We start from the raw sequence: 142,917 nt of genomic DNA on the forward strand, positions 1-142,917 counted from the left end.
ACAGACCAAACACTTGCCCTGTCCAAACAGGCTCCCAAAAGCTGTGGACATTTTTGCAAATGGGCCCCCAGTCATGCAGATGAAGGGCAAGCCGAGTGCAGCGCTGAGGGTACCCGCGGGCCGGCAAGGCACAGGGGCCTGCGGGCAGGGGCCGCGGAGGGTGGCGAGGGGCCCATCCCCCCCATCCCCCGCGGGGCGTTGGCTCGATAGGATTTCATATCCACTTGTTTACAGCTTCAGTGAAATCGCTTGACTCCACGTGTTTATGACAAAGACAAAAAATGTTGCTTTGATGTTATCGGTCTTATTTGCAGCCCTTGACAAGCAGCAGCAGCTCCACTGCTGAGGGCCTCCAGGTGGGGCGCTTACCCACAAGGACGTGGGCGAAGCGTCTCTGGCCGGGGGACATTTAGACTGAGAGCAGGGAGTCTGGGAGGACCCTCCAAGGTATCCCTTTGGCCATGCGACCTCAGCAGACGCTCAGCTAACCCCGAAACTCTCCAAAGGCCCTTGGGGCGTTAATTAGCTCCTGCTTGGGCGGGGGGATTTCTTGCACACAGAGATGGGAAACCACCAACACCTCTGTCTTCGTTCCCTAGCAACGCGCCCTAGCAACGGGGGACTCTTACTTTTGTGCCTGCAGCTGGAAATCAGCTCGGGGTTGGGCACTGTCTCTCCCAAACCCCTCTCCTGCAAGAACGTTCAGCTCAGTTAAACTTGGGCTGCATCCTCGTCTCCCCGTTGCCTGGAACAGCAGTGTGACCAATCCATCACTTGTTTGGGGTTGTTGTTTCTTATTTTGGCTTATGAAGAGATATTGTTCTGTCTGTGTTGGCTTGTGAAATTGTTCTAATTCCCACAGCAAAATAAACTGTGCCAAATGACTAGCTGGCAAAGACAGTCAGTCTCTGAGGACAACTTTGCTGCCTCCCACAAAACCAAAACAGATCAGCCGGGGACCTGAGCGTACACAGCTCTCTGCTTGTCCTTCGAGAAGTTGGTCTTCAAGGACTGAGCGAAGCTGGTAACTTGGTTTTCAATAATAGGTACTTAATTCACAGAAAACTTGAGTTATTCGGGCACTTTGATAAATCGCTGTCTCACGCTCTGCGCGCAGCGAGCAGGACGTTGTGGCTGCCTGCGGGTAACCCGAGGCCGCAGGGCGCTGCACAGGGCCTCACACCTTCCGTGGAACTGTCATTTGGGTCTAACTGATGGCTTTTCCACTGGGACTGGGTAGCCAGGGGGAGCACCAGGCTCCTCGGGGACCCCCGCCCCCGAACCTGGAGTCGCCAACGAGGTTCCAACCAGCATGGTGCACGCATGTTCCAGAACCCTCCCGGGGGCCATGTGGTTTGTGCTGATGGATCACCTTTCACTCCTAAGCGTTGACATTGAATATCAGGTGTTTTAAATACTCTCTCTGAAGTGATTTCCAAAACTCTGTGCGTCCGTGGAAGGTTGTGATCCTCTAGGCAGCACGATGTGTCTCACGTGGCACAGGCCTCTCCCCCCAGCAGGCGGGCAGGACCAGGTGCCCCCGGGGGCTGCAGCACCACCTGAGAATCAACCTGTTACCGCAACAGGGTCCGAGGACACGGGCGAAGGCAGGAGGGATGTGTGGCCACGACTGAGACACGCGGTTTTAAATGTTCAAACAGCGTTTGGCACAAAGCATTCATGTCTTTAAAAAATGCCCCTAATGTGGGGGTTAAGGACACGTTAAGGAAACCATAACATGGAAAGCTGGAATCATTTAGAAATATGGGTTCTAATGAACACGCATGTTGTCCTGGGGCAATTTCAGGTACATAGAAACTCTCCAGCTGAATGTCACTGTGGATGTGCTCTTGGAACCTGGAGATATGTTCATGATTCTGTCACTGGGCTGTCATGGAAAAGACCCTAACGCTTCCCAACGCCCCAACTACATCACGAGCTCCGCTTGCTTCCAGGAACTGAAACGGACTCCTGACCACAAAGGCCAGCACAAAGACCAAGAAAGATGGCGGAGGGCACGTCCCGACCACGTGGCAGAGGGCCAAGGGCCGCGCAAGAATGACCAAGCACTGGGAAGAACTGAACCGCCGTCCGTGGTCACAGCCGAGGGACACCAAGGCTCCTCCCCGGTGGGGGGGGGGGGGTGTCATCAGAGCCTGAGCCCACCGTCTCCGCTCCTGGATCGAAGAATGGAGCCTCTTCTTCACCGAACTCAGTCTCCTTCTACTGATATGATCGGCACGGGGCAGGCGGACCTTGGTTTGGGGCCCCCACCCAGAAGGGTCCGTAACAATTTTGTAAAAAAAAGAATTTACAAAACTCTCCCTCCTCAAAGATGAATTTTATCCAGTATTTGCTTTGGAGAATGAGGGCACTGCACATATTTCTCTTGTTTTGTTAAAATTATTTCTGCTCAACCATAAAAAGAAAAAGGACAAGAAAAGTAAGAAAACAGGTGGAAAAAGGGAAAAAAGAAAGCTCATTTAAAAACATTCATGGACAAGAGAGAAATCTGAAGGGCTCTGCCTTTAATGCGCAACATCTGTCTTTGAAAACACATCAATCACATGATCACTAACAGCTGTTGCAATAGACTTAATCAGCCACGATTTTCGAGAGGGAGAAAGAAGGCTGTTGGCTCGGTTGATGGAAAGTTATTGCTTCAAATGCACCAGCGCGGGACTGGCAACCTATTCGAAATTCGAAGAGACAGAACTGTGCCCGGCACTGTAAACACTCTTTGTGCTCTGGGTGCCGCGCTGTGAGCGCCCAAGGGGTCCCCCAGGCCGGGGAGCCGGAGGAGACAGCGCAGGACTCAGGCTGAGACACTTACTGCGATAGGAAGTGAATTAAACAAAAGGCCTCTCCGTCCTTCACACGTCAGGAACACACAAAAGCGTCACGTTAATCGCTGGGCAGAAGGGGGCCTCGGGCTTGGGGCGCGTGCATCTCCCATGCGTGCGACGGAAAGTTAATAACCCGTGTAGGGGTGAGACCCGCAGGGGGAGAGGCACTTTTACCTCGACTGGGGAAGCGCGTGTTCCTGTTTGGAATTAACTCTCAGCTTTCGCGGAGACAGCTTGGCAGAACTGGGCCATCTACCTTTTCACGCTAAGACATAATGGCAACACACGAAACGCTGAGCGCTGAAGGAGGGCATCGTGTTCCGAAGTGGGGGGACGCGGGCTCCCTTGCCGCCGGGACTCGCCCTCACGCATCGACCCCGCGGCATCACGGTGGCCGCGGAGACCGGGGGCGCTCGGTGAGAGTACAACGCTCCCTGGCGAAACGGCGCCGTGATTCCACCCGGGAACGTGTGCGAGGGGCCCGGTCCCCCACCGCCCTCCTCACCGCCACCGCGGTGGCGACAGCGTCCTCGCATTAAACGCACCGCCGCCGAACGCCCTCCAAAGACGAATTCCTGGCCAGAAAGAAGTCCCTGTAAATGACCCAGCCAGCAAATTGATCTTTCCCTTTATTTATTACAAGTAAAAGCATAGGATAATTAGAGACGTAACTATTTCCTTGGGCTTAATTTCTTTTTTCTGAGAATCAGAGAGGCTCCTCAACAGCAGCTTTGCAAAACCGGATGGAGTTAAACCGCCGATCTACGAGGACCCGCAAGAACACGTCGTTTATTAGTGCTGTTGGTGCTGCTGCTATTGCCGTGATTTTGCATAATTTCAGATGCACTCGCCTAATAATATTAGCATTGAAGAGCAGAGGGAAAAATTTTAGTTTTCTGAGTCCCTGCTTATAAAATACATTAACAGGCAAAAATAGAAATCAAAGCCATCTCGTTTTTTATGTGAAATTACAGAGTACACGTTTAAAAAACAAGTTTCCCTTTGAGTCTAGAGGCCGACCGAAATCTTGAGGGCTATAAAAAAAAGCAAGGGTCCAGCTGGGAAGCTGGATTTTTCAGCTAATGAATGCAACTCTATTTTTGATACTATGCTGTGTGTTTATATAAAATAGAGGAGCGTTTTAGGCCAATTAGTGGCTTGCAAAGCCTATACTTTTTCCAGCAAAAGGCTAAGCTCGACGAACTTGAGAAGTTAAGACAGAAAAGCGCTGGCAGGGAATCGTGCGGTTGGCTGGGTCCAAGGCAACAAAGCTTTAGCATAAATGAGTTTTTATTTGTTAAAAGGAAAAACAAATTTTGTTTGTTTTCGTAATGCAGTTTGTTAGTTCTTCTAATTTGGGGGAACACTGGGGGAACAGCCGTCCTCCCCGGGGTGGGGGGCTCAGGCCCTGGTAAACGCCACCGCGTCTCCCGACGCCACCGCGGGCAGGGAGACCTCAGCTGAACCGGAGGGCCCGCCAGGCCGCGGCTGCTGCGGGGTGCACACGGGGTGATTCAGACCGTCCGAGGGAGCTCGGGCCGCCCCCCAGCGCCCTCCCGGCGTGACTTCGTTGCCCAGGCTGCGGAAACCAACATTTACAGAGCGCTGTTGCTTCGATGGAGCGGCCTTTCCCTGGGCTTTGCAGATAAGAAAAGAGAAGACACGCAGCTCGGCCTGGCCCAAGCTGATTCATGCCCCGCCTGGCCCACCCCAGCCCCTCGCCGAAGGCTCTTTGCTCAAAACTGGACAGTCAGCAGCAGCCCCTTTGTTTGCCTGGCTGCGTGGGGACAACAGGAAGTGAGAGGTGTTTTTGCCCCCAGCTAGAGAAAAGCGACACACGTGACCATCCTTATACAATCGCTCTATGTGCGAGTCCTCCATTTAAATGTGGGTCCTCAGAGCTGCCTTGAGGGACACAATGGGTATCAGAGGGCGTGCGTACAAGGCCCCCATCACAGCCTGGGCCTGCTGTTCACAGCCAGCCCCGCCTGTCCCCGTGAACTTGAGTGGGGACGCCTGAACCGGACAGGAAGGGAGACCACGGGAGGCGGTGGGGAGGAGGGGGCGGGAGGAGGCTGCGGCCCCCGGAGGCCTTTTCCCTCCTGACACCCCTGCGGGGGCTTCCGCAGTGAACAGATGGGACTCCGGTTGGCGGTCGTGTCTTTGTCCTGGAAGCACAGTGACAGGAAGCGTGACTCAGCAGCCAGCCTCAAAGGAGGGAGAGGCTGAGTCTGGGGTGGGACTTCCTCCCCCAGGTCTGGACCCATCTGGGAACTGGAAGCCTGAGGCTGAACGTCGGGGTGACGCAGAGATCCCGGGGCCCCTAAGGCAGGGGGCAGAGACGCGGCCCAGGGGAGGGCCGACCGGGGCTTGAGCTCGGGTTTGATAGGCAGCGGACCCACGCTGGGCTCCCACGGGCAAGACGTGGCAACTGCTCCAGGTCCAGTTCCTCGGTCTTTCCGGTGCGGGGAACAACGGGGCCCCCCGAGCGCCACGCGTGCTGCGCTCTCACCGCGCGCCAGCCCCGCCTGTGCCGCCGGACATGGCGTCCAATCGGCACAGCCGCCGGGAGGCCAGAGTCGCGCCAGGGTCCGGGCCACGCTTGCCAGGCCTGCCGGCCTCCGCGGGGCCGGGAATCACCCGAGAGGTGAGACAGCGACGGTCCAAACAGCCCCGTGGCTCCCGCCAAACCGCACGACCTTGTCGATGGCACGAGGCGCCGCGGCCCCGTGGTGCAGGCCTCGCCCAGGCCGCGCCTGGCCGCCCGTCGGGGCTCTCAGAGGGCCGGCTGGAGCCCAGCGCCTAGGGACGCGCCTCGCCCTTCCACGGGGGATGTTCTGGTCGCCCGATGCATCTCCAGCGCGCAGCCAGGGCCTCCCCATCCCCCGGCCCTGCCCGCCGCCCTGTGCCCGCGGCTGCTGCCAGTGCCAGCCACGTGACCTCGCCTCCCTTCTGTTTGTGGAGTTTCTCAGCCAAGGGGAAAACCGATAGGTGTCAAATTGCAAGTAGAAAGCATCCAAGAAGCTGCCTTTTCCAACGCAAGTCCCTGCCAAGGAACCTTAAATAAACTTGGGGGAGGAAAGACGTCTAAACCTACCCCGCACACGGGATGCGTCGCAGGCTGGGGGAGTACACAGGCCTCCGTGTCCTCCGGCTAATTAGTTTGGGTTCAAAAAAGCAGGCGAGAACAATAGGCTTTGTTCCCCTTCTGAGTCTCTTTGTGGAGTCTTTTTTGGTGGGGGGAGGGGGTTAAAAAAGCCGGTCAATGCTCTGCTCAGGGAAAAAGGAAAACAATGTATGTGAAGGGTTAAGGAAGTGTATTTTTAGCCAAAGGGGAGAGGAGAAGTGAAGCGGTTGAGAATCAGCGGCTGCAGAGAGCAGCCATCAGAGAGAACAGGAGGCTTGAGTACACGAGAGAAGAAGGTCAATACAGTAAAAACTGTAATCAAACGCTTAAGATGCTTGGTGTCTTTTTTTTTTTTAAGTCTATTGTGTCGACACAATGCTGTCTGAAGGAAGTAGGACACTTTTACTCTCCTTTAAAAATATATGTATCAGCCCCGACGGGTGTGGCCCAGTGGATTGTGCATCATCCTGCAAACTGAAAGGTCACCAGATCGATTCCCAGTCAGGGCACGTGCCTGGGTTGTGGGCCAGGCCCCCGACTCGGGGCGTGCAAGAGGCACCTGATCGATGTTTCTCTTGCACATTGATGTTTCTCGCCCTCCCTTTCCCCTTCTCTTCCCTGTCTCTAAAAGTAAATAAAAATCTTAAATATATAAATATATATGTATATACATCTAACGAGGCAGAATCCCCTTACGTTTTACATGACTGACCGACCCTCATGCCGCCTGGCAGATTTCTCCACCACAAGGTGCTTTAAATTAAATGCTTCTCACTAGGCAGGGAAGCTGGGGGCAGGCTCCTGCACCCCCCACCCCCAAGGCCCCCGTTAAAGAGGGTGAGGGGCGTCCGCAGGTCCTGGTTCCTAACACCTGGAATGGGGGAGACGCAGCCAGAAGTAGAGCAGGGCTTGACATTTACCTTTAAGCAAAAGTTATTTTCTCGGAAGAAAACTCATACAGGAGAGATAGCAGAGCTCGATATTCATTTATTTAAATGCTCCAGGGACTGCTTCTGGAGGCACCTGGGTAAAGTTCAAGGCGGATGCTGAGACTCTGGGAAAGCAGAGAGGGGTTGAAGAAAGACGGCTCGGGAAGGCGGGGGTCACGGGCCCAAAGGAGAGGCTCCAGGGAGAAGGCAGACGACAAAAAGCAGCGCAAGCCAAGCCCTGGAGGAGGCGGAAGGGGGCGTCTAAACGTTACGACGCTGGGGAGCGGCGTCCGTCCAGGGAAAGGCGGACGGTCCCCTGACGGAGCGCAGCCAGGGGTCCAAAGAACAATAAAACGTGCGATGCCGGGGCGCACCTGCGGCAAAGGTGCCCGATCCCAGCGGCGCCGTCAGTCGGCTGCAAGCGGTGGCCTCAAACAGCACATCGAGGAAAACGGAAGCGTCGATAACAGAGTTTCCCTCCCTGGGGACAGCGGCAGTTGGCAGAAGAGCAGCTGCACGTGCATAAAAAGCAAGCCCCTCTGCCCCTCGGGACAAAGCCCTGGGGAAGGGGGAAAGGGAAAGGTCTCCCTCTCGGGGCTCGCTCCTCGGGGGGCAGCTTCCTGCGGCTTTCGGGGAGCGGCCGCAGGCTCTGAAACGCAGAGCGGAGTCCTCACGACCTGTAAAGCAAGGAGGCCACGGGTGTGCAACGGCAAGTCGGAAATCAATGCAGGTCCTCAGGGCAGAAGGATTGATCCGGTTAAGATGCTCTGCAGGCCACAAACACTTGCCCACAAGGCTGAGGAGCCCCCTTCTCTTCCGTAAGGCAGCGCTCGCCCTCCTTGTGGGCACCGGTAAACGAGGGGGCCGGTTAGAAGGCTCACCGGGGCGGGCCGTCAACGCGGGTGTTACCAAGCGCGAGGGGTTTGCGGCCTGGGGCGTTTGGTGCGTTCAAGAACGGGGCGCGGGTGGTAGGTTAAGGCACTTGCACAGGTGAGGGAGCCCCGGGCTGCACAACCAAAGCCTGTCTCCCTGGAGACAGGCCTGGCCGCGGCTTGTGCGCTCAGTTCGGCTAATTACACTTCGACTTCTCCTTTGCAGTGGGCTACACGTGCCTGCTGCGGTTCTGGTCATACCTGGAGTTGCAGCTGCGTCTGCAAAACACTGTGCCACGTTCCAGCACTTACCGTGGCAAGAAAGGCATTTAGTAAGAGTCACCCAGACCTGGGGCCCTCGTCCTGCCTAACAGAGAAGTCGCAGCTCTGACACGAGGTCTCTAATCGCTGTGAGGGACCAGCCTCGCAGTTCTTACAGCCACAAACACTGCGAGGGCTACAGCGGGGGCGCGGGGGGGGGCGCCAATGTCAGGGACACTAAGGCGTCAGCTCGCCTGGCCTCGCCTTAGGGGTGGTTTGAGGTCTGAGATAATTACCCCAACCCAAGACAGACGGCTACACAGCAAAATAAATGACTATAAACCACCGTCACAGTTACACAGAAAGCTCTGAAAAGGGCTGTTTAGGGAAACTGAGTCCCACACAGGCTCAAATGGTGTTTCAGGTGCAAAGAATAAGGAAGCCAAAGGCGTCGTTCCTTTGGGTGGAGGGGAGACACCTCCTCCTCCACACCCTCCCCCTCCTTCCTCCAGCGTGCAGAACCGACAGCGGACAAGGGCAGGGGACCAGGCAGGGGACGGGGGGGGGGGAGCCCAGGAGACCACCTGCAGCGACGTCACACAGCGGCAACAGGACTACAGGGTGCCGTGCAGGTATGACACACGTCCGGGGTGGGCTGCTGGCGCCTGTCAGGCCTGAGCCATCTCTTAGAATAACCGAATTCGAGTGCTTTAAGGGAGTGCGTGCATTTTCCACGTTTTGGAAGCTACCAGCGCTTACCGTTTTAGCAACCTCTTTTATTCACTTCTGCTATTTTCCTGACCTCTGAAGATATTTGAGTTTGCAAACTCCAGCCCGGGAGCAGTTCTGGGAAGACCTGAAAGCCAGCATTTTTAGAGTCAGAGCCTCTGAAGATGATCCTCCCAGCAGATTGGAGCCCTAGGAGAGGAATGTATGAAAACAAGACCACAGCTTGTAAATGCAAAAAATATTTCTAGTAAGGGACTACCGAGAGCTCTCATAACAGTTTCAAGATTTTTATAAAAAGTTAAAGCACACCTAGATTTACGTACACATAGTTTTTTAAACCTATATTTCCTCAGATATCTTTATTAAATATATCTCTAGTTTGCCATCATATTTTATACCTGAGTTCTCCTCCACCCTTTTGTTTCAAAAGCTGTCCAAGGAACACGCTGAGGTTACAGACTTCAACGTGCACACACGCCGTCCCCCCATCTGATAAACATGCAATGGCTTTGGCAGAGAGGACCCTTGATTGAGGGTCTTCCAAGGAGCCCAAAATGCATTGTGCAAATGGGCCTCCGTGGATGCATTTCTGTATCTGTTAGATACATAACATATATAACATTTGCAGCATTGTTCTCATCTGGGGCAAAGAAAAATAAGACCCAGCCTGAAGCTCCTTACACGTTTTTGCCTGTTGTGTGGGGCAGATGTTAGAGGCAGGAGGCCCACGTGTGGGAGCTCCAGTCCTGAGGGGCCCTGCAGAGGGGGCCCTCCTGCCAGAGACGGAGGTGGATTTCTACCAATAGTGAGAGCACATAGCAAGCAGGCTGGTCCACTTTGAGATTATGGTCCAGGAAAGTAATCACTTTTCCACAGAAAGAACGTGACTGATTTATCCCGGTAGAAACATTCTTAGTGAGTCGCATAAAACATCAGCATGCACGGGAAAATCTGCAACGCAGGCGCACAGACATAGACCATTTACTTTATTGACATAACAGGCGTGCACGTTGTTACCTGCAGAAGCCCAGCCCTTTGGTAGGATAAATCCATAGCAAAGGGCTTGGCGCCACCTGGTGGTCATTCGGCATTCCACACGCAGGCGAAGAAAAGCGCTCACACGCGTGTGCAAAATCACTTCCGCGTAACACAGTTATCCCAGGGAAAAGGGGCGTCGTTCCCATGGCGTTTACTGTGCTGTTAATAATAAAACATAGGCATAAGTCGGTGAAGTGAAAGCCTGGACTTTTTTGTTTTTGTTCCCGCACTCATTCAGGGAGGAAATACGTATTTTGGAGGAAACAAAGTATCCTGGGTTGAAAATCTAGTCTTCACTGTGTTTTTCTCCCCCTTAGAGAGCTATTTCTTTCCATAGAATTAACTTTTAAAAATGTTTTACAAGTTAATAAGTTGGTCTTACTCAAAGGAAGAAGGTGGAATTTGAGTTAATAATAATTTGTTAAGGTAATGAGCAATCCCATCTATATAAAGAGAAAGTCCCCATTTAAACACGGAATACTTGCATTTGGTTCCACTGACAAGTGAACATGCCATGCAGAGCAGTAAGAAGGTGTAAACTGACCGGATGGCTTGCTTGCCTGGCTTTCTTACCCCCCACACTCTCCCTGCTGAACTTATTTACATTGTATATCAAGCCTGCACACTTACAAAACCTTATAAAAACGTATGAAACTTTTAAGAAACTTACATATACGGATCTTCTATTTCTCATCAGGCGAGGGACAGACTAGCCTGCGGGGTTTGGCCAGGAATCGGGGAGGCCTCCGTCCTGGCGGAGCCACGCCTCGGCCGCGGCAGGTTACAAACCGCCAGGCTCCCTGGCCTTCCACGAGCCGAATTCGGACTCTTCTCGCAAGAGCTTCCGATCGCTTGTGACGACAACGTTCATCGGGCCAGGGTACAACCCAGGCCCGGGGTTGCCGCGTGGCCTCTAACCGCCGTGCGAGGTGACTAAAACTCAAGATCCTGAGAATACAGACGATTTTGTGCATTGTATTTTCGAGGGAATCAGTCAATGGAAGTTTTTTTTTTTTTTTTTTTTTTAAGGCTCTTGGAGAGAAGACCCAAAAGACAATGAGTTAAAAAATAGCAGAGTAGTTAAAAGAAACTTAGGGAACTCGGAGGTGCAACGCGGGAAGTTAGGAAACCGCCACCACCACCCGCACCCGCAGCGGGATGAGACGCGGGAGAGAAAGAAGGGAAAGAAGTGAGGGCATCGCCTTCCGTTGGAGGAGAACCTTGTGTGTTTATCCAGAAGCTGGACATTTTGTTACTAGCCCTTCCCGGCGAGACCCCCAAACCGAGACCCACCTGCCCAGGCCCGTCCAGGCCACGGAACAGACCGGCAACGTGGAGCACAAAGGCCATTCTCCGGTTGCACGCTAAGGCCCCTTCTCCCGGCCCGCGACGGAGGCCCCGCGGCCACACGCCAGGCCGTGGGCGCGCGGTGGGCGGCGCGCGCTTGGGCGCCGGTCGCTCCGCGCTGCGCACGGCCCGCTGCGCACGGCCCCGCGGCCCTGGGCATCCCAACCCCGGGCACCTGGTCCGTGCGCCGGCGCCGTGGCCGGTGCCGTGGCCCGAGGCGTGGCTCGCGCCATCGGTGGTTTAGGTGTTGGGAGAAGTTGGGGCCTCTCGAAGGACACCGCCCAGTGACAGTGCGGGCTGTCCCCGCAACTTCCGGTTTCACAGGATGCAACTCACAATTTGTACACAGGAACCGTGCAGGATTTCTGGAGTGCAAATCACCAAACACTAGGTTTCTAGGTGGAAGTGGAAACGTAAATTCAGTACCTGCTGCCCCGTTGCCCGCTGTACGAATGTTTCATTACGCTGGGCAAGTCCCAAAGGCCCTTATTTGCCCCTTAGCCCTGACAACGGGGTCTGGACAAGCGTTAGGGTGTCTTCCTTCCACTGGGAACCGTTACAACCGCGTGGATCGAAGCCGTGTCTGTCCACAGCAGTGAAGCTGAGCATCTCGCATGGATTGAGGGTCTTTAATAGGTCTCAGTTCCTGACCACTCTACTCCTTTGACCATTTTCCATTGGATTTGGGACGGTTTCTTCTTAACGGGTGCTTTTCAGTGTTGCTTGCTTTTATGTAACAAGAATGGATTCCTTTTGCAAAACAATGGTCCCTCTAAAGAACATAAAGACTACAGATGAAGAGTGTGGCCTAATAACGTGTAAGAAAACCCCTTCTGAGACAAGAGAAGAACAGTGCGTCCACATAAGGAGGGAATTGTTTCAAGGGCATAAAAGGAAATGCAGGCGGTGGAGTGGGAGCGCGCGTGCGTGCGCGCGCGCGCGCGCGCGCGGCGATGGCGCTCGATGAAAGTGGCGGCTGTGGCGGTGACTCGAGTGTGGGAGAGCACCCGGGAAGGACAGGCGGCGAAGGAGGTCCATTCCGACCGTGGCAGTAACCCACTCGCCCTGAGTCAAAGCCCGCCCCCGGTTTGGAACGCAGGCACGGCAGGCCCCTGGACCGAAGGCCCACAGCGCACCGAGGGGCTTGGCTCCTGGCAGCAGAGCCGTAACACACGAGCCAGCGCCCTTTGAAAGTGAAAGAGAGTGTGGGAGTGGAGCGGAAGGGCAGGGAGCAGGCTGCTGCGCAGGCGGGGCGGCCCCGCCTTACCGGGACTGGATTCTTCTGCCGAGGCTCCTTTAATAGAGGAGCGGGGCATTCAATTAGTCACTAAGAGCGGGGGAAGCTCAGCATTGTCCCGGAAAGGGGCGGAGACTTCTCGGAGGAGCCCCGTGGGCCTTCTGCAGGGTTCCGCCTACGGGCCTCCGCGTCCTATCACAGGTGTGGACGCGGCGTTCAGAGGCTAAGACTCAGCGCTGAGTGTGCAGGGAGGTTAGAGGCTGCACGAGGTGCGGTCGGTGCCCCGGTTGGATGCAGCTGGTCTGCTGCTGCCTCTACCGCCACGAGTGCGTTGAGGGTCGGGCTTGTTCGAAGTCCCTGGAGCCCTTATAGGTCAAAGCCACTCTATCTCAGAATCACCGGCAGGTAAGAAGTTTGCCGAGCGACAGGAGCTCCATCCGAGCAGGGAGCTGCGGCCCCAGAGGTGGAGATGGAGGTGGAAGGAATGATAGGGCGCGAGCGTTCGTGCAGGGCTGGGGGAAGGGAGGCCCCGGAGCAGGAGACCCCGCGGAGGGAGGGGAGGGGAGGGGCGGGGAGGGGCGGGGAGGGGAGGGGTCGGGTCTCCGTGGGAGACGAGGGATTCTAGGCCATGCCCAGCTCTGTTTCTTTTGTTTCCATTTTCTTTTGTGAAAATTAGTATCAACATGTCTTTCGCTTATAATAATTTCAACTGCTCCGTAAATCACAGAATACAGATGTCCGATAGTATTCCCCGGAAGGTATCTTCTGTGTAAATCTCCATAGAACTACATTCAATAATGAAGAGCCTACGGAGTGTGTTATCTTGCAATACTAGATAAAATTAATCCCTGCAAATCGCAAAATTAAAAGGTTGGTTTTATTGCTGAATTTCACGTGTTCTCTGACTACAGAGCATCGAGTTAAGACACACCATAAAAATCTGCAGAGAAACTTAGTGAGCTTTATTAGTTTGACTAGCCGTGTTGATTTGACTGATTTTGACCTTTCTTCCTGCATTTAAATTGCGGACAAATATTTTGCTACCTCTTGAAAGAAGAGCTTATTTCCCACTGACTCGCATCAAAGAGAAATTTGACTTCCATGATTTAATGCTACTTTAAACAAAGAGCAAACTGCCAGGGCATGTTTTATTTACAAAAATAACGTTTCATTTAAGAAGTCATTTTCTAAAACTCAAACCAACTGCGAGCGCAGCGGAGAAAGATGAGACGGTGGGGCGGAGAGCCCCAGACGCGCGCGCGCGCTGCGGGTCGGTGGGCAGTTGGCTGCGTCTGCGTCACTGATACTATTGGCTCGCGGGACTCACGTGCTGTAGCTGCTGAAAACACATTCTTCTGGTCTGTGGAACTAGGTGTGGTCCTTCACAGCATTCTCGTTCGGGAGGGCTGCGTAGTTATTTAGGATTACTTAATCCTCCAAAATGGTGTGGGCAATAAAGTCAAAAGCTCCTAAGAGGAAGGGTGATGGACATGAAAGACGTGGCACTTATTTGGAGTGTGCCCCTGTAAGGAAAGAAAAGCGTAGGACCAAAAAAACCGCACTTTTTAAAAAGATGATACAAAAGGAATCGTTCCTACGATGTTCCGCAGAGTGTGCACGTAAATAGCTAACTGTTGCGAGCTTTTGCCCATGAAGACCCACCACAATGCAAGGCGCGTGACGGGGATTTGATGCCAAGTGCATTTTGCCTCAATAAATGTCAGTTACTATAATAAGAACTAGATTTTTATTTATAAATAATGAAACAGGACGCGTAGCCTTTGACTGCGTTAGTATTGAACCAAGAACGTGTAAAAAGTAACGCAAAGAGGTTTACCAAAGAAGGACGGCAGGAAATGGACCCTCAGCAGAACCTTTTCACCTGAAAATGTCTCTTTGAAGAACCTCTGGGTCGTGTGAGGAGTAACATGCGCACCAGGGAATGAGAGCACAGCCTTTCCACGCGTGTCAACAGCGGCTCTTTCCCGCTGCGGCCGTGCACCTGAGGGTCTTCATGTTAACAACGTGGCAACAGGCCAGGCAGACGACCGCCACTCGCGGAACTGACGGAGAGCTGAAACGTTTTATCACAGACCTCCGCTGTCTGTTAAAATGAGAATCAAGCCTAGTACATTGTAAGCAATCATGAACTTTGCAGGCGATGTTTTAGGAGGAAAAGAACAAAAGTTGGTATGAAAATTGTACTGTACACACGAGTTCGACGTCGAAGCTTACGTTTCCAAAATTATCATCGCAAAGTCAGCTAATCACATCATGCAGTTTTATCATTGCAGAGAAATAGTGAAATGTGTATCTCTTTTTTGCAAATATTTATTGTAAAATTTATTTTGTTTAAATATTTGAAAAAAAATGAACAGCTTTCTTATGTGCTCCACACACAAAAATTAATGGCTTGGGACCTGAATTATGAGAATACTAAATGCATCTTTTAGTCCCACTGAATCCTGGTACCAAAATTAAAATAAGCTTTAAAAGACACCTAACATGGTCTCTTTCTGCCCAGTAAATATACAATTGAATCCAAGCTTTATCTCTGAAATGGACCAGGCTTTATGAAGTTGGAACTTTTTGCTTAATTTTTCTGACTAGGTCCTGGAATTACGAACGGCCGTGCCAAACTTTAGAAAGTGAATCTTTATGTCTCGTGACAGATTGCCTAGCAGTGCAACTCATAGTAACAGACATGGGCCTGCGATTGACGTATTGTTTTCTTTTTTAAGATGAAGATCATAGACATGTAACCCCATGATCTAGTGCGGGGGGCCCATCGGTTAATGCTGATCGGTTCTGATTAACAGATATTTGCCCGGAGTTCAGGCAAATATCTGACCCCCCAGTGCTTCGCCCTCGACCGCAACTGCTGCTCTGCAGGAGAAAATATTTCCCCAGCCTGCTTCTACATGAGCAGAAGTCACCATACCTCTATTTTCAAAGACCTTATTGTATCTTTTGTATCTTCTGGAAAAGAGAGTCTCCAGTGGAAAATACACAGTCAAGACACACAACCCCCCCATTTGGCCAAAGTCACTTGCCGCTGAAACCCTCTGAATAAAGTCTTTTCTTGCAGGTCACTTAACATTTAGAACTTTTCTATTCTGTGTTTTCTAGCAGCCCACAGATCAGAGAAACACACATACCACTCGTCTGCTGACCAGAAGTACTGTCCACTTGAACTACACTGTCCAGCAAATGCCAGCTGGCCAGGATTCGGTTGGAGAAACTGAGGCACAGGAGTTTGAAGGACTAACAAGAGATGTCGAAGCTTGTTCTCTCTGCTGTTCATAAGCTCCTAATTGGTGAGTCCCACCCCCTCCCGCCCCGCCCTGGTAAGGAGAGAAATAGTGAGTAAACAGTATAAATTAGAAACTTGCTTCACTCTAAAATTTATGTGAACAAGGTACTAAACCATAATGTAAGGAAGAATTGCTAATTTTCTGTGTATAATAAAAAATTAGAAAGATGAATGTGAGTTGACTGACAGGCAGTTAATGATGTATAGTTAAGACATTTAAAATCATTCAGGAACCTAATCGAAGACTGGATGTCAACTATAATAAAAATTTTTCTAAAATAAAAATAATAAAATCAGGAGAGTGAAGATACAGAAAACCAAATCTACCTCAAGGTGGTATATAAGCTGATGCACAATTCAATAGAAGGAGTTTTCTTTATATTTTGAAAAACACCATTTTCCTTGAATTTTTCCTAGAACCTAAACAATTATTAAACTATGTTTTTTAATTGAGGCCTGTAGAATTGTTCTACAAATGTTAATTGCATAACTTATATTTTATTATGTGCTTATATAATACGTTCATGAATATGTCACACACTGTTTTATGGACAAGAGAAGATGATGGTTAAATTTTATTATGATTATTGACATCATTTCCTAGGAAAAGCAGTCTTAAGCATTTGAAAAATTCAAAGTGAAAGCACTTCAGAGAAACTTTAACATGGAAAATATACATACGCAATATCATATGTCTCATATCAAAGTCTTATTCCATAAAAATAGCTGTATTAAGTTTCCTATGTAAATATTTAGCACAAATACATTTGCATGATTCTATTTTTATCCTATGGATTTAATACAGACTGTATTTGTTTAAAGATGTTTATTTAAATTCAGTCCTAACAAACATATAATTTGGGGTCAAAAGTATCAAGCAATGAATGCCACATATCTTACAGAAAATAATCCTTGTTGTAAAATGTAAACACCTCGTGGAGATACAAAGATAGGCTTGCTTGAAAATTTTAAATTAGATTAAATAAGCTTGAAGGAGGCCGCACTAAATGCTAACATATGGAATATAAGGTTTCCGACGTTAATTTTGCTGACTTTCTTGTAGGAACTATACACACTCTTCCTACTGTTATGTCTGTTTCCGGAATGAAAATAGCGGCCGGTAGGATGTGCGCGGATCAGCCCGCAACGACACCTGGAGGTCGTCCCGGAAACACGCGTGGTCGCCCCCCCGCCCCCATGCAGTTTGTGATTTCAGAAAACAGACGCTTTAAGCAAATGCTTCCAGTAAAAATATTTCCATCTTCTTGTTCCAAAAAACCCCAACAAAAACAAAAAGGCAACGTTTTTCAAGGGCGCTTAGACTCGCTTGGAGTCCGCCCCTTCTCTCTCTCACACACACACGCACACACAAACCCACAGGCAAAGGGTACAAAGAAGTTACTTTTGCTGAAGGATAGGTAAAGTTTTAAAATAAGCATACGACTGTACAAAATGGTTTTAAATATAATAAAAATAGAAGCTTGCCAGAAAAACTGGCCGAGTCACATCATTACTCCAGTGCATGTCTAGTTTGGCTCCCTACTTGGAGAAAAATAGCAATGATGTGTAACGGGAGGCGCGGCGCGCCTGCCCCTATGCACTCTGGGTCATGGCTGGGCTCGCGGGGCCGTTGGCAGAATGTTCTGGTTCCCCGGGACCGCCGGCGGGTTTGGGCCCTTCCCCCTCTTTGCCTCCTTCCTGGCCCTTCTCTGGGGCCCTGGGTGGACTGACACAATTAGCCTCCTGTTTTGTTTTGTCCACTTCGTTATCAAATTCAATTTTGTCTCCCTGGCCGGTGTGCCGCTTCACCTGCCCGTTCTGGGCAGGGTAGGTGCTGGCGATGACATCGTACAGGAACTGGTATTGCTCCTGGGGAAGGAAAGAAGCCAGAGTTCGGTCAGGAAAGCGCCTGTGGCTTTCTCGCCACTAGGATGAGTGGGAGCCCCTTGCGCCCTCGAGGAAGTCCTGGGCGGCAGGAACCTAGCCGTCTGTGTTCTCCTGAAAAGAACGTCTGAAATGGTGTTCTGTCCCGGCAGTTCCAAAGGGCGGGCTGCAGGGGACTCTTCACAAGTTACCTGGTGGCCTCACCAGACAGGTGCCCATTCCCCCAGGCGCCGCACGGTCTCATGCCCTCACTTCCGCCCAGGATGCCGACTGGCCTGTGATGCCAAGTTTCGTGCCCCATCTGTTGGCCGGCACCTACGGCACCTACGCATGACCTAACATCAGAGCCCCCTCCCTCAGGAAGCCCACCCAGGTGACCACAGGTTCAATTGTGTCCTCATGCACGTTCTTCTTATCATTTCTTTCTCATTTCAGTCACCACACTGTTGAATACATATCTGCCTTTTCTTTACACTAAACCATGGGTCTCTTAATGGCAGGAGTACATAGCAGGCCCTCAATACACTTCGAAAATCAATACAGGCAAGCTCAGTGACAGATAATTAAATGCTGCACGTATGTGCGTGAGCAGGTAAGTTCACGTTGTGGCCCGTTGCTGCGTCATTCCCTGACTCTCGTGAGTGGTCACGATCGGCACGTGTAGACTGAGTACAAAAGTGCCGCACGGTCACCCTCTCGGTCTCCAGGCCTCTGTGCCGCGTGACTTGGCGGCGGCCCCTCTCGCCCAGAGGAAGGGCGTCCGTTTGCCCACCCCCGCATCGGAGCTGGCCCTGTGGCTCGCCTAGGAAATTAAACTTGGAGGGAGATGCGGGAGGCTTGGGCCCCCGAAAGTCTGGGTCCTTGCTGCCGCCCTTCTGGAAACTCACGAATGGATACAAGATTATAGGGGGTTGGTGGGGGGCGGGGGCGGTTCATGAGCTTTTAAATAAATGGTCTTCCTGCTCAGGAAGTCGTGCCTGATTGCTGGTGAACCCTAATTCGGTCTCCTATTAATAATTCAATGTGAATCATCATGTAAAAATGGAAGACAAAATAGAGGAATAGAAAAGCGAATGGAAAAGTAAAATAGTAGAGGAGGAGAGGAGAAGAAATTGTCAGAAATCCCAAACCCGTTAAAAGCAAAGGTGAGGTATACTTACAAACGTAAGGACCATTCCTGGCCTGGCTTTGCGTAGAGATTTCACGACTTGGAAAACATCTATTACATCTTCTGTTTCCGCACTTTCCAAGAGATTTAACAAAGCACAAAATATCCCTGTTTGCTGGGATCCATCTCTATAAAAGATAGAAGTGGTTTTCAACAATAATTTCACATTTTATAGAAAAAATGATAGAATAAAAATTCAAGAGACAGAATATATCCTTCACTACATGACTATTATATTATTGTATTCTAATCGTTTAAGAGTGAAATATTTATGCTAAAAACATTTTGGGGAAAATAAAACAATCCGATAGCTTAAAGCATATTTGTCTCAGGATGAAAAATATGCTTTTGTTCTGTGTAGTACTTTTCAGTTTTTCACGCAGTTTTGTTTCCATCTGAGGTTGTCGGGAAGAATATCATGGTGCCAATTTGACGGGTGGGGTTGCCAAGGTTTAGGGAAGTTCAAGTCCAGGCTAGAAACTGATGAAGCGGGAAGCACTGGAATGGATACTTTGTAAATTACTAGACCACGTGCCCATTTTCCTTCTCTCCTCTGCCTTCCTACCTTTTCACAAATGTCTGTGCTTTTCACAAATGTCTGTGCTTTTGCATCCATAGAAAAATGTATCTGGTGGAACTATTCATTAAAGAGAGGGCAAGGGAATGATTTACTAACCTGTGAGCGGTATGTTACATTATATTAAAGATCTCATTTAAAGAATTTATTACTGGCAGAGTCTGTTTATTGTACGTAACTCGGGAACATATCATTGGTATTCAGCCATATCCCGAGACACACATACTGTTTTAAACCTGAAATCCCTCCTTCGGCTCTCTCGCCACATCAATGTCACCTTGGAAACCTCAAATAAATGTCAGGAGGGGTCTCTAAGGGCTCAACTCTAGAATATGCAATTCTAATAATAATGAGGCTTTCTGAAAAATTCTGAAAGCATTTCACTGCATTTACATTTCTCATTTACTGGACTGTTTTTATGGAAACATTTTCCATAGGCCTCCTTCTTTCTACATCTCTTATTTAAGGTGGATATGTAGGCATCTACTGCAGATGAAAGTTAAGGGTCTGCATAGCTCATAAATAAAAGGAAGTATTATTGATTGTTAAAATCTTTGCTTCTTGGAAATCAACGGGTAGGTTTCAAATCAAAGTTGCTAAGAGTGAAGATTTCAGTTAATACACATCCAGTGTTTACTGAAGACAAAGCCTCCAGTCCTCTGGGTTCTGTTCACACCCACGAAGTGACGGATACATGTAAGCGTGAAGCAAACATCGTATCTGTCTGCTCACACACCCTTCCATTCAGCCACTAATTTACCCAGGACATAGGACATTCCAGGGTCAGCATTAGGCACTAGGGACTCAAAGGGGACCCGACACTGGTCCTACGCAACTCACAGCCTAAAATGACCGCACCGTGATACAATCACGGCTATTAGAAAAATCTCTACAATAGTCGCACTGCCGGGCATAACTGAGCATCGCCAACTCCCTAGGGGGCTCCCCGTCCGCCCCCCACCCACCCCCGGCGCCAGGCACCTCGGCCGTCAGGACACGTCGAAGGGGACAGGAAGCCGCGTGGGCGGGGTCGGCAGCGCACGCACCTGCAGTGAACCAGCAGAGGCACGCTCTTGTGGCTCTTGGACGCTTCCACGGGGTTCCTGGTCAGGAGCTTCTGCTTGAGAGCCTGGATCATAGACACCAGCTCCTTGGGCTCTGCGGGAAGCCCTCCCGCTCTCCAGTTGAGGAACTGGTACTGGTGCACGGCCTGCGGCTCTTTCCTCTGCAAGCGGAAGCGAAGGGAACACACGCAGGTGAGGGGCGCCCCGGGGCCGCCGGGCGGGCGCGCACTCCTCCCGGCTGCTCGGCTCTCGACCCTGACACCTTTGTAATCGCGCATTCTGTGGAGAGCTGCTTTGTTCTCCTGGGGACACTGACGTCAGCTCTCACCCCAGGTGGTCTCCACCCAAGACAGACGCCCTGGCCAGCCGCTGTACCTTGGCGTGTCTCAGCTCGAATATGCGGAGGGTGTAGGCAGAGGACTTGGCAGTGTCTCTCAGGCTGACTTCTATGTCTCCGTATGTTTGCGTCCCTTCTGTCCAGTACTGAGCGCAGGCCTCCTGAGTGAGAGAGAACAGGGTGCAGCCATGTCCACACGGGGGTCCTCGGCTCCTGTCACCTCTGTTCCGTCCCCTCTGCTCTATTAAGATCGCTAACCGAGCTTCTGAACTACAAGCCGCCCGCAACACTCTGAAGTCTGTTCTAAGTGTGGGGACATCCGCTCCACAAATCCGGCATTTTCTCGCGCGGATCGAGGGGACCTGGGAGAGACCAAGGTGGCCAGGACACCCCGGGAACAGCCCTGTCACCTCTGCGGGGGGTCTTCGAGATTCCTTCCTGCCTGCCTGGTCCCCTCCCCACAAGGTGGAGGCTGAGCCGCTGGGGGCCGCGGCCCTGAAATCTTAGGTCTCACTGCCCCTCCTGAGGCTCCTCAGGGAACCCCTGTATCGCCACAGCTCCGCCTCCCAGCTGGGGACCTGTCCCCCGGCAGCCCCGCGGGAGCCGGCTGGATGTCTAGCCCGAGGGCCAGACTGAAGAGCAGGCGAATCCCAAGGCTGCGTCCTCTCTACAGGTGGGTCTCTGTCAAGTACCGCCCACAGCGGCTGCGTGGGCCTGCGCCCCCTCCCACTTCCCAGCTCTTGCAATCGAGGCCGAGGACGAGACGGCTGCAAACATCAGCATGTATCTCTTTTTTTGAAAAAAAAAAGGAAAAACATAGAAAGGAAGAAGAACTTTGTATGTCCAGGGCAGGGGACCAGGAGAAAAAGAGAAAGAGAAGGCATATACTGTAATCGCATGCTCATGAGGCTTTTCATTAAATAAACTTCAGCGTGTGTCAGATACAGTGCCCCGTGCTAAACAGTCGGGAACATTTGATGACTCGGGATGAGGGAGAGAATCAAATACACATCACAGGCATGAAGCAGAAGATCAAGTGAGATCTTAGATTCACTAGTAAATGTGATTGTGGACACAGGGAAGGCGGATTCGGATGTTTGTCTCGCTAGCAGCACGAGATTAAGACCTGGGATGTCGTTCAGTTAGGACTGGGGATGAAAATGCAAATGGAGCGTTAAGATTCCGTCAGCAGCCCTGGCTGGTGCGGCTCAGTGGGTGAGGGCTGGCCTGGGAGCCAAAGGGTCGCCGGTTCAATTCCGAATCAGGGCACATGCCTGGGTTGCGGGCCAGGTCCCCAGTAGGGGGCGCACGAGAGGCAACCACACATGGATGTTTCTCTCCTTCTCTTTCTCCCTCCCTTCCCCTCTCTAAAAATAAATGAATAAAATCTTAAAAAAAAAAAAGATTCTGTCAGTAACCCTACTTACCCAGAGTGGGACGTATAGAAAACGTAAACATAGGAGGAAAATGGAAAGGTAGATGCGGGGCCAGATCATTGAAGGTCTAAAATCTTAGACTGAGGAGTTTGGTTTTTGTGTTGAAGAAAATAAGGAAAACGGGGCTGTCGCTTGTCATTGCGGCGAGGTGACCCGGGTTTGCCCGCCTCAGACGCTCTGGGAGCGGTGGGCGGGGCTGGGGACTCAGAGCCCAGATACACGACGCGGGGAGCCGCCTCGGGGGTGGAGGACGGTCCCAACGGCCACATGAAATTGTACCACGGGGCGTCAGCAAGACTTGGGTGTAGCAATCGAGTATGTTACCCCGGACGGAGAATGGCATTTTGTGACAGGAAGATGGAAATGAAAGGTCACCGGAGGGGCGCACCTGGTCTCCTTCCTGCAGCTCTGTCAGCATGACTATGACCTTGACTCTCCTTTGGAAAACCATCTGCCAGAAGTCCGCGACGGCCTCCCGCAGCGGCCCTTGGGCCGCGATCATCACTTCGGGTTTCCAGTAGCTCTTCAAGAAAAAAAAAGAAATGGGTCTCCGTTAGTGCCGCTGCGTGACAAGAGCTGTGGGCTCGGAACGCTCCCCTTGGAGATACAGCGGCTTAATACCACCAGCAGCGCCGCTCCACAGAAACAGGCAGGCTCTTAGGCCCGAGCCACAGTGGGGTATCTACGCGTAGAACACTTATCTAGTTACTGGTGATACTTAGCTAATGCTATAAAGTCAAGTTAAGAACATGTCTCGCAAAACTAACAAGTTATCCCTTCCAAAAATGCTGTTTTCCCCCTCAAAAGGTTGATATGATTGTAAAATGAAATTACACTAGCATTTCAAATTATCTGCATCATGCTTCTACTTAATGGCTGTCTATGCATTCTTGTGATAGCTCATTATTAAGTTAATATTTTTTGAATGTATGTTTTAGGAAAATTTGGGAAAGAAATAAGGCCAACTTAGTACATACTTAGTATATATGTAAAAGGTATTTACAGAATGACTGAAGGTTTCCTGTTTGAATTTTCAGTTTATTGAAAAACACAGGTATGTGGCACAGATGCACCTAACATTCAGATAATCTGAATGAAAAGCTTTTAATTGTATGAACATGCAAATTTGGATTTGCTTATAATGTGGGTATGTGTGTCAATATAAACATTTTCAAATACTTGTAGTTGCTCAAATTTTATTTTTCAAATTAATATGATTATAGTTGTATTTGTCACCAACGGCAACTAATAGAATTGTCTTATTTTGTATCAACTCGTTAGGTCTTATTTAAATGTCTTTGTCTTTCAATATGTTACAATATAGCATTAAGAACTGAAACCTGCGTAATTTCATCAACCGATGTCACACCAATAGATTGAATAAAAAGAATAAATTTTAGAGAATAGAAAAGAATGGGAGCTGTCACGTCGGCCGGCGCTCGGCGAGGGCCGAGCTCGCCATTCCGCCGCCGCGTGAGAGCGGCGGCAGCGGCAGGGGCGTGGCACCCACCGGCACGAACGAGGCGTTGATGTATCTGCTGTTCTCCTCCGTGTCGCTGTCGTCGTCGGAGGACTCGTCGGACTCATGCTCGCTCTCCTTGCTGAAGTCCAGCTCGTGTTTCAGCTGCACTCTGTTGAAGTCGTCTGCACGGGGCACACGGGCGGTGAGTCCCCCTCGGAGGCGCCACCCCCACCCGACTGCCCCGTGGAAGCCAGGAAGGAATTGCGCAGTGACATTATGTACACTTGTTGGCGCGACAGGGCGTGGGATCCTACGGGAGAGTCAGTGCTTCCTGACGAACCGGTTATTAGCGTTCTGCTTGAGAGGAATTAAAAATTACATGTGGACGTTAACAAACTACATCACAGGCAAACACTTACTGTCCTATTGGAGTCTAGTCACTTTTAAACGACATCTTAATGAAATCAGTATCTCCAATAAATTATGATGTAATAAAAAATTTAGTCTATAATTCCTCAGTATCTCAATTTTTAAAAAATTAATGACCTGATCAAGTGATCTGATTGGCTACGTCACTGTCCACTTCATATTTTAAACTACGTCCATAAAGAATTCTCCAGAAATGAACTAGGCCAACCACGCGCCGATCCGATGTATGTGGTTGGTTAGCTTATTAGCCAGGGTTATATTCTCTGCAGGCTAATTTTACTGTGTACATCTGAACAACGTTAGAGCCCTCCCAGATGCTGTTATCAGTGCGCTTACGAGGCAGAATTCAAGTCTCGAAAACTGCGTGCATTTTGATCTGCGGAATTGAACGATGGGCAGGTGTCAGCGTCCTTTTCACCTTTTTTCAACCTCCCCGAGATCAAGAGGGAGAAAGAAAAGACCGAAAGGGAAGGACAGTGTGCAGCCTTCGCTGCTTGCCTGCTGCCCCGGGGCAGACGGCTGAAATGAAGCGAAGCCGAGGCGACTGAGAGACACAGCACGTGGGTCTGTTTCCTCCCAGCTGTCGGGGAGCTGCCTTCAGGTGGAAAGAAAACACTGGGTGCGGTCTGGCCCCCCAAGGCCATAGTGAGTGTTTGGGGTCCGAGCATTTGCTTTAACTTAGTTTTAAACATCCCACCCAGGGCTCCTCCGTGTCAGCCCGTATTGAAAACTTGCTTCACGGTCATTTGTGCGCGTGTCTTCCATGAAACAAATCCACAAGAGCTTGGGTTTATCTCTCTCTCTCACACACACACACACACAATCAATCAATCAATCAAATAAACGACCTACATGGAATGACGGAAGAGCTCCTGTTTTTGCTTTTGTTTTCTCCTTGGTTCCCAGTGTGCTGCGTCCTCCAGCCCCTATACGTAGGAAGTCTCTGCGGGAAGACCAAAGAGGATGGAAAACCCCGTCACGCGCGCGAGCACGGGCTGAGCGCCGTCGCGGGGCCCGACGCAAACATCTCCCATCCAGTGTCCCCAGTGTACACCCATTCCCTACAGCTCCCGATTTTTAAGTCCGCCTCCGCCTTTTCCCTTTTAATTGCTCTGGCACTTGGTGCTTTTGGCGCGGTAAGGTCGGACTGAAAGTGCGCAGTCAGAGAACAGAGCACGCTCCCTCCCGGCCTCCGGCCTTTCTCTCTGTCTCTCTCGCCCGCCCGCTCCCTTTCTCGCGCGACAGCAGCCTGCACGAACAGTCTGTTCCTCTCGCTTGTCTCTCTCGTGATCCGCGTCCTGCCTCCGTGGGCAGGAGGCGGCCGCTGGCCGGGGATCCTGCCTGCCCTCTGGTGGCTGTGGTCTGTCACCAGCAAACTCCCATCCACTCTAAGCCTCTCTTCCCAGCTGTCTCTTCACCTTTGTATTTGTATTTGTTTTTCGGTGTGTTGTTGGGGGGACCGTGTGAAAAGGAGGTGTCCCTTGAAGACACCACCAAGAACACAGTAGCTTTTTTGAAAAGCTGATTTCCCACTCCTGCAAAATCCTATTTGTTCCGAGAGAGAACTCAATCTTTCTTTTAGTGCCTTTGTGTCTGAGTGTTGAAATTAAATTCAGAAGCATTTCCAAACAGTGTGGGGGCATGTGGCGTTTAGAAGGGTTGGGGTGTTGAATGGGGTTGATTTATCAGCTGAAAGAGCAGGAAGCGCGGGAGGAGACGCCCAAGCGAGCGGAAGACAGCCTCGTCCTCTGCTCCCTGCGGCGCGGGCGGGGGTCCGCGGGGCTCTGTGGCCCAGGGACTGTGTGGCCTGAGATTACAGTGCGCCCCACCCTGGCCCCTCTCTGAGCCACAGCCTCCAACGATTCTGCAGCTGATGAAAAGCAAGTATCGGGTCTTTCCCAGCAGAGCCTGGTACGCTGGAAAGCATGGCTCAAGGAGAAAAGTTACAAAAGCTTTGTTCTGAGAAGTGGGCCATTGGAGGTTGCCACACCAACACTCTGAAGTCACGGTGAATGGCATCTTGCGGTGGCTTTCAGAGTAATTGCCCCATAAATGGGATGGGACACACGTCTTCCTCCCTCCGTTTCTGCCTTCAGCTCCAGCCAGTTCAGCTTCCTAAAGAGTCATAAACTCGCCTAATGACTTCCTTTACAAACCAGAACCAGCTGCGCGGGTGCGGGCGGCGGCAGCATCGCCGGGGGCGGCCGGCCCGCGGCTCCCGCTATTGCATTTAACCTTGATCTCCTACCGGCCTGATGAGGAACGGTTCGCAGCGCTGGCTGGAGAGTCGGATTTCTACACGTGAGCACGTCTGCACGATAGTGGCGTGATTTCCGCAGCGCCGGGACAGCGTGCCCCGGAGCGTTAGCAGGGAGTACCGTCAGCATCGTTCTCGCGGGTGGTACCTGGAACTCCGCCTCCAGCGGAGAAGGCTCACTGGGCGGGTCCCTCTTCTTAAGGTTCAGCAGGTACTGGTGCAGCTCAGACAAGCTCACTTCTGTCTCTCCATACTGGTTGTACTCCACCAAGGCCTGGTGGATCAGGATGTACTGTGCCTGTGGTTTCAAAGGGAAAACCAGATAATGAACCGAGAGCTTCCAGTTTTATAAATCGCAGTTAAATAAATTACAGACGTCCATAATTTTGCTCGGGGTGAGACAATGTATGGAAAAGGAAAGAGTTATCTCTCATGTTTAAATATTCTGGACGTCGGCGCTCAGAGTTCTGAGGAATGTGAGCAAGTTTCATCCAAGACTTTTTTCCCAGAAAAAAAAAAAAATTAGCTTGCTAAACAGATGAGGCTGCCCCTGGGTAGTGCCTGGCTTTTACCTTATTCCTAAAAATTAAGTAAAAAATCTGTTACTTCCTTCAGTGACTATGACGGAGTCACTGAGTCAAATACTAACATAGAACACTTACTAAACTTCACATTATCTGAGAAAAAAGGAAGTTTATGTTCCATAGAACACACTTTTAGAGGAGCTTTCTAGAACTTTTTAAAAGAAATTTATTTAAAAAAAAAAACACAAAATATGCCAAACCCAGAAACTCCAAACTGTTTATCGTCTTTCAATCCACTATTTTAAAATGGAAGACACATTTCTGATTAAGCCCCAGCCTCTTTTGCCCGCTTCTGGTTCCCTGAGTGTGACTGTGTCTTTCAATTCTATTTCTGTTTCTACATGAAATAATTTTTCTTTTGGTCTAGTTATCAATCCGTTTTTATACCTCTGCACTCCTGTCTACGTGCCTAGAAGCGTTGTACATTTCTGTGTGTTTTCTTAAAAGTCACAGAAGTTGCGCCCTATCTGTCCCGTTTGGTGACTTGATCCGCACTCAGTTTTTGCCTCAGAGCCACACCACGGGGACGGACGTGGACCTAGGTTACTCATGTCGCCATCGGCGTGGCGGGCTCACGGGCAGTCCCCGTGGCCACCCGTGGCTCGTCCATTTTCTCAGCGGACGGACGTTCCGGGTGTTTCCAGTCCCTTTGCTACTCCAGCGGTGAGGAATGCCGCGAACACCTGTGTACGTGTTTCTTGCTGTGCCCGTGGTTAGGGCTTCTCTTGGGTGGGATTGCGGGGTCAAGTGAAGACATCGTCACTAGCAGCCACCACTTACAATTACTGGCTCCCCACAAGTGCCGGGCACATGTCCAAGCGCCCTACCTGAGTCGCCTTGTGCCCTCGCTCTGTGAGGCGAACCCCAGCACTACCTCCCGGTTACAGATGGCTTACACGAGGCACAGAGACATTACACCTTTTGAAAGGATGCACAGGACCAAGAATTAGAAGCAAGGGTTGAACACTGGAGGTCTCGTTCCAAAAAGCAAGCTCTTAACCTCGGTACTAGTCTGTCTCCTTCGTTTTCACTGTATGAGATGCTGCCAAATGGGCTTCCGGTATTTTTATCCTTTTCCCAATATGATATGTGTAGGTGGTATTACATCATTTTTAAAAATTATATTTTTCAGTCGTCCTTTTCCCCCTGTACGTTCAGGCACTAACGTGAAACGCTTCCAGGACTGGAGCTTAGCCTGTGCTTTAGCTGCCGGGGACGAAGATGAAAACGACTTTCATCGACTGGTGGAGACCGAGAAGCAGTTAGGTTTCTTTAAAGATCGCCACTCCCGCCCCAAAAGATCTAAGTCGGGGGCCACAGCGAGCAGCGCGAGTGAGAACGAACCTCCACTTGCACCATCAGGCACCTCTGCCGCCGCAGCTTGACCACGTAGCCGTAGACGTCCACCTTGCTCTCAGCCTCCAGGCCCTCCAGCATGGCGTCGATGCCGATGTAGGTGCCCGTGCGCCCCACGCCCGCGCTGGGAACAGAAACACGGCCGTCAGCCAAGCCCACGGTCCTGGCGGGGCCCGGCACGGCACAGCCGATGCGGGCGAAGCAGAGAGGAGAGGATGAGGTTCTCCCCACAGGCTGTCCCCAAGGCCGGAGGGAGGCACCCTCGGCCGAGAGCCGGGGCTCGCGGTGGGAGCCCCTCACCTGCAGTGCACCAGGATGGGGCCGCTGAAGAAGTTGCTGAACGCGTTCACCCTCCTTCGCAGCTTGAGGAGCAGGTGGGGGTCGTCGGGCACCCCGTGGTCCGGCCAGCTGGTGAACTGGATGTGAGTCACCTCCCTTCCGGATGTTTTCTCTTTTTTCTAGTCAAGAGATAATATTGTCTTTGAGTTTTTCCCCCCGAACCGACTACCCGACAGAAATAAGAGGAAGGGGCGGCCAGTACAAATAACCCCCCATGCACGTCCTTTCAGCCACGGTTACATCCTCGTCCGCAGCGCACAGCGGTCGCTGGGAGGTCATGCATGATTGGCATGCACTAACCAGCCGGCAGCGACTTACCAGCAAGCTAAGTGGGGTGCGTGCGTGTCGCTGGAACTGCTGGGAGCTTTCCTGCCACCAGGCCAGAAACAGACACACACACAGACGCACAGACGCACAGAGACATGGGGTGGGCGGGCGGGTTCGAAGCAGCAAGGCCCGTCTCCCTGCCGACTGACTGCTTCTGCGTGGTGGGCCAGCAAATAGGACGCCTGTCCTGTGAAGACAGCCTGACGATGACTGGGTGAAACTCTATTTCCTCGGCCCCTGCCTCTGAGAAGCGTCAACCACGGCCAGGGATTGAGGAGAGTCAGCCCAGATTACAGCTCAGGTTGGTCCTGACCTCACGGCACCCGCGAGAAGTCGCGGAGTTCGTGGTTCTCTGACCAGCCGTGAAGAGGGACCACCACATTTCAGTAACAGAAGAAACAACAGGACTTGGTTGGTTGTACTTTTCTGATAGGACGTAAGTTAATTAAGAATAGGGATGGCCAAATAGTCAAGATAACTGGATTGGCATTGACCTCTATGTGTCACCCGTATCTATGGACTGGGCCCCTCGTGACTTATTCAACCACAAGCCACTGGGGGAATTCTTCTAACAGCCTTCCATGGGCGCAACACTTAGCAAGGCCGCGAAAACCTTAGAAGACCTTGGGATAAATACACAATCTGTGGTGTTTTTTTTTCACTGTAGAAGGTATATCTGGACTATATGGAAATACAATTTAGATGACTGAAAACCCTTCTTCAATAAGTGAAATTCAGAGAAAATTTCAATCCAGCCTGCAAAGACCAGATTCATTAAGATATTCTTCACATACCATAAAATTCATTCATTTAAAGTGCCAATTTCTTTATTATATGGACAGAGTTATAAAATCATCACCACTAATTATAAGACATTTCCCACTTACCCCTGCATCCCCCCCGCCAAAAAAAGCCTTACTTCTTAGCTGTGATCGCACAAGTCTGCTCAACCGCTCAGTCTCAAGCAGTCGCTAACCACCTTTCTGTCTATAACTCTGCCTATTCTGGACTTTTCATAAGTGGAATCCTACACATGCGTGAAGATCTCCGTGTTTAATTTCTTATTAAGGACGCACTGATAGTTTCTGAATGAAACATTCCATTTCTCCTGCATAGAACTTCGTACTTTTTTGCAGTAGTCTCTAATTGTGCCTTATGTATAGATTGTCTTCCCATAATGGTAATAAACCCGTTGAGAATAGAGGTCCATTTTATCACTCATTCAGCAAGTCAGTCATTGATCTAAAACATTTCATGGGCTCCTTTGGACCCCAATAGTCAGCATTATAAGGAGCTCGGATGTGACTTGGACAAACCCTACTTTCACTGGTCACTTATCTTGACCCAGTTGGCTTGTGTGCCTTCTCAAACCCAACTTTTCCTCCTGTAGGTCATAGAAAATCATTTCTCCTGAGTATAGTGTAATTTCTCACACTGAATATTCTGTAATTGTGTTTTTGGATGAACAGTACAAAAACTAAAATGAAGTCGTAAGACAAACTCACGTTTGTGATGCTGAGCTTCTGAATGATGTAATCTGGGCATGTTTTGTGCTCATTGACCTTCACCGAGATGTCTCCGTACTCCCGGGCACCCTCTTCCAACGATGGCCAGTATTCTGCGCACTTGTTCTACAGTTAAAAAAATCACCAATAACTCCAGTTTCCCAGTGAGACACATTTGCTTATTGCACATTCTTCAAACAAAAATACTAAAATAGACCTCAGTCATTGGAAACTCTCAAAACAGTCATCTATTCCTCCTTAAGCACACGTACACCTTAATATGGGAGCTTGAGGCAGCTTCCGTTTTCCACAACCAGGTCCTGAGGACGTGCTTCCTACTGCTCTGCCGAGGGCGCTCTGCCCAGAGTTTGCTGCCTGATGAGCGAGGGCGTGCTCGGTGGTCAGCAAAGCCACGTGGTCGCTGGTGGCTCACTTCGGGCTGGGGCGTGGGGAGGCTTTCACACTTCCTAGAGTCACGTTACGTGAATGACCACCCATCTGCATGAGGTCAGTTCTGTTTCAAGTATTCACAAACACTTGGGGCATCGGCTCATAGAAAGGTGCTGAACTCGCCCTGACCGGGGTGGCTCAGTGAGTTGGGCGTCGCTCCGCAAAGTGAAAGGTCACCGATTCCCACTCAGGGCACATGCCTGGGTTGCAGGTGTGGTCCCCAGTTGGGGTGGGTACAAGAGGCAACCGATCAATGTGTCTGAGAGGTGTTTCTATCTCACATCGACGTTCCTCTCCCTCTCTCCCTCCCTTCTCCTCTCTCTCTATAAATATATAAATAAAGTCTTTAAGAAGAGAAATGTGCTGAACTAACAACAATACTGCAAAGACACAGGAATCAAATTTAAGTCCAGCAGGTGGGCAGGAATGTTTAAATATTATTCACATGTACATAGGGGCATATATACGTAGAGATTTTTGTACACATATGAGAAATTCCAACCGAGTGTTCTACTGATTAAAATAGAGAACCGTCTCTTTTATTACCACACACGTGTGCACAGCCTGTGGACATGCAGACTGACCCCTCTCTTCCTAACCTCGGCCTCTGCCCTAAGAATCTTCTGGGCCCTCACCCTGTTTCCTTCTTCGCATCGCGTGACCATGACAATCACTGTGGCTTTCTGTTCCCAGATCATCCTCCAAAAATCGCCAACCGTCTCATCCCTGGGACCTAGGAGGTGAACAAATGCAAACTAAGAAATCTCCTGTTTAAAGGGCTGAAAAGCAAGGTTTCAGAAGAATCCCAAACAATCCGATAGGTTACCTTGTGCAGCGATGTACTTCCTGGGCTCTTTGAAACCCTGTTCAAACACACAGAAAGGGACACGTCATTTACAGAACGTTATTCCGTTGCACGCAACCAGGGGCGGAAGGCCATTGCATCCGAGCCACTGTTTCTTGGTTGTGGGTTTCCCCGGGCATTTGCAAGCCTCAGGTGGGTTTTAGTAATGCATCGTCAGGAGTTTGTGCTAAACATGTCAGGTGGCATTTACAAGCCATTGTCATGACTTCATGTATCGTTGCTCTACACCCGGAACAATTTTAAAAAACTAGGCTTCCTCCTCACTGGCGGCGGTACAGGGGTTTACAGGGGTGATCCCACACTGCCTGCTAGACCTCAAGCGTCCTTATGAGATGTGTAGTCAGTTTGGGGATTTTCACTCAATTTCTTCTAATAAATCATCCTGTGGTTACATGTCTACCTAGACTCCCTTCCAGAGAAGAGAGGCAGCGACATTCATTCCATCGTCTGCAAACACCGGCGCTCCCCACGCCTGCTGCCAAGGGGAAGGAGGGGTACCAAGGCAGATACGATCCAGGGCTAATTTCTCCCAAATTATCTGCAAATCCTTCAGTTCACCTCATTAGCCAGGGAAGCCCTTCAGAGAGAGAAACTCTGCCACAAGATGAAACCCAGTCACACGGGCCGCAAAAACGTCACGACTAATTTCGGTAGCTTCCTGAAGCTTCGCATGACACAGTATGACGATCCGTTGGTTTACGCAACAGGCAGTTGTTGAGGGGCTGCCATGTGTCAGCGTGGGAAAGCTCGCAGGAGCACACAGCTCTGCTGGGGACAGAAGGGTGGTCCATGGCGTAATTGCCATATGCATTTGAGTAGAAAACAGGGGGTTTTGTGTAGTAAATTACATTTTTAACTACTGCAGATAAATTCCCATGCACGATATTTGTTCTTGAATGGCTAGAATGAGCGGAGCATGGGGCAGGGGAGCGTGTTCCCGCTGGCCAGCGATGCTGTGTGACTGACGCCCGGCGGTGGGGGCCAGGCAGGCCCGGGCATGGACCCCGGCCCCGGCCTTTGCCTCTCGAACCAGGACAAGGCAGGTGAATACCCAGAGCCCCCCAGCGCTCACCTGCACAATGACAGTGCACACGGGGTGGGGGGGCAAATGTGGGCTCTTGTGAGACATACCTGCCTTGGCCGTTTAGTCTAACATCCTGGGCACCGGAGCATTTTGATTCTTAGAATCATTTTTGTCTGTAGAGAAAAATCTTATGCCCTACGTAGCACCGACAGCAAATAATACATAACCATTCTTGCAAATATTAGTGATTTTGTTGTTTGGAGCAGTGATATCATGGGCTTACTTCAAACCATCTCAGGCAACACTTCTAAAATTTTGCATGGCAAGAAGGCACGGAATCAAATGATGAAGATATAAAATAGCCCGATGTCAGCAGGCCACTCACATCGATGTAGCTGGCGTTTATATAGTTGGCGCCTACGTCTCCATTGATTTCAGACAGCTCAACGCGGTTATAGTCATCTGTCCAAAGAGAAGGAAGACGCGTCAGTGCGACCACGAACAGCTAAGCCGGCACACGTGGCAAACCGCTCTCAAGGACACTTACAAGGAAGGATGTCCACGTAACGGTTCTTATTCTGGTTGCAGGATTTCCGAGCCTCCTTGATAGGGAACTTGCTGAATACCCGTGGGATGCTCTGAAAGACACCCACACAAAGGTCCCTGGGTCACAGAGGGCTCAGCGAAAACAGTGTGGACATGAGACAGGCTGTAATGTGATTCCTTTATGCAGATGGACAAGGTGCGTGCAGCCGCTGAACCGAATGTGGGGAACGGTGCAAAAAGCACTTTATAAAAACCAACACATTCCTCATTGGGAGAATAAATTCTCCGAGGCAGGAAATTTAGGATTAATTGTTCTACCATTTTAAAATTCATTTAAAAACACCATAATATTGCAATAACAATATATGGTGTCAGATGGGTACTCGAGTTATTGGGGTGATCACTTGTATGTTCTCCAATTGTCTAATCATGGAGCTGAATACCTGAAGCTAATATAATATTGTATATCAACTGCGATTTAAATATAAAAGGGGAAAAACAAACAAAAACTCATAGACACAGACAACAGTATGGTGGTTGCAAGAGGGAAGAGGGTAGGGGTTAGTTAAGGGTGAGGAGGGTCAAAAATATGGTGCCGGAAGGAGACTTGACCTTGGGTGGTGAAAACAGCGTGATATACAGACAATGTATCATAGAATTAATTGTACACTTGAAACCTATGTAATCTCATTAATGAACGTCACCCCAATACATTTAATAAAAGAAATAAACAAAACTCAAAGACAAAAACCAAACCCACAGTTGGCTGATTACTGAGAATCCAAGGACAAAATCCGCCACGTAGGTTTTGTGACACAATTTCATAATATGTGTTAATACAACGAAACATTGTTTTGGAATATTGACCAGTTTCCTATGAGTCTCTCTTCTGGTTGGTCAATTTCTGCTCAGAAGATCTGCTTTGATGACGTTGCAATATGGTGTGTGATACATTAAAAAGGCGCATTTTAACCGGGTATCTGGATCACTGAGTAGAATTCCCCCTTGCAAACCAAGAAGAGCACCCACCTGGAACTCGGCCAGGAAAAGTCTCCCCTCGTCGGCCATCTTTCTCTTGTAAGTTTCCAGCAAAACATCGGCATGGATGGGCTCCACGTTCATCAGCTGTTTCTCATCATCTTTAAGCAGATTAAAGAGTCAAGGCCAGAGTCTCTCTTTCAAAGGCTCACTTTCCCGCCCACTGAATTTACAGCTTGGATTTAATCCTTGCTGATTAAATAAGTATATTTAGGCTTTGCCATTGTGGCAACAGGTGTGGTCCAAGTTAGATAAAAAGTGTGGAATTCTTATTTTAAATGAATGGATTCAAATGGGGGGGCAAGTAATTCATCGGTTAAAAAAAAGCATCCTTACCCCTCTCAACGAGCTCCTGCTGCTCATCCAAATTGCTGTGAAAATAAGAAGTGTCAGTTCCTATTCTTCAACATAGAATTCAGTTGGCATTCAATTCATATGTCGCAAATATATTAAAGGAAGGAGGGAATGGAGGCAAGGCAGATAATGAAGGAAGAGAGGAGAGGAGGGGAGGGAAGAGGAAGTGGAGGGGGAAGGGGAGGGGAGGGGGAAGGGGAGGCGGAGGGGGAAGGGGAGGGGAGGGGGAAGGGGAGGGGAGGGGGAAGGGGAGGGGAGGGGAAGGGGAGGGGAGGGGGAAGGGGAGGGGAGGGGGAAGGGGAGGGGAGGGGGAAGGGGAGGCGGAGGGGGAAGGGGAGGGGAGGGGGAAGGGGAGGCGGAGGGGGAAGGGGAGGGGAGGGGGAAGGGGAGGGGAGGGGGAAGGGGAGGGGAGGGGGAAGGGGAGGGGAGGACGGGAAGGAAGGAGAGTGGATAACGGAGGAGGGGAGGGGGGTGGAGAGCAAAGGGAGAGCGAGGAAGCAAACCAAGGGGTGGCTGCTAAATGGCGACAAGTGATGAAATTATTTTACTTTAAAACTCTGGTTTTTCATAAAGTGTGGTTGTCCCTGGCCAAGGGACTCCACATACATCCCTAAGTAGTTTTCTCCTTCCTTTTGTCACCGTCATTCCTAGATCCCTCTGACCCCCTTTGCATGGATAGACGCACGTCCTTGTCCCTGGTTAGTATTAAAAGAAATCTGTACCGTGATTAGTGAATGTAGGAAATACTAATATTTAACATAAGCCAATAAGGCCGTGCGGGGAACCCTGGGCCCAGGGCCCGTCGACGAGCCAGGCTTCGCGCCCCTCGGCCGCCCGCCCTCGCCTGCGCCCGCGCCCGCCTCGCAGGCGGCGCCTCGGCCGGTATCACGATCACTGGTATCACGGGGTCTCTGTCGGACGCGGCTCTTACCTGGATCTTTTCTTGTGCAGGTCATAGATTTTATAGAGAACAATGAGGAGGGCGATTGCAGTCACGACAATCAAAAAGACCAGGAATGTGATCAGTGCTTTAGAGTTATCTAGGAATGGAAAATCACACATGAAGAGAGATGATTATGCCATCCCGTTTGCTGGATCCTTTGAATAATCACATTTAAAGGGCTTAACACTTTAAGTCACATTTATTTCGAGGTTTTCAAAAAACAACATATTAAGCAGAGGGGTAGTTAGGGCAAGAACCCGGGGGCAGAAACGTGCCAGGCGTGTCCGAGCAACAGCAAGAGTGCCAGCACGCTGCGGGGGCGGGGGGGAGGGTCGGATTTGGGGGGCATTGTAAACTGCGTTCAGGCCATGCTGGTTCCGAGTCAAAAGCGTAGACCCTGCAGGATGTGGAGCAAAGGAGGAATATAGACTCTGACTTGTGCATCATACAGGCTTCTGTGAATACTTGTTTTGAATCCCATAATCCAGGCAAAGTAGGACCGGTCAGCCCGGGTCCAAAGCTCTGGAGTTGGGAGAGTGGCCCCGTGGAGCGGAAGTTGGGGACCTGGCAGGCTGGGCACAGGGCGGCCTCTCAGGAGGACGAGAGCCCAGTGTGCACTTGAGCATGTGAGCAAAGGAGTGGACGTGTGCGTGAGGGAGCTAAAGAGGAAGTGAGAGAGGCCACTTTGGAACGCTCTTGCCAGAAATCTTCCGAGAAAACGTCGGGCACCGGACATACATTTGCGGGTCTTCAACTGAGAGTTGCTATTTAAAGCTCTAAGCCTGAATCATTCATCAGGAGACTGGATGGAGAGGAAAGAAATCCCAAGCCCGAGCCCTGAGACTCGGCAACGTCAAAGGGCTGGAGGGAGAGTGGGAGCCAGCCAAGGAGACCAGCAAGTGAAGGAAGACGGACGCCCTGAGCGTGTGTCCAGGAGGGCGACCCAAAGGAAGAACTGCAGGGAGGGGCCCAGAGGCAACCACGACAAATGGTGCCGGCTGGTCAGGGCTGAAGAGCCCAGAGAACTGCCCCCTTGTTTTACTAGAAGGCAGGGCCTTGTGGGCTCGGCCCAGGGCAGGGCTGGTGGGGTCGTCAGGCCCGAGAGGAAACAGACGGGAGGAGCCGGAGCGAGGCAGGTTCTGGGCCGCCTCGGAGCGTGGCCGCCGGCTCCTCCAGGCCCGCGCCGCGCGCGTGTGACTCGTCCAGCTGGGGCCATGAGCCCCAAGCATCGGCACTGCCCCGAAAACTTGTTTACAGAATCGGAGAAGCTCAATGACACTGTTTGTATCATAAGGGATTATAAAATATTTATATGAGCATAAAATCAAAGCTGTCTGGCTGAATGCGTTCGGCATTTAACTTCAGGAACTTTACTAAATCTGAGCCACAATAGCTAAGTTTTTACTTGAGACTTAGTCAAGCGGTTTGGAAAAAGAAGCTGCTTCTATATCTTCCCTCTTTCGGAGACAAGGTATCAGTGATGGTCACGTGCACACGTGAGAGCGCAGAAGGTGGCGGGGGGCGGGCAGACGTAGAGCTTTCAGTAATTTAATTTTATTTGCCACACTACCAGGCAGGGAACACTCAAAACAACGTCCTAAGTCTTCTCCCTCCATCAGCTCGGCTCAGCTGCCGACACCCCAGTCCCCAGGCAGAGCGGCAGGCAATGCGCTCACGTGCGTTGGGGGCGCAGCTAAGACAACAGGAACGCACAGTGGGGCGCGCGGCTGCTCTCCTGACGAGGACATTTCACACGACTTTTTCCCATATGCACATTTATTTGTCTTTAAATGTTTTAATATTACTGATAAAAAAATCAAGTGGCCCTATTATTATGAGGCGATGCTAACCATCACTCTACTTGGGCAATTCGGGAGCAGGTCCACCACCTGCTTTTGCCAAGGGTGCTGTTGAGGGACAGACCAGGGGGAAATGGGTCACAGTCTCTAAACTACACAAAGCAAACACGCTTTGTTATGGACACGCGCAGCAGTCAGAAACATAACCATAATTTAATAATCTTTGCAGATCAATCCTTTGAGGAATGATTTTATGAAATTGACAATCTTGTATTCATTGAATTTCTTAATTTGCCTTTAAGATACTGTATTTTAATAGGATGCTTGTGTCTATCTGTTTTTCTCAGATAACTTGAAATATCATGTTTATAAAATATATGCAATTTAAACATTTAATAATTAAACATGACATGAGTATAAAATATTCAAGCTTTGTGTTAAACCATTTTTAAATATAAATATAAAAAATAGCCAAGAAATGACTTACATGATGTTGATTGAGAAATAGTAATTCTAGGCCCGGCATGTTTCCCATTGTGTGCATAGACCTGAATTTCAGTAAGAAAAGGGAAAATAGCTTTCTAATGTGAATTTATATGTTATAATATAACACATACAGTATTTCTCATACAATAATTTTTATTTTCATTAAATGTATACTGGCTATCTTTAATTTAAAGTTGCCACTTTAGGGTTATGCCAGTATTTTATCAAATATTTTTTAAAAGAAAATATTTAACAGTGAAAAAGATATAAAGAAATCTTAATCCATTCAGCAAAAATATTATATCAATAAGAATAAAGAAACCGAGGGAATAAAATCCAACACATCAAAATATTCATAATTTAAAGTTAAATTCCCTATCATTAGGCTACTAGCTTCACATTTTATTTTAAAAGTAAATATCTACCATACAGTGCTCACATGAGCAATACATAAAAGGCACATAAAAATTCTCCAGTGGCAAACTAAGCAATATAATGTAGCCATCACAATGTTCCTCTTTATGGCCCAGGAATGTCATTGATGTCCAGCTGGCAAAGTCTGATGCTCCAACTGACGTGGGGTAAAATCTACAGTAAAGACGCCACCAGCTTCCGCTCCTGCATCCCGCGAGACTGAACACAGGCGGTGTGAACCCCGCGTGGCGTCGCGGGGAAACTGACAAGGGCTACGAAGCAGGAAGGTTGTTGGGCAAAAGCAAAAACAAACTTAAGTAAAAATAAATTCATTGAAAAAAATCAAGTGGATAATATCTTTAAAGAGATTAATGACAAAGAAAAAAAATTTCTAAACTTATTAATCTGGGAAATATATATCTGAGCATTTACCCTATGAAGGCTATGTGATTTCTCCAGGAATCACAGAATAAACATGCATGTGCATCACATGCTGAACTGTAAAAAAGATTTTAGAAATTCCAAGTAGCTATTGTAAAAACAAATTGTCTTTTATATCCGAATAATAGCAAAAAAAGAAAAGAAATTCAAGCACCAGAAATATAGAAATGCTGTCTTAAAAAAAACAGGTAAATTAAAAACTTTCAAATTGCAGTTATAAACTCTTTAGGAATTATCAATAACAAGAGCACTTTACTCTAGTAATGCACTCATTATATAATTTTGTCAGTCATGGAGGAATTAGTGATAAGCAATATAGATATGGGATCTAGTCCACATTTTCTAAAAGCTTTAATTTTCTTTAATTAACAAAAAAAGAAAAGAGAAATAAACGGCCAAAAAACCAGCAGAAGAATATCAAAAGACACCTGCAAAAGAGAAAAGTACTAAAGTAATGATTATAAAAATAGCTTTATCAGTTTGTGAGGCAGCAGCCATCACAAGGAGTAAGGCAAACAGGATGCCCCTCGCGAAGGCGGGGATGGGGGCGCAGGCCTGAAGCACACGCGTGCCCTCCGCATGCGTGGTGAAGACCAGAAGTCTTGAAGAGCAGAGGAGATGGTGAACACCTCAGCAATGATCTCCTCACTTGGATTTTAGGGTTGCTTTTTAATATGATGTTCACCTATCGCTTTCCAGAAAAACTGAACCTGATTTGACAAATGGGAGAAGAAAATTCTGGAAGGAGAGAAGAGCATCATGTATTGATGATATCATATATTAATGATATACAATAGGTTGGTAACCTAAAGGCAATATATTGGTGTGATATTGAAGGTCGAAAATATTCAGACAGAATATTTGCTTTAAACTACTCTTTTTCGTACAGGGGTGAAAAGTTTGCGGTCGAACTTTTAAGACTTTTAAAGTGTGATTGCGTTAGGCTTCAGAGTTTCTCGAGTTCACATGAGCCGCGGTCCCAGTTATTCAAGTGCCAGATAGTAAGTGTTATAACGGATGTCCGTACTATAGTGATTACGGAAATTATAATCTTACCTCAAAGTCGTAGTTTGTTGAATAGTAAAGATTGTGCACAAGGAATTGGCACTTTTCTTTATTTTGACTTTCAACCAAGGTGCCCTCAGTTTTGACGTCCAAAGAGTAGCTTAGGTTGGGGCCGTTGATGTGGTCGGGCATCTGACAAACCACCATCATGCTGTTATCTGACTTCGGCGAAACGTTCAAATGCTTGACTTCAGTTGGCGCTACCGAAAGGAAGAAAGGTTGGTCAATCATTTGGTACGCACTTACGTGACGCTATATGTTTACAACATAACAATTTTCGGTGTTCATTGGGGGACATGGAGGAGAAAGTCACAGCAGTACTCGGGCAAAAAACATTTTAACAAAACATCTAGAAATAAATCACTTATTCACTCAGTGACTGTTGGCACGTAGGTTATACTCAAAGCCTTGGGTGTCCATGCCGCCCTGCAAGGAAGCTGTGCAGAATTACAGAACCGAGGGAAAGCGGGGGGCCGGCGAGGGGCCGGGGGCGGGAGGAGACGGAGCCGGGATGCTCTGTGCCCTTCTTTCCTGGCTTCGTCGGCAGCGGCGGCGCCTTGTCCATTTCCTGTGATGCCATGGAAATCGAGGATTGGGACAAAAGCGTGATACTCGAGAACCTGGACTTTTTCAACCCAAACCGCAAGGACATTACGAACATTTTATGTCCAGCCTTGAGTGAGAAGGGGTTCCTTTGTGCACTTGGTGCCAGCAAGGCTGCCCTTGTCGCCTTGCCCACGCGGCCTCTGTCCCTGACCTACCGGGCCTAACGTTTACATCAGAGCCGGTTTAGCTCAGCGTCTGGAAATGACAGAGAGGCCAGACAGGGAAAAGGGAACCCCAGGCGGACAAGGCCACACAAAGACAGACAAATGTTAATAAGACACTTTTGTCTGAAGAGGCGTTTGGTCAGGGAAGCGGAGTTAGCAAGGGAATGCTTTCTGAGGGCGACATCATTAGGTGTCTGACCAATCGTACTTAATATTTCTGGGCAGCGCAGACAACGGCAGACACTGCGTTTCCAGTCTAAGCGGTTAGGTACTTCCGTGCCCATATGGTTACGCGTGGTACCAGTTAACATGCCCTCATGCTTTGCTTTTATAGTTCTTATGATTATAGCTGAAGAATACAGAGAACCCATGACAAGTTTTCAAATCATTGTACTTTAAATATTATAAACCCTGGATGTGAACAAATAAGACAGATTCATGTATTTCCCAAGTGAAGCATAAAGAGAGAGGTGCTATATGTTAATTGTTCCTACTTTGCTCCTTGACATGCAGAGAAAAACTGAACATCGAAGCGTATGACTTACGTGCTGCTTCTGTCCGAAATGTGCAGTTCCTTTGAGGTCCCTCACGGTTTTCCCTGACATGGGCAGAAACTGTCACCTCGTAGTCTGTATAAGGGTCCAATTTTTTCAACTCAGCATAGGTCTCCTTGGCAAGTTCATAGCAAATGCCTTCTTAGGGAGAAAAAGAAAACATGTATTAAGTTATTACAAGTCAAGATCACCACGTATTTCATTTGATGTCTCGGTGACATCATTTCTAGCCGACCGCAAACAGAGTGATTGAGAAAATAGGTGTAAATACATCCTTGGTGTTCAGAAGTGCATACAATGATCAGCCATTGTATGGAATAAATTCCATTGTTATAAACAAACTCAAATGTTCAAAAATTATGGTTTCATTTAATTAATTTGGTACACAAATGATGTAGTAAGTCAAGGCACATTTGTAAAGACGGCCTCTTCCCTTCCTGAGAAAGCACCTCACAGTGGATATTACGGAAATCTTGAGTTGGGCTGTTTCAGAAAGATGATTTTTTTAAATGAACCTTTTTTTAATACTTAACCTCCAAACTTGGACCATTGATATTAGCTGCTGTTAGGGATTTTAGATGCACAATCCATTTGATCATGAATAATCAGTTCTACTCAACAGTAATTCATGACGTGAGAAATGAGGGGAAAGTTCATGCCAGTAGTAAAATACGAGTGACCTGTTGTTGAAAGGTGCGTGAGACCGAATAGGTGTAAGGGTGAAAAAAAAATTTATGAAAGAAAAGATGATTTTGAGTTTAGGGACAAGCCCAAGCAAGACCGTGGATTCTAGCTGGGGGGGGTGGGGGTTGCATGAATGTTAGGTCCTTGTTTAAATGTTTTAACATTCAGGCAGAAGAATCAGCGTTTGTGAAGATGAAAAACCACTAGTCGCTGACTGTTTCTGAGTAGTCAAGTGACATCAAGACAGAAGGGTTAAAGGAATGTTTGCATGGCACCCAGCTACTACATAGCATTTACGACGACAATAGTATTAACACAATCAGCCCTGACTGGTGTGACTCAGCGAGCTGAGCGTTGTCCCACAAACCGAAAGTTCCCTGGTTCAATTCCCAGTCAGAGTACATACCTGGGGAGCAGGTCAGGTCCCCAGCCGGCTTGCTTTTGTGTTGCTTCTTCTGTCCCGTCCCTGTGACATCGATCATTAAAAATAAATAAATAAAACCTCTTTAAAAATATTAACACAACCATGATTAAAAATAATGCATAGATCTCTCTACGTGCCAAGCACTGTTTTAAGTGGTAGAAGTGAGTAAACTAGCCATTCTCACATCTGATTTTAAAGATGAGAAAACTGGGCCATAGAGGCATTAAGCCAGGGGTGTCCAACCTTTTGGCATCTCTGGGCTGCACTGGAGGAAGAAGAGTTGTCTCGGGCCACACGTTAAATACACAAACACTAACGAAAACTTAGGAGTTAAAAAAAAAAAAGGGCCCGTGCACAGTTTTCGTGATATCCACCACCACAGATAAGCAAAAAAAAAGGTCCTCATATAATAACCCGAATTACGATGCAGCCCCTTAAAACTGTGGAGCAGGTCCCAAGTCCGTGATCACTAATATAGAAAATGTACCTATCTAAGTAATAAAACTTAGTCATAGAACTAGGTCGTATTTTAAGTAAATGTATGATTTTGTGTTGAGCCAAATTCACAGCCATCCTGGGCCGCAGGTGGCCTGCGGGCTGCTGGCTGGCCACCCCGGATTAGGTGACCCGTCTGCGACCTAACGGGCAGGAAGAACAAGGCCAGGATGGGACTGGGCGTGGAGGTTCCGGGTCCCACTGTGCCTACTGTCCCGTGCGGGCGAGGGACAAGGGTCCGCGGTGGGGCTGAGCTTCTGCTTAGCGTTGGGCATACTCCTCCTCTGGTCCCGCTGGCTGTGCCTGGGGACCTGCAAAAACTCTGCAAGAAAAGATCTGATCTAACACGTGCACATTCCCTGTCTCCGTGATGTGTCCACTGTCCCCATGTCACCAGGGGATGCTAAAGAGTGAGATAAGATGTCAGTTCTAGCCTGGTTGAGGGTCTGTTTCTCAGGAAGCCTCGAAGCTGGAGTCAATCGACTTAACGCCCACCATTCTGTATCAAAATAAATGGGGTTCATGGAGTTCCAAGAGCTTTTATTTCAGCCGGTTTGACAGCCAGTATTGTGTGTGGGGGGGGGGTCAAGGTTTGTAAGGTGTTTGTTCGTGAGCCCGGATAATGAGTTCCAAGCAGTAGAACTCACTCCCATACTATTTGGAGGACACTAACGAGCATTGTCTTCCAGAGACAGTCTTTTCTCCAGCCTTTGGAGTGTAAAGATGGGAAGACCAAGAAAGGCAAGCAGAGCATGGGGCGTTCTGGGCTTCAGTCATCGCTGGCCGGAGAGCCCACAGGGAGCAGACATGGCTCTGGAGCGAGGCGCTCAGGCGGCAGGCCACCGTCGTTGTACGGAAGGCGCCAGGCTCGCTCTCACGGCCCCCGTTTCTAGAACGTTCCAATTCCCGATCTCTCTCTCCCAACTCAGAAGTATATGCTATGTAAATTACCTGACTTGCAACAAAGAAGAAAATTATGGAAAAAAGTTGAAGGCGGCTCCCAGGTGATCCTTGCTTGTTGCTGATATACCGTGCAGTTCAATGTCGGCACAATGCCCGGAACTGTGGAGAGCGTCGGAACAAAATGGGAAAATCAAGATACAAGGAAAACATTGTTGACCTTGTAAGCATCCCTTACGCAGAGCCACATTCTAAGTAACGCTGAGTTAATAAAGGCATTTTTAAAAAGACGCCTGGTCCTATTAAATTTGCTTTTGAGATCATTTAACCAGGTCATCGTGACTTGGAGACACTCCGCTGACTCGCAGATTATCTGGGGACCCCCCTCCCTCTCCTGCATGTCACTGTCCGGCTACCCAGGATTTCTAGGCTTCCTTGTGCTGAAAATCCGTCACCGGCAGGCCTGATGCATCCCATAGTCATTATTTGAAGGAGCCCTTCCCCGGGCTTCCAGAAACTTGTCACCAGGACTTGAGATGAAGACCGGGACACAGTCTCACTTCGGATGCACGAGGTGCCGTGTACATTAAAACAGACCCGGCTTACGTAGGACTCAGCGCGTTCTCGCACCTCCCCACACCTACGACATCCCCAAATCAGCCGAGACAGACAGCGTTTGCCACACGCTCACCATCCCGGTTCCCCCCGGTTCCCCCACCGCCCTCCAGCCTGCTCTCCGTCGCTGCGGGTGCAGCTTGTCTTTGGACCCATTGCATTCGGATAAAACCAGGGTCAGCGCTTCTCAGGCCGAGCACACAACACTCCGCGTATGGCCCCGGGGAGCCGGCCCGCCCGCGACCGTGGGGAGTCATCTCATTCGTCAGCCTCTCAGCTCTCCACTCGCTGCGGCCGGCCACGTGCGTTGCTCCCCGGCTTTTGGCTGTTAGGAGGGGAGCTGCTAGGAGTACCTGCGCGGAGTCCTCACGGGGACACGTTCTTTCCTCTGGGGTCAATACCTGCGGTGACATTGCTGCGTCATCGCTTTACCTCCCCACCAACGGGATGGCCGGGATGGCCGGTCTGTTTAATTTTAGCCGGGTGAGTCGGCGCGCCACGCCGTCACCGCGCCGCTGTCCGACGGCGTCTCCCGGACAACTACCAATATGAGGCATCCTTTTGATAGGCTTATGGGCCATTCATGTGTCTTTTGCGGGGCGGGGTAAAGCATATGTTCAAAACGTTTGCCCGTTTTGAGCTGAGTCACTCAATGTCTCATTTTGTAGTTGAAAGAAGTCTGTATTTTGGGAGAACGGTCTTGGTTTAAAGAAATTAATTGTGGGTATTTTTCCACAACGTATGGCTTGATCTTTTATTTCCTTAATGGCTTTATTCGAAGAGTAAGAATGTCCAATTTTGAGGACATCCAATTGAGATAATTTTTTCATTATTCTTGCTTTCTGTGCCCTAAGAAATTTTGACTACACTAAAGTAGAAAAAAAAAATATCTCTCTTATGTCTTTACCTAGACATGTTATAGTTTTAGCTTTAGTTTAGGTCTGCAATCTATTTTGAGTTAATTTTTGTTTTTGGTGAGAGGTAAGGGTTGACACTTGTCTTTTTCTATAGGGATACCAGGACCACTTGTTGAAAAAACTATGCTTTCCCTCACTGAATTGCCTTTGCGCTTTTTTTAAAAAATGAATTTTTTTCTGGGATTCCTAGTTTGTTACATTGATTTAGAAAAACTGTAATAAATGTAGTACTCGCTATCCAAAAATATTAATTTTGTTAGTTACAATGAGGACATAGCTTTTATAGAATTTTATTTTTCATCTTGTGGTTTTGAATCATTTTGAGGGTTACGCTAATTCAGGTAGCTCTTGGAGCACACAGCTGCCTTTCCGCATCAAATTTAGGGTCACTTTAGTCTGTTCCATTAAAAAAAAAAATAAACAAGTTCAGCAATGTGGCAGATAAAAGATATAGAAATGGCCATTAAACTCCGGAAGCTCTGTTCCAAATCATTAGTCATGAATCCGAATTACAATAAGATACCAGCTGACAGCTACCGGGATGGCTGAAATAAAACAGAGATCGCCCTGAGTTTTGGTGGGGGTGTGGAGGCACCAGGGCCTCCTGCGCTGCGGGCGAGCGGGGAAGGGGCGCCCACTTCGCAAAACAGAGGGTCAGTTCTTCCAAATGCAAAACATGGCGTTGCCACAACCCCCTGCCCCCAGTTCCAGTCCTAGGTACAAGCACAGCAGAAACGAGAGTGTGCCTACCCCCAAGTATGCAGCATGGCTCATAGCAGCGGGACCCCTAATAGCCAAAAAGCAGAAACAACCTACGTGTCCCTCAGCGGACGAAGACACAAACAAAATACATGAGGTGTACCCATGTGATATTATTAGGCAGTAAAAAGAAAACTGAAGCATCGGTACACGTTACAACGTATCAAATGCATCTGGAAAACATTATGCCAAGTGAAAATAGTCGGTTACAAAAGACAACATGTTAAATGACTTCACTTCTATTAAATGTCCAGAATAGGCAAGTCCACCCAGGCAGAAATGTATTTTCCCTTGTCATATATAGCCAAGTGTTAAAATGCCTCTAAAATATCACTCCATCTTCTGGGCGGCTACGACATATCCCCAAATCATGTCCTGATTTTACTCAAACCTGAGTATCCATGTTTCAAAAGGTGAATTTACCCATTTATGTTTATAGTGACTTTTGAGATGCCGAGGCATGTTTCTGCTATCTCGCCTGATTGTTTTTGCTCGGTGTTCTCCCACCCTCTCTGCCTCGTCCTGCTCCCTCCCCCTCGGCCCGTCCAGAACCTCCTCCTTTTCCCTAACCCCCTATCCCCGGCAAACATGCACAGTTTGTTTTTCATTCCAGGACTTACTTCTACTGCTTATAGGCCATGCCATCGGTTCCCATTTTTTGTTATTTTTTAGCGGCCACTCATAAATTGTCATACACATATAACATACATTTTCTAGCAGATTCTAAATTTAATTGGACTCTCTCTGGTTCCCCTCAATATGAGCGGGATTGTGGCACTTCATACTTCCTTCCCCTCTTCATCTCCCGGGTGCTCTCATTGGCCAGAATATTATTTTCCCACTGCCAGTGGGTATTATACTCTTGTTATTATTTATACTGCTGGCATTTTAGCAATACCAGTTATTATTGGGGCATCACTTCTTGGGCTTACCACTGTGTTTTAGCTGCTTGTCGCTGCCTTCTGACCTTGGCAGGGCATGAGGGGCAGAGGGCAAGGCCGCCCCATGAAGGGGCGGTTCCCCGGGACAAGGGGGCTGAACTGGGCAAAGAGGAGATGCGCCTGCGCGGGCCTCGCCGCGCGCCGCCCCCGCCAGCGCACAGCGCCTGCCATGTGCGGCCCAGACAGCAGCGAGACCTCGCCCGGGTCTTTATTTCCACATTCTACTTTAAAAAGTTGACACAGACACAAGTACATTTCTGAATCCCTTGTTTCCAAATCTGTAACATCAATTTCTGTGTTACTCAGCGAATCATAACAATATAAAAAGAAAATATTTTTACCTATATGTGTAAGTATTATACTCACTTTTAGGTTCTGTTTTAATAGTCTGCATTATTTTAACAACGGTATAATCATCATAGGACACTTCTGAAGTACAGGTGTAGTTTTTATCGGGTTCTAGGTCTGTTGGGGTAGTTCCATGTTCAGATAGAGTCTTCTCATCTGAAAGAAGTATTGCATACGAATGTATTAATGCAACATATCATATAACTTCCTTTTTAGATTTCACATTTATAATTACTATCTGTTAGATTGCAAACCTATGCAAATAGCAAAAATAATAAATAAAAGATCTTGAAAACTATTCTCACAATGCATTATTTTACCACACCCAATTTTAAAGACCATATTAGGAATCATAACGGATTCTGAGAATGTGTCCAGTTGAACCGATGGAGTCAGTTCACGGTTCTGCGTTCCGAGCGGAGGCTGCACCTGAGTGAGCTGCCCCCTCACAGAGGTGTCCCTGTCTCGTCTTCAGTCCTCACACACCCGGGCTGGCTTTCCTCGCGCCGCCTGCATCGCGGCTGGACATCTCTCCTGTCCTCCTCCTGGGCGGCTGTGCCTCTGTCCCTCTCCCCGACCGTGGCCTAGCGATGCCTTTATGCAGAGGGAGGGAGCTTCCAACTCAATCAATTCAAACGAAGAGGAATTGAGAAAGCCTTCGATCATCAGTCATTAAAAAGAAACGCTGTCTCAGTTGTTGCCCGCCCCCCCAGCTAATGTAAATGCAAACTCATGCCCTAGGCTGGCCCCGGCCCCTGGCCCTCGCATCGGAGCGAGCGCTCCTGAAGTTGTCTGAGGGGGCTGCTGGTGCAGGGCTGGCCGGGGCAGCTCTGGCGTCACGGGCGCTGACGCGTGCTCCCCTTTCCTGCCCCTGGTGGCGCGGCACCCCTTCTTTATGAGGCCCTTTTCTGGTCGCCGCTCCCACGGCACCTCGTGTTTAGCAGTTGCCAGGAGAATGCTTGCGCATGGATTGACTTTTACTATTCCAGAAGTTTTTATTTCAGGGGGAGTGTTTGTCGGTTTTGCATATTTGGGTGGTGTAGGGAATACAATGATTTGACTCCAAACATACCAGAGAGAGAGAAAGAGAAGAAGCTGGAGGAGGAGGAGGGGCAGAGGGAGGAGGAGGGGGCGGGGGAGGGGAGGGGAAGGGGCGGGGGAGGGGAGGGGAGCGGAGAAAGAACGAAGGAAGGAACAACTTCCTACCAAAAACCAGTCCCTGCTCAGAGCTACATCGATGTCTGTACTTAATTTTTCTTTCACAAGCAAGCTTTTTGGTTTCTTCCCAACGTAAACAAATAGAAGTGTCTGCATTTTCCTCTTTTGTACAGTTTTTTAACTTAAAATTGTCAGGACCTGTCAAGAAGAAGATGTAGAAATGGGTGATTAATATTTCATACTGTGTGTCCTATGCTCAATTGTATTCACTGAAATGATATTCATGACATAGACATTATATTCATGATAAGCATTAAGGTTATTTTTGAAAAATTCTAAACTCAGGGTGTTGTGTTTCTTGATTATTGTTTATTCTTTTTTTTTAACATCACACATTTGGGTAGCATTTTCCTTAGAATTTATGCTCCTTTTAAAAAGCAGAGCCCAACAAACATCCAGATAAAGTTGCATTTTTGCACATTTTAAAACGCTTAGTCCATTTTGTTTTCTTTTTTGTATCTTCATTTTTTTCCCATTTACCCTTTGAGTTTTCGCGGGCTGAGTCTCACACAGAGTGTGGGGGCTTCCCCTCGGGGAATGCCTTTTTCAAAAGGTGTTCCTTTCTGCTTTTAACTGATAACTTAATTTGCATAATATGTAGAAACAGTGAATAAGTTAAACAACATTTTTCAGAAGAACATTAGACTTAACCTACTTAAATATTACTGAATGGATTGATAATCTTGAATTACTACAGGACGTGAGAGACTCAACAAACCGACACAGCCCTGCCCCCGTTTCCTGACGGACTTTGTTAAGATGTGGTGCAGGGCAGGTGGCGAGAGCGCTCAGGCCCCTCTCCCAACGGAAGCTTATCTAGCAAAACCTCTGGGTGATCCTCACATGACTAATAACTCTCCTTTTTTGTGTGTGAAAGTAACAACTGTTCCAGAAACATCAAATCCTTGACTTTGTTATTTCCGCAGTGTATTCCGGACACACCTGTGTACATGTATACATGCACACGTATATATTTAATGACTTGAATTAAGTAGAGGAGAAAAAAAAAAAAACCTCTTGTGGATAATCAGTCCATGGGGTAACTTGCAGCGAATCTGCAGGAACCGCTCCATAAAGGAAGCATCAGCAGCGGGTAAGGGACCGCCCAGAAGGCGTCTCTGGGTGTCTAATTTTCGCTGGCTGCGGGGAGCAGGGGGTCCACACCCTCTCATCTGGCTAGCTTCCTTCCCTCAGCCCTGTCCTGTCCCCTGGTGACTCCTGGGAACCCTGGAAGGCATCACACACGACAAGGTGCTGTTTCTGTAATTATGCAAGTAGCCATCAATTTATACTTACCTGGTGGGACATATAATTTTAAAGTCTTAGGTGGATCAGCACATGAATCCTGACTTATGGAAACATTGTAAGTTTTACATTCCTCCAGGCCAGAGATAACACCGTTTTCACATTTCATATGGGAACATTTCACGTCAGGCTTAACCCCGCCATGCAGGTGTAGGCTGGCATTAAATGTATTTCCATTGACATTTTGATAAGTCACAGAGATGTTTGTTAATGCCTTTTCTGAAAGAAAATAAAACAGGGAGGGTTATTTTATTTTTTTCAGAACTAATAAAGCTACATTTAACGCAAACTCCTTAGCATATGTTTTCAAAACGATCACGTCGTTCAATGCTCCATCCCCAGGGACGTGGGGGCAGGAGGGACGGAGCCGGCGCCCCGACAGCACCCTTCCCGAGCTCCCTCTGCTACTTCGCCGAAGCCCCTCTCTTGCAAGTGCACATCTGGATGGTTCTTGGAGGAGTGTCCGTCTTCTTTTCTGGACTGGACACAGCATGAGGGCAAGGACCGGTCCGCCGGGACCTCGCTATAAACCCAGGTCCTCGCCTGCCAACTCCCACGGGTGGTGGGGTGCATTCCTCTCTTGCTGAAATGACAACTGGGCGGACAATGTGTCGGACACACCTCTTTTTGCTCTACAGTTTCCTTTGCATCCCAAAACATCGTTCTCGATCTCCTGTTCCTCCAAACATGCGGAACATGAATTATTTAGAGATCCAGGCTTCATTGTTCCTTGACTTACGTAAAATCATGGAGAAGAAACCCTCCTCAGCGACTCCCTCAGGCTTAGCTGGCATTCTCACCTTTACTTAAACACATTCTGCTGACTGCGGTAACAGTATCCTTTCAACAAATACTAATTTATTCACTCGTTTATTAATGCAACAAAAATTAGTAAGTCCTTAGTATTATATTTAAGACACTGTCCCAACCGCTAGGAACACGAATGATCGGCCTTTAACAAACTAGAGCCTAACGTGGAGACAGACACGGGTAGGAATCACAGAAGGCAGGGAAACACCTAAAATGAGATCACGCACAAAGTTCTATGGGAGTAGACGTGGAGATCTGTTCAGCCTGGAGGACGAGGAGAGGCTTTCCAGAGAAGGCGACTGAGTTTGCCTTTTATTTATTTATGTATTTATTTTTTATACCGAAAGTATCAGAGTGACACTGGTTAATAAAATGATACAGTCTCAAGAGTCCAATTCTCTGATTCCCTAGGTCGCTGCTGGTGGGCATGAAAGCTGGTACAAGGCGGATGGCCCTCGGGACTATCGTGCTAAGTGGTTAAGTCAGAGAACATCGAGAACCATCACTGTCTCGTTCATATGTGGGATATAAAACTGAAAGCAACAACCGATCAGTTTGCATTTTAAAGCCTGATCAGAAGGTAGAAACATCGATGGAATCCCACACAGAGAGCAGGAAGAAACGTGGCATGTGGAAGTATTTCCATATTCTGTAAGTGAGGAGCGGAGGGGCGGCCTCCCAGGGTCCCCTGAGCCGGCGGGGCACGTGCGTGAGGCACCCCCAGGGCGGCCGGCCGGCCTGCCGAGCGCACAGAGCCCTGCCCTCGGAGACTGCCGATGAGGGCTCAGCCCAGGGCGTGAAGAAGGACTCGGCTTCCCCCGGGAAGAGGAGACACACGTCGGAAACAAATGGACACAAAGCATCGTCAGGCATCTGCTCTGAGCCAGCTGGCCGCGGCCGAGGCCGAGATAGAGACACAGACGTGTTTTTTCTTCTCGAGACACAGCTTCCTCCCCTCAGCCCTACCTGTCACCTGGTGACTCCCGGGAGGCATTATCCGCATTCCGTACCCGCCCCCATGCTTGACCCCACCCCGGGCACACTCGCTATCATTCCCTTTCACCGGCACCTGCCGGGAAGTGACGTGGCTTCCCCAAAGTGGTTCAGCGCGTGGCCACTACATGACTCCTGGTATGGAAATAATGACATCGAAGCCTCCGGCCCCCAACGGGGAAGGACGCGAGCTCTTAAGATTTGGAAATAATCATAGGTGAGAAATTGGAGCCCGCGAGCGGAGCCAGCGGGGGCCTCACAGGCCCGGCCGGAAGGCAATAATTACGCGCTCTCCGGAAGTGCCACGCGCTGCCTCCCGGGGGGGCAAACTTACCGCAGGATGGTTTAGCCGTCAAGGGAGCTGTAACAGAGGGAGAAAATCATGTTAGAATTTCCTTGCTCTGGTCACTTTGGGGCAGGGCGTTAGGTCGAGCCCAGAGGGTTCGATTTAAGAGGTCACACTGCATTGGCAATGCCCACACCAGGTGCTAAACAAACGGGCTAGTTCTACGAAGTGTTTTTGTGACTTCACCTAATCAACACGGTTGTGATTGTGATAATGACCTTTCTGGGCACACATCTGATTGTGTTTGGAGACACAGAGTCAAAAACGTTCTGGAGGTCCTCGACCCTTGATTTATCTCAAAACAGATTTATACAATTACAGCCTCGGGCGTCCGACCTTTGGGCCACACTGGAAGATGGAGAGTTGCCTTGGGCCACACGTGAAATACATTGAGACACATAATCACAAAAAAATTTCATAATGTTTTACGTAAATTTACGATTTTGTGTTGAGCCACATTCATAGCCATCCTAGGTGGCGTGTGGTCCATGGGCCACCGGTTGGACACCTGTGTGAGTCTAGACAGTCCAGGTGACACGTTTGTTTAAAAACATGAGAAAACAGGCAAGAGTTGTTCGAATCTCTCTTTTGGCCTTTGGAAGCTCTTTGTGCTAAACCGCTCTCTCAACACATTGAGAGGCGTCTTGTGCGAGCGTCGGGTTTCCACAGGACAGCGTGGAAACCAAGTGGTCTCTGCTACCGGACTTGGAGCTGAAGAACCTGTCGAGGGACGGTGCCTCGCAGGCGCAGCCCTGGCGACCCCTGGCGGGCACCCCCCGCCCCCGACATCAGGCCTGTCTGTACCCCGGAGGCCCTGCCTCTGCCCCGGCCGGTGCTGCGTGGCTGGGGCCCGCGCCTCCGCTGCTCGCCACCTAGATCGCACCGGCCAGGGATGGCTTCACTCTTTTCCACGCCAAGACCCGCCCGCCCTGAGAGAAAGAAGCCCTGGTCTACGTGGTCATTTCCGCCCACGTTTTCAGAGAGCCCACGTCTCCTGGGGACACTACTCCAGGGGTGGGATCGGTTTCGGCATCGTGTACATGCTGGACATCCTAGACACCATTCCCTGCTTCCATCCGCTGCCACCGCGCTGCTGCCCCCTCCCCCGCCCCCAGGACTGCGCCCCCGGCCGCCCCCCCGCAGCGGGACATCTCCAAGAAGGGATCCTTCGGTGAGCACGTCCCAGGCGCGTGCGGGTGCGGTGACTGCGTGACTGGGGGTGAGGCTGTCACCTAGGGTTGCAGAAGTGAGTGTGTGGTCGCTTGCTGTAGTGGCCTGAGGGGGTGGTGTTGCAGGGGGCGTGCTCGGACCTGCAAGGAAATGAACAGAAGAGTAACCGTCAATGCGATAACCGTGTGCCGCGCGGAAGGGCGGGGGTGGGGGACGCTGCTTGAGCAGAGAGAACCTCCCGGCCTGGGAACAGACGCTCCCTGTTTCCAAATAAGACTGGGACCCAAAGACTTAGCTCCGCGTGGATCTTTAAGATCGCAAACAGTCCACAGAATTTGAACTCAACGTTGTCTAAATTGGCAGAGCCAGGATTCGTTCCTTGCTGTAATTCTTACCTGGTGTGTGAGTTTCCTCGACTCACTCCCTCTCTTTCAATTACGACTTTCCTTATTTTAATGAATAAGAACGCCATTTACACTCTTGTACTTTTCATTTCACACCGGATTTTTACATCTTCAGCCCTCACCACAACCCGACAAAATGAGCGTTATTGTGCCCATTTTACAGAAGGGAAGACTGATACCCAGGAAGTATCAGTCCCGTGTGCCCAAGTCAGCTTCAAAGGTGGTAAAGCTCAGTGGGGTCCCGGGGCCCCATCACCTCTTATGATATGAAGAAGAAACCAAATATGCCCAGAAAAATAAAACTTCCTGGCGAGTTTCTTTTGCCTGCATCCGCAGTGACATGCAAACAGACGCCAGGCAGGAAGCCGCCCACGTGTTTGCTGTGGCACATGGAGCTGCCTCCAGGTTTCAAGTTTCTGTTCCACTTTCGTAACCCAGACCCCCGCGCGCCAGCCCGACCTGAGGCGTTGGAGGTGCTGTTGGAGGTGCGTGCGGGTGAGGCAGCGGCGCTGCTGTGTGCGGGGCTGAGCGCGGCTCCAGCCGGGCTGGTGGGGGCCGCAGGGGAGGCGCCGGGCGCAGCCGTCTCTGCCGGAGTCCCTGCGATCAGAAAGAGCGTCAGCACCGGCTCGTGACCCGGCTGCATCGGGGCGGCTGGCAGAAGTAGGGCTCCCGAGGCTGGGCCGAGCAGCGGATGGCCTGTCCCTTCTGTCCCACCCCGAGAGAGGTGCCCTGCCCACTGACAGGCGTCAGCGAGGCTGCGGGAGAGGGGAGCCGAGGGGCTGACAGCTCAAAATCAACGAGGCTTCGTCATCGGAGCTCGAGTCTAAAATTCCTGGGGCCTCAGGGGGCAGCTGGGACAGCCTGCAGCATCAAAATTGCAGCCAAGTGGCAGAGTAGGAGCTGGCTCGCGGGTGCCGAGGGCCCACGGGCGGCCACAGTGCGCTGAGTGTCAAAGGCCACGTCAGGCTGGCACAGGAGGAAGCGGGACTCCCCACATGCCCAGAGCCTGGCGCGCAGTGCGCCTCTCTGGGGAGGGGTCCCTGGAGCGGGCGCTTAGTTCTATTTTCCTTAAAATAGCGCGGAGCACGCTCCTGCCGGCGCCGCCCCTGAGCTCGGAGTGTCTTCCCGTCCCGCCGAGGGTTACAATCTGCTCTCGCACTGTGGGTACCCCTGGCCAGGAAACGTCAACTTGGCTTAGAACCAGAGGGGGCCCCGTGACCCTGGCAGGGTTTCCCTCCCTCCCCGGTCCTACGAGGGTCAGTGCGGAGGGAGGTGCTCTGCAGGGGCTGCGCGTGGGGTGCGGCTGGGGCTTCGCACCGTGAAGCGCCCAGGCCGGGGGGGGGTCACCCGGGCACCACGCCCAGGAGCCCAGCACAGGTGGCCAATGTGCGCCCGCCGGGCGGTCGTCATGGCCAAAGCCGAAGGACGACAAGCCAGCCCCTGCGTGAGCTTGTACGGCTGTGTCACTGTCGCGGTCACCCTCCCGAGACGTCACGGTCCTCCGCTCCCTGACGTCCGCAGACCAACTGTCCCCAGAGGGCCCACGGAAGGGCCCCGGTGCCCGTTCTGAAAACGGCGTCGATGCACGCGCCCGGGGCCTCCTGCGGCCGCTCCCTCGCGGGGACACGGGCATCCCATCAGGATGGAAAGTGCTCCTTCCAAAATTTGGCGTTTGGGCTCCCCGCACTGTCCTCAGAGGCCACTACAGCCCCTCAGGGAACAAAACCGGCAAAGGAGGAGCTGTGCGTCCGGCAGGCCCTCGGAAGCCGACTCCGACAGAGGCGGAGCGGGAGAAAGGCTTTCCGTCCTTTCAGAAGAGAATCGAGACCCAGGCTGACCCTCAGTGGCGCTTGCAAAGCAGCTGGGCACGTCTCCAGACTGTTTCGGGCTTTTCTTTTTCCAAGAGACCCTGGTCTGCGTGCCCCTCGGAGGTCCCCACTCTGCTCCCCACCCCCAAACTCCCTAACTCCCTGTCTCATCTCCCTGTGACAACCACTGTCTCTTGTGTAGGGAATCTCCTGGAAGGCATAGGAGTGGCATTTACAATTTAATTGGGTTAATTCAGTCTCACGGATTTTTAATGGGTGGAATTAGCCACTGTGAGGATTCCTTTTTTAGGGCCGAGTGGATGGACAAGGTGGTGAGACCATCAGCCTGGCTGGCTGGTCCCCTCCGGTCCTTTTCCAGCCCCTTCCCCGCTCCAGTGCCTGAGTCTGCCGATTGGCTAAAAGCTCCAAATCTTTTTTACTGCAGTTCCCATGGCAACGGGAATGAGGCAGGGAGGTGAGAACAGCTCTCTTCCCAGCTGTAAAGTTTGTAGATCGCCTGGGACGAGGTTTTACGCTGAGGGAACAGGTTGACGACTTTGAAGTAGCCATTTTTCCATTTGTCCTGTGTCCCTGCCTCCACGTTTGATTGTGACATAGCGCAGGCGGCTTTAGCGCCGGCCCTGTGGGCTCCTCGCGCGCACCTTTGACCTTCAGGCGCTGGGGTCACGGATTTGTCCCTGTGGCTGTGCCGGTTCGTGCCCTGACACACAGGACTGCGTGTCCGAGTACAAAGGGGCACCGAGAAGCGGTTTAGGTGCTGACTTTGGGAAGAGAAGGGAGGGGCCGTTGCACCTGGTTTTTATAAACACCAAGATGCTAAGCTCGAAGCATTTTGACGTGCGAATGGGGGGTGTGGGCATCTCCTCCTTTGTACCTCATTCTTTACAAAAGCACTTTAATTTCTCTGTGAAAACAAAAAGCATCTGCCCTTCGCTGTCCGGTTTATCGGAAGGAGGTCTTCACCTAAAGGCTCATGCATGTGAGCCTTTATTCCTAGAAAACTCCCCGCTGTGCAGACTCTGGGCCCCCAAAAAAACAGATGCAGAGAGGAGGCTTAATAACTGCATCCTCCTCAGCAGCGTGTTCCCGAGTCTCATACCCTCTTCCTCCCGTTTCATCTCTGGGACAATGCCTCCGGGAGGCATTGTCCCAGAGATGCTAAGGGAAACCGCCCTTAGACCCCGGCGGTTTCCACGCCTCCGCGCGGGCGCGCGCCCAGCCCCGCAAACCTGCTGTCTCCGGGCCGCCTGGCGCCGGAGTGCGTGAGGGAGAGGGAGCCATGCTGGGTGCCTGGGAGCCAGGTCCGGCAGCAGGTGCCTGGGGGTCTGCGTGCGGGGTGAAGGAAGGCGGCGGTGAGGGACTGGCATCTACGGCAAGAATGTGACATCGCTTCGTCAACGTGTCCCCACTGCAGGAGAGAAGCTCAGCTACGAGGAGGTTACCCGGGGCGAGTTGCTATGACCGTTTACCGAACTCTGAAATGACCGACTCGGTGAAAACGTGCGTCTGCCCGTATTGCATTGATGGACTTAATTTTTAAAAAATAATGCAAATATCCCCAGCGGGGCGGGGGGCAAATAACAAAGCTAGATCATTCACCATCACTGTATTTTTTTAACAAAATAAATGGTCTCCAATAATTTTCTGATACTGAGAACCTGGAGCAGGGCCAAGAAGGACCGGCTTCGGGGCGGCCCGGCTGATGGAAACCCAAAGCGCAGCCCTGGGAGACGCGAGGGCCGCGGGGAGCCGCCCACCCGCCCCTCGGGGGGTTCCCTCGCGCCCCCCACCAAAGTGAGCCTTCGTGGCTCTGCTCGGCCACGACCCTGCGCCCTTGGCTTCCCCGCACTCTCTACACTTTACCACAACCGCATGCCCAGAAACCGAACTCAGGGTTTTGCTAAAGACACACTCTTCTGGTAGCTTTAGAATTACAAAAAAGAAAAAGACAAGTTCCCATCATCCCGTTTCCGGTGACATGGTGCCGACCTGTCACACCGGGCCTACTGGCATTATGTTGGGGGTCCAGGGGCACCTCTGTGGGAGCAGCCCCAGCCTCTGGGGAGCCACTGTCTGGCCCCGAGGTGCTTGCGGGTGAGGGTGGCGTGGCGCGGGCGGGTGAGTGGGCGGGCGGAGGCTGAGGAGCAGGGCCTTCGGTTGCGTTCGGTCCTGTGACATTCACGGGAGATGGAGGAGGAGAAAGTGAAAACGTGAGTCACACCCTGAAATGTAACTCCAGCATCACGCTGTGCGCATTAGCCATATACATGCACGTTTATGTACACGCGCCACCCAGACGTGACTCATGGTATACGTACGTCTCTGATGCGTGTCTATAGTTGCAAGTGCATACACATGTGTACACGTGCATGCACACAAACAGGTAAGTACAGAAATAGGGATATGACATATAGACTCAGATATAAAACCAGCTGCCAAGCAGGGGCTACAGACAAAAAACACAGGCTAGCGGAGTTAAGACAGCTGTTCCCCGCCGTCTCGCGGGTCAAGCGCCGGATTCTCGACGTCCGGAGCAGCGGGGGTGCGAAGGAAGGGGCACGGTGCCTGACGCCGCGGAAGGGCGCCGGAAAAGACTGGTCCGTGAAGAAAAGAGGAGAAAAAGGCGGAGTCGCACAGGGAGTGGCAGCGGGTCGAGCTTCCCAAGAGGAAGAAAGGAAAGGCTGAAGCTTACACACACACTAATATTTTAAAAACAAATCAAATTCAGAGAAAGCAAAGACTGGGTGGAAGACTAGAAAACACAATTCACAATCATACACACACACACACACACATATATATACACACACACATACATATAGACACAAATGGCCCAAGTCTAAAAAAAGGGGTTCGTTTTTGGTAACAAAGGAGCCCCGTTGAGCCCCGGGCGTCACTTCCCTCCGGTCCTTTGGAGAGAGGACGGCCGTGCTGCGTGGGGCGGGAAGAGGCGTGCATGTGGCACAGTCTCCGCGGGGCAGGCCAGCCCGCACCGCGGGGAGCACACCTCGTTTTGGGGTGGGCCCTCTCTCAGCGAGTGCATTTCTGTGCCAAAATTGTTTTTTAAAAGACAAAAGCAGCACATTGTGATCTGTGGGCCCTGGGATTATAGAAGCGCATTCTAAACTCTCTGGGTGTAACAGGTATTTACTTCCGTGAACAGCAAACTTGCAGTTGCCAGTGTTTAAAGAACAAGCAGCGGGCGGTGTCCCTCAGGTATTTCAGGTGGTGCAGCGCACTACGTTCGGGAGAAGAAAACAGCACGACCGTGGGGAGACAGCGCCGGGGCCCTCCTGATGGAGGGGTGGGGCGCCGGCGCTTTGAACGTTGCCCCCTCCCCCCACGCCCTCCTCCGCCTCTGCGGTGGAGGTGAGCTTGCTCTCCTGGAAGCGGTGCAGGTGCCACGTGGCCTGCGAGTGACATAAACCAGCTCCAGTGCCCCGCCATCCAGGGCTTCCCCAGATTTGTGAAACCTCCCTGCCACGCCACAGCCGTGCGACCTTCTACTATGAGAGCTTCTTAAGAAGTGAAAGATTGTGCTTCTCACGCAGGTGCAGTAGTGCTGTGTCGCTGTCTGCATAGTTCTTTGTTCCCGCAGTTGGGAATGAATTTTCATGTAATTACAACAAGGCTTCTTTTAATAGCGCAATTCTCAGAACATTTCAAATGGGCCTAATTAGACTGTGCACCATAAGTATTAAATCAGAACGGCCTTACGGCTTTACTCGCTTTCTTAAATCCTACTGCCACCCACATAATTAATCAGGGAACCAATAATACACTCTCAGTAATGGTATCATTTAAGCGATAGAATTTATTTTTAACCAAATGCAACCTAATACTTCTCTCTTACTTTGCATATAATGTGTATAAATTTATTTTCAGCGTCTATGTTGTTTACTTTTCATTTGTCACAGGACTAGGACAGTTGTTAAGACACAATTCAGGTGTGGCAGTAGAATTTAGAAATAAGTACAACATATCCAGGTAGTCCCAGAGCTTCTCCCTGAAGGAATATATGTTTTATAGATAATTATGTTTAAAATTCTCTCTAATTTCTCAGATAATTCCTTAACCTATTTTTTAAAAATATAGTTTGTGCTCTAACTTGAATTATTTGCAGTGTTAAAATTTAAAGAGATTGGAATCTGTCATGTGATTTACTGTCAAGTTTAAGAAAAGCTATTCTTCATATACCATAATATATGAATAAATATTAATATGTTCAGGTAGGTACCAAACTTTATATCTTATAAGCAGAATCATTAAGAACAAGAAAATGTTCTAGTCATAAAAGTCTGTCCTTACAGAATGATTTCATTAGATAATAACGAAAATTTTATCCGTGATAAACAGATAAAATTTGCTACAAAAAAATAAATAAAATGCAAATATTAATTCTTACCAGGAGTAACGGGAACGGTGCTGTTTCCTGAAAAAAAGAAAACAGACATCTCTTAGAAAGTTTCAAATTTCATCCACACATATGTAAATAAGTCACTTATATGTAATTTCTGCTGTCAACATTCACTAAGTGGTGGTTTACAGTACCTTTACCCCAATGAAACTCCCTTCTTCCTCTGAGTGTTAGGGTTACAAAGCCCAGGTGTGTCAAAACTATGCTATACGTTTTCGAATTTTCTGGTAAAATAGGAAAAATAATAGAACAAAGGAGAGCTCTTGGGATTCATTTCAAGCCTGCAAAAGACTTTAGAAAGTTTTCTCCAAATGCATCATTGATTTTGTAGGCGGCGGTTGTTTATTGAGCTACAACTGTGCGCTAGACATGGCGCTGCCTTCCGGGGTGGAATATGGTCAGAGCAGAGCAACTCCCTGCTCCAAATAAGCTCCGACCAAAAAGGTAAAAAATGCCGTTGAGTAACTGAGACAACAGGCCAGCGACGCGGAGGCGAAGCCCGATGGTGGATTCGACGGCGGAGGGAGGAGGGCCGTTCCGTGGTCACGGACCCCTTCGACCGCATGCTCTGTGGCTCTGATTTATTGCCACCGAAATACGTGCAGAGCATTCTATGAAAACCAGTTAAAGGCCGTCACGTGTTTATCATGGAAATGAGAAAAAGGACGCTGGGGACACAGGGAAGCTAGTTCCTTTTTAACAACAGAACCGTGGACACTAAATGTGCCAGAGCATCTCCGGCCACCGGCCTCTCAACCAGCCCACCCGCGCTCCGTGCCTCAGGCCCTAATTCCATTCCAGCCGCTTCAAAAGCAACGCACTCCTGAAGGAACTAAGGGACAGCATTATTTTAATCTAAGTTTTGAAAAGGAGAGGAGAGCCAGGCACATTGCCAGAACGGACAAGGCAATTTCTAGAGACTTATCTTCTTATAAGGAAGAATTTAGGAACGGCGTATCGTTACGCCCTTTGCTAGTATTTTCTCTCTTGAGCGTCGCAGCAACCCTAAGAAGCGGAGAGGGGTCAGGCGCCCGGCCGAGCTCACGGGGCTCGCGCGCCCGCCCAGGCTTGACCTTGCACCTGTGGGCCCGCAGGCCGCGCCCCGCGCCCTGGCCGGGCTTCCTTCCCCCTTGTCGGCTGCTCTCTCCGCAGGCCTTTCCACCGGGACATTCTTCTAGCCCTTGTTTTAGGTTCCATCGAGGCTGGTGTTTATTAAAAGCTCACAAGCTAAGCCTAAAGCATCTCAGTCGGGATTGGACGACAGAGTAAATGACTTACACCGCGGGCCTAAACTGGACCCCGCTATAGCTATTCAGGTCGCACGCTCTGTAGATGGGACAACTGTGAGAAAATTCACAGGCGTGTCTATTTAATTTGCTGCAAAAGATTATTTTGGCAGGAAAGTCAGGCTCTGGTGACATCCAACTCACACACCTCGGCCTCCGGTTTAGCTGGGAGGAGGCTTTGGGGCCAGAATAAGTTCTCTGCACACATCTACCTTTATCTGGCTGTATCTTTGCTTACACATCTTTACCTAGGACTGTGGTTACATCTATACTCATATCTGTGTCTGTAGTACTGGTCTTATCGTGGCTCTGCATTCAGCATTTCTCCAAGTCCTTTAATCTTTAACGCAACAAAATTTAGCGCTCGGGGAAAGCACCGTAATACGTAAAGACAAACCCCATTTCCCTCTCTTGTGTGTTCATGCTCATTTCCCACGAAGGCTTCCCAGACGGACTCTGTATTTTTTTTACACCCACCTACCTCGGACTTTGATTCTAAATGTCTCCACTGAGCAACTGTGGAGACACACACACACACACACACACACACACAGCCTTTCATCTTTTGGAAAGAAAATATCATGCCTTCAGCTTCGCAGTTTAGACTCAGCATAAAACTTAAATTGCTTGTTCTCATAGTTGCAAAAGTTTTATCAGCAGATTTCTGAGTTCAGATTTTAGTTAGCATCAGAAATCACATGAGAATAATTTAGAGTCTCAAATATCATGGAAGCACTCTAAAATAATTTTTTTTTTTTAATGCAAGTCCAAAGTGAAGCCAGGATCCCTAAGAAAATACTCAGCAATGGAACTTGTAGCAACAATTTAATTTCAATAAGCCATATCCATCCACTAGACTGCATAATTTCTTAATGCCAGTTATTTTTTAAAATATAAAAAAATTAACTGCAAATCTCAAATTAGAAACATGAGTAGGCGTATTATAATAAAGACAAGATATCCATATTTCTAAAAGTATGAGCTGCATTAAACTTTCTCTTACTTTCTGCAATTGCACCAAATGCATTTTAGAAGACAGAGCACCTTTGTGCTTTTACATAGTGTCCTTTGACTTTACTCTTCTGGGAAGTACATACGATTTTTCCATGTAAGTGTCAGGGTTTCCTTTTAGACAAAGGCGTTTCTAGAAATATTCCAGTAGGTGGTGCCATAGCACCAAAAATCTGTCAACCTTTTTTTTTTTTTTTTTTTTTTTAAACCCTAAAGCCCTGTTGAGAATCAACCCCTGGAACTGACCAGGGACATGAAACAGATTAAGATGTGGCTAGCAGAGCCTTGATCTTCAAAGCAGCGTTGTTCTAAGCCATGTATCGCTACTGACTTTACCTTTCCCAGTATGTTTCTTTACAACTCAAAATGTTTATGCGATCGCAATTCAAAGTTACCTTGAAGTCACACCTCCAAGTCTCCATCAGAGATTTCAGCCACGACTAGGACTCAATCTAGTGAAAGTGACATTTCAAAAGAGGTGCTTGGGCTTAAAATAACACCTTGCTACCCTCCCCTCCCCTGCCAGAGAGGGAAGGAAGCCCATTTGCAAAGGGATTTGAACTTGTCCTGGTTCCAGAAATCTAAAAGCACACAGTCCGAAAGGTGAAACAAGATAGATGAAATACTATTCTCAGCGTTTCTTATTAAAAAAATGGAAGAAGCAAACCGAGACAAACAGCAACGGCCGGCTGAAACAGGCGGGCACGTTTTCCTGGCTTGGTGAGGACGGGGGTAACACGCGCACACAGACAGGCCCCGCCGGCCCTGCTCCGCGCACCTGGTAGGCGCCCGCAGACAGTAAATCCGAGCGCTCGTGTCCCGTGAGTGAGTATTTTTGGAGTGACCGCCTTGTGCAAGCGCCAAGTCCTCCTCTGGGTTTCAGAGAGCCCGGGAATGCCTTCCCTTCCTGCCCTCCTTTCGTTTATCCGTAAATATAACAACAGTGGCGCCAGTGAGTGACGCATTGTCCTGTATCAGACGACACTATGCAAATCCCTTGCTCGCCTCGGATTCTGCATTTAATCAAGGAGTTGGGGATTATGTTTTCTGTTTTATAGGGAATGATCCAGAGGCTTAAGGAGGTGGGTGAATTGCACAGTCCACACGCCTAGGAAGCGTCAGATGTAAGGGAGAGTACATCTAATAATAATTTTCTTATTCTTTTTATGCGAAAACGTTGGTTTCGCATAAAAAGAATACACTGTGACTACGCCCGGAATCCGAGGGATAAAGCAGTTGCTGTTAACCTGCAGAAGATTACTTCAGGCATTTCGGCTCCCGTAGACGCAGGATGTCAATGTCTATGGACACAGACTTCCTTTGACAGGCTTGATGAACTTCAGTGCGGTTGAGGAAGGCTGCGGTCCACCGGCCCAGCCCTCACCACGGAATCTCAGCGCACTTTTTAGGGGTCTTTGTGCATAAATACTAGTGCACATCCAAGGAATACCGGACGAAAGCCTCAGACAAGACAGAGATTGAGAGACGCGGAAGAGAAACCCAGAGAAACAGAGGCCACGCCCGAGCAGGAGGGACCCCGAGGCCAGAAGCAGCTCGCAGAAGTGAGGCCGACGCCTCCACGGACGAGGAGCTAGAAAAAGCAGTGATCAAGGCTGAGAAGAGGAGTCCGTAGAGACGTGCTAAAATCTCTGGGGCAAGAAAGAAAAAGAAAGAGAAACAGTTCAGCAGCAAATACCATTTGCAGGCGGCAAAATATCTCCAGTACCTGTTGTTCGCTTCTGGGGCAGGCGCCCAGGGTTTGGGGGAGGCACAGAGAGGTGACAAGGACGGCCTTTTTTTGTTATAGACTTCATCCTACTCTTAAAACTTTTGACACACATTTGAATAGAAATGCAAAAAAGAAAGGTGTCAGGATAGAAAACCGAGGATGCAAAGAGCAAAGGTCCAGGGCTCTGGGATGAAATAAAGTCAAGGGACTGGTTATTTTTAAATGCAGTAACGATATCTAGCAGCTGCCCAAAGAGGTGTCCCGTGTGCCACCCCGCCCTCTGCAGCCCACGTGTGAGCGCAGACATACGTATGAGTACATATGTGTGCACACACCTCTAAGACGAGGCACGAGGCATGCGTTTCCATGTCTTTTATGTTGGGCTTAAAATGTCATGTTAGCCAGTTCAGCCACATTGATTAACTGAACAAATAACAACAAAAAAAGTAATAAAGGCGAGATGACCCTTTCTACAAGATTGATTACTTTGCCTTATTGTCCATCTTAAAATATTTGTCTCTCAGTCCTGGGGGCAGAACGGCTACGCGGTGACTCCCCGTGTCCGGCCCCTGCATTAGATTGATTCGTCTTAACGTGGCCCAGAGTCTCACTTCCCTCAGAAGTATTTCATGAAACACAGCCCTAGGGGAGATCTATAAAGTGAGTTCATGTATTAAAGGCCAAGAGAAATTTATGTAGCTTTCTTTCACCCAAAATCTCCCAGATGTTTTTACCACAGATTCCTCTTTTCCCCCCGGAGATGGCGAAGACGTTGTCGTGGAAGGGGGTGGCTGCCGCGGAACCCCGTGTTCCCGGGGACACGGCCGATGGCTCTGGTGGATATAGGTTATGTGATGTATTTATATACAGAGAGAAAAGAGAAAGTGCGTGAGAAAGAGAGAGCGAGGATCGAGGGTATGGCGCTGCTTATGAGTACAAAATCGGGATTTGTAGTCACTTTGGCTGTGCGTCAGATTAAAAATAAGAATTAACCGGAGTAGATCAGACAGAAGGTCCCGGCCCCAGCTCTGCACATTCAGGGTCAGCAGCCCTGAGGTGGGAGGGGCTCTGGGCGTGGGTTTTTCTTAAAGCTCCAAAGGTGAGCGCAGTGGCAAGAGGGCCCAGCACTGCGAGGAAGACACCCCCCTCGGCGCAGACTCTGTAAAAACATGTCCCGGAAGAGGTGGATTCTCCTATTAAATCTTCTTGTTTCTTATGAAAATGTCTCCTTTCATTGATCTAGATCCTGGGGTAAAGACCTAACTTACCAAGTACACTTCAGGCAGCAAAAACATTTGGATTCCATCCATCGCTTCGCAAACGCGTGTTCCTGTAGCTCTGCTCCCCCCAGGCCCGAGAAGTGCAGGGAAGCGCAGGCACCGGGGCGAGCGGTCTGATTAGCGCCTTTGGGGCTGTGAATCACGTTGACTATTTAATAACCTGCTACAGGGGGGATGGCACTTTGATAAACGATTTTCCGTGTGACTTTATCTAATCATTACAGAAGCCCTACAAAGTAGACAGCATTATGCTCTCTTTACAGATGAAGTCTCAAAGAGTAAATAAATCTACGCGAGGCAAAAGCGCCCATAGCGAAAAGCGCTGGGTTTCAAAGAGGCTAACCTGTCTCTACGAAGCCTCAGGTGCGATGCTACAGAGCTGCCGGAGAGCCAGCCGTGAGGAGCACGTTCCGGGAGAGCCAGCAAAGTGGCAGTCAGAGGAAGCCACACAGCGACATGTGTTTTTGAAAGTGTAAATTGCTGAACAATGACTATAAAACAGCGAGATTCTTATTGCTTTGGTGGGAAAAAGAGAGGGCGCCATGTGAACAGGCCCGTGAGAACCACGGTATGAACTTGGCCTTCAGAATTCTTACCCGAACCCTCATGGAGGGAGAACTGGAACGTACCTGCAAAGGGTTTGCTCTTGTGAAAACAGGAAAAGGCTTGTGTCTCGTCAAAGAAGAGGCACGAGGAAGTGAATGGGTGAGTGGCGCTCCGGGCGGGGCAGCGGCCGGGCCGGCGGGGGTGCGAGGGGCCTCTGGGTGGTCCTGAGGCCAGCTTTTACAGCTCCATCCAGAGACCTCTCCCCGTGGCCTGGGAGGGACATTTGGATGGTGTTCTGTGTGTGTGTGCGTGTGTGTGTGTGTGTGTGTGTACCTACGCTAAATATAAGACAGACAGAACTAGACAGACGTAAGTGCTGGGTGGTGGGGCGTCTGCCTGACCGACTCAAGCCCCATCCCGCCAGCAGGATCAAGTCCCCTGAAGCTGGTAATCAAGACCCTGCTGCCTCCTTCTCCTTCCCCCTTGATGACAACTCCGCACACAGAGCCGTCCCGGCCCCGGCCGATGGGGGCGCTGCGGTGTGAAACAGGGCGCCACTGGCGGCGGCCTCCCCACGGCCGCGGGTGCAGAGCCCCAGCCTCGCCGCCCTGCGGTTTCTCCTCCTCCCTGCGCTTCTGTTTCTGCTTCTGGGTCTTTATAGGAAAGGAAGAGGCGTGGCCCCTGTGGTTAAGCTCAAAAGGCTTCCAAATGGTGCTACGGGTTGCCATGGCAACGGCAGAACCGGCCCTGCCCGGTGTGGGGAGGAGCCCCCGTTTCTCCTGGTTAAGGTGATGCAGTCCAATGAGACATGGAGCTGGCCGCCCCCCAGAAAGGAACGGCAGGCAGGGGCGTTTGTTTTTGTTTCAGTGAAAACGCATTTCAAAGGTAAGGTTGATTCGGATGAGGAGGATTCACTTCACTTCAAAAAGAGTTTATTTTGAAAAGGCTCGGCCAAAGCGATTTTCAGGGGAGGCGGGGAGTGAAAGCCAATCTTATCTTTAGTATCAGAACAGGTAGCCCTCTCTTTGGCCAGCAAGGACCTGGCATTAATTAACATAATGAAACTGGGAGGAAACAGATTACAAAGGAAAAAGCAGAACACAGGTGCTAACTTTTAAGCAGAATTCTCATTTCTTTGACCTCAAGATTGTAAGATGGCCAAACAGTCAAGGTGAAGATATTTCATGTTTGCAAAGAGCTCCTTTATCGCCCCATCTAAGCACCACCTCACCTCTGTGACACCACATCCGACCTGCGCAAGCAAATGGCCTGTGCTCGGTGGGCTGAGCGACTTCCTCAGCATCACCCTGGAAGCATCACAGAGGCACTGTCTGAACACAGACATGGCGGGTCATTTTGCCACGAGTGCATGGTACGCTCCAGCCCTGGGCAGTGACAATTTTTCACCCTGGGTATGTCTACCCCTTGCCTTATGTTTTCACTAAAAATAATTGTTCCGTGGTGTAGAAAACATGAGACACCCATAAATTAGGAATCCTGGAAAAGGTTAGGAAATAACTTTTTATGTAACTGCCTTGGTAAAATTCACATTAGGTCATGCCTTTTTATGTCAGAATAGTTTTTTTTCTCTCTTGAGTAAAAGAAAAAACCAAAAAACCATGAACACACGCATTATTTTTTTAAATCCCCATATCTCTCTGCGACAAGTAGTGCTATTGCTCTTGTTCTATAAATGAGGAGGTGAACACAATGACAGTTTAAATGAATTGCTCTGATACAGAATGAGTATTGGGCTGGCCACCAAGTCTGTTCAGTTTTTTCTATAAAATAAAAGACACATTTTTCATTTTCACCAAAAACTTCACTGATTTGGATATTTTGTCACTATGTCTTACGTGGTATAAGATTGATTGTTCTCCATTAATGCCTCGCTTTGATGACTATCAATTTCCACTGGTCCACCCATCGGTGGAGCATCGTCCAGCGGGAAATCTCCTGCACAAACCACTTTTGCCACATTCGATCAATCCCAGCACCTTCTCCATACACAGCACAAATCTTTTTTTTTGCGTTTCAGTGGTGTTTTTACCTTCCTTGAAATAATAAAGCGTACTACAAAACATGTTGCATATCTTCTTTCGTCTTCAATATTAAAATGGCTCCACAAAGATTCACCGATGTCAATGAGTTTTTTTAAATGCAGGCTGATAAGACAGCTGTCACACGACATCTACCAAAACTGTTTCGAGTGAAGTTAGAAACAGCTGAGCGCCCCTAGAGCCATCGGACAGGAACAACCAAGCGAGCTGTCTGGGCAGCGCAATAAAAGGTCAGTAACTCCATCCCAGGTCTACCAGGGGCCCAAGCCTGCGCATTTCCTACTAATCCCACGACGCCACTTTTTGGGAACAGAGGATTCATTCCACGCCATTCCCGTGAGCTTAGGCACACAGCCCTTGAACGCCTAACGTCTGGGGCCTGTGCTCCTCTTCCGCTCTGCAGCCTGCACCCTCACCTAGGTCCTGACAACCTTGCTTCCAGGGCCCAGCCGACAGCCTGCGCCTCCCTGGGGCGCGCGTGCCACTTAGGGAGCCCCATCAGTCCGCCTGAGCAGGCAGCGTGTCTTTTTCGTTAAGGTTTTTGGTAGGAGATTTCAACATCTTTGCTATTGTTGAGGAAAGCCCTCCGCAATCCACCTCCAACCCGCCTTTCCAATAACAGTATCAATATGCCTAAAGGAAATTGCTCATTTCAAATTTAGCTCTGATGTCCCTGCTGTGACCCAACAGGAGTTCTGAATGTGTCCCCTCTCTCCCTTTCCCTTTGAGGGTTTCCGACCCTCGCCTTCTTTTAACGACCCTGAAGGACAGCCATCTTCCAGGCTTCATTCAAATGCCAACGTCATGGCCATTTCCCTGCTGTCTCCAGGCTACCGGGGCCTTCAAGCATTTAGAATAACATCTATGGTCACCGCAGACAGGGCCGCATAGGGTACGTTGGCTTATCAATTCCATAATCAGTTACCTTTTTACGAGGCGGCGGGGGGGGTCCCAGTTAAGATCACAGACTTGGCAACAGCACACAGAGGCCTAAGCCGCTCCCCTGCCACTCCAGCTGCGTGACCTTGGAGAAGCGACTTGCCCTCTCTGAACCTCAATTCCTGCTCAGGGAATCCAGACTTTCTACTCCGAGGGCTGCTGAGGGTACCAAGCAGGGCCGTGCTTGTGGAGCGCCTCGCCAGTGAGCTCTGAGCACTGCGTGCGTAGGGACCCGTGAACGGCGGGCAATACCGCTACTCTCGTCATCCCCACTAAGACAGCGTTTGCCCATGAGCGCTGTTTCTGAAGGCGCTGGTGATCCAGCGTCCCTTGTGTCCTGTGCAGTGGCTGGTTTGTGGAAGATAAACGAATATCCGGGGCCTTAAGCCTCATGCCTGTCCCTGCGGCCTCACAGTCACAAGGCCTTGAGCAATGTTATTTTGAAACTCAGCATAAGATATGACATGTGTAAACTCTCGTTTCATAAGACGACATTTCACTTCCTGTTGATGCGTTCATGTGCTTTCACATTGTTGTGTGTATCTCTATGAACGCCGTGGCAATGCAGAGCCAAATGCAAACCCACGGCCAGGAGGAGGGGGCTCGGCCAACCAGGACCTCGCGCGGGCTGGACGATACCTCTGAGTTTCTGAGGTAGAGACAGGCTGTCCTCCTGGTGTGTTTGCAGGGGGCGGCATGAGGGTGGAGGCGGCGGGAGCTGCAGAGCGCGTCCCAAGATGCAGGGCCGGCGTTTGCCGCCGTCAACCCCTCTGCCTTGTCTGCCTGTGGCCACCGACGGCGACAACTTCCCACGACGTTCAGGGATCCAGTGAGAGTTAAAGCCATCTTGGGATGCCCTCAGAACCGAGTCACCTCTTCATTTAATCAGCACACAGAATCTCACTTAATGTTCGGTTATGAACCAGGTAAGAGTCCTCTTAGACGCCTACTGTCTTGCATTCAGGGTTTTTGCATAAATTTTCTACGGTTACGCAACATGGGCTAGGCAAGGAGCAGAGGACTCAAGCGCCCTTCCCGGACTCTAGGATTCGTGGGCGCCTCAGCTCCAACGTGTGGTCGCATTGATGCTGTATTTTATCACATTCCTTTCAAACTCCTCTCATCCCTGGGAGGGCTTGGAAGAAGCCTTACCAAGAGCAAGGCTTTGGAGCGACAATCGAGATACCAGCCCTCAAACACGTGAGTTTTTCACGGCCGACTCTCGTCTGTGACTCTATCTCTGTGCCAAAAGTGTAATCAGCAGCCTCCCCGGGGTCCCGAGTCCCAGGCCTCCGCTCCCAAAGGGGCGCAGACGAGGCCAATGTCCTGTGGTCTCGAGGGCCAGCTTCCGGCCAATCACCCAGGAAGCTACTCGGAAGCGCCACCCCCTAAAGAACCTCAGCACATTGCTGGTTGGCGGTGGGCCCTCGCAGCTGGGGCCGGCGCTGACCTGTCCGGAGACAGCACAGCAGCCGTGCATTGACCGCTGCTCCGACCGATGAAGTGACTTAAAAACAACGACAGCAGTTCAAGTCCTTGGGCAACATTTGGAGAGTGAACACGCAGTGGCCTAAATATGGATAACATTACTCATTACTGGTCTCTTACATCCACTGTTCCTTTGATTTACTTTTAACCTTAAGGGGCAATTTCTATCTGCTACAGCATCCACAGCCTCGACTTTGAGGACTAGCCCTGGATTTTGAGACGGGAATGCCGTCCTCGCGTGGGCACAGCTCTGGGGTAAGGCCGCTGATATTCTCTAGTTACCCTTTAGAATGAAATCAGCGGCGGCCACAGACACTGTCCACTCCTTATAGACCCAGGAGTGTGGCTACTGGTCAGAGAAACAAAGCTCGAGGCTCAGCAGAGGAAGACCTGGTTTCCTTCTCAGCGATGAAACCTCCGGGGAGAAATGGGCCTGTGTTTTCTAATTACCAACCATGAGCCCACGTTCACAACGTACGCTCACTTCACAGACACAGGAGTGTATTTCTTATCTCGGGAAGTGACAGCGATGTTCACATCCAGGGACGCAAATCTGAAGCAGGACACGACCAGCTGCAGAAAGACGTGAGTGGGTTGGGAGTCTCGGTAAGGTGACCTGTGACCACAAGTATCTGCGGAGGGGCCTCTACACAGGACGTTCACAGGGGGCGGTCCAAGCCATACCCAAGAGGAGGACGCACTGGACCCCGAGCACCGCTGAGTGGTAACTATATCATTAGGGGCCGCCAATCTCTGAGCTGCGGTGTCCCTGTGAAAATTAAATGACAGCCTGTTTGGGACCCTACTGTAAATTTCTTGGTCCTAAAACAAAAAAGAAGTTGGTTTTCATAACAAAATTCCCTCGACAATTACTTATGATTAGCCTCTAGGTTCAAGGAAGAGCCTCTGAATTCCATGGGTACATCAGACACGCCCACATTCAAAGACATTCTCCCAAACAGCTGACCTCTCCCTCCCTGACGTTCCCCGACCCGGAAAACACCATGGCAGACGGCAGACCTCTCACGGGCCCCAGGACACCAAGGGGACATGGTGACCAAGCTCAGCGCGGGAGCGCGGGTTGGACCTGGAAGCAGGAAAACGACTCTGGAGGACCCGCTGCGGACACCTGAGCGGTCACGTCCCAGGTCGGACAGACGCGCCGCGGCGACGAAGACGCCGAGAGGGGGGGGAGCGGAGGGAAGGCGGACAGGAGCGCCCGGCGTTATTCCCAAAGTAAAGGCTGTATTTTAAAATTTATATTATTCACCGTACGGTGAAGTCACTCTTCTTGCATTTTCATTTTCCTAAGAGACGTTTCCCTGAACGTCCCTGCCGGAGCGGTGCAAGTGGACTCTCCGATTTCTCCGCCGAGCGAGCGGAGGCCCAGACGGCGGGGCTGTGCCTCTGCGGTGGAAAGAAGCGCGACAGGGGCTTTCCGTGCATTTTAAACGGAGACCCTCCTCTTGCCTCACCCCGTAAATAGCTTTATGCCCCGGTGACGCGGGAGACCCCCTGTCTGATGCCACGGAGACCGCAGTGCTTGCCCCCAGGAGACCTCACGGCCCGGCCGTGATGGCGGCGAAGGGCCCCGGTCCTGCCTGAGGGTCTGCGCCGCACCTGGGCCTCCCCCGGGCGCCAGGACGGGCTGAGGGTGCGCGGTCGCCGTGCTGATCCGGCCGCCGTCATTGTCCTGATTCGGCCGTCGTTCCCATTTGGCCGGGGGCGGCCTCGGATACTTTCCTCCCCGGCTGCCGCGGGGAGCTGAGCTGCAGGGGGACCGGCCGGGCTGGGCGCGCAGAGAGCAAGCCTAACCCGTCTGGGAAATAATAAAAGAGCTCCTGAGAAAAAGGAACGTCTGAGCCCACGGGGACGTGTGCGAGTGAGGCGGGAAGCGGCCGGGGTGGCCCGGAGTTGAGAACCCGGGAGCAGCTGTCCCTTGGGCCACAAAGCAAGTGTGAGGTTGGAAGGGCCTGGGCGACTGTGAAAGCCGACGGGATGGGTGCGCGGGAGGCGCGGGCCCAGGGCGGGTGGCGCGGGTGTCGGGCGCCAGGGGGCGCCCGGGGGCGATGTCCAGGCGAAGCTGCGAGGAGGCGCAGAGCTGGGGGAGGGATGTGCGAGCGACCCCCTTGGGGAAGAAGCGCTGAGCAATGGGGTGAGTGATGTCCCCTAGAAAGACACCGCAGCGGCACTGGAGGGGCCGGCGGAGAAAGCGGAGGCGGGGCTGAGATCAGGACGCCGACCAGAGAAGGTGGCATCTCGTCCCCTGGCACAGAAACTAGGGGAGGAGAGGCTCTCGAAGAAGGGGAAGTTGTCAGCAAGGTCACGTGTGTCTGAGGCGTGAGGGAAGGGAGGGGCTGGGCTTTGCGCCGCGGGGTTGAGCTGTTGAGACGCTGGGGAGCAGCATCGGGGATGCTGGGGTGTTTATGCAGGAAGTCGCCGCGGCTTCTGGGAAAGCAGGAGGCCCAAAGTGAATGCAAAGTGAGAAAACGTAGATTCTGAGGTTGGAAAAATACATTGTAAAAGCCCGTGACGGAGAGGAAAGAGCTGGAGAGGAGCAGCTACGAGAGACGCTTAGGATGGAGCGGAGGTGTGTTTATCTAATTGCTCTGTCATTAAAATCGCTTCCCTCAAAGTGGCGCTTTGAGGAGGGTAACACTTATGACTCGCGCGGAGTCCACGGAAAGGAAGCTCTAGATTTAAAACAACATAATGTGCATACTTCGGGAGTGTATGTACACTGAATCCATTGGAAATTTGTTAGTGTTTTTTAAGTCTTTGCTTTCGTTTTACGTATTGGATGTGTCCAAAGCTATCTTGGGCTCCTTTTTCTAGATTTTTCTTCCATGGTGTTCCTTTTTATTTCCAACATTTTACCCACCCCCCAGTGACCCGGTTTCACATTGAGAAAGTTGAATATGATTTTTATACATGATAGGGCCGTATAACTGCTGCATAATAAATTATTATGAAACTGTTGCCATGGAGATTTTGGTTTCTGGTGTCTTTCCTTAATAATGCTAAGAAAAATCGACAACAGAAACACTCATCATTAGTATATTTAAGGCTCAGTCTGTCATGCGGGCCCCACCCGTGCGAGGCCAGGGCCTGTGTCACTTGTGACCTACTTTGCATGTGCTGAATGAAGCCCAAAGGTGTCATGTGTGTATCACTATCAAAACTCCTGAGATTAGTAAAAAAAATGAATTCAAATAAGAAGCTAATAATATGTTTAGGTTTCATTCAGCATAAGAAATAGCATTTGTTTCACAGTTCTCAATTAAGACCCAATGGGAAAAAAATTCAGGAGGAACAGATATTAGTTTTTTGTTAGTAAGGTCCTCTGAGAGAGGCCAACAAAATACTTAAATTTGTCCCCTTTGCAAATACAGTTTTTACAATGAAAAGTGGAGAAGAGGAGGGTGTAGTTTGGGAATATGGATTCCCTTTTCCACTGGAATTCACAACTCAAAGACTAGGTTCTTACTGGTTGGGTTAAAATGCAACCTGATTTGTAAAAATTTCCCAACTACATCTCTTTGTACAAGAAACAGGATTTTCATTTGCTCAAGGGAGGGGCGGGGCCAAGAAGTGAGCTAGACCCTGTCCCTGCTTCTAACAAAGCAGCAAGTCAAGGCTTGACCAGATCCTTGGCTTCCAGACCTGGAGCGTTCGGCAGCGGAATGTCCAGCGCAGGTTAAAATGTGGTATGACAATCACATGAAAACTTTAAAATGAAGGAAAATATTTTAAAAGGAACACTTAACTTTTAAATCTAAGTCTATAATTTCTTTGAAAAGAACTCAGTCAATGTATGCCTCAGGCTTTACTATTTAAGAAAAAAACCTTGATCAAACAATTCAAAGATCTCTCCAGTCCCTGCATTAATAAAGGCTTTAGGTAGATGTTCTAAGTCATCAAATTTTGCTTAGCCAATCAAAAGAGTTATCTTTTTTAAGCACACAACTGCTTCTTGTTCCTACAGAAATAAGGGTGGTCCCTTCTGTCTGGAAGCACAAACCCAGCCACAAACAAATGTAAGTTTCCTCTGAGAAACAGAGCAAAATTCTCTAACAGTTGGCTAAGTGTTATATTAAAGGGTGAAGGTTGTCAAGGTTTTTTAAAAAATCTAGTTTTATGAGTTCACAGCAGATCAGGCCGTGGGCGGGACCCAGGAAGTGCCATGGGAGGAGCCAGGCGCGGTAAAAGGGAAGTGCCGGGCGCAGGTGGGCGCCGGCTGCGGGCAGCTGCCGACCCCCCGGGGCCGCCGTGAGCAGCCCTGAGACACCGGGCCTCGCACAGGGAATGGGTGCCAAGGAGAACCACACGGTGAATCGGTCGTTTCCAAACATAGCCTAAAATTTACCTTGATTTGAATTCTGAAAATAAGTTTGATCACTTTTTGTGGTTACTCTGCAACCATTTAGCTATTTCTTTGTCACGTTTGCCCACGGTGTTAGTTGTGGGTACAGAAGTCACTCCTTTGAAACCAGCGCTCTTAGGCTGGATCACATAAAACGGTGCCTTTTGTAAGCCGCCGACGACCGCGCAGCATCGGTTTCACACGGCCCAGGCTTTATGTCGCATGTCCCCAACTGTGCGTGTGAAAATGCCTTCTAGCTCAATGCGTCATGGCCTTCGGGTGGTCTTCTGCTTGCGGCACTGATGGATGGCAGGCTTTTGTCAAAGTCTCTTGTGTCCCTGAAATATATATCTGTTCACCAAAGGGCTCTAATTGTTCCACAGAGAGAAGCACGTTCCCCAGTTCTGAAAGGCAGAAGCCTCTTCCAATGCCTCTTGGAGTCTGACATCTCTCTGACCTCATGTTTACCTCCCCTTCTAGCACCTTCTTTCCTCTTAGTCTTCTCTGCTTCTTTCCTTTTGCTCTTATGCAGCCTCCTGACCTAATCTGAAGAGTTGCTGGATTCCTCCTGAGCACATGGAGCAGCTGCCATATTTCTTCCTCCCCCTTTAGATGTGCTTTCCTGACACAGGCCTTGTCACCTGTTCCCGCTGTAACCTCCATCACTCGTCTTCTCTCCCAGCCACGCAGTTGGAATCGTGATCCTCACTCGGTATTTACGTGCCAAATGCCAGGGCCATTTTGTAAGTCCCCGGACCCCTTACTTCCTTTTTCTAAATCTTGTCCCTTCTCAGTGGAGGTGTGGCAGGTGCCAGCCACATTAAAGCCCTCCACGGAAGCGCGGGCTCAGGCCTCGCGCGCCCCAACACCTCCCATTTCTTCAGCATGTCATTCCCTCCCCTCCCTTCCCTGCCTAGTGAACCGTTAGATGGTGACATTACTTTCTACTACCCTGTCACTCTGTGCATGTTTATATAAAACGCATCGCACTGTGTCGTCACCTTCGATCTGAGAACCCGGGACGCTCTTCCCGCAGATGCTCAGGCAGCCCGCTCACCGCCCCCGATCTTTGTCCCGGGTCCGTTTCTGGAACGCCACCCCGACCCCTCTGCTAATCAGCATCCCGCGGTTACGGCAGCACATTTGAACCCCGCCTTCTGCACTCAGGGTTCGCAACCCGCTAAATCCCTGTGTCATTTTATGACATTCCCTCACGTGCTCTGCACTCAGATAGGACACCTGCCCCCTCACGCTTCCCTGTTCATTTTTATGACAGTATTTCCTCATTCTGGGTACTGCCCCAGGTGCCCGTGATACGGAGACTATGTATCTGGATCTTCGGATTTAAATTCTGTCAGCTACCTGAATATTTCTCTGAACGGCCCAGCTCTCATCAATGTTTTTTCCCCTCTATTTCTGCGGCACGGTGTGAATTGCCAGTTTCTTACATGGGTGCGTGTCATGCCCCACAAACAAAGAAGACACGTTTCCAGGGCAGAGACTCTGACTTCTCTTTGCTGGGCTCTTCTCAGTGTGGAGCTCACTGGTGTGCAGTTAGTAAGGACTCAGTGGCAGCTAGAAGGTATGAATGAATGAATGAATGAATATGAATGTTGAATGTCCTTACCCTTTGCTGTCCATCAACAATGCCTTCATGCCAAAACCTTGGCTTTCCAGACCCCTTTGGCCACAGAGGTTAGCATCTTAGGAGATAGAATTATTCCCACCTGAGACAAGCTTCCTGTCTTCCTTTGATCTAGGTACATTGCGAAGCTTGTCAAATAAAATGACCTCATGCAAGTTCAAGCACATGAAGTGACGACCAGCTATGGCGACTAGCAGACACAATAAACACTCAAAAGCTTTTTGTAACCCCATTAATCCTTGTCCAACTTTACAAGAGAGGCTACAAAGCTAGAATATTTTCTTAGCACCTCCCGCCCACTTCCTAAAGCAATGAGTGGGTCCTATGATATATTTCTGGCCAATAAGTGTAAACGAAGTCTGTGCAGAAGGTTTCCGTCCTGAATAAGAAAGGTCAAAGATCACAAGGGAAAAAATATCTTTTTCCACTTAGCCCTTCCTTTTCTTCTTGCTGGAATACAGATGAAAGGAGCAGAGGCACAGCAGCCATTAAGAGGCATGAGACAGCCAGAGGAATGGGATAGGACGGTGGAGAAGACCCATGAAGAAGGCTGGGCTGCTGACGGCGTCCTTATGCATCTGAATTCCTCCGGGTCTGTAGGGCGTAGCTCCTCTTTATTCAAACCACCAGTAACCACATTCTGTATTGTTTGCCAACTGACTATACGGCTGACTGACACAGCGACCTTACGGAATCATCCTTGAGCTCTGCAATCAGCTATAGTCAAGCAAGAGTGCCTGTGACTTACAAAGACAAACGAAGATGAAGCTACTGTTCGGGAAGCGCATATCCATGGCCGAAGCACTCACGGTCCGCCTTGGAAATAGCGCTCCGAGCGCTGTGCCCTTCACTTCTGCCTCTGGCCTGGCTGAGGCTGTGGATTTAACCTGTTCATCGCCACCTCTGTTCATGGAAATCGGGTCTGATAGCTCCTCAACTCCATTTACAGATGAACAGGGCCTTCGGCTTCACAGATGCATTAGTTATTGCCATTTCTTTATACGTCAGACCAGTCTTACAAATAGTTTCTAAAACAAATGGCTCAGACAAGAGCCGTTAAATCTAGAAAATCTGTTTTTGGGGCCCTGGGATCACCAGAAGGATGTCCCCTTGTCCCTGCCCTCCCTTTTCTACCCGGGTAAAGAAACGCACTATTCCAGACACGCACGCTCGCCCGCTTCGCGGCCCACAACTCGCCTTGCGCCTGTAGATGGGACATTGAACGCGCTTCCCTTTGGAGGCAAAGCTACGCTCATGCCAGTAGAAACCGTGCACGCACGTGAGCTTCTTCCCAGGACACGATCCGTAGTCCTTCCCAGCCCCGTTTTGTCCTCCAGGCGCCGATCAGATTTATTTGCCAGCCCTTCAGCGCCTGGCCCACTACGCCCCTCAGCCGGCTCCAGGGTCCCTGTTGTCACGCACTGTCCCGAGCGTGCGGGAGGGTTTCTGCTGTTTTAGCGGTCAGGTGGGAGGGACCAAGGCAGAGGGACAAGGGTTGGGGTCACAGGTGACCTGTTCTTGGAGACACTCAAGCGCCGGGGGAGATCAGGACGCGATAGAGTCCTGGTGACCTGTCCCCTCCAGGCAGGACCCCGCCACGCGGGTCTGTCCTCGTGGCAGATGGCCCTGGTGTGTCTTGGGCTGCCTTGTGCCATGGTGTGGGCTGCAGCCTGCTCCCAGCCCTTGCACGCCTAACTCCACTCCTTTGACCCATTTTGATGCCCAACATGCTCATCAAAACTATAGTGAAGGATGAAATGCATCCCCTTATGAAATGTTATCCAAATGATATATTAAACTGCTCTAAAAGGCTGCAGAAAATGGGTCCCCTTGGTACTGCTCTGGTCCCATGCAGCTTCATGAGATCTTCTCCAAACTGGGAGACCTGGATTTCTCATGAAAGGCCCCAGAACAGCCACCTTGAGGGGACCAAGGGAGCATTTCTCTTTCTCATCCGATCATACCCCATGATAGATGGACGTCACAAAGGCCAAAGGCCAAGCGCTGACCAAGCATTCGCTCAGCGTTGGAACCCGTAAGGGCCACACAGGGCGGCGTGGGCAGGTGGGAGCACGTCCTCGACAGGGTGGCGACCCTCAGGGTCCCATGGCCTCAGAGGGGAGCTTTGCACTCTTCCCCAAACAACCTGTTCCAGAGCTTGGACACACACAAGCCTGCGGTGAGCTCCGGACCGAGGTGACAGCAGCAGGTGGCGTCTCTAAGTGGCAAGTTTCCAAACTTCCCAGGAGCGTTCCCTAACCATCATTAAAGGCTATGCGACTTGGCTTAGTCCTCAAGGAGCTTGACTATTAGAAATTATTAGTTGACAAAGGCAAGAAGGACAGTTGTCTTCTGTGGATAAACCGTCTACACTGGGCCCCAGTGAGGTGGCTGTAAGGACAGACCAGGGGACTGCCGTGTCCTATGGAATCTGCCCCCAGGTAGATGGCGAGGGACTTGGTTTTTCTACGCGCACAGCATCTTTACATCCCCTCTTGTCCACCAAGCCAGTCCTTCGGCTGCCAGTCACGTGCTTTGCAGCTACAGAAGAATTCACACAAAGAGCCGTTTTAAACAAATATTTTCCCATTCTCGTCTACTTCCCTCTCAAAAATGGGAAGACTCGCTGTTCCTTTTTTCTCACAGCTGGCCGCAGACACTGTCTGAAAGAAACACAGTAAAACCCCACGCTCTCACCATCAGTGCCCACAGACCAATTCTTAGCACACGGGGGCTTAGAGGGATGCATGAAAACTCTGCGAGACAGGCCTCAGCGACGGCCTCCTCCTCCTGCGCAGGCCGGAGCGTTCCCGCTGGTTGAGACAACGCTCCACAGATGACCTCAAGGCACACCGGGCGGCGAGGCGGAGCTCCACAGCATCGAGAATGCTTAGTGCCATTCTTACTAAGAAAAACCCTTCCCTTTTTCTCCTCCTACTCTGCTGGGAACTGGGTGATGTGGTGCTATGCCTAGAGAAGTAATAACAAAGAGAACACAAGCATAGCCACGACCAGAGCTGCTAATGCCAGTTCACGCTTTCTGCGCGCCAGCCGTCTAGTCTTCAGTGCCTGCGAGGTAGAACTCAAGTGCTCGCCGTCTACAGACAAGGAGACGCAGGGACAGAGAGGCCGAGCCACTCTTCCAAAGACACACCGGAAGGGGCGGGGCCGGGGCTCTCATCTGGGAAGTCTCCTCATGGAAGTCGCCATCTCAGCCAATTACAAAAACTACCTTGTAATCGATACTATCATTCATGGCCGCTGGGCCAGCTCTGGACTCAGCGGGGCCACAGGTGTCTTAAAAGCCGTGTAAGATGTTGTCTCTTCCAGGTGTGTCCAACGTTTGGGCGTCTCTGGGCCACACAGGAAGAGGGGAAGTTGTCTTGGGCCACCCATTAAATACACAAACACTAACAAAAACTGATAAGGAAAGAAAAGGTTTTAAGTAAATTTATGATTTCGCGTTGGGCGGCACCCATAGGCATCCTGGGCTGCCTGCGGCCTGCGGGCCGCTCTTTGGACCTCCCTGTGCATTAGACCGAGCATCCAACCCAGTCCCCTTTCACGGTCCCCAGAAGCTTGCCAGCCCCTCCAATTATCCAGGGTCAGGATGCCACACACCCATCCGTGCCCTTTGCTGCCTCACAGGAAGTTGAAGCTTATTTCATTAGATAAAGGAAACTGGTGGCTAAAAGTGCTCCTCAGAACTCTATTTTTTAAAGAAAGAGAAAAAGTTAAAGACCATTATTATTCAAATGCGGCAAGGTCCCGAGGAAGCAGGTGTGCTCAGCAGGGCTCGGATCTGGGAATTCAGACTCACACAGAAGAGGGGGTGGAGTTCAGCTCCGCCTGCCGGGCCTTTGTGCCGCGAGGCTGTCTCCATAGCACACGACAGTGGGCAGCCGCCGGCTCCGGAGTCTGCCTTTTCCCAAGGGCGGAGACCCCGAGGTAGGACCCAGATGCTCCGATGGCGAGAGGCTTGAGCTCTGGCTGGGGACCGTGGAAATTCAGCGCCCCCTCCCATGACCGTACAAGGGACACAGGGTGGCACAGTTACAGCAACCCCCACGGGGACCGCAGAGTCCAGAATACGGCCTTGACCTGAAGTGTGCAGAATTAGAGAAGAGGCGCTATTTTTCATGAGTCCCGTGAAAACATCTGGATGAGACAGGGACGGAGGCACGCGTGGGGCAGGAGCAGGAGCAGAGAGAGACCCGGAAGGCTGCGCGCGAGAAGGGCTGAGAGGAGCCGGTCAGGGCGAGCAAAGTCAGGGGCGCGTTAGAAGGTGAAAAGCGGGGCCTCCAGGAGGAGGCGAGGACGGCCTCTCGGGATTTCCAGGTTTCATGGTTACCTTTCCCCTTCTTCTCTTCCTCTTTTCCTCCTCCTCCAGTCCTCTCGTTGCAACCAGACAGGCTATTCCCATTTATGACATTCTGGTTTAAAATATATATTGATATTTATGTGCCAATTAACGTACATACTTGTTTATCTTTTTATGTACTTATCTAACCACACAGCTCCTAGAAAATTCCTAGTCAAAAATGAGTCTGGAATCAAAGTGTCTGGGGTCAAATCATGGCTCTGCCTCTGATTAGCTTATCTGATCTTAAACGACTGACCTAGTTACTCTGGGCCTCATAGGCTCTATAAAATGGAGATAAGAACTGCATGTTCTTGTAGGGTTATTGTAAGCCTTCGAGCAGTGAACATGCCCGTTAATCTTGGCGTCCAGCACATTCTGAGTGCTGAACGTGGTCAGTAATTGTGATGATTATTCCTAGCGATATAATTCTTCAACGACCCAATACAGCCCGCGGGGCGTGTGCTACCTCCACCTGGTTACGTTGACACTGATGTCAACTGGTGTTGAATGAAGGCAACGTGCAAAGCTGGCCCACGGGGTGGACATGGTAGCTCCTCAAAAGCCATCTTTTGGAAGATCAGTGTTTGGTGAGTGAAGGGTTGTGGTGTCCAGCGGTGACGCCACACAGCAGGGACGGAGGAATCGGAAGGGGCTAACCAGAAGGCAGAGACCAAGGAGGGGCAGACCACCGTGGCCGAACACAGAAAATGGAAGACCGCGTAGGAGGGTCTCCTGAGGATAAACAGTGCAGGAATACAAGAGAGACATTCAAATACTTGGAATATTCCTACATGGAAATTTTGTTAGAGTCTCTGCTTCTCATGTAAGGGAAGAATTTTATGCAGTTGGCTTAAGTCAGTGGTTCTCAACTGGTTCTCAGAGTGTGTTCTGGAGACTTGGGGGAGTCCCCCAAGAACTTTTCAAGGTATCTTTCAGGTCAAACTATCTGAGCCGTCATATTGAGATATTCTTGGCATTTTTCTCTCTCCCTAGTAAGCAAGGATGTTTCCAGAGGCTACATGACACATGGTATTGCAACAGGTAGAATGCAAATGCACCTAGGAGAATTCAGCTGTCTTCCACTAAGACAGAGAGTAAAGAGATTTGTGGAAATATAAAACAGTGCCACTATTCTTTTCAAATCTTTTTAGACTGCAGTTGCCTTTCATAAAAATATGTATTTACATGAACATATATGGGGTTTAGTATTATTATTAAATTAATAGTAGGTAAATACTTTAAAATCTTCAGTGTTAACTTTCATTATGGAAGCCAGAGCTGTAACTCCCCTAAAGAAAAGTTCTTCCGGGCCCAGAGTTCTGCTTAAGAATGGAGTTTATTTTATTTTTAAGGATGTTTGCAAAGAAGTGTTGAGACTAAAATGTTTGCAAACCACAGTTTCAGCCGTACGGCAGGAGGTTCTGAAACCACCAATTTTTAACAACTTGAGCTGTTCACCACTACACTAGGCTTTTCTCTTTAGAAAGTGATCAGAAAACACTCGAACAGGGAGGCCGTGTGTGAAGGGAAGGCGTGCATTGGAGTTAATGACCTCTAAGTCCTTTTTCAACTCCGATTGTGCAATTCCCTGCGGAAGGAATGGGAAGGGGACCCTCCTGAGCATAGGGTTCTCACAAGGCTTCTGAGAAAGCGAGCAGAAAGGCCTGTGGTCAGGGTGAGGTCCGGAGCCGAGGACGCCACACACAGCGGCTCAGGCGAAAAGGAGGAGGCTGCCCACCTTCCTAAGAGGTCACGCTTCCTAAGGGGACCTCTTCCTGGGGGTGGGGTAGTGGGCTGGCTTCCGCGATGACCTCACAAGTCTCCTCTGAACACTCTAGAATCTCACAGTTCACAGCTTTTCAAACAGAAAAAAAGTGGTAGAAGCATGACAGGTTTCGAGACTATGTCACTGGTGACACCGATCCATGTTTCATCATCCTCGACTCATCATCCTGGTTCTCATGTTTGTATCAACTCAGAAAGTATAGAGCCCTCTCCTCTCCCATGTAACTTTACATCAACATTCAAACGGCTGCCTGGGAGGTCAGAGGACAAAGCTTGGGGGCGCAATGCACAAGAAGAAGCGAGAGAGATGATAGGCAAACAAACAAGAAAACACGACACAAATCAAATGACATGCAAAACAGAAAAGTTGAGAAATACCATTTGCATCTACAGAATGAACCACTATTTGGAAACAATGGGAAGAAAATGACTTCAGCTCCAGCAAAGGTGTGGGACAGGAAGCTCACAAGCATTGCTGGCAAGAGCACAGGAAGAGGATCTTTTCTGAAAAGCCATTTGCAGACATGCATAGAAAGACTTCAAGTGTTCCTAGTTTTTGCCACAGAAATTCCAGGTCTACGACTCCAACAGAAATAGTCCTACAGCTGTGGACAAGGGAGGGAGAAGGAGAGGGGGCGAAACATTGAAGTATGAGAGAAACATGGATCAGTCGCCTCTCACGAGCACCCTGCCCAGGGACCGAACACGCAATCCCGGCATGTGCTGTGAGCAGGGATCGAACCAGCGACCTTTCAGTTTGCGGCGCGATGTCCAACCCACTGAGCCACGCCAGTCAGGGCAAAATATTCTTTTCTGACTGCAAACTTCCCAACCAATTCCATGGAAATATGAAGGAAACTGTCCTTTTGGACTAAATTGATTTGCTCATCAGACAAGCTTCGTCCATTGCCTCAGACACCCCACCTCTCGTGTCCTCCGAGGAAGCATCGTCCCCTTTGTTTCTCCACGGCATGGGGGCCGCACAAGACGCCCCCCACGGGGAGGAGCCACCGTGTCTGACCACTGCTTCGCCGCTGTTCCCTGGCCTACAATGATCCCTGCACACGCTGAGTGTAATAGTCACAATACATGTCATTTCTGTGCATATGGAATCACTAAGCAAGTGTTTACTATAACACGGCATGTGGCCCCTGGTGACCGGCGAGAGGACAAGGCAAAGTCCAAATACAAAGAAGCTGGAACATCCTTCTTGGAAATTTAAGACTCGGAGACACGGCCTTAGGCCCAGGTGTCTCACGGGTCCACCCTGAGGAGACAGACTGACACATCTCTGAGAGCGTCCATGTACCTGGAAGAACTTGGCCTCAAATTGTAAGTTCATCATGAAGCCTTTTTAAACATGTTCCTTTGGAAAATCTGGGAAGAAAATACTTTTTCTTGGTTGCCACCCGCAGGGAAGGCTGCCTCCCCGCGCGGGCCTGGGCGACACACTTCTGTGAGACAGACCACGTTGCTCACGCAACGTAACATTCAAATGGCTGGAGCAGAAAAGAGTATCTTTTCTTCCAAAAACTTACTCCAAAGAAAAGGGAGAATGGGATTTCTTCAAGAGATAATGAAAAGCAACCAGAAAACTGTGCTCCTGTTTTTTGTTTTTGAAGTCTTTGCAGGAGGCCCGAATGATTATGATTTTCCGGAAACCAGCGTATGAGGAGCAGAAGAGAAATTCCACTCCGTCTTGTTGTATATACGGCTGTGCCTGTGTGTGTGAGAGAGAGTTTCCGTTTGTTATCCCAGGCCACACACCGGAGGGGTGTTCGCCACCTCGTCGGGGCCGAGAGGGACAGGAAAGGGCGGAAGAGGCACACAACTCGCCCCCAGAAGCAGCTCTGACCTCCCGGACAGGGCGAACAATCCACCCAACCCCTGAGATTGTCTCAAGGAAGTTAGGAAAAAAAAAATGCAAAGTTTTCTCAGAATGTTTCCCAACTTCTGCTTCTGTTACTGTCAGAACCCAGAAGCAGCAAGACTGTGAAAAATGAAAACATTATTTCTTTTAAATGGCAATTGAGTTTTGAAACCCACACAACACTTAGTATACTTCATTCAGGTATGTTTGCGGGTTTAGGTGACTATCTGTAGAGAATCTATTTTTATTTAAAATAAACACCTAGTTCATTCTTGATATCCTTTAGCTTAGTTTGAGGGAAAAATAAAATCACCATTGTTTCACTCCCATAAAAATAGAAAGTGATAAGCCTTCTAAAAGTTGGATTTCTTTAACAGAAGTAAATCTGTAAATCACCCAGTGACCGTATTCACTATCAGAAAAGCCTCTCTTCTCCAAGAGCACTTTATCAACTAGTGAACTCTGGAACATTCGCCTTTCTGAAAGATTAACTCTCGACTCCGTGATCAGGAAAAAGACCCAGGCGACGGGCTGTGCCCCGTCACCAGCGGCGGCGGCCATCAGCGCCCAGTCGGCCTCAGCAGGAAAAGATAAATCTCAGCGGCAGGTGCGCCCCGATCCGGAACAGCCTCGGGCTGGGCCGGGGGCCGCCTGTCGTTGCAAGAAGCAGACCTTCCAGGTCACGCCCGGGGATGTTCCCGGGGGGATTTGGTCCCTGGCCTGGCGAGCGCGCGGCCCTCGGCGCAGCCGGAGCTGGCTTGCTCGAACCAGCTCTGCTCACAGGATGTGGCTGCCTCCGTTTTTATCTCCATCTCGCAGCCCCTAGCCAACCTATCTGAGCTCTCAGCTTCCACTTCCCAGCACCCAGGCTCGCCTGGGCCCCCCCCCCGCCCCCACCGGGCCATGCCTGGGGCAGTTTTGGCTGTGATGCCGCGGGGGAGGGGGAGGGGGAGGGAGGCGGGCGAGCTGCTGTGCGCAGTGTGTAAAGGCCCGGATGCTGCTGAGCATACTGCGGCGCAGCGCCGGCCCCCTGCCCCGCCCCGGGTGGGCCAGGCTGGGGCTGACAAAGGGACCCAGCCACTCGTGCCCCTGGAAAAGGGGCTCGGGTGTGAAAAAGTCACAACACCGCACCTCAGAGCCCAAGGCTAGTGGAAATGAGTGAGGGGCACGTTAGGGCTCAAAAGTCGTCCTTGACTGTCTGGCCTGATGCTCATTTCGTTGCGTCAGACCAACGGTGGGCACCGCATGCTGCCCCGAGGGAACCCTGCACCGCATCCCCGCGCTGTGGGCCAACACTGAGCCGGTCGCAAGTATTTTCGCGCCTCCGTTTTCCCATTTGTAAAATAGATGAGTTAAAACAGGTGACCTCTAAGGTCTCTTTTTCCTCCAAAATTGTATTATTGTATAAATAATGCTGCTTCCATTATAATAGTCCCCAAATTTCCAAAGTCCAGCTCTCTCGTTTTAAACTTGTTCTCTAGGAATCCCAGCCCAAATAAAAGAAGGAAATAATACAGCTACTTGGAAAAACCCGGTGTCATGAGCAATACCTGACTTTCCAAAAACAGTGAAGAACAGAACAAAATGCCTGATCTAAATACAAAGTGACCGGGGTAAAAGCATGCTCTCATGTGAATGGGGGGCCCTTTCAGAGCCTGTGTGTAGATTAATTAATTTTGACTATACACATGCAATATAAAAGCTATAAAAATGCAAGAAAATTAGTTGGGTAAACAGCTAACTGTTGTTACTGAATTAATTGGATTGTTTTAGCAGATACAACCCAAGGACACGTTTTTTGAGATGACAGAGTCCCAAAGTATTCATCTATCTGTACTTCAGACGTAGTAATTTTAATATTGTAGACAAGAAAAAGTGATCAGCGATTACAATCTTCACTTTAGTACTCATGGATTTAGAGTGAGAGAGAAACCAAAGTTGCTTGTTATTTGCTATATTTTTTAGACTGAAGAGTTTAGTAGTTTAACCACTGTAATTGTACAATATAGGTCAATAGATAAAAAGAAAAAGATGTAATGAGTACTTGTAACATTTGTGCATAAATTTTGTTGGTACCATATAACCCCTAAGTCCTAATTTTAAATCCACTTTCACTATAAAATAAAAGCATGAAATTTTAGATATCAGATGACTTCATTCCACTACCTAAATGTTTTTCAATCAGAAGAAATGAAGCTATCATTTTATTATTTTTTTAACACAAAAAGAATTTTAATCTGACCCATGTGCCATCATTATTGTTAACCTCTGGACACTTTAACAACCTTTTGAAGGATCTTAAATCAATTAACACTATAAAGGAAAACATCTGGGGTCCTACTACTTTTTAGAATGGCTCTCAATATTGCTTTTAAAGAGCATTTAAAATGAATGTAATTAAAAAGGCCCCTGAAAATTCCATAATTCATTGTGTGCTACAACAGCAGATATTAAAATCATGTCAATTTTACTAACACACAGGACGCACGTGTATCTGTTAGAGAGGATTATTGGAAAAGTCAGCGGAAGGAAATGTTTTCTCGTCCATCAAATCCAGACGCTCAGGCCATAAAACGGACTTAGAGTGAAAGGCGGGTTATGGCATCTGATGCCCTTAAAGTGTCACCTCAGAGAAAATTCATGGACGAGGAAAGCCTAAAGAGAGTTTTAAGTGAATTATGCTTTACTTTTGTTTTAAGGGAATTAGACTAATTATTTTCTCAGTTAAATAAGCAGCGGGGTAATGGATGGTTTAACATAAAAGGCACAGGAGTATTTTTTTCCAGAAACACCATTAAGGAAATATTTTGATTTAAACTATAAAGGTTACCCATTAGCAAATAGAGATAAATGATAGGCATCTTCAATGACGTGATAAGACTTACGGCGAAGCAAAGATTGTCCAAAACCATGGCTTTATGGGTCGCATTGATTCTTTTCTCCGCCCTTAGCCCATTCACTCTTCGGCAAATGCAGATGGTTAGAGAATCATTTAATTACAAACTGGAAATGCACGTCAACAGAAGTTGAGCATTCTGTGTGCCTGCCCCGTGATTTATAGATTAATAGATGAATTCTGTCTTCTTTGTTTAAATCAAGATTTCAGCTTGGATTCCAACTCTTACAATGAAAAGCCAAAAAAGAGGATAATTATGCGAGTAGTAGCAGAACCCAATTCCTTTATGGTCTCTCAACCATAATTAATGCAGTGCTTTTACGTTCGTTTTCTACAGCCATCCTCTGCTTAGAAATATAAATATTAAAATCCCAGTGTAAGAGAAAACATTCTATTAAGAACAACCAAAAAAGTCACTTTGGGTTCTGTGAGCATCATGTGTATGCTTTTCCTTTTTGAAAACTGACTGGTTAAGAGAGATGGGAAAAGCACGGGTAGTGAAGCGATGTCCCCGACACTCTCTTTAGTGTTCCAGGGCTCCTGAAAACTAGAACGCGAGAAAACGGGCACGCGCTTTGCACTGGACAACTGGAGGTGTAATATTTTCATCACTCATATGTCCTGCCTCTGTGGCGCCCACTTGCTCCCCTGCCAGAACGCGGAGGCCCTGGGGCCGCTCCCAGCCCACCTCTCCTCCGCCCCGTCCAGCTGCCCTCGCCCTCAGGGAAATGCTTCGTTTCAAAGGCCCTGGCGGTTGTCTGTGGTGGGTCACCCTGAACCAGCCTTTCATCTTTCCCTGCGTGAGAACCTCCCTCTCCTGGGCCTGGGCGTAGACTCATGGGTTCCAATAGCCTCAAGTCGCCAGGTGCTCAGGAGGCCTGACAGCCTCTCACATCCAAGTGACGCGGCTCCTCTTTTATTGAGGAGGACACCTCTTTCCTTCATTCAAGTTTGTCCATGAAACAATAGGCAAAAACCGTGACGTGGGCTTGCATAGCTGAGCTAACTGAACTCAAAATGGATGCCGTGGGTTCACGCGGGTTTTGTCTCCCGAGCGAGGCCTCTCTGCATTGCAGTTGATTCTGCCTCCTGGCTCACGGACCGCAGCATCTCCCTGTGTGATAGCCTGGCTCCCACACGCCAAGGGACTGCGGGCCATAGATCGGCCCCCAAGCAAGCCTCCTCCCCTTTCTCTGGAGCTGAAGCAGATGTTCTTACGCTACTGCTGGGTGTCCTTATGAAAATTAAGCAGGGCAGGAAGAGAAAGCAGCAGGACTTTCTCCTGGCCTGAGCTTTTCAATACGATCCCAATTGTCAAAAATCAAAGCAACCTGCCAAGACCGCCAATGTGGCCGTTTTTCAACGTCAGCCAAATGCCATCCCACAAAACGACGCATCGATGATGCTCAGGTTCCTTCATCTTTGGATTGCCCTGTACTCCTGTTTTCCTCTCTTAAGTCCAGTGACCGAAGATTGTCTGAGCCTTTATTTACTGCTCTGAAGAATCCAAATCTGAAGGCACATGGACAGCAAAGGCACAGCGGGGTGACGCTCCGTGCCCTTCCCTATCCTCGCTCCTGCCTTCTCACCGTTACAGCTCAACATGAGAACAAGGAAAATTAAACCGAACTAGTCCCTTTTAGGAGATGATAACCATGCCTTTTACGAGAAACGTTGGGAAACAAAGGAACAAATTGCCTTGCGGTCAAGTACAGGCTAGACTTACCACGGACTGATGTACTTCAGTTAAATGGGGCCGCGCCCATGGAAAACGGGGGGAACAGGCAGGCGCCTGGCACAATTTTTCTTAATAGCTAAGCATTGCACGGATTAAATAACTACCAGTTAGTACAAAAACAAGTTTCTCTAAATATATATCTCTTTTGAGACAACCTGCCAAGCCCGAAATTAACATTGTATGTATATATGCTCCCGAAAGAACAAATTTCTATTTGTAAGTTGTATAATTGTCCACGCTATCAGGCCGGACCTAACAGAAGCCCGAGTGATAACCAATTATTTTTCAAATTTCTGAAAGAAATGAAAGATGTAAAATTTGATTCAGAAATAAGTCCTTTATGTCACGCGCCACGCACCTCCCAAGCGGCCTTGGCTCCAACAGCACTTTATAATATTTTTTACCAACACGCAGCAAAACAAAACGTGTACCACAAGGGAGCGTAGAGAGCATTGCCTTTGGCAGGCATTTTAAAGTAAATTTCTAATCACCAGTCTCTCAGTGTATTCTGCATAGCTTTATTAAAACAAATTCTTGTGTTGTACCTTTCTCTTTTTCATAGCTAAGCCAGTGAGATATAGATGATATTCAATTTTCCCAAACATCCTTATCAATTCCTTCACATTTACCTTTCTGATAATATTAAATAGGGATCTTTGACAGTAATTAGCATGTTCACAATCACCCTTTCCAGAGGAGACGTGCATTTTGATTTTTTATGGAATATACTAGATTCTCGTTACGTGTCAGCAAGCATGTTAAGCTCTTTAAGGTCATCAGGTCCTTTTTACAACATCCAAGGTAAAATATTTTCCTCCTCTTCCTCTGACTCCCTCTTCTCACTTTCTTTTCCTGCCCCCTCCTACCAGTCCCTGCAAATGTGACGTGTGCCCGGGATCAGGACGTGTCCTCCATACGTGTCCATCTCAGCAGGTTCCTACCCTGTCACGGCTTAAAGCCGGCGCCCTGGCTTTAAGTTCCCTCTACACAGGGTGACTTGCAGATTTCCGGTTCCAGTGATTTCTAGACTTCTCTAGTTGGGTGTTGAATGAGCATTTAAGCATTAATAGGGGCAATGTGCACCCCTTGGCTGCCTGGCCCTAATTGGGGCGGTTCCCATGCGGGCCTCATTGGAAAGCAAGTCGCCCTGAGTAACTTCCTGCCTCCTCACCGGCCGGGCCCTGCCCCTGTGTGACTCCGTGCCCGCTCTCCACCTGCACCCCTGCCCCCGGCCCCAGCCCAACGGGCTCGCGGCTGCTCCCCAGGCTTTGCCCCACTGCCAAAGGAGTCTCCTCGTAGCAGCCAACTGGATCACTTACATACAGACATTAAATTAGGCGCTTTTCTGCTTAAAAACTCCAAGTGGCTTCTTCCCACTCCATCTTGGGTGACACGCGAACCCTCCCCATGCCGCTCAGGGCCCCGCGGGACCTGCCTCCCCCCAGGGCCTCCTGCTCCGCCGCCCACACGAGACTCAGCCGCTGGCCACCTGCCTCCTCTCGGTGCCTGCAGCCCGCCAATTTTTTTTTTTTTTTTTTTGCTTTTTTCTGAGGGGCCTTTGCACCTGCCAGTTCCTGTTCACACAAATCTTGCATCTTGTCAGCCAACTGGCAGCTTAATGACACCTCTCCAAAGAGGCCTTCCTGGGACATTCTGTTCAAAGAGCTACTAACCGCCCCCGCCCCCCCGGCCCCACTCAAACCTGGCCTGTCCCTACCCTGTCCCTACCCTGTCACACTGTTCCATTTCACAGCACTTGTCAGGATCTGACATTTCCTTCCTTATTTATTTAGTTTTTTGTTTGTCATCTTTCTCGCTAAGAGGTTAGCTTCATGCAAGCTGGTGCCTTTCCTGTTTTATTTACCAGGCGTCTGCACTTAGCATAGTCCCTGGCACCTAGTAGGAGCTCCATCAACAGCAGGTGAAGCAGTGAGTGAAATCGTTTCACTTTACTGCTGCGATGGTACAATAAGGAAACTGAGGATCTGAAAGTCGAGTGCCTCGGGTTTCACGCTGGGAAAGCCCAGGATGGAGTCCGGGCACGACGTCAAAGGCGACCCCGAAGCCCTCTCAAAGCCGAGGGTCTGTGTGCCCCGCGTTGCACAAAGTATCTCTTCAAATGACTTTCATCAATTCCCCGACCCTTTTCATTTGCTTATCGACTTCCTTCCCATCACTTCCTCTCCCTGCTGAACTGGGAACCGAAACCTCCTGCTCTGTTCATTTGTTCTCAGCCATTGTGTGTCTTGATCACACCTGAAGTATCAATAAGTGAGCTCAGAATGTAAAAAAACACAATCGCCGAAAAGCAAAAGCGTAGGGTTATTAGAGATAAGTGATCCTCTTCGCTTAGACAACAAAAGAGGATTTGGAAACCTACCTCGGAGAAGTGACAGTAGAATATTGGGCCTAAGCCATCCCATTGGCAGCCCACCTTTACCGTAGCAACCAAACAATAAACAAATGTTTTCTGCAGTTGCCCCTAAGGGGCCGCCGGCCCATTCAGGAGTGGAAACCCGTAAGCGGCGCCCACCCGCCCCGCTCAGCCTGCCTCTTGGATGACGACGGGACAGATACCTGGTCTCCTCACTTTCTGGAAAAAGACGCGAGCCTCATGTGTTTGTCACGATCAAAGTGTTTTGAAAAGGTCAAATTACTTCCCTTGCACTTCAAAAAAAAAAAATCTAGACACTTTGATAAAGCATTCAATGCCTTTCACTTTATGTAATATCAAAAGCCGAGCAGGTGCGGGGAAATCCAGTCCTTCCATCGAGGCCCTCAGTTCGGCACGGGCCCAGGCCGGGGCCCTGTCGACTCCTTCCCGAGAGGAGGGAGACAGGCCACCTCGCATTGTGAGGGTGGCACCCGCACTCACAGCCAAGGCAAGGGAATCAAAGATGTCGTCTTGCGTTTCATAGGAGACACATGATCGTGGCTGGCTTAGGTCTTGCTACACGTATGTGAGTGGCTCAGGGCACCGTGCTTCACGGATGTAGCCAATTCGGGTAGATGGGGCTTAAATGTACGTCTCACACAGGTGACCTTGGACATAGTGTTCGCTGCCCTTCTGTCTTGGTGTTACGTGCCCACAATCATGAGGTCACGTGCTCAATCCCCTGGTTATTAAGGGGACAAGCAAGAAGGCCAAGTAACACAGTGGGGAAAGAATGACCCTAGAAGCAGACAGAGCCAGCAGGACACCCCAGGGTTCCCCCTGCCATGTCCCACTCCTTAGGGGCCGGTGACCTTGAAGCACGAGTAGGAAGGATCACCAAAAAAGTCAAGGATTTATCTGTGTGGTGTGTATGTGTGTGCGCTTTAATATTTTCCTCCCGATAAATCTTTTATTTTCAGTTTAAATCACAAAGCCAACTTAAACAAATGGGGACTATCGGCGGGCTCCCCTTCCCGCTGACCGGCCTTCCTGGCCCAGGGTCCGCCAGCAAAGGTCCTCAGACTTCCCGCCCATCCGCCCTCCTGGCAGACCGCTGGCCTCGGCCCAGGCTGGCTTTTGGCCGGCAATTCGCGTTTCCCCAGTTAAAAAATACGTGTATGGAAGTAAGAAAATCGGCACGGTCAACCGTCCGGAGACAGAAAGACATTTCGGTTTTAGGAAAATGCAAGCAACAACGAGACTGCACCATTGTGTACAAAGTGGTCACAGGTAGGACTGGGGAAATCTGGAGGGCCTGAACTAGCAGTGTGCGCGCCACAGAGTGGCTCATATTTTCTCTAAATTCAAAGACCAGCATAGGATGAGTTGACACCTTATTTTGGCCCCACCCACCACTGTGCATTGAGAACATTTTAAACTTCTTAGGTTGATTCTCCTCGCTCCCTTTTGCCCCACCATTTAGTAAGAAGTTGGCACAGGTGTGTAAGCTAATCAGAAGAGTGACGCACAAATGAATAAGGATTAAAATGTGACAATTCTAGACCACGCAGCAGGGCGGTCAGTGTTTCCGGCGTGCCCACTGGCCAAGGAGTAACCAGGGCTCTCGGAACTGCAAAATGAACCTTGGTGCGAGCTCTCAAATGCAGGAGGAACGCTACCAATGCAGATGTCAACACAGCCATCGGAGAATGGCTGATGCTGCCCAATCTAAAGCATGAAAAAGGGGGAAAAATTACATAAATCACTGTTTGCGTAACATTAAAAAGCAAAAGAAAAAAAGAAATAGAAAAACTAGCAATGGCTAAAACTGCACACAAGAAATGTTGTTTCTGACTAAACAGAAGAATTAAAAGCTTTTTGGAAAATTGAGATCTGTATCATTTGCCAGGTAAAATTACATTTATGAAGGTCACCACCAGGAGGGAAAATCGCCGGAGGCGCAGGTCTGATCAGGAAAATGACGTGGATAAAAATTCATTCATAAATTTAATAGTAATTATAAAAATTAAATGAAAATTGATTTTGTTGAACATTAGTTCAGGAAAATAAAAATAAAAATGGAAAAAATTGGTAATGATCTAATCAGGCTATCTATAAAATATACTCAGGGAATTAAATTGGCTTAATAGGTTGGTTTTTTTTTTTTCTGTGAAACCTATCCTCAAGGAAAACTCATAAATGTTGGTAGACTCTAATTAAATGTGTATTTTTATAAAAGCAGAGTCAAACATTTGGGATCAAGATCCCGGGACCGGTGTATTCTCCCCTGCACAGGAAGCCATGGAAGGGGGCATGCACAACGGTGAGCTTTACCTCCTAGAGACTTATGTCTCATTCGTAGCAGGAAATAAACACCGTATAGCTAAACAGCATGGAAGATGTTCAAGTTTGTTTGAGTTGGGTCTTCAGTAAAGAACCCAGTGAAAACATTGAAAATCTTGCGCCTGAAAGATGCCTATCTATTTCGCCAACATTGACTTGATGTTGCTTGCTCTGCCTGAAAGAGTAGGAAAGTTTTTCTTTCTTTATGTTTTCTTGTTTTTGTTGGAGTTACTGTGAACACACAACACTGCTTGAAGGGGCCATTCCCAAGCGTCTTGCCAGACGAAAACTGAAGTGGCACATTGATGTAGGAAAAAGGAATGCATATTAAAGTGTTTTGGCAATAATTAGATATTTTTTAATGTAAATACTAGTTAGGGCCATGTAGTTACCATATTTCTGTATATGTAGCAACAGGTATCAATCACATCATATTGCTAAATGATTAGCCTGCAATATTTCATTTTCCCTCTTTGTCCTTCCCTAAAAGTACTGCTTTTATGGATGCAAAGTCATGGCACTAACACTTCGGTGTCAGGCAACTGGGATGGCTCCCTATAGTACTAACAGAGCTCCTGAGACCAGACAGAAGTTAAGTTTAAACTGTGACTCAGTTAAATTTTCATCCCAGTTTTCTCCTGTGCAAATATTCCCATAAACATACGACTGGAAAAGACCAAAGAGAGGTCCTTCTCTGCGCCATAGTGACTTCCCCGCACGCGGCCTGCACGCAGAGCCTGGCCTGCACTGACCCTTGCACGGCCCCGACTGCGAGTCTCTGCTCGGACCGGATCAGACTGAAACTCCTCAGCACGTCGTCTGCTGAGAAGCGAAGCCAAGGCTGTCCCCGGGCTTCCTGGGGCGCACAGGCAGCGCGGACCGTGCTATGCCTTCCCTCTGCGCCTGGAAGCGGCCCGCCGCCAGCCCGCGTGGGGGCGGGGGCCCCGCAGGGCCGCACCGGGGGACAAGGTCGTCTCCCTGCCCGTCCCTCCCCACTTTCCTCTCTGGACCCGGCTCTGAGGAGCAAACTGGACCCACCGCTAAAATGCCGTCAGCGTGAACACGCACGGGGGCGGTCAAGGAAAATTTAGGACCAACACTGGTGCACAATGGGTTTTTCAGAAGCCAGAAAATCTTTCCAGATGAAAAGTAAACTAGGAGATGAAACGGGCGGGGAAGGGAGAAGCCTGTAGAAATGTAGACCTAAAATAACTTTGATGAAGTTCTCTCACCACCTCCAACCTGCTTTGCTTGCCTCTTAGGTTTTCTGTCTCACGCTTCCTCCTCCTCTGCCCTCCCTCTCCCTGAGTTTTTCTCCTCTTCCTCTCCTCCTCTGCCATATTCTGCAGTTCTGTCCACAAACATGTAAGTCCCTGCTATGAAATCAGGCGCAGATGCCACGACAAAAGACACGAGAAGCCTCTGCTTCCAGGCAGGCCCCACGGGCAGTCCGTGCTCTGACCGGCGAATAAAACTGCTAATGACACCACCAACCGCTATGGAAAGAGTATGTGAAAGATGCTAAGGAGAGGGGGCAAAAAGGGTACAATTTTAGTGTCGATATTTTGTGGCAAGAGCAATAAAGGGGAACCCAAGAGGGGAAATAGGATTTGCTCAGAGCATGAGCTTGGGCAAGAGGACCTGTGTTGAAACAGGCTGATGCTCATACTATTTTAATCAGCCCAAAGAGAAAGCAGAAAAGGTCTGTGCCCAGGCCGGGCCCCACTCCCTGCTCATCCGAGAGCTCAGCTCATCTGGCCAGGAGTGTAGAACGTGCAGCAAAGGCAGCAGAGATCCCGGATGCCTGCTCCCCTTTTCGTTTTCCATTTTAAGCTGTACAGTGTGGGAAGAAGTGAATGGGACTCCAGATGAATTGAGAACCTATTCCAATACCCCAGGTGACAACTGAGAAGAAGGTCATGAATTAAGGGGCTGGCTGAGGAGATGAAGAGAAAGATCTCCAGGATTATTAAAAACTAAAGCTACAGAATTTGGGGAGCATTTAAATTTATTCCAGATTTTTTTTTCTTTTCTTTTTCTTTTTCTTTTCTTTTTTTTGCAGACACAAAACAAGATTAAATTTAGAGAAGAAAGTAGGTTCCACACCTCAGAGATGAGCCTGGAGACAGAGAATCAGGGTCATTAATAAGTAGTAAGTAATGGTAAGAGGCTCTGAATATGGAAAATACAAAGAAAAACAGGCAAGAATTGAAGCCCCCAGGACCCTAATTTTCATAAGTAGACAGACATGGAGAACCAGCAGATAGATGATAGACTGACATAAAACCACATCTAAAACATGCATATGTTTGTTTCTATGTAATCATGTCTGTAACATAGAACTAGTATGTGTCACGACCCAGCTTGAGGTGACCGCCCTGAGGCTGCGCTCAGGACAATGGAGAAAAAGGGGAACAAGACCCCTGAGCCACCTTCCCTTCCCTCTAACAAGATGCACCTGAGGTCCTGATAGTGCTAAGGGTCACACGCAGGTTTTCACTATGAAAACACTTTTGAAAACTCAACGGATGATCACACAGCCCCAAAGCTCTACCTTGTAGAGTATTTGGAACGTAAGGGGACTGCTTACCAACTCGAGTTTGTAATTTCTAGTGAATTCCTGCCATGTGCAAGGCACAGTGCGTATTTGCAACATGAGATATTTTCTTTTGATGTTGATGGAAAAATGAAGCCCTGGGTCCAGGAAATGAATCTTAGCAGTTGTGACTCAGAGCTCACAGACTCAGAGCTGCGTTCCAAAACCATCGTTGGCCTTTACAGTTACTTAGAAATTTTAAACAACGTTTTGGTTTCCAGTTTTCATGGCAAAGAGGCACAGAGCAGAGAGACTGCAAACTTTGGTGAAAAACTCAAACCCACCTTGTTGTCTCCCCGACAAAATTTTATGTTGTTCTATTTTAGGGATGAGATAATGTCAGGATTGTGCCCATATTTCTTCACTGATGTCTCTCTACATTTGCTCCTATTTCTGTCAGCCTTTAGAGTCTGCAATATGAATTTGATACCCAAAAGTTGGTATTTCCTACAAACACTAAACTCAGGTTTAACGCACTAGAGTAAAACATAATCTGATGCATTTGTTGCTGATAAAGAAAAATATATAATTTAAAGCATTAACAACTTCCCAAATGAGACATCGAATCACAAAATGTCTCTCAGATCTAAAGGCATGATAAGGAAGATTTGCAGACACAGATGACTGTATCTATATATTTTTTTCAAAACTGTGTATTTCAGGAAGACTATCGACATCTTTTAGAAAATGTTTGTTCTCAGTATTTATGTGAGCAATTGAAGTTAAACTTGGTCTTTCAAAACAAATCTATGTATACATACTCATTTATTTCCAGTATAAGTTATTCAGCAAAATTGATATAAAGGTTTTTAGATCATTTTATACTCTTATTTTGATTACAAATTCAAAGACATTTCTTCTGGTAAAAACCCTTAATAGATTGAGTTGAAATTTTTAGGGTGATTTGCTCTGTGGCCAACAAACTATTTCTGCATTCATTGATGCCCTTTTGGAAATGCTCTGCAACTGTTCTTGAGTGCCAATTTTCGTGGAAATTTACTCTGATTTATGATAATACACATATTATCACCCTATTAAAATCATTATGCTTTTTAAAATTTTTTAATTGAATTTAGTGCAGTGACATTGGTTAATAAAATTATCCAGGTTTCAGGCGTATGGCTCTGTAACGCACCCTCTGCACCCTCTGCTGTGTGTTCACCGCCCCAAGTCAGGCCTCCTTCCGCCTCCATTTATCCCCCCACCCTCTCCTACCCCCCTTCCCTCGGGCAATCACCGTACTGTTATCTGTATCTGTGAGGGGTTTTTTCCTTTGTTTCATCCCTTTGATTATGATAAGCAGCTTTATAAGGATGGCAACTAATAAACATTTTCTGTACTAAGACAAAATGCTGTCCCTGTATAAAATCACTTCAATCCATCTTTGCAGCTTAAAAACACAGCCCCTCATGCTGCTTCTCACTGTCCTGGGTCACACAGAACATGAGCTGACAACATCGCATGCCCAGGAATTAGCTACTGCCCTGATTTATGGAGGAAAGGAGAATGGTAGAAAGACCAAAAAAAAAAAAAAAAAAAAGAAAGAAAGAAAGAAAGAAAGAAAGAAAGAAAGATTCCAAAGTGAATACCGACAAGCAAGATTTTTAAAAATAAGTATCTTCTGGTTTTTTTTTTACTTACTTGATGTTTCTACAAAAATACTATTTCGATGCCCTTTCAATAAGAACAACAACAAAAAAACACCAGCTTTAGATACTACATCATAAGGAGTAATATTAAATATCAATTTACTAGCTACGCTTACTAATCAACCGAAATGTGCCCTGAACTGAAACTACTGAAGCAACGTACATTCACTAGCCCAGCGCTGCAGAGAGACCTCAGGCGGGGATTGGGGTCTCAAGTCCAGTTCAGCACATTTTCTGCAGAGCAGAGGAGAGCGCTGCCGCGGTGGCTGAATTGCCATTTTCGCCTCGTCGAAGCCCTAACATCTGCCTGTCGCCCAGGAAGGGCGGTGGTCCTCTAAGAGGTGCTGAAGCAAATAAGCATGAAGACCGCTAGTGAAAAACTGAAAACCCGATTTAAAATGCATTCTGTGATAAGGATATGCGAAAAGTTAATATTTTGTGAGGTAGCCAAGTGTATTATTTGAAACTATCACATCACTAACTATTCAACAAGATATATGACTATTAATCAGAATTTGAGGAAGCAACTCCTGGCCCGGAAAGAAGGCACGGTATAGCTTTTAAAAAATCCATGCTTCGTTAAAAGGATAAAAATTAACTTATTTGTGACTACAATGTCTTTAGACTTAACATGCGCTTAACATCCGTGTACTTTGAAGGGTTCAGCAACAGCTGCTTTTGTAATACCATTGCACAGTTTGTAAACAAAGATACAAACAGACAAGTTTTCCTTTTAAATTGTGATCCCCCCCCCCCCCAACATTTATGGCCTCCTCTGGCCAGAAGCAGTGTGTCTGGTCTCAGAGTAAACCAGCCTCTCTGAGCTCCCACAGCTCTGACGCCCTATATGGCAGCTTCTTCGCTTCTGGTCGCCGACCCAAAGCTTATTTTTCTTCCTCTTTCAAACCGCTGCCCCTCTGCCGCGAAAAACTAGGCAAGGGTGCAATGACGGCAGGTGCCTACCTTCACCGAAGCCTCCTAGGTCCAGAAGCACACAGACAAATGCCAGAAGTTGAAGCCACAAATGCATGGTCATATCTGGAAATCGGCCGTATCCTTCCAAAACAGCATGCGTCCTTCTGAAAAGGCAAAATAATGGTTATCTCTGCAAAGGTTCCTCTCCCTGAAACCAAATGAAAGACAAAAGGCCAAACTGACGCTCTTCACTGATGTGTTATCACACAGGGAGCGATTTCCTGCTCTGCTGCCCGGAGAAGAAACCACTCGTTGGCGAACCAGTGATGTCAGATTCGTTTTTACTAACTTCTCCAAAAATACTGTGCGGCCTCCTCTTTGCAGGAAGTCAAGAAAGTTGTTCAAAGCCAGTGCAAATGCATCTTACTTCCTTAATTCAAGTAATTAGATTAAGTTAGGAGGCCTATTTTTATTGAAAGTAATTAGTCAAGTAATGAGACTGAGTTAGTAGGCCTCTATTTATTGAAAGATTTTTCTCTTCAAGGAAGATGTCTTTAAGAATCCAAAGATTACTAGTATAAGTATCTTTACAACAGTAAGTTTAAAATACCATACACTCCCCCAAATAATCAATAAATACCATACCCTCCCCCAAAGAATCAATAATTTTGTCACCTAAGATATGATAAAACAGAGTCAGCACAGGCAGGTGATGGCAAAATGATTCACTCTTAAATTAGTAGAAAATACCTGAATAAATGACTACTTCTCTGGTTAATTTGGGCAACCATTAACCACCTATGTGACTAGGGTATTCAAACCCCAGCAGCGCGGCAGGTCGAATAGTCAAACCATTTCCTGTGCAAAAGCCTCCAGGGAGGCTTGCCCCAAATCTCCCACCAATGCCCTTGCGGGGCCAGGGCTGAAATCAGAACTCCTCCCCACTAGCAAATCCTGCTTCAAAAAACACATGTTTCTGAGACTCGAGATATTCTTGACGCTGTTGACGAGGGAGAGAATCACAATAAAAGTCAAGATCTTTTACAAAAGTTCACCCTTTGCTTTCCCCCCTCAGCAATACCTCCCAACCTTTCCATTCAAAGACACACATTAACAGACCACGCTCTTCATGGCACATCCATAAAAGAGCATACAGGCAGAGAACCATGAGGAATTCAGCGGTACGTGCGATATAAGGCATAATTATGATTATTCAAACTATAATGCTTCGGGGACAATCTTTTAAAAAGGGTTTTGAAGCAATAGTAAGAATTTAGGAGATTCAATGTCATTTGGACAGGTGGCCAGAGAGATTCTACCCAACACATACAGAGCTTAATTGTCAACAAATGAGTTGGGTTATAGGTTTTGTTTTCATGTGTTAGAGTTGCGTTCAATGCCTACAGGGAATATGGGACCCTGGTAGCAAACCCTACGCTGCATTACCGTAGTGGTACAAGCACGTAGAGTTTGACACAGAGAGACATCAGTGAGTGAGTATGTGCGCAGTTCAGTGGCTCTCGCACAGAGGCAGGGATGGGCCAGGTACCCCTGAGGTACTTCTGCCGGCAGGGAGGCCAGAAGGAAGGTCCTGGCAGCTTGCTGGGGCACAGAGCACAGGTCACAGGTCCCCTTTGACGGTGGCAGCTCTAGCCTGGATACCACGGCCGGGGTCTTGTTAGCGGCTGGCCTTCCCAAATCCAATGAAACCTCCACGTTACCACGTCTGCGGTCACGCATTGGGCCCTGAGCTTGCAGCAAAAACTCTCATAGAAACGGAAGCATCTGTTCATTAGCAAATCAACAAACAGCAAGTGTGGGCAAGGATGTGGAGAAAAGGGAACCCCCGTGCACTGCTGGTGGGAATGCAAATTGGTGCAGCCGCTGGGGAAAACAGTATGGAGGTTCCTCAAAAAAGTTAAATTTAGAACTGCCTTATGGCCCAGAGATCCTACTTCTGAGTGTACATCCAAGGAAACCCAAACAGTGATCCGAAAAAATGCATGCACCTCTATGTCCTTTGCAGCATTGTTTACAATAGGCAATATCTGGAAGCAGCCCAAGTGCCCGTCAATAGATGAACGGATAAAGAAGCTGTGGTATATTTACAAAATGGAACACTACCCGGCCATTAAAAAAAAAAGAACTCTTACCAATTGTCACAGCATGGATGGACCTAGAGGGTATTATGTTCAGTGAAAGGAGTCAGAGAAAGACAAATACCCTATGATTTCACTCCTATGTGGAATCAAAAGGACAAAGGAAAAAGAAATAGAGACGCATAGGCACAGAGAACAGGCTGGCAGCTGTCAGAGCGAAGGGCCACGGGGCCTGGGGGCACAGGTGAGGGACAAATGGGCAGCTACAGAAGAGTCACGGGGCTGCAAAGCACAGCGCAGAGGACACGGGGAACAACGCCGCAGCGGCTCTGCAGGGGGGCCTGGCGGGCACTGGGCACCTCGGGGGGCCACGCGGTGAAGGGCATGGCTGTCTAACCTCTCGGCCGTACGCCTGACGCTAATACAGAATAATATTGCATGTCAAGTCTAATTGAAGTTTTTTTTAAATTTAAAATAAAAAAACAAAAAACTGAGGCTGGGAAAAGACCAGGAAGTAACACCAGAGTTCACATGGTGCAAATAGTGGGTTTTGAGTCGTGGAAACAGTATGTATCTGAAACCATCTCAAGTTTGAGCATCACAATTCCGAAATCATGATAGCCGACTGACTTCCATAACAGATTTGTGCCAGCTGTAGTATTCCATGTTAGATTGTGTTTTGCCTAATCTTCCATGTCCAGATTTTTCAGCTCCGTAGAGTAAAAGTTGTATGAAGGTAGAGACAGGTTACCTGAGGCGAACTGCAAGGGCAGGCCTTATTCTTTCGCTCATTCAGCAAAGAGCCATCCCCTAACATGAGACAGTCAAGTGCCCTGGCGTGAAGAAGGGCGAGCCAGGACAGCCGCGCCCCCTGCCGCGGCGGAGCCCGCACTTCACGGGAGGTGGCAGCGATGAATCAGCTCATCGTCACGACCACTTGGGCGCACAGGAGGGACTTGATGTTGTGAAGGCAGCACTTGCAGGGGACGTGACATAGTCACACGGCCAGGGACGCTGGCCTGCAATACACAGCAGTGAAGCTAGACCTGCCGGGACAACCGCGGTTCTGTGGGCACGGGCAGAAAGCGGGCCCTCCGGGCAGAAGGGACCATCCTGCCGAGGGCAGGCGGCGCTCGAGAGGCCGAGGGCCCAGAGCCTGGCACCCTGCCCGACGCAAATGCGCCACATCAACAGGTTGTGCGCCTTCGACTCACACAGTGTTATGTGTCGAGTGTACCTCAGTTAGCAAAACGGTCAGACATGGAAAAGAAGAAAAACGATGACGTTTCCGAGGAGGGTAACAGCAGACTCGGCTGGGCCTCAAGCCCTTGGAGAGATTTGCCTTTCTCCTAAGAGACGGGGCAGCTGTTCACTGAAGCGTGCAAAGCCCCAGGAGGCCAGACCTCACACCAGCGCGGGTTTCTCTGTCCTCACGACAGGTGCCTTCTCAGCAGCGTTACACACAGTCAGCTCCTCCTTCTCTAACCCTTTTCTGGGGCGGTTTTCAAGACACCATCATTGACTGACTCTCCTTGACCTTGGTGGCTGCCATGCTGGGTCCCCTTTCTCTGCCTGACCCCTGAGGACTGTCACATGGAAAAGCTCAGTCCTGGGTCCACTTCTCTTTTCCAAGGGGAGTTCCTTCCTGCTGCGGAGTCTTAGCTATTCCTCTCCTGTCAGATCGGCAGTTCAGGCCTCGGGAACCACATTTGCTCCTCAACAGGAAGTAGAAATCCTGACCCTCCTTAATCTGCCCTAACGCCCCCTCTACTCCTCCCCGTAGATGCGCCAACATCTGTCCAGCCTCTTAAGCCAGAAATCTAAGGTTTACTTTTTATTTCTCCTTTTCCATCGCAACGACATTTATTTTATTAACACGGGCCGTTGCTTTTTTCTCCACCATACAAGCGCGCTCCATCTTGGATTATATGACTTAGGGCCAAGCCACTGCCAGGCTCATGCTGCCTTTTCCCTGTTCTCCAAGCTTCTGTGTCACCTCCCTTTACTATGTCCTCCTCAGGGCCATCAATAGATCTCCTCTAACTACAAATGAGGATGAGACTGGTCCTTAACGACCTCTTGATGGTTTTCCACTGTGCATGTTGAGTAAAACCCAATCTCTGTACCCATTTCTCAAAGCACCTCATGCTGCTTGCCACATTGCTCACACTAGACTCGGCCACGCTGATCGGTATGTTCTTGGAAATGCCAGTTCCTTTCCACTCAAGGCCTTTGCCCTTCATTGTACTTGAATTTCTTCCTACTCCACCCCCACCACCCACTTGACATGACTTCCTTTAAGGAACAGCTTAAATGTCACTTCCTCGGTGATGTTTCCCTGATCATCCCACTTAAAAGAGGCTCCTCTGCGTTCTTTCCTGTCTCAGAATCTTGCTTATTTTCTCCTGATGTAGGGGCATATTTGTTTATTGCCATCTACCTCCCCCACTAGAAAACTTCACCCTGTCTTTGGTTGGTGAACCGTGAAGTCTAAGGGGGGCCCGGGACAGGGGCTGCCGTACACACCATTTTTTGAGTGAATGAATGAATGAATGAATGAATGAATGAGTCCTACACACAAGGCTGTGGCATGGCCAACACAAATCGGGAGTGGCAAGTGCAGGAGGCAGGGGAAGGCTTGGGAAGTCCGTGCTATGGCACAGGCCGGGGGTGATGGCTATAGAAACATTTCCCTGTGAAACAAATGACTAAATTCATTAACACCAGCAATTATAAAATTTGAGGCATATTCTTATGGGTGAACAAAATATAAGAGCTCAAAGGATGGAACGCAGCTGCATCTTGATCATTTGACCTAAAAATACATTCCTGCATCTTACCATTTTGCCTTTAAAAAATGTAGGTCTTAAGCAAGGAAATCAGTGCTACTTGATAAAGCTTCTCCTCTGTCTTTGTGTCAGTGGCAAATCCAGACAAAAGTAAGTCTCACCGACGCGATGGCAGGCTGCATGGAGGGGCGGGGTGCTGCTCCGACTGCCGAGACCTTGACCCCGTGACCTCGGGCACCCTGGTCCGGGCGTTCCAGCCCGTCACTGCCAACGGAGACCAACAGCGCGATGCCGATGCAAACATAAGAAGGGGGTTTGGCCTAATGGTCAGTCGCTCTAGGGATGATTGAACTTCTCTGCTATGCAACCAATCATACTACCTTAGTATTGCTGGGAGAACTAAATTAAACAAGCATTCCATTAATGGTGTAAACACATTAGATTATAATTAGAAATTAGAAGCATGCACAATAGAACGTGCATCCTACTCCTCCTTAGACCCACCCCCCACTGCCGAGAAGAAGGGTAGATAAAACCTGAAACAGCAAGGCAGAAGAATACATGCCCCGCTGTGTTCACTGCAGCGTTATGCACAACAGCCAAGGCAGGGAAGCAGCCCACACGCCCCGCAGCAGGGCAGTCTCCGTCCTCCGGGCCCTTCTGTGGCGGCGAAGCCCTAGGACGCCCCGTCTGCACCCTGAGGCCAGGCTTCATGCTAAACATCCGGCAGTTCTGTTGCCCACGAGGGACGAGAGTGACCGCACGGTTGTCCAAGTTCCACCTCGTACCTCACAAACCGATGAACAGAGCTGGCTTAACACCAAGACTCGCGTAGCTCTACGCGTTGTCGCTGCAGCTTCTGAGAACGAGAAGGGTGAGAAAACCTGCCGCTCAGGCCACTGAGCTGGGCAGAAGCAGTGCTTAGGTCTTAGCACATGTGACTTCTGGGAAGCCAGGTTTCCTCAGAGAGCGAGGAGAGCCACGTGGGTCCATGGCTTTGTGAGTCACAAGTACGGCAGAGCCACACACTGGTCTTTCGTGATAGTATTTCTTACTCTGACTTTGATAACTTTTACTCTGTTCGATGAAGTTATAATGGGATGTATCCTAAGAGATCATGAGGGCATATAGCAAAATAATTAGAATTCTAACAGGATAACTAGAAACAGGGACCTCGCAGGCTTAGACACCCTGGGGGTAACCGGTGGGAAACAGAAGATGAAAATTAAACTCTTAGTCTTTCCCAAAACCTGATTCTGTTTCAGGGCTTCCTACCTCAGCCATCCTGTTGTGAAAACAGCAACCTTGGTCTCATTCTCTGCTGTCCAGCTTCTAAATGTTGCCATTTGAGACCCTCTTCTTCCACCACACTTTCTCCCAAGATATTCTCATTGGTTCCCAGGTATTGAAATGCCATAGATCCCCATGGATTGAAATATCCATCCGTATTTTCTAGCCTCAGCCAAAACCTCACCTCTCTGCCCGCTGCCTGTTGCCTTGGGCATTCCTCGGACGACCGCGCTGAAGCTGAGCCCTGATTCCCTCGCCCCTCGCCCTGCCCTCCCGCCCCAGCGGACGTCCCCACCTTCATCAAGGGCCGCCCCCTGCCCAGGTACTCAAGTCGGAAGTCTCTTGGGTCTGCCCCCTTCCTCCCTCTCCTTCCTCACCTTGAGCTGCAGGACGTGGACGACAGAAAAGGTCTTCAGAAAATGGCCTCTGGGCTCCCCACTCCTGACGCCTGGAGCCACACGTCCACGTCATTTGAAGGAGAAGCCGACGCATTTTCTGTAAAGGGTCAGAGAGTAAATGTCAGCTTTTGTGGGCTGTACGGAGAGTAGACAACATTTAAACAAATGCGTGTGGCTGTGTTCCAATAATGCTTTATGGATGCAACTTGGAACTCCATTGAAGTTTCAGACCTCATGGAGCATTATTCTTCTTTAGATATTTTTTAAACATTTACAAATTTGCAAAGCTTTCTTAGCTCATGCTGTACAACCAGCTGAAGGCTGGGTTTGGCGGACAGACCGGAGTTTGGCCTTCGACTGTTCGAGCTCTTAGACTTGTCATCCGCTGAGGCCCCGTGGCGAGGAGCCTCATGTGACTGTCCCATCCCAATTCTCGGTCCCCAGAATCATGAACTATGGGAATAATACATGGTTTAAGACCCGATTTGGGGGGATAGTTCATGAGCAGCAATAGGTACCTGAAATAACATAACACGTACCGCAATGAAGAGTGACATTAAATCTTTTTGAAAACTCAGGGCCTATCTCAAAAACACCCTTTCCCCTTGGGCCACCTGAATGGACAGTTTTGACCGTACTGATCAGAATAATTGCTTTTCTTGGTCCGATTATCAAAATGAGCAAGGTGACCTCTCAAAAGGCATGCCGGAAAGTGCGAGTTATACAAAAACAAAACAGGAGGTGAGGTTTCTGGTTTTGCCATAGTGATTAGGCCACGGATAGACCCCCAGCTCCCCAAGTCCGGCTGTCACGGGAGAAGGCGATTTTTTCAGCTCCCGTAACTGACCTGTCGGTGCTGTCGCCCCCTGTCATCCTTCCTCTCCCCGGCCCCCTTCTGAGCACGTGGCCCTCCTCTGCGCGCAGCCCTGGGCTCTGGGGAAGCCGCCCGCCCAGGCGGGGCACAGGACACAGGCCGGCGTCCGCCGGGCAGAGCGTCCTCTGGGCCAGAGATGTCGGTTCCACGGTGAGCGCCCTACCTGGCCCAAGTCAGTGCGGTTCAGGCAGCTTTAACTGGTCTTTCTGGGCAAGAACCCTCTCTGCCCCCCCCACCCCCTCCCCCACCCCCGTCCCCACAGGACTGAAATGGAAGCAATAAAAACGGCGGGGGGGAGGAGTTTGACCTGCTCTTGCCACCAAACCGATTCTAAACCCAAAGCCCAGACGGCTGAAATGCAGCCTCGGAGGTGGGAACGGAGGGATGTGGCAAAACTGCTACTGTTGGGCGCTCGACGGGGCTGCATCTACCCGAGCGCCACCCCGCCGAGGTCTAGCCCACGCGAGCCGGTGTGTGACCTCTGTGCTTAAATTGCATGGAGCCGAGCTTTCGGACGGTCGCAACACAAAGTGCCCTGCGTCGCCCCTGGGGTTGCCGTGGGATACTCGTTGATTTACTCTTTCACACTTATTTTTAGAATCATGTCTGGTGTAGGCATTGGCGATAAGACAGAGGACCACAAAAACAAGGAGGAGCAAAGTCCCCCCCCCCGCCCCCCCCGCCAGCAGCAGTGGTGGAAACAGATGTGTTGACGAATGATTAAAATGCAGTGTGAAGAGTTTCACGTCACGAGGGCCCGAAGGAGGCGGCGTTCCGCTGTGTCTGAGTGACCAGCAGAAGGGCCGCTGCGCTGGCGGCGGGGCGGGGGCGGGGATGGCAGGGGCGGGGATGGCAGGGGTGTGGCGGGGCCGGGGTAGGCAGGCCTGCAGGAGGTTTCCTCCAAGCCGCCTCCTTAGAGGCGGGGAGGCGCTCTGGTTTTGCAGCCCCGCAGCGCAGGGGGCGGGTTGGGAGAGATGGGCGTCCTCAGACCAGGGCCGGCTCGGCGGGCACCCCGCTGGGTTAGACGCCAGCCTGCACCCACCTCCCGGGAACCCTGTGGCTGGGAGAAATAGGGCGGAATTTATTCTTGGCAGGGCGCTCTGTGCGGAGCGCGCGGCAGGCGAGGCAGAGCAGAGGGACAACCGCCCTGAGTCCAGGATGAAGGCCGGGACCGACGGGAAGGCCGTGAGGCCGATGGTGGGAACCAGAAGCAAAGGATCCCAAAGAGGGCCCACCGGTGTTGGCGGGAGGGGGCGTGACCTCCCCGGGGCTTGTCACGGGGTAGATGCAGGTGAAGGCAGAGCAACCCCTGTTCTCACTCAGGTCCGACCCTTCTTGCTTTCTACCTTACGAACACTTCCTTTTTCGCCTTCTCTACTACCAACTCACTTCCATTTCCTCTCAAAAAACAATGAGCATGAAAAAATGAACCAACCGAAAAGCAATGGACCCACGGGCTCAGAGAACAAGCCTGTGGTTACCACAGGGAAGGGGGTGGGAGGATGGGGGGAAATAATAAAATAACAATGATAAAAAGAACCTACAATGTGGAAACCTCTCCTTTTCCAAAATGCCCTCCCCTCTGCGTCTTGCCCCCTCGAAGCAGCATCGGGCTGACATGTTCTCGTTCGCTCGCTCCGTCTGCCTCCCCCGCCCCTCGAGCACGCGGAGGGCCTGGGAAGCGGGCGTGGCTCCGGGCTGACGGCCCGGAAAGCGAAGGTGCAGAAGGGCAGGCCCCTCTCCCGGGCCCTTCAGGGCTGGGTCGGCAGCCCCGTCCACGTGGTCCTCCACCGCAGCCGCTGTAGGAAGTGGCGCCTTGGCCACAGAGAGGCAGCAGCGAATGGAGGGCTTGAGGTTGCACTTCACAGCTCCTGCGCTGCCTCTGATGTGGGTGGAGACGGGCTCGGCCCCAAACGCTCCGCCGGTCCCCCCCCCACGGGGGCTGCAGCTGCAGAGCCTGCGCTCGGAACCTTGGGGGCCGGCCCCGGGGAGCCAGGGGGCCCGGGTGGCGGCCACGGCTGGGGCCGCCCGTCGGGAGCCTGCCACGCCGGGCGCCCTGAACGACAAGAGTGGCCCTTCATGTCCCTGTGGAACGCCGTCCTGACCACAGCTTGGGGCTGCGGGGGCAGGTGCTCCAGGGCTGCGAGCCTCTGTTTTCTGGCGAGGGAAGCGCATCCGCGCAGCGGGCAAGGTGACGCTGGAAGGCGTTCACAGGAAGCCCGTGGTTCCCCTTTGAACGAGCCCTGCTCGAGCTGAACCTCTCTCGCCGCTGTGCACACAGAGCTGGGCACCGGAGGGAGGCCAGGAGCTTGTTTCCAGGAGGAAGGCAGGGACTGTCCCTGCAGGTTAGAGTCGGGTGACCTGTCCTTCCTTGGCCGTGTGCTTCTCGCTTGGTGTCTATGACGAGGGCTATATCACTTCAAAACCCAAAAGCCTGACACAGCAAATAAATGACACATGGACGTTCATCCTGGCATATAAAAAAATATATGAACTTGGTGACAAGAAATGTGCTGTGCGTGTAGCCCGCCAGACTGATAAGAACTTTCTCAAGAAAAACGCACGGCTGCAGGCTGCTCTCAGGCTCTGCTTGCCCCCTCCCTTCTTTCCCTCCCCATTCAGAGGGGCACTTGAGTGCGTGGCTTGTACTTTAAAGAATTTGAAATTCTAAATAAGAGCTGCCTCCGACACTGTATTTTCCTCTGTGTCTAAGGAAAGAATTATTCACAGACTGTAGGCAGCCTCACCCACAAGAAAAGTCAAACTCTTACAGTTCCCATGAAAATCTCTTGCTACTCCTTCAAAGTACCGAGAGCAAGGCAGCCCGTCCGTAGCCCGAGAGCTGCCTTGGGCCTTGTCTCGCGCCTCGTGGGACCGCTAACGAGGGATCTGCACAGGGAGCGCTTCCGCGCAGGTGCACGCCATCGTGAAGCGGGCCGGACGCAGAGCCACGCTCTTGTAAACTGTCCCTTCTGCCCCGCGGAGTTTCCCAAAGCGATCCCACGCGGTCTTCACTTGCAACGTCTCCCGCCACGTTTGTTCGATGCTCACTGCGACTGGACTTGGGCCCCACTCACAAAGGAGTACGTTTAAGGGGTTGAAGACTTCATTACAGAAACAGGGAAGAATTGAGTGTTGAGGAGGACGGCGGAGACATCGCCTGTCTTATTCCTCAGGGATGGCAACGTGCTCAGGGTCATTGACGGGACGGCACGCAGGGTCGCTCATGTGCAGGACAGTGAAATGGCACAGCTGCCAATGCCCGTGTTTCTGGGTAGTTCATTCCTCTTTCTGAGCAAGCGCCTCTCAGGAGAGAGTCAGAAGAGTCCCTTCACAGAGCTACGGAGTTCGGAGTCCTCGGCGGAGGGGCGGAGGTCCGGCATCTCGCCGTCCCTCTTACCGCTGCTGCGAGCGAGCTGAGTGGTTTCTGCAAAGCCTTCGCTTCCCTGGCCGTCGATTTCTCTAACTGTGAAAATGTTTTTCCATGGAAGAAATGAGGGCAACTATTAGCACCTCGGCTTCAAGAGTTCAGAAATACAGGTGAACGCGCGCCGATGTGGACGCCTCGGGGCCCCAGGCTGACCCCGGCCCTTCCAGGCCTCAGGAGGCTGTTTGTAGGTGCTACGCTTTCGCGAAATGGACAGAAGCGCGCTCTTTCTGGCTCCTCTCAATGACAAAGACCCGCCAGCTCATAGAGCTCTAGTCTCCTGCTGTCAGAGCGGAGAGGACAAGGGGACCCGGGGAGATGGGAGGAGACAAGGCGACGCTATGGAGGTTCTTCACATAAGGCTTTTCTGAGAAAGTAGGTATTTTCCAAAAATAGCTTCTGTAATTTCTTAGGAAAAAAAATTTTTTTTAAACTTCTGCCAAGTAATAGAAAATGTAGTCATCCAAGTGACCAGAATCCTTGACATCCGACTGAAAAGGCTTCCAGAAAATAGTTCCCCAATTCAGCAGCTTTTCTTCCACATAATTTATTACGCATCGAAATACGGCCAACTGAACAATAACAACATGATCATCAGAAGAGTACAATCTGCTGAAAACAGCAGCTTTTTGAACATGGCAAATCTTAGGAGATTAAATGATGGAAATCCAGGCCATGATTCTCGTTGCTTCCAAATGCTAAAAGGTTTTTGGCCAAAATGCACCAATCACATTTACGTGCAATTTGTTCATGTTATTATAACCATATTAGCCTAGTGCAGATGATAACGACAACCCTGCCCCAAACATGCTTATTTCTGGGAGACTCTGGATTGCAATACTCTCAGCATCCACGGAGCACAGTCCTGGGGGGCCGGGCGGTGGGGGTGCAGGAGGAGCAGCCGGCCGGCGAGAGCCGACTCAGGTGTTCTGTCCCGCACACCAACCTCCAGTGTGAAAGGGGACCTCTCGCAAGACGGCGGGCGTCGTGAAGGATCTTCAGGCGCAGACGCCTTCCCTTGTGTAGGCACAGGTTTCCCTGAAAGCAGAAGAGCGAGCGGGGTCAGACTCAGAGCACAGAAGGGTTCCCTGAGACCTGGGAGCCCAGGGGATGCGGACGGGAACGCCGTGCAGTGCCCGGGGTGGGCTTTCTGTGGTCCCGCCCAGCCCTCCACGGGCTGAGGCTTCTCAAAGGCTCGTTCTGGGAGGCCTGTGGGGTTGCTGAGGTCGGCAAGAACGTCACCCTTTGTCTTCAATGGAAATTCACTTAATAAAAAACGGGTTAAAGAGAACACCACAGGCCCAAAACGGAGTCATTTGCGCTAAAGCCCAAAACACCAACCCTGTATTGAATGCCTGACCGAGCTCCTGCTTCAGGCTCGCCCAGGAGCGCGCCTCAGTCGGCCAGTCTGCAGTGCCCTGGCCAGCGCCGGTGGGGGTCAGGGTCCTGGGGACCCTCTCCATTCCCCATCGAAAGGAGAAGCAATTTGCATGATAAGACCTCTTGTCAAGGAGGTGTCTGCGTCTAAACATAACCCTTTCTGGAGCTGGCTTGCCAAGAAATGGAAGTAGAGGACGGAGCAGAGAGAGCCGCCCAGCTGGCGGTGGGAGGGGACCAGGGGGCTGGAAGGAGGCCAAGGACGAGAAGTGGCTGGCGAGGAAGTTGGCGAGGAAGTTGGCGAGGTTGAAGCCATGTCTTGCGGCCTCCGATGCTGTGCTGGGGAACGTGGCTTTGAGCTGGTGTTCAGGACGGTAGCGAAAGCCATCGGAGAATCCACTGGGCGGGACCGGGGGCGGGGGGGCTGGGCAGATGAACGGCGCCTGCACGGGGTTTCTGTCCCAGCGCAGGACCCGTTTCCTCCCTTCAGGCCGTCTGGCCCCAGAGCTTAACGTGGGCAAAGGGGCTTTCTTCGAGTCAGCCAAGGAACGTCCCAGGAAGGGGAAGAACGTTCTGTTCAGAGAGGGTAAGAGATTGTCAGTCGCAGTTCAGAAACCTTACTAAATTGCATCCTATTGCGGTTTATTACAAAATAAAGTTTTTAAAAATCGAAAAAATAAAAATAATCTCTTTCCTTGGGTCAATAGCTCCCTTGCCCACCCTTCTTCCTACGAACTCCTTCCACTCTGTGCCCCTCAGGGCCCTTCCGGTTGCTGGTTACGGCCTGATTCGTGAATCGCTCAGTAAAGCCAATTAGATCTTCAAATTTAATCCGTTGAATTTTGGTCTTTAACAAATGCATCTTAAAAGGCTTTCATAACAAAGTCTATTAGTAAAAACAATATTGAAATAGCACTTTAAGACTAGAACATGTTTTCTATGTAAAGGAAAATACGCATGAAAAAAAATTTCTTTTTCCAAAAATTGGCCGCCTGCACCATTCCTAAGCTTTTGTGATCCACACTTTATGTTCTCAACATTCTTTCCTACTCAACAAACACACTTCTAAAACATCAGTCAAATAAATGAATAGTATTAAAAAGGGCCCTTCGACATTCTCCGCAAGGGCTGGCTTCTATTTCACATGACACCGCACGGGTGCCAATTTGATCGACACAGGATTTCAAACATCATATTAAGCGCTACGCTTGTACCTGCAAAAGTCTGAAGGTCACTAAGCGCATCTCCCATTGGCACAGGGACTGTATGTATATAGTGTAAAAGGCACTCTTATTTGGGAGCTTGCTAAATTTGGCAGAGAAAAAAAAAATGGTCCTTGTTTATTTTAGCACTTTCAAATGTAAAAGAAAATATAAACATCTAAACGTCAGAAAATGCCAAAAGCATGACGAATGACTTGAAGTACATGTTTTGAACACCGTGCCATGTAAGCTCGCTGACAACCTCAGCGGTGGCAGCGAGAGGCACTTACCTAACTCACCAGGAATGCGGCCGTGGACGCCGAGCTTCAGATTTTATAGGCTCGAGACCTTCCAGTTGGCCCAAGAAAGCAGTGTGCGAACCTGAACGCAAAATGATTTACAGTATGTATTTTCCTAAGTAATTTTCAAATCTTTTGCTTTTCTATACTTAATCTTACGATATGAAAAAACAGGCAAATGAGTAAAAAGAAGACAACGAAATGAACTCATGATATTCACTTACCTTCTTCGATTAGCATCTGCCCTTCTGCGTTCTCATCTAACTGTCCTGAGACGATAAAAGTCCAGGTCAGTCTGACGCACGTGAGACTTTCAAGCGTAACACGATAATTATGACATCAAAGAGATTTAAGAGGGCCGTGCTGATGTTATCATTAAAACTGTGACAGCGGGCTGCAAACCTAACTCGTTCATTTATGAGCTCCTGTGGTTGCTTGGTTATCTGTTGAGGTGGATATGCTAGGAGTCCATTCGTTACTCGTAACTTGAGTATCATTAAACCAGCTTTCCATTTTGGACAGAGAAGCGTTCTTGAAAGGCCGTGCCTGAGTAGGTACAGGTTGGAAATATTTCTCAACTCACTTCATATTTGAGACCTAGAATAGAATAATCTTTGAAAGGCCCGGAAGGTTTGAAGCAAGATCTTTGGACACTTAGTGTTACTGCTGAGCTTCATTAGGCAGATGGGCTGTGGACCTGACAGATTCATGCCCCATAAGTGACAAACGTTGAGTCCCACTAAGCCCCTGACGCTGGATGAGGCCAGGGCGCCTTGGTCTTGCCACTGTGGACGCTTGGGCTGGTTAGTTAATCCTGTGCGGTAAGGGCCTGACCTGAGCATGACAGAACTTGGGGGCACCCCAGCCTCTCCTCAGCGGGTGTCACGTGTCTCGGGCGGTGCGGCAGAGACGGTGAATTTCCGCCCCTTGAAACTACTGGATTGGGCGTTAGGACTTTTTTAAAATTGGTAAATTACAACAGAAACAGCGCTATGTCCACCTAGCATTGGCCTAAAACCATTTTGAACTCAGGCACACAATGGCATTGTTTCCCTTCTCCGCCCATAGCTGTAGAGCCTGGTTCCCAGAGAAAGGAAGAGATGTCATGTGAGCCAGGGGGCTGGGACAGGGCAGGTGAACCCCCCCATCAGAACGAACCACGTGGGGAACGCAAGCGCAGGAATCTCCACACTCGATGGAGGTTTTCCTGTGGTCCATGGAAAATCTCCACCTCGTACATGTACCGATGCAGCAACTGGTAGCTTTTCAGGTGAAAACGAATAGGCTTCCAATGATCCAAAGCGACTGTCAATACCACAGAGCTTTTACGTTGGTCCCTGCCACTCTCCCGGGCACGCCAGGACTGAGTCCTCAGTGCGGGGAGCGCAGGGCCTCCCCCCAGGCCCCGTCCCATGGGCCACCTCTTGTCATCTTGATGTGGGCTTGCCCGAGCCCCACTCCGCCCTGGGCGGCTCCTCACAGGAACGTTAACGAGCGCGGGCTGGAGGCTCCGGCTGCCCCCTGCTGGGATTCTGACCCGAGGCCACCGATCCAGTAGTGACTTTATAGCTTCATCGCCTGGTTTTAATTTAGTCACCTGGAAGATTTGTATTCCGCAGGCTCGCTGGCTGCCCACCTTCTCCCATCCCTGGAGTGCCCCCGCCCCCGCCCCCACCCCAGAGGAAGTTTCTCTTGTAAAGAACAGAGTCCAACGAGCGAACTAATGAGCCCCACGCTGCTGGACAGACAGGATTGCTTTTTTTTTTTTTTTTCCTTCAAAAGGCACTTTGTGTGTGCAAGCCACCAAAGTGCCCATAATATCCCTTCCTCGGTCACCTCCACCGCATTATTTCCCATTTATCACAGGGGGTTGCTCTGAGTCGCTTTGAGTCTGGATTTTGACCATCAAAACTTCAGACATCTCCAAAAAAGAAAACACTCACTCTTAGAATTAGCTTTCTCCACAGAAATTCCCCCTTCTGATGACTTCAGAGAGGAGATTCTGTTCAATCTAACACAAGCTTTGTCAATGTTGACACATTGGTTGGCTGATTGTTCACGGTGTAGTCTGTCCTGGGCACAGGGGATTTTTCAAAACAACTCCTGGCCTTTACCAACCAGGTGCCGAGAACATCCCTGTCCCCCACCCACAGCGTGACATCAGAAATGTCTCCAGACTTTGCCAGCTCCTTGCGCCTCCATCCGTGGGGTGGGGGGGAGGCACTGCTGTCCCTGGGGGTAACACGGCCCCTGACCGAGAACGGCTGGTTTCCTGGGGCTCAGAGCCAGTAGTCGTCATTGGACTGCGTGCTAGGACTTGAGAGCTGTTAGACGTTTACTACGAGACACGGTGAGAGCTACGCATCCAACGGTCTTTCTTTGTCCCAAAAGGAAAACGCTTATAGACCTAATTTTTAAATGTTCCCAAATATTTTGATATGAAATGGAGAGAAACCCATTCAGCAGGAAGCTGTGGATTCTCATTTTTCTGTGAGTGGTTTAAGGGATAAGATAAGGATTGGGATTTTTTTCATAGTCAAGAGGAAAGTGACGGTATTCGCTGGTGGGTACCTCTCGCTGCACACAGCCCCCAATTTTTCCTGGTCAGATCTGGGGCCTCGGTGGCTCATAGCGGTTGGGAGAAGGCGGGGCCAGAGACGAGGTGGCCTCCTGTCTATCATCACTCGTGACTGAATAGCAGGGAACCAGTGCCTTTGGATTTTAGTAATGAAATATGATCACGGCAACAACTGGCAAATGAGACCATGTAGAATCCTTCAAAATTAAATTAATTAATGTGGTCTTTACGTCATTAGGACATAGGGTACATTTAAACAAAATTTTAAATGGCATTTTAATTTTATAAAACGGTGTAGATGTCAATGTAAAGGAACAATTTCCAATTTAATTCAAGTAAAAAATTAAAACAGAGCTTACCTGTTGCACTTCACGAGCATTGTCCTTGACACACAGACTTTATACAAGAGCCGTTTGTGAAAATCCATAAGGGAAAGCATGGTGGAGAGAACAGGGGTTGAGAGGTAACAACAAATGGAATCATCACCAAAGAAAAGGAAAAATGAAGGACCGAAGACAAATCCACGGGCTTGACGTGAGAGTCACATGGCAAAGCACCCATCACACGCTGGGCGGAGACAAAGGTGCCCGTCAGTCCGTCCCCCCGTCTCTAGAACAATAACCACAGCAAATTTGTTATGGGCGTGGCAACAGGTGCTGAGGGAAACCATTTGCATATACAATTACAGGTGGACATGCAAGGATATAGTCAAATCAAATGTCCATATTTCACAATATGGCAGAACAACTTGACAAGCTCAGAAGCCACTTAGTTGGAAGTTCTTGGAGCTCAGGAGTTGTACCTAGTGAGGGTGTCATAAAAAACCAGACACGCTGTGCCCATGGGAATTCACATTTGAATAAAGACCAGGTGGAAAAGGGGACTTGTAGAAACTTCTAGACTCCCATTCTAGATGCTCCGGGAAGGCTCCTTTCTCTGCCTCTACCATCTACTCTGCTGCAGCTCAGAGGCGGGGACTTGTCCCAGCGAAGTCTCACGCTGGGTCCTCCCTGGTCAGCAGCCTCCCTAGCCTGGGATCCTGGCCTTGGATCCTTAACCTGGGAGGGGGTGGAGCCCCAGCTACTGGCAGCCGGGTCTCTAACCACGGCCTGGTAACCCAGCCATGAACCCGGAGAACCCCCATCTGGCTTAATGATGTGGTTTTGTTTTCTCTGTGGGCCCCCATAGTCCCACCGCTACTTGCTGGGCCCAATAGTGTGTGTGCGATGCGTGACTTCTGGGTGGCATTCCTGAGCGGCTGGCGTAGCATCCGCGGGGCTGCCTGTTCCTGCCACATGGCCCCAGAGGCGGATCCAGAGCTGATCTCTGAGCAGCCGCCACAGCGGGGGCGCGAGGGCGCTCCCCTGCAGGCCCACGGAGCGGGAGCCAGAAACCGAGGTGCGCCCTGCGAAGTCTCTGCGACGTTGAGGCTGTTGGCTTCTGTTGCGCATTCTACCAAATCCAGACAAACCCGCATGCAAGGCAGCTCTATCTCTGCTAATTAAAGAACTCGGAAATCCAGGCCAGGCCAGGCCAGGCCGTCCCGGGAGCGGTCACCAGAGAGCCCCTGCCTGAGCTCACGGCGTCCAGTAACGGGGGGCGTCCGCCAAGGTCCAGCTGAAGGGCCGCGTTTTAACCTCGGCGCGGGATTATTTAAACAGGAGGACACAGCAAAGCAGGTGTTACTCAGGCTTGTCCAGAGAAGGAGAACCAAGCGGGCTCTGTGACGGCAACTCCAAGTCGCAGGCCGCAGGCTGGGCTCCGGGGCTGCTGTTTCCAGGGGCAGCATGGGCGTCGTAGAAGCCGAAACCCACGAGGAAGCTGGCAGAACATTCTGCGGTCCAAGAAGAAGACACGTCCAGCAACCCATGCCTGCTTCCGGCTCAGCCCCCCTTGCTTTGTGCCTGTCAGCACCTCACTGTCGCTTAGTACAACATCCTCGCTGGCGACCCAGCGGGTCTGGATCGTCCAGACTCAACCGGCACTTTCCGAACGGCCTTTGTTGTTACTCCACGAACCTTCTGAGGCCCTCTCCTGTTGGGAGACCAGGTAATTTACATTTCACAACCAAGAGCAAGGAAAAATAGAACTGTCACCCTAGCTGACGTCAGTGTCTCTGTGCCCTTGGACCCCGCTGACATCGGTGACTCCCCCGCCCACCAAGCAGCGTTTCCATCCGTTCAGCGGAGGGAGGTGCTGGCCACCCTTGCGCCAGAATCCTGCACGGCACTGCCAGACAAAACATAGGGCACCACGTATTTGCAAACGTTTGGGATGAACAGGGTGCAGCATTAGTAACACCTCCTTTTTAAATTATAAAATCTTTTATTATAAACTCCTAAGCACGTAATTGTGTAACATAATAGTATCACCCTCAAGCACGCCACATGACATTCTAGGTGAAATGTTCACATTGGAACTATAAATTACGACACCAAATTATTAACTTACCAACCACGCTCAAGCAGATGTAACTTCTGCTGGACCCTGTACTTATACTTTGTTCAAAATTAAAGTGAATCAGTGCCCTGTGATTTTATTGCTAAATCTGGCGACCCCACCCATAACGTGGGAGATGGGGCACTTGTACCTTCCTGAGCCCCACTCAGCTCTGAAAGGCGCCTTCTAGAGACGGCCTGACTGTCTGCAGTGAGCCAAACTGAGGAAGGGAGGGGAGAAAAGGGTCAATTAATGAGTCCACGAGCGCATGATATTTAGCGGAGATAGTGGATGTGTCGCAAGTAAGTCATTATCAATTACAGAAAGAGTCAAACGCAGTTCTCACTTACTATCCCCTCTCGGGCAGCGGGAGGCCCGGCCCCGAGCCCTGCACGGAGGGAAAGCCCAGGAGCGCAGCCCCGGAGCCAAGCGCAGTAGGCAGCCATAAAGAGTTCGTTCTAAATCAAAGCTCGGCAGGTCATTAAAATAGAGCTGTCAATTCAAAGAGCCTGAGCAAAAAGTCATGGTCCTGGAATGGAAACGAGGAAGGGGAGATGAAAGAGGAGAAGCAGACGAGAGAAACCCCGAAGGCAGAAAAAGTCATTACCGTGCTCCCTGTGTGCCGGTCACGGCCTTGGCCTTGTGCGCTGGCTGCACGTCAGATTTGGGAAGGGGCCGCCTGAGTCCAAGGGGGGCTCCGGGGCTTACCGGCCCCTTGCTTCTCGCGCCGCCCTTCCTCAGGGGCACCCAGGAATGGCAATGATACCTGCCTCCCGGGGCTGGCGCGGGAGCCAAGGAAAACGTGTCTGCAAAGGACGTAGCAGCGTCCCGAACGCGGCTGTTGTTGCTAGGGGGTCCGGGCTCAGCTTGCACAGATGAGATGAAGTCACAGATTTTAAAAACTGGGTGGGGGCGGTTCTTGAGGAGGGCGACGGTATTTGCCAGCTCGTTTAGGCCCGCCCGGGTTTACGCAGGCTGTCTTTGTGTCTTATTTGGTGAGTACGTTCTTTCACTTAGAGAAACTTAAAAAAAAATAATAAAATGGGCTAGAGTATTTTTAGGATGTCAAGAGAGGGAATGATTTTCTGAAATACGAAATAAAAGCTACAAATTATAAAGAAAAAAATGTTACGTGGGATTGTATTAAGACTTAAAAATTCTTAAACGGAAGACAGGCGTCCCCCCGTATGGGAAATTGCCCAAGTGATCGAGAACGCGCGGCTAAAGGGCAATGCCGATGTTGCTTCTCTAGCAGCGCGGAGACGGCTGCGGCACACACGTCAGGGCGCATCAGAGAGGCAAAGGCCTTAAATAAGTCTGATTACAGTGCAAAGTAGAAGTCAACCGCAAAAACATACCTAGAAAATACCTCAAGTTTTAGGCATCGGATAATGTATTTCTAAATATAGAAGGTGGGGGAAAGTAGACTTACAGCTGCTCATCTGGAAAACAATACAATGATCAATAAGTAATAATGCAAAAGTAAAGTCTGCATTTCCTGTCCTCACGACTGTAGACGTACTTTTGCCCCACCCTGTGTATATTCAACTAATGAAATAAAATGTAGCTGATATCAACGAGAATGAAAATACGGCGCATCCAAACATTAGGCAGCTCCCAAAGCAACGCTTGAAGGGAGACGAGGAACACTGACGGGTATGGAGAGAGGCTAAAAACAGCGAATAACTTTCATTGACCTAAGTATCCATTTTTAGAGACTTGAAAAAGAAGAGCAAATTAAACCCAAAGTTTAAAAGGGGAACTAATAAATATAAAAGCAGAAAGGAAGGAAATCAAAATGTGTTGGAGAACAAACCAACAAATCCAAATGTGGTTTCTTTAAAAAGACTTATGAAAGTGACAAGCCCATGTTGACTGACAAATTCTTCAAAAGGTAAAAAAAATAACTAAAACCAGGAATGAAAAAGACACGTCACTGCAAGTATTCACTGCAGATAGGCATTTCTACTCGAAGGCAAAAGCGCTTCATCATATTAATGTACTAAATGGAAAAAAACATGTCATTATTTCAATTGGTACAGAAGAGGCCCTTAATAAAATTCAACATCTACTCCATACTCCCCTTATTAAACCAGGAATACACAGGAATATCATTAATCTGATTTTAAAAACACAGAGCAAGCACCATGTTTCATGGCGAGACATTAAAAGCTCTCCTCCTTGGATCCCAAGAGAGACAAGGTTGCTCTAGTATTTCCCCAAATCAGAGTAGAAAAATCAGTCTTATTTAGGTTAAAAAAAAAAGGGCAAGAATCTGAACCTGCTCTCTCCCCGGGATCAGAAGAAATAAAGAGAGGAAGAGAGAGAAAGACAGGAGGTAAGTCGCTCTCGCTCGCTCTTTTTTATTTTTCTTTAAAAAAAAAAAAACTATGAATCAAAAGACATTTGAAAGACAGAAGCCTGGTGGCGGCAAAGGCTGGTGTTACCGCGCAGGCACCGCCGGGGAAGGGGGGGGCGGCAGGGGGGGCGGGGACAAGGAGCACAGAGCCAACGCTGCGACTTCCAGAGACGCCAGACGCCAGAGCCGAGGCGCTTGGGGACGGGGGCAGAGGGGCGGGTTTGGGAAATGTCTGTCTGCTTTATGTTTTGTTTCCATTTCAATTTTTATTATGGTGTAAAAAGTGCTCCTGAATCCTGGTACAAATTAGGGTATTTGCTTTTCACCGACTCAGAGATAGCCATTGTCCCCCTTGATGAGGGCGAAAAACGATCAAACTGAGGAAATAAAACGGCTTAAGATGATTCGAAGCCTCCCAAAGCCTCCCAAGATTAAAACCAACCGCTTCTGTGTCAGCGCCCTAACCAACAGGTCGTCAGCTGCCCTCTGAATTTCATAGAAATATTAAAACTCTATTAAATTTCTGTGAAAATAAACAACAATAAGCTAAGGAAGTCGAGAAAGCCTAACACTCGATGAAAATTTATAAATTGATCTTTTCCATGACGGCGACCCTTATTCCAATGACCATTAATGACCTGCTCATTCCAACTAAATTTAATATTTGGGTGTTAAGCAAGTGAGATGCATGGTACTGTTCATTGTCGATCTTACAGGTTGACGTAGTAATGTCCCCCCCTAGAAGCTGTGTGAGAAAAATCCACACAGGAAGCCCCACGGCAAAACTCCACTTGGAGCTCCTCTCTGTCTACACTCACTCCCTATTTGTGTCAAACTGGTCGGTTGCTTAAAAATGACATCAGAATTGTTACACAGCCAAAACAGCTAGGACACTGCATTTCCCTCCGGTGACGCTGGTATCCTCTCGGCACAGTCGGAAATCCTAGGCAGAGCCGAGGACCCCCAGCCACCACAGGCGTCAGTAGTGGAGACCGTGAAATTCTGGATCCAATCACAGGCGGGCCTTTAAATGCTAACTTTATAAAAAGTAAAATAAATCACCAATGCCACCCATTTGGTGACTGAGCTGCAACAGTGCATCAAGAACTGAACCTGCCCATCTGCTCTAATCAAGACCGGAAACGGCCTGCTGTTAACTTGTTTTTCCTGTGGGAAGCACCCAAAGATACTTTGAAATCACGCAGGTAAGAGCCAGAGTCCCCGTTCTCTCTCCAGACTTTCTGGAGCCACGTTTTGGGCCGTCGATCACTACAGGGCCACACGGCTGTTCGTAAACGTCCTGCCCCGGGAGCTGGCTCTCAGCCACGGAGCAGGGTGGCACCGCGGACGCTGACAGTGGAGAGAGGGGGAGATGCTCTTAGCAGATCCCTGGAGGCTGTTGATTTGTGTATCTTGCTGCACAACCAGTATTTTCAAAGGAAGCTACACTTTTAGATCCCCCGAGTCAGGGCTCTGGGACTATGGCTTCGGTCTAGAGGGGACAATTCCGAAACAAAACTCTCACTTCGAATCTTGAATCTCCCCCTGTGTCCTTCCCACGCATGAAGGACCAGAGGCCCGGATAACAACTGAGTAAATTTTAAACGTTTCATGTACTGATTTTCATTTTTATTGTATTCTGTAATTTTGGAATTCCAGGCAGCCTCATAACTTAGCAGCAGGTGCGGTGTCTCCGGCAGAGCGGGAGCCAGTCTTTGGCTGTTAAAGTCCAAGGAAACAAAAGATGGTTAAAACTAAGATAAGCACCGAAAGAAGAACTCAGGTGCGCCATTCCTGACCTCAGGCTTTGGCGCTCGCGGCCTTGCCCCGTGTCTGTAGTTTATGTCCTCACAACAGCAGTATTCTTGCTGTTTCACAACAGTTTTTTTAGGAAATAAATCAGAACAGGTTGTTGAGTTTTGGTGATAGAAGAAAAAAAATTTACCAACAAAGTCTATTATGAGAAGCAATAGCAAGTGGGGTATTTGTGTACGACTATTGCACTTGGCGATAATTTCAGAAGGCAGAAAGCCAGGTTTTTGAGAATTCTACCCCTTATATGTAATCTTCCATAAATAGTAGGAAATTTCCCATCTTTTTCTCCTCTGTAAAGTGAAATTCCTCAAGAATGCAATCAAAATATGCGTTGCTATTTCTCATATTGTCATTTTTATCCTTTCATTACGACTCCAGTCTCTGAAGGGTTGAGCCGGTGTGTCTGGGAGTCAAATGGCGTGAAACTTTGTCTTCCCTCGTTACTTTTGTCTGTTCTGACACATACGCATTTATTCATTTTGTCTCTCCCGGGAACATCATATCCCCCCAACACGGGTCGCGAATGCCGTAGTTTCCCCCAGGAGGTGCATCCGTCGTTCAGACAAGGCAGTGGGCGTGGGGCTATGTATCTGGGAGCATCTGGGAGGGTTTCCTGCAATGTAGGTGGTACAGTGGCTTTAACGCCCGTGCAGAAGTCCCGCGGAGCCGGCACGCCACTCGGTGCGCTTGGCTGCAAGGAAGAGGCGGCGCCTCTCATCCCACCCACAGACGGGCGGGGCTGCCGCGCCGGGCCCTGGCTTCTGCCCACGCACGGGAGACGGGGGCCAGCCTGCTGCGCCTGCCGCTGGGTTTGCACGAGCCCCCGCAGACGCTGACGGGTGCAAGGAGGCCTGGGGCGTCTCAGGGTGAACGCCCGGCGTTTTCTGGGGTGGCGGCCTTACTTCAGGGAAGGGGAGATGGAGGGTCAAATAAAATTTATAGTAAATTGACTGGTACGCTGTTGGACAAGATAATATGGAGGCAGACATGGAATGGAGTAAAAAGCTCAATCTGCACGGATTTTAAGACGGTTTTAGGATAAATTTTGGAGACTTGATAGACATGGCACGCTTCCACGGGACACGTTCAGCGGGCGTCTCGGGCCACCCGGAGATGACGCGTTGGTGGCAAGTGGGATACGTACGTAGATCAGGGGTCAGGCTGAGCTGCTGCTTCCCCCGATCATGGCGTGAGTGTGGTGCAGCAGTGCCCCAAACATACATGAAATAGCCAAGATACTGTCCCCAAACCAACATCAAGAGGTTTCCTAAAAGAACCGAATAAGACAACGTAGGAGAACTGGAGAAGCGGGGGGAGCCGAGTTTTTGCTGCGTGTGTTCTTTTATTTAGAGGGTGTTCGCTGAGCATTTACTACGCGCTGAAACACCACAGGCTAAAAGAAAAGGGAGGCAAATGTCCCTGTCCGTTCTGCGTGGGGCGTGGAGGTCAATGACCGATGTTTTTGTGGAGTTTAGTGACATTTGACGGGAGAGCTCACAGTCAAGGACAGCCCCAGAAGCCAGCTCAGGGGACAGACTTCTGGATGGAGGGTCTCCGAGAGGTAGGAGCAGCCTCCACGTGTCCCAGGGATCCTGTCGGAGGAGTCGGCTCCGAGGCAGGTTGTCCTCCGGCAGCGTCCCAGGGGGGACAGGACAGCGGTCCCCTTGTCTGAGTTCAGGGATTTCCCAGGCAATTACAAAAAGGAATCTGAATGGATACGCAACGAGGCAGCTTTGTGGAAGGATCAGGACGGCGAAGGAGACGCAGGGAACCCGCTGGGAGAGCGCACGTGATGCATCAAGTCCCCGGGAGGAGGTGGGTGCTGCTGAGGGCGGAGATCGCCCCGGGGAGATCCTAGAGCACACGGGACTGGGCGGATGAGCGCGGGTCCCGCGGAAACGGAGCTGACCGGCGGCGGGGAGGGTCAGGGGGCCAGCCCAGTGGGAAGCGCATCACCGGGGCGCGCGACAGAATGCGGATCGCGGTCACGGCAGGCGACAGATTCAGGCGCGGGTTTTATTATATTTTCCCCGTCTTCTGTGTTTTCCAAATCTTCCTCATGGACTCTGTATTGCTTTTCTAATGGGGAGAAAATGACAAACAGATGGGGTCGCCCCGAAAGGTGGGAGTGAAACCATCCGGTGACCAATGTCAATCACCCCCGGGCCCAAGAAACAGAGAGTGGCTGCGGGCACCACGGGAGAGGCACGGGCTGGCTCCCAGGGGACAGGCGGGCACCCGCCCTCCCCTCTCGCACCCGGAAACGCACACCAGAACCCACACACACAGTGTGAAACTCACACGCGCACGCTCGCGGCGGCTCTTCCTTTTTCTGAGCAAGACAGGAAGCCCGCGGTCCCACCAACACAGGCGGCCGCGCCCAGGGCATCTCGGCACTGCTGTGGGGCTGTGGCTGGTTTCTCCTGTGCCCTTGGGTGTCACATGGAGGCTCTGGCCCGCATTAGGACGACCGACATAAGTCCAGGAACTTCCCTGTTGAGTAATTCAAGCCTGTTCTCCTGCCTGTCTCTCCACCCCATCTCTGCTGGCAATACAACCCATCAGCAGAGAGAAACACAGTCCCCGCCCTGAAGCTGTGGGTGGTGACAAACGCGTGCTGCTCTCACGAACAGCATCCCTGCAAGTCCCCGTGTGATTTTTTAGTGCCACTGTCTGGCTGGTGGAAGGTTCTCGCCGGAAGCCCGTCCTTCGGAAACGCACAGACGTTTCCCCACACGCCCGGTTCACCGTCCACCTCAACACAGTACATGAGATTGGCTAAAAAAAAGTCATTTTAAATTCAGCTCCAAGAAGTCGTGAGAGGCACACACTAGGTGTAGCTCCCTCGGGCATTTGTGGGAACTCCTTTCCTGCCCCTTTTCCTGGTCCCACCCCGGCTCCGTCGGCGACCCGTTCCTTCGTGGCTAGTGCGCCCGCGCTGTCCTGCGGCAGCTGTGGGCCCCCAGGTCAGCGTCCGGCCGGTCAGGACGGGCCTCAGGCTCGATGGAACGAGAGCCCCTCCATTTCCTGCTCAAATGTTTTCTGACGCCGCTTTGGATTTACTCGGCGGAACGCTTCAGCTTTCATTCCACAGCGACGTGCATTGTCCGTTCTGGAAAACGCAGCGCACGTGGCTCAAAACATACCTGAGACCTTGGAGGCGACCGAGGCAGTGTGCACAGGGGTCCACACACGGAGGGGGTGGGGGCGTGAACAGGGCGCCAGGTCCTGGCCTGAGTCAGACAGAGCTAAAACTCTTACAGCAACCCCAGGTCCCGGGACGGCAGAGACAGAGACTTGGGTCCCTGTCCCTAGAGGTCTGGAGAGACCTGCAGGTGAGTGGAAAACCAGGCAGAGGACGGAGCAGCGTCTCAGAGGGAGGATGCACCGGGCGCTGTGCACATGCAGAAGAAGGGGAGCCGAGGCCCCCTTCCTCCGACAACGTCCGCCCGGCGGCGGGAACGAAGGCCGCCCCAGGCGGCCGGCAGGCTGCTGGAGCCCAGGAGGGCGCTCGACGGAGAGGGCCGCTCGCCTCTGTCCGCCTTCGGGCGTCACTGCCGCCGCCCCATTCACCCGGCCCGGTGTGGTCAACCTCCACTCACCCGCTTTCCAGCTGAAAGACTCTGGGGTTATTTCTTTAAGGGTTACAAACTGTGTTAAAACTCTCGGTTCCCAGGTAGTTCATCTTCCGATCTTTTGAGCATTCCTGCTGTGCTTTCATTCTACAGTTCGCAGCCAGAAGTTAGACTCGGTCCCCTGACAAAGCGTGGGGACCACGACCCGCGCCGCGTAGAGGCGGGACTCTCCCACCATCGCCCCGCTGCCCGTCTGCCCAGGCCCACGCGGCCGGGAGCCTGCGCGCGCCGCTCTCACGTCACGCGCCACACCCTTGGCGCCTCCCAAACGGCACCAGCGCGTCCTTCCACCTCCCGCTTCTCCCCGAATCAGCCTCTCCAGCCCCTCCCAGCTCCCGCGCGCCCCCTGCCTTGGAAACGGCGCCCTTGGTACAGGTTTTCGGTTCACGTCTAAGCAATTTAAACATAACGTGGCAGACGACCCCAGCAAAAGCAAACGCACGCACGCACACGCTGCAGATTCTGATGAAACATGTCGCTACTGCCAACGCCATCTCCCATGTATTGTCAGCATTGGCCTGTTTACACTAAAACACCTGCCCTGCCTCTTGGGCCCTGTTATGTGTGTTTTCTGTCACGCAACCAGGGTGCTTTATGGGAGTTCATGTCTTTTAAAGGATTGTGAAACTCTCTTGAAAAATAACTGAATTATTATGTCGAGTATCAGCAAAATGCTTTAGCTTCCTTTTGTAGCTGTGACCTTTGTGTGGAAACTCAGAAACACATCCCTACTTAACTCTTTTCTCAGGGTTTGTCTCTGATTTGTAACTGCGCTTCACTGCAAACCTCCAACTAAAGAAAGAAGAAAGAAAATAAATAAATAAAAGTATGACAAAAGCACTTTGCAAGAGTCGTAAGTAACTTTGGTACTGCTCACACAAAAACATGGATTTGGTGCAGCCAATCAACAGGTGATGGTGAAGACGGACAGACAGACAGATTGGATAGATGGATAGATGGTAAGAGCCAGATTTTCTATATCCAAGGTATTTTTCTAAGTGCTTTTCAGGTATCAAAGCATTTCATCTTCCCAACTTGGCTTACTTTACAGTTGGGGAATTGGAGATACAAAGAAGTTAACTAACTTCCCCAAGGATGCGCAGCAAGTACAGAGCAGAATTAGACTCAAGAGCAGCCCGGCCTGGGGCAAATACATCAGGGGCCGCGCGTGCAGCTTTGCGCTTTCTCACAGTCCCGTTTAAAACAGCAAAGAGAAGGATTAAATGAATTCTTGCACATTCTATTTCACCCACGCACCCAAAATGTGATTTCGACATGCCATCAATAAAAAATGACTCCTACAATATCTTTACATTTTGGGGGCACAGTGCATTTTCGAAATCGGGGATGGACGTGCTTCTGTGGCCCGCCTCCCTCAGGACCAGCCGGCCCCAGTTCCCAGCCCCCACTTGGCGCAGGGAGGCTCTCAAGTCTGGGCATTTCTTCGTGACGCTCGACATCGGTCAATGTTAGCCTTTGCAATGGTGCACCTTTCAGGGTGGGTCAGTGGGTGTAACTTACATCAGCGTCCTCAGTTCTAGACAATAATGCCAGCGTATTGTCTGGGTTGCCTTCAGAAGGAGCCCCAGCTGGGCTCCGCCTATGTCAGAGGACCACCGGCTACGCCCGGCTCGGCCTTCCGGCCGCCCACCTCTCACCCCGCCTCGTGCCTCAGGGCCCCTGGGCAACGGCAGCCCCCTTGTCCTTCCTCGCCCCCACGCCGTTCCCACCCCCTTCCTCCGCGGGGGGTGCAGCCCCTCTGCTCCAGGCCGTCTTCCAACCAACCCTCCTGACTCAGAGACCTTCTTGAGCCGTGGGGGGTTCTCACAGGCCCCCTAGTATCTCCAAACGCCCCCTGTACCGACACTCTCAGACATTCGCTGTGGTCAGCTGCTTCTGAGACGCAGGCAAGATGGCACTTTTGGAGCCAGGGGCACAGAACCGGGCGCGTCCCAGAACCCAGAAGGAGGGGCAAGGGCTGCGTGAGGCAACCCCTCCCCTAGGCCTGGTCCTTGGCACTGTCCCTGGTACCTGACCCCCTTTCACCGAGGTTTCCAGGGTCACCAGCGGGTGACTCACTGCTATTCCATCTTCCCGTCTCCCAAATGCCCACAAAGCAGGAACCAAGTCGAAGGAGCATTAGGGACAGTCTTAGAAGACCAGAAATCTCATAACAGGGCAGCCCGCGGGGCAGGTGAAAGAAAGAGGAAGACCAGCCCCACCCCTGGCCTCCCAGGCCAGAGTTTCTAGTGAAAGAAGTTATGGGCGCATGGTGTGCAAAGCAGTCTCGCTTCTCTGTACGATGAGCTGGGAAACACCCTCTTCCTCCAACTGGCGATGTCCCAAGTCCCCCAGGGGCAATTTTTACCCCAACCAGGGACGTGGGGCGCCAGGGACAGCCTCGCCCACGGCGGGTCCGGCGCTCGGGTACCTCAGCCCCGTGGAGCTGATGGAAGCCCCGTGGAGGCTCCGCACTCGGGCTCTGCCTCCGGCTCCCTCCCCAGTTTCTTTGGCGGGTGCGGGGGGGGGGGGCAGGAGAGGAGAGCCCTGGTGGCTGCTGCCAGGGGGCGGGGAGGGCGCGGCTACAAAAAACGGTCAGACTCGCCGATCTTCTCCCACCACCTCCACCACACACAAACATCCGACTTACCTGTAGGATACTCAGGCTTCCCCCTGCAAACCCCATAATGGTTTCTTCTTAAATCTCTTAACAGGAGGATAGACTATGAGGCAGAAGGAATATTAAGCGTTAGAGGAAACGTGAAATCCTGGTCCTAACTTGACCTTTCAGGAGCCGAGGGACCGGGGCAAACGACCCGCGCTCTCCGCATCTCAGCGTCCTCCTCTATGAAGTGGGCAAACGTAGGCTTGTCCTGCCTCGTCCATGGTGTCACCCCGAGATTCTAACGAGGGGGCACCCATGAAAGTGCTCCGCGCAGTGTCAAGGGCTACGCACCGTCCCTACCGTCCCGCGAGCACGTGGCCAGCCCTGCGTCCTCGACTACGCGGCCACCCGTGGCGCGGACCCACTTACAGGGTTCAGGTCGGCTGCTCCGCGGCCCGCGAAGTGCTGGGCAGAGGTACTGGGTCCCCAGAACCTGCCAGCTCTAGCCTGAGCTAAAAGGTGTCAAATAGAAATTGCATTTCTATACCACGTATTTTCCCTCGATTGGAAAAATCAATGGGAATGTCTCGGCCAACATCTACCACACTGACATTAAAGTCAAACTTAAAAAATAAAAAATGGAGCTGCCTATGACCCAGCAATGCCACTTCTGGGAATATAGCCAAAGAATCCGAAGCACTGATTCAAAAGAATGCACGCACACCTACGTTCTTTGCAGCATTCTTTACAAGAGCCAAGATCTGGGAGCAGCCCAAGTGCCCATCCGTACGTGAGTGGATAAAAACGCTATAGTACGTTTACACAGTGGAATACTACTCAGCCATAATGAAGAAGGGAGTCTTACCCTTTGCAACAGCATGGATGGGCCAAGAGGACATCATGCCCAGTGAAATAAGCCAGTCAGAGAAAGACAAGTACCGCGTGGTCTCACTTCTGTGTGGAATCTAATGAACAAAATAAATTCGCAGACAGAATAGAAACAGACGCATAGATACAGCGAACAGACTGGCAGCTGTCGGAGGCGGGGTGGGGGCGGGGCGAGAAAGGTGAAGGGACCGAGCACGGGAAACAACCCGCAGACAGAGAGCGGCCTCCTGACGGCCGGAGGGGAAGGGCGGGGGGAGGAGAAGAGGGTCTGGGGGGATAAGTGGTGACGGAGGAGACGTGACTTGGGGCGGTGACACGCAACCCGACATACAGAAGATGTTATGGAATTACATGCCTGAAACCTGTATAATTGTGTCACCCATGTCACCTCAATCAATTCAAAAAAAGAAATTCTCAAAACCTAAATCAAATAGAAAATCAAACTCTGGGCGACTTGCTGCTCCCTGCATCTTCACAGAACCAAGCAAATCCGACGGCCTCTGGTGTGCCTGCACAGTGGAAGGAAAACAGAAGGCAGCGAACGTCCCAGGGGACCGGGGCACGCCCCGCGGTCCCCCACCTCCGCTGACCATCGGTGTCCCGAGAGCCAGACACACTGGAACGCCCTGGCTCCACTTCCTTTTGTTCTTTTCGGTCTGTGTCAGTGGTTCTCAGACTTGAGGATGCATGGAATTCATGCACACGATTTGTTTTAAACAAGCAAATCCAAGGGACCCACACTGCACAGAGCTTCTAAAGGTTTTCATGCGTGAATGCCCGCAAGCTGCACGCGGACCCCGGGGTGACTGGCACAATGACTTAGTGTGGCCACAGTTCTTTCCTCCGCCGTCCCCATGCCAACAGCTGGCGCTAGTAACTACTGTTAATTATTAGGAACATCATACGTGACCATCATTATGAAAGGCATCTTTCCGTTCTTGCCTCCGATGCTGTAACTGCAACAGACGAAGGTGGCAGTAACTTCAGAGGACCTCGGAACAACACAGTTTGAATTCATGGGCCCACTTATAAGTGGATTTATGCCAACAAACACTGTAACTGCATTTTTTTCTTATGATCTTCTTAATAGCACTTTATTTTCTCTAGCTTATTTCTTGCACGCATATGTATACGATACATGGGACACACAAAATAGGTATGAATGGACTGTAGGCTTCTGTCAACAGTAAGCTCTCAGGAGTTGAGTGTTTGGGGAGTCGAAAGTTATATGCAGAATTTTGACTAAGCGAGGGTCAGCGCCCCTAACCCCTGCGTTGTTCGAGGGTTAACTGCCTAACCATTTAAAGAAGAATCAACAGAGACTCAGCCAAGGAAAGCAACACTCCGGAGACCACACAGCTAGAAAAAGGGGCAGGGCAAACCCCAGTCCCACATGGGCCCCATGACACCGTGACGGCCCGCAACAATGAGTCCCTGATCAAACCCTCAAGAAACACGGCTCTTTCCCAGCAAGCGGCCCCGCACGGGTGATATGGCGGGTTTGCCCAGTGAGAGAGGTCACGGGCCTGAACGCTCAGCATGACTCCGAGCTTGCAGCTAAGCTGCCGCTTCGGGAGGTTTTCCTCCCGGGCTGCATGAAGTGCCGATGACTCAGTCTCCTGGTCAATGCGAACACACAGGGTGTTTAACGGGAACACGGTCACTGGAATGTTCTTCTGCAGAACAAACATCGAACAAATGAGCCCAGAGTCCATGGTGTTGAAACAGGAGGAAGAGCCCACATAGCTCAGAGGGGAACTAGAAGAATCCGCTGCACTTCCTGGTGTGTGTGAATGTTAAGTGGGTCCCACGCTATTTTGGGGAATGATCTCTGCTTTGCCCAAAGGCTGACAGTACTCGCCAGCATTTACGGAGCATTCACTCCATGACATGTGTTTTTCACACGCGATCCAATTTAATCTGCATGAATACTCATGACTCAGGCACCATTCCATCCGCGGCATCTTACAGATGAGGTTAAACAGCCTGTCCAAGGTCACCCAACCCGTCAGTGACAGGCGTTTGGCCCCAGACTCACGGGCTTTGGGCCCCCGTGCTAAGTCACCCTCCATCCTAACGTGGCCGGAAACACCCAGGAAGTGACCGCAGATACAAATGGGAAGTGGCCCGAAGGCTGGATCCTGGGCCACTCCACAATTCACACAGAAGGAAAGTGGGAAGGAACCCGAAGGTGGGTGGGCAGGAGCAGCGAGACGGGGAGCAGGAAAATCAAGGATGTTGGTGTCCTCCCAGGTGGGGGGCGGGAGCCCTCCGGCGGCTCGGCCAGGGTGACAGAGTGGACAGGCGGCCTCTCAGGGCATGGGGGCGCTGAGGACTTGTCTTCCATCCTTTTGAATGAACACCCACATACGTAACTGAGGGGAACCTACTGTACCAAGATGTCACAGAACAGGGAGGAGAGGGGACCGAGCAATCACACAAGGACCTCAGGACAACTTCCTCAGGCTAGAACTACCCAGGCTTTCTGCAGAGTCCGTCCCAAGAGGCAACCGCATCTTCCCCAGCTGGGGGGAAGCAGTTAAATGCTGAGGAGGAAACACAGAATGGAGGTCTCCAGTGGCAGCGTTCTGTCACTACGGGAAGGAGTGAGGAAATGCTGCCGTCCAAAGGGCACCTGTTCTCACTCGCCCAGCCCAGTGTCCCTTCGCCGTTTGGACCTGCGCCCGCGGTCCCCACGCGCCCCCCTCTATCACAGGGAGCCCTCTGCGACCCCGCGTGGAAGGCAGGGGCGGGAAGCCTTGCCCGGTGGTCACCGGCGGCCACAGCGCGGGTCTCCGGGACACTGTGCCGAATGTGTAACTGAGTGTCAGGTTTTACAGGCACCGAACAAAAGACAGGAGGACGATGCGACATTCTTCAGGAAAACGAAAATGGAAGGCGAAAGGTCCGCCGAATCTCATCCTGGGAGCAGACAACAAAAACAACCGCCTGGGAAACAATCCTGCACAACGTCGCCAGAGCCAGGACTGTTTTCTCTCAGCCTGGAGCGACGACCGTCTTCAGTGAAAACATTTCGCCTTCATTACCTTTTCTTCACGATGGTTGCGCTAAATACACGCTTGCTCCTTGGATGCACGAAGCCCTGCTCCCCCAAACGACGGGGGGAGATCCAGCGGAATCCCCACTGAAGCGTCTCACAGCAAGCGGAGCTCTTTGCTGTATACTTCATCTGAAAGTGTCGTCGTAATTTTTTAAAAATGTTTGGTGCCCCCTCTGTGCAAAGCCCTGCTCCAGAGAACGCAGCGCCATCCTGACGCTCTAAGCGCTCACAACGCCTGAGTGAAGGAGGGCGCGGGCTCGGGCGGCCCGACCTGCCGGCGAGCACACGGCGGACGGGTGGTGGGCCCAGGCGGACCGGGGGGGCGGGGGGGGGGGGGGGGGGAAGCCCCAGCCTTTGGACAGGCGGCCATTGTCCAGGCAGAAGGAGGAAGGCTCCTGGCATTGGAGAGAAAAGGGATGCCATGGTGACCGGCTGGATGGAGAGAGGGGCGGAGAAATGCCGAGGAGGAGAGGCAGGCCCCAGGGGGCCATTTCCCTGCACCGAGGGACGCAGACAACAAAGCAGGGAAGAGTCGTGGTCGGCGCTTCAAAACACCTAGAAGCGCCAGGTCTCCAGGAAGCCATGACCTGCTGTCCTAGTCATTGTCGTGCAGATTCCAGGGCTGAGCCCGCTCCTTCGGGCAAAAGAGGAAGAACCGGAGGGTGATCAGCACCAAGCAGAGGTGATGACGGAATGAATGAGAAGAGGAAGTCTGAGGAGAAACGAAACTTCAAAAAAGAGAAACCAAAAAAGTATGCCCTGAGCCCAGGCTGAATTGATAATTATAGCTATTCAAAACAGCCAACGTTACATTTTGTTCAAGTTAAGTACCAGCAAAAATCAGAGGCGCTTCTGTATAATCTCTTGGCATTCAACACTTGGATCTTTTCTGAAAAGCACCGATTTTGTTTTTAAGATTTGTCACTTTTAGTAACTTTTCGGGAGGATTTTGCAGTCATGAAAAGGAAATATGAAAGTATTTAGAAAAGAAACTCAAAGAGCAGGGACCTAAATACACACTACACTGATTCCAACACTTCCTTTTTTACAGTTACTATAATAGGACCACTCCTCTACCTCATCTGACAAACCAAATCCCTTGTACTCCTCGGAATTTTCATCAAACTGTATAAGTGAATATTTAATTTATCACTGGAAATTATAATAAGTAATCATGACAACACTATATAAGTATTAGAATCAGCTGATTATTTTTCTTACATGTTGACACAAAAATTATCGACATTAACACCATCAAAACAGAAACCAAAAATGATGTATGCCATTCCAGTGAAGAAGACTCTATTGTTGGGTTTCATTTCTAGATGGTAGGAAAATCTCTTCAGTTAAATAAATCTAGAGATTTACCTTGATTTATTTAATCCTCTGTTTTCGTATTAAAAAGCAAGTGGGAGATCTCAAAGAAAACAGGGTCAAAATGTCCTGCCGCTGATAAGTTCACAGCAAGTCGCAGACACCTGGCAGCGGCCAGCCGATATCCCCCTGCTCGTAACCGACAGCCTGCCGCAGAGGCCCTCCCACCCCGGTCCCCTCCGGCGACCCGCTCCCCGGGCTCCCGCTCTGGTGCACGGTGGAGCCTCGTTCAGGCGAACGCATGCAGGAGGGGTTCCCTAAGTACTGCTGGCAGGAGGGTGAAGCAAGTGTTTCCCACCGATCTCCACTGAACCGTCCAGAGAGCACGGGTGCTGTCCTCTGACTCAGTGAGAAAGTACGAACCAAGGCCTAAGACAGGCTGCACTTGAGCTTGAAGGACCTCTCTCCAGTTCACCTTCACGTCTGCTCTTCTTACAAGTTAAAATGTGTATTTACCAAGAGCTGTATCTGTCTGCTCCAGCTGTACCAATTACTGTAATGATGTAATAAAAATTAAATTTTATCAACTGATTCAATGGTAATGAGAAAAGATAGAAAAAAATGTTTTTTGGGGGAGAAAAAAGGCTGTTCCTTTTAGAAATATTTGCTAAAGGTTGTGTGCATACAATGTTATATGGGTGTGGACAATAAGACAGCTCTAAACAATTAGGGGAAATTATCATTAAAGCCTTTAAAAGCATAGCTCTCGGGCTGCTTTAGAATTATCTTTAAACCCGCACACTGATTTAGAGAAACTGAAGCTAGTTTCTCTAGGGTGAGGCAACAAGGTGTAGTATAGGAAAGAACAATGCATGAAAATCCAATCTGCAGATCATTTCAGGGAAAGCAATGTCTTGGCCATAAGTCAAAAGATTAGCTTTTCATTGCAAATAAAAATTTTTGACACATATGAATAATGTTTGATAATTCTTCAAGATGACCCACGTCATTATTTGACCTCTCACTACGGAATCAAACCAGATTGAGTAGGATGGCCTGCTCGGTATCATCTTCCAACGGCACCTAAGGCAAGCACTGAGTAATACCAAGCGTGTGTTCAGATGATTCTAGTTTATCCTCGCAGCCCACAGTTACGAGTTCCGTTTCTGCTGATTCGGTCGCCACACTCAAGCCTCCTCGGGGCCGGGGCCGAGTCTACCGCGCACTTGGAGAGCCAGGCCACGCCCGAGCTGGCTCATGCCTACCCCCTGAGCTCTCGGGAGGAAGGAGACACTCCCCAGCCCCTCCCTGCGCACAAAGCCAGGAAATCTCCTTCCTGGCAAATGGTGAACCAATTTGTCCCAAGTAATAACTGAATTACTAGAAACAAAGAGAAAGCTCTAAGACTAGAACTACACAGACTAAGAACAAAGGAAAATCTTGTGACTTAAAAGAAAAGATCAGTGTTCAGGGAGCAGGTCGCTATTTCTTGAAAGAAGAGGGGTGATTCTTCATCATAGTTAATAAGTAGACTCTGCCCTTCAGGAAAGTACCCTTATATCCTATAGAAGAACTGACGTTGCCAAAAATGATAGACTCTTGGCTCCCTTGCATGGACTTAACTTGTTTGTCTGGATTCCACCCTTGGGCTCTCCTTGGGGCCCGGCTCTCTGGTCTACCAGGCCATTTGGGAACACACAGCTGTGTGCAGAACTCACTGTTGACACCACAAACTGAGGTGCGTCGTGGGTTCCATAAGGATAAACAGAGCTGTCCCTTCCCAGAGTTCACAGAAGCCACTTGACGTGAAGGGCACCAACATGACCAGCCAGTCCCAGGGGATCCACCAGCTTCTTCAGGCAGAAAAAAGAGCCAAGGACAAGCTAGAGGAGGCCAAGAAGAGTGAGTGTCCCTCCTGTGCGCCTGTGGGGGACCCCGTCGCCAAGGGGACGGGGCGGCGGGAGGACAGTGGGGAGAGCCTGAGCCCCGGCAGCAGGCTGGCCCGGCTCCCACCCTGGTCTGGACTCTCTTCCTGCAGGACTGTGGCCAGTCCCATGCTCCCCGTTGTGTAATAGGGACAAAGGTCCCTAACTCCGACCCTCCTGAAGGGCTGTGAAATGATCACGGGTGTGGAAGTCACAGAGACGGGGGCTTGCCCTGTCCCTGCCACTTCCCTAAAGCTCCACGACTCAGTGTCACAGCGATGTGACATGGCGGAGGCGCAGGCGGTGTCCAGACTGAGCCTGCTGGCTGGGCAGGGGAAGAGAGCCGGTCAAGGACGTGCCGCTGGCCCCCGTGCCTGCTTCTGTGTGGTAACTCGGTTCGTAGCTCCCGCTCGTCCTGTTCTGGATGACCTGGAATTTCCAAGCTTTTAAAATATTCCCATTTGATTCTCATTTTCTCACTTGCTGTTTATTTAGTCACGCACCTGGGTTCTTACTCGCAGAACTTTCTCCATACACGGCAACCCCCTTCCTATTTCCTTTGATCTTCACAAAAACCATACAAATCAGGAATTACTATTATTTCCATTGCATGGATGTAGCAACTGAGAGGCCCTCATTTGCACAAGGCCTTAAGTTTTATACAAAAATAGACAATGTTGTGCCAGGCACCATGCTCCATGCTTGTCTTATTTAATCCTCCTGTGAACCTTTTTTACAAAAGGGGGAGGGGACGCTGAGAGAAATTACGCAGGTTGCCCAAGTCCACACACAGGGTCCACGGTAGGGGCAGGGTCTGAATGGGGTCTGACTTCCAAGCCAAGATCTTAAAGACCGCGCTCCCGGAAATGCGCGCCATTTCTATGATTAATCTTACGTCACGAATCCGCAACTGGAATCCAGGTGGCCCCGGGCCAACACCTGTGCTCTTCCCACTGCCCCGCTTCATCCGATGACTCAGTCCCACTTAGATCCGACATCCGCTTTCCCCCTCCTGCTTAGAGTCACGGCCCAGCAAGATAGAGGCCACGGGTTAAGCTGTGGCTCATGTCGCTGTTGCAGCAAGTGGGGGGACAGGATCCGTTAGGACAGAGGCACCTTTAGTCCAATGGGGTGGGGGCCTCAGGGTGACCCTTTTCCTTTCTTGAGGAAACACTGAGCATCGGCAACGTGGGCGCCGAAAACAAAAGGAAAGAGCCCTTGGGTGGCCTGTGGGGTGGCGGGGGGCGGGAGGTGCTGCTCAGAGAGGAGAAAAAGGAGAAAAACAATGGAGACAAACTGGGCCTACTTTGCAACTTCTTTTTCTACAAGGAACCATGCAAATGATTGCAAAACAGCGGGGTGCAGGGCACTTCCACAGAAAACAAAGCTGGCCAGCACCAGCTGGTTGACTCAGGGGAGAAAACTCCCTTATTGTGCATTCAAATGTCTTCGACCACATTTAAAACAACCAGAACAGAACCACTTATTTTAAGACGCAATCACAACGTTACCTTTGCTTCCTCGTCGTAGAAGAAACAAAACGACAATCTATGTCATTGTGACCACGTATGTAATCCATGAGTGCATAATGTCAATATTATCGATCGATATTATCGTATGGGTCGAGTGATTTTGACCAAATATGCCTTCTTTTTCAAAGTCACTTGAGAAGAAAAGTACTGCGAATCGTGTACGTTGTTTGGAGGTGGGAACCGCCCTGGAAGGCCCAGCCTCCGATTCCAGAACAAGTGTAAAAGCCAGAGGCTCTTCCTGTCTTCAGGATCGAAAACGCCTGTTGTTGTATTTGGATACAACCATCCCTTGTAACCGCCTGGGACTTAAAAGTCCTTGCGGACTTCTTACTCTGTCTTTGCTCATGAATATTCAAGCAGACATTCAATCAGTCATAGAAATACCTAGCCCGAGAAAACATTTTGGAAAATATTTTGACTTTAAACAACTAACCTCTGCACTCAGTGTCGCAGAGAATTTCAGTCTGTCCCCTTTGCCTTGGAAAACGTAGGCTTGGAGGCCAGCTGCTGCCGGGCAGAGGCTGCCATCTTAGGTAGTTATCAGCCAGCGGAAGCCGAGAGTGGCAACTTCACAGGCCGCCCCCACCGTGGAACTTTTGAATCATTCTCAGGCAAAGTAAGCATTCCTTTTTCATACCTGGTATTTTGAAGCATCTCTCCTATTCCGCTAGTTTTAATTTCGTTCATTCATTTGATTTAATAAATGCGGCCACTCTGAGGCAGACACAGCTAACCTGACGCTCCCTTAAAGAACTCTCTGGTGAAATAAACGCGTCAACGAGCCCGAGGCAGAGGAGGGAAGTTGTCCCGAGAGGTTTGGGCAGCCGCCACTTTTATAAACCCACGCATTTCACTTGATTTGTCTTTCCCATAAAGAGATTCATTTGAAATCTGGCTTCATGGAGGCCAAGCAGGGACTCGGTGAGAACCCGGGCACCATGGCAGGGGACACCATTGAGCAGGTCTCTGGTCACTTTCTCGTTCTTGAATCCATTTGTTTCAAAGCCTCTCAGGAACCTGTGTGGAGTATTTGCTAGGGTGGACTCCTGAATGTAAAGAAGAAAGAAGAGAGGGAAGGGCAGAGGGGCGGAGAGAGAGCGCGAGAGGGAGGGAGGGAGGGAGAGAGTAAGAACGGCAATTCACAGGTTAATCATTGTAGAAAAATACAAGATTAATGAGGTGGTAGCATCTATACACACACACACACACACACACACACACACACACAATGCTGGAAAAGTATTAATGCATTCCGTTACGGAGGATGGCCTCAGATCTCTGTGAAGCTGTTACATAACACAGTAGACGGTATAAATTTTTTTTTTTAATTGTTCTATGTTCTGCCTTGCGGGATAGAGACCTGATGCATCAGGAACTCCCCAGAAGGCTGTGTGGTCTGTGGAAATGGAACATGCCTCTCCTTAGCCCCGGGACCCTCAGCGGCTGCTGGGAGAGACAGCTGGGGGGAGGGGCGCTGTGAGGAGCAGGTAACAGACAGGTTTGAGAGGCTGGGCTGGGAGGCCGCAGCGTACAAAAAGCATTTTATGTGTCCATATAAATTTTAAGGTTCTTTGTATAAGTTATTCAGCATCTCTGAGCTTCAATCTTTTCTTTTTGTAAAATGACAGTATAGCCAAGATGTTTCAAGGATTGGAAAATTATACTTAAGATAGTAGAGTACAGACTATAGAGTTATTCTTTAATATACAAAATACATACCTATATATTACTGTAAGTAGAATAAAACAATCTAGTTTCTTTCTTTCTTTCTTTCTTACAACTGCTGCAAGTTGAGTCAACTTTTCCTATAACTGGAGGGACCTGGACTGCTTCTGGTTAGATTATTAAAATAGCTCAGATATTTGCTTCCATTCACTGATTATGGATTAAATTATATTTATTAGTTAAGACACACAGAATTTTATGTGCAGTCTTACTGTTTGGTTGGATTTAGATGAAAACACAGCAGGTCAGCATTATTTTCAGTGATCTTACTTCAGGTTAACACCTTTTGCCTAAAACGTTGTTCATTAACCCAAACCTAAAAGTGGGTGCATTGGTCCAGGACAAGTGACATTTTTACAGCAGAGCAGTTTTGGTCCCGGCTGCCCCTGCACTTCCAGGTTTGGGGTAGTGACCTGCGCCTTCCATCAGAAATTCAAGGTCCCATCGGCAAAAGAAACAAAGAGCCTTGTTTCTCTGAAACCTGCGAGACCCGCCCCCGCCCCCCACCGCTGGTTATGCCTCGCAGGAGAGCGCGCCCCCTTCCGGTTACAGCCCCTGCAGATCTCAGCAGCTCCTCGGCGCCGCCCTGACGCCGTTCCCAGATGCGCGACCATGCGTCTCACAACATCACACGAAGAGCCCACGTTTTCTCTCCTCCACGTGTGCACACAGCCTCTCCCGCAGCAAACGGTCCGTCTGCTTTGGCAGCCGCAGGGCATAGCGTTTGTGTTCTGCGCAGAATGACAAGCTGCATCGTGGGCTGTAGGCAGAGAGCCATGGTGAATAACACGCATGGTCAAATCTGCATCATGAGCACACTGAACCAGCAGGCGTGTTACAGACGCGCTCGAAAACACAGGCACGTCCCCCAGTCGTCTCTGCAGCGCGGTCTTCTACGAGGGCCTTTAGAGCGAAATGAATACTTAAGAAAATATCTCTACTTTCTCTTGCACTTAGATCACACGCGGGCTGTTTGAGTCACGTAGATGAGCGTCTGCCAGCCTCTCCAATGCCAAGCACATGCACTTTTTAAAATCAGCTAATTGGCTATTTGTTCCCAAATATGCAGATATTCTGAATTATTGAAGCAAGCCCCTTGGCTTAATAAGTTCTTCACTCTCCAAGTGGATGTTTTGGTTCAGGAAGACCTGACTTGGAACAAACTAATAAAATCGAAGTGGTTCTATTAGACCTTCCTGGCCCCGCGCTGAGTGTTTTGTAGGCCTGTAAATCCTTCCTCTTTCCTTTATGGCGCACAGACTAATAGGCTCCTCGAAAGTATATTGGACTTTTCATTTCTTCGAGTGGGTCATATTAAAATAATAACCACATTTTCATCTACGAACGCCGTTCGGTTATATGCAACCAGGAGCTAGAGAGAACACCTTGTGATATTTTTTAATAAGAGAAGGGCATGTAAAGGAGAAGCAAAGGCCCAAGAAGCAGATTAATGAAATAAAACCGGTTTGGGCAGCATTGGGACCCCGCGACAAACTCAGGCACCGCATGGGAGGCTTGTTCCCCTGACGACTTTGGCCTCTCCCAGCGCCTGCGAGAGGAGAGCGAAGCATAGCGTTCCCTGGGCGAGGCCGGTTTCCTCGTCTTATTAACGGCACCGAGAAAGCCGCCCTTTGTTGGTTTCTTTTCCTGTCTGCATTAGGCCAGAATACACATGGTTCTTAGGAACAGGCAGAACCTCCGAACAGGCCCGAAGGACCCTGTGTTTTCAGCTTCCTCTCTTCTGCACACACTTCCGTCAGGGGACGCGTCCTTTCGGACGCCTGCTGTTTCTCCAAGCTCCGGGGTCTGGCTTTGCCGCCAAGCCTCCCCTGGCACATTGTCCGTCTGTCGCAGAGCCTCTGGCCCCCGGCACAAATCGCCACAAGCTGGGGACTGCAAACCACGGAGACGGGTTCTCTGACAGCCCCGGGGGCCGGGTGTCCCAACGCAGGGCGCCAGCGGCGCTGTCCCTTCCGGGGGCTCGGAGCGAGTGCCGTCCTCTCTCCTGGCTTCCCGGGGGGGCCAGCGGTCCTTGGCGTGGAGCTGCATCACGTGATCTGCTGCCTCCGTGATCACACCGCTTCTTCCCGGAGCGTCCACGCGGGGTCTCCACGGCTCTCTCACCCTCTGAACGTGGGCATCGTCCCAGGCGGAGCCTTGGTCCCCTTTTCGGCTCCTTCTGTTCACTCCCCTGGGTATCAGCCCACACCCCGTCGCTGGACACAAACCCCGAGGACACACTGCAAATCTCTGCTCCCATCCGGGACCTTTGTCTTGGACCCCAGACGGGCCCGCGCAGCTTCCGAACACCTGCAGCCGGTGCCCTCAGGGGAGTGACAGGGGCTTCTTTGGGGACAATCTGGGGTCTTCTCCCCAAACTCACACTTGACTCGAGGCCTCGTTTCTCAGCCAAAGGCCCCAGCAACTGGACCTATTTTCCTAATCAGGTCTACAGATCACTAAATATTCTTTGTCAAGCACCTCGTATACCTTTTTCCTAATCCATCTAGTGACTCTTTGCAGTAATTCAATCTGCTTGGTAGCTGGGAAAGCGCGGGTTCAGAACCTCCTAACTTGCCCAAGGTTACGAAGCTTCTCCTGTCCCACTGTGCTTAGCAGAGACTAGTGTATAGTTTTGATCTGTCTGAAATGGCCCATGAGGCCCCACCGTCCCCAGCAGGAAAAGGCGCCAGCACCACGGCGGTGATCCGAGCCACCCAGTAGGGCTCTCTGGGCTCCGAGGGCATGTGGGCGTCGCGGGACTCACGGCCCTTGGCCCCCCACGCGGACACCAGGGAGAGCCCGTCTTGGAGCCCCTCCGTTCGCCTCCCACAGCGTTCAGCGTTAACCTGCTCAGAATTGATTTTTTTTTAACACTTGCCCCACAAATCACCTGAAAAATCAATCCAAACATTTCCTCTCCTTTTTGTTTCCTCTCACAGAACATCCTGTGGAACATAGCCCTGCAATGGCGTGTTGAATGTAGGATGTGTCTACCGGAGTCACAGGCCACATGTCTAAAAATGAACGATTTTATTCAGGTGGAGCCATGTACCAAGAGTCCCCAGAAATAGCTTAGGGTCCTTCTGCCTGTTTCCTAATATCCGAAGCAGACCGCCCACGCCCGTGTTTTCCTGGCTAATCGGTCCAGTCGTCCAGCCTAATGGCCCTCTGCTCCGCGGTGGCCCCCGGCCCTGCGCGTCGGGGCCTCTTCATCTGTCTTTCCGACTTCACCCTGTGACCCTAACACCCGGCTCCCGGGCTGGAGGGAGTGCAGAGGGGGCCTAGAATTTCAGAAGTTCCCCTCAAGGCGGCGATGTTTAACGGTCACAGGACACACGGGACCAAGACAGAGTCATGTTCCATTGCTTGCATCATTGGTTTTGTGTGGTTTTCACAATTCCGTGTCTTTTGAGACTTTTTTCTTGGAAGCCGTAGCGGCACGAGCGTGTTTCCAAAGCGCCCTGTGTCGATGTCAGACGCCGGCAGGGCCCCGCCCCACGTGGGTCTGTCTCCTTGGTCCCCAGCGCCAGCACCACGGGCAGCATCTGCTGATGCTGGTGAATCCCGAATGAGTGAACCGTCCCCTCCCCCGCGGGCGCCCCCACCCCGGCACCTGCTTGTGCCGTTTGTAAAGTTACCCTGCGTGAGACGAGCACAGATTCGAAACCAAGAATCAGAACATTTGGCGCAGTGAAGCTTTATGACCTCGTAGGAACGTCGGGGCCATGTATTTGATTGTCACATTTAAATTTTGATCCAATGGGCCATCCCTACGTGTGACGCAGAAGGTATTGAGAAAGAGGAAGGGGTGCCCCTTTTGTTCTTCCTGCTTAAGAAGGAAGGTCTGATTTCAAGACCTTGGGGGTCCTCGCCGGCGACAGCGCAGCAAACCCGAGGCTCATGAGCCTGCGCGACTGTGTGCGCTCGCTCTGCCTCCGGCGGGTCCGTGGGCGGGGGCCCTGTCCTCCCTGCGGGTTATCCGCGGAGCGCTCGCGGCCCGCGCCGAGGCAGCTCCGAGTCCGGCCAGACAGCGCCGGCCAGAGCGAGGTCCCGGGGACTCTCCTATTTAATTGAAGGAGACCCAGCAGGCGACCGGTGCCAGGACAGGAAGCGGGGGGGGGGGGGGGGGCGGTCACAGACACTCGGAGCCTGTCGCTGTGGAATGGAGCTAACATTCCGCTTCCACGTGGAGCACCGGGGCGGGGCCGCGGCACTTGCGGTTCTTGTTTTTCTTTGTATGGGCTGGAGTCGTGACTTCGGAACCAAATTTCAACACATCGTGGGATGGCCATGGAGAGGAATGATGTTTGGTGTGATTTATTTCATAAAATAGTTACATGTGCTACAACCCACTACTACTCAGAAAATGTTACGGCGTCTTAAATATGTCGTTGTCCCTAATGCAATGACAAGCCGCGGTAAGAAAGGGGCCCGGGGTCAGGAACAGTTTTTTCTATCAACACTTCATCTGTTTCTTCTGTGAAGGAAATTGTGCTCATTTGGTCCCCACAGAGTGGCTGGGGTTGTAGAGGATAAAGGGTCCTCTACCCGCAAAGCAGTAACGAGCCTTAGAGAAGAAGGAAAAAGGTCTGGTCATGCGCCTTAAGCTCAAGCATCAGGAGAACGCTGGTCACTGAGCCATTAGTCCACGTCTTAGGC

General features: G+C 50.0%; 2 protein-coding genes across 2 annotated transcripts in view; one reads left to right on the forward strand and one right to left on the reverse strand.

Annotated features, from left to right (window-relative positions):
- Positions 1–16,405: 16,405 nt before the first annotated feature.
- Positions 16,406–105,191, reverse strand: PTPRC (protein tyrosine phosphatase receptor type C). The gene is made up of 31 exons (XM_054576549.1): positions 105,180–105,191; positions 98,673–98,788; positions 59,737–59,763; positions 53,161–53,238; positions 51,917–51,943; positions 49,771–49,998; positions 48,463–48,612; positions 47,275–47,412; positions 43,728–43,838; positions 42,264–42,323; positions 41,165–41,314; positions 39,841–40,049; positions 37,931–37,991; positions 35,633–35,741; positions 34,684–34,718; positions 34,339–34,448; positions 33,311–33,401; positions 33,149–33,225; positions 31,701–31,737; positions 31,510–31,607; positions 30,425–30,550; positions 28,554–28,711; positions 28,242–28,377; positions 26,462–26,611; positions 24,909–24,999; positions 23,676–23,809; positions 22,554–22,688; positions 20,768–20,890; positions 20,375–20,553; positions 18,744–18,879; positions 16,406–17,568 (listed from the first exon to the last, which is right to left on the reverse strand). Exons 2-31 carry the CDS (start codon positions 98,743–98,745, stop codon positions 17,293–17,295), a joined length of 3,513 nt encoding a protein of 1,170 aa, XP_054432524.1. The 5' UTR covers positions 98,746–98,788; positions 105,180–105,191; the 3' UTR covers positions 16,406–17,292.
- Positions 105,192–134,774: 29,583 nt separating this feature from the next.
- Positions 134,775–142,917, forward strand: part of ATP6V1G3 (ATPase H+ transporting V1 subunit G3) — a 13,985-nt gene continuing 5,842 nt past the window's right edge. The window contains exon 1 of the mRNA XM_054576438.1: positions 134,775–134,975. Coding sequence (XP_054432413.1) covers positions 134,894–134,975 — 82 coding nt within the window. The 5' untranslated portion in view covers positions 134,775–134,893. The remainder of the gene's footprint in view (positions 134,976–142,917) is intronic.

Source organism: Pteronotus mesoamericanus, unplaced genomic scaffold, assembly GCF_021234165.1.
Source record: "Pteronotus mesoamericanus isolate MK-2021 breed Mesoamerican mustached bat unplaced genomic scaffold, CSHL_Meso_final contig_347, whole genome shotgun sequence".
In the NCBI taxonomy this organism is placed as follows: Eukaryota; Metazoa; Chordata; class Mammalia; order Chiroptera; family Mormoopidae; genus Pteronotus; species Pteronotus mesoamericanus.

What these genes read in the sequence shown, in the direction of transcription:
- PTPRC (XM_054576549.1), bottom strand. Translation starts at nt 98,745, where the DNA reads ATGACCATGCATTTGTGGCTTCAACTTCTGGCATTTGTCTGTGTGCTT. An exon ending in TTTTCCTGGCCGAGTTCCAG is followed by an intron (nt 33,402 to 34,338) that starts GTGGGTGCTCTT and finishes GGTGTCTTTCAG; the next exon opens with AGCATCCCACGGGTATTCAG. An exon ending in CAGGAATGGTCCTTACGTTT is followed by an intron (nt 17,569 to 18,743) that starts GTAAGTATACCT and finishes TTCCTTCCCCAG; the next exon opens with GAGCAATACCAGTTCCTGTA.